The sequence below is a fragment of the Citrus sinensis genome, chromosome 1, assembly GCF_022201045.2.
Source record: "Citrus sinensis cultivar Valencia sweet orange chromosome 1, DVS_A1.0, whole genome shotgun sequence".
NCBI lineage: Eukaryota > Viridiplantae > Streptophyta > Magnoliopsida > Sapindales > Rutaceae > Citrus > Citrus sinensis.
This window is the reverse complement of record NC_068556.1, coordinates 9,646,111-9,790,289: the sequence shown is the minus strand read 5'-3', so window position 1 is coordinate 9,790,289 and position 144,179 is coordinate 9,646,111. Positions and strand designations below refer to the sequence as shown.

At 33.2% G+C, this 144,179-nt stretch overlaps 9 protein-coding genes and 1 long non-coding RNA gene across 24 annotated transcripts; 6 read left to right on the top strand and 4 right to left on the bottom strand.

Moving 5' to 3' along the window:
* The first annotated feature begins 33,770 nt into the window (after window positions 1–33,770).
* On the top strand, window positions 33,771–37,230 carry LOC102613264 (uncharacterized). Its single transcript, XM_006475485.3, has 6 exons — window positions 33,771–34,089; window positions 34,203–34,389; window positions 34,681–34,876; window positions 35,254–35,457; window positions 35,655–35,951; window positions 36,048–37,230. The coding sequence occupies exons 1-6, from the start codon at window positions 33,883–33,885 to the stop codon at window positions 37,051–37,053; spliced, it is 2,097 nt and encodes a 698-aa protein (XP_006475548.1). The 5' UTR covers window positions 33,771–33,882; the 3' UTR covers window positions 37,054–37,230.
* Window positions 37,231–46,690: 9,460 nt separating this feature from the next.
* On the bottom strand, window positions 46,691–51,572 carry LOC102626394 (beta-galactosidase-like). Its single transcript, XM_052439670.1, has 18 exons — window positions 51,160–51,572; window positions 50,459–50,554; window positions 50,237–50,349; window positions 50,054–50,120; window positions 49,869–49,961; window positions 49,619–49,762; window positions 49,453–49,541; window positions 49,215–49,320; window positions 49,037–49,121; window positions 48,813–48,931; window positions 48,567–48,731; window positions 48,287–48,465; window positions 48,070–48,179; window positions 47,874–47,983; window positions 47,685–47,795; window positions 47,497–47,607; window positions 47,039–47,250; window positions 46,691–46,959 (listed from the first exon to the last, which is right to left on the bottom strand). The coding sequence occupies exons 1-18, from the start codon at window positions 51,343–51,345 to the stop codon at window positions 46,851–46,853; spliced, it is 2,205 nt and encodes a 734-aa protein (XP_052295630.1). The 5' UTR covers window positions 51,346–51,572; the 3' UTR covers window positions 46,691–46,850.
* Window positions 51,573–54,683: 3,111 nt separating this feature from the next.
* LOC102578033 (beta-galactosidase) lies at window positions 54,684–60,393 on the bottom strand. 2 transcript variants are annotated; one of them, NM_001288916.1, is given in 18 exon segments: window positions 54,684–55,317; window positions 55,399–55,604; window positions 55,711–55,821; window positions 56,327–56,437; window positions 56,532–56,641; window positions 56,732–56,841; window positions 56,969–57,144; window positions 57,350–57,514; window positions 57,612–57,730; window positions 57,839–57,923; window positions 58,040–58,145; window positions 58,281–58,369; window positions 58,877–59,020; window positions 59,144–59,236; window positions 59,354–59,420; window positions 59,503–59,615; window positions 59,742–59,837; window positions 59,943–60,241. In NM_001288916.1, coding segments are annotated over 18 exon segments (2,214 nt in total). In that variant the 5' UTR covers window positions 60,147–60,241; the 3' UTR covers window positions 54,684–55,208.
* Window positions 60,394–86,558: 26,165 nt separating this feature from the next.
* LOC102626980 (putative GATA transcription factor 22) lies at window positions 86,559–88,367 on the top strand. The gene is made up of 3 exons (XM_006475365.4): window positions 86,559–87,099; window positions 87,294–87,674; window positions 87,762–88,367. Exons 1-3 carry the CDS (start codon window positions 86,911–86,913, stop codon window positions 88,110–88,112), a joined length of 921 nt encoding a protein of 306 aa, XP_006475428.1. The 5' UTR covers window positions 86,559–86,910; the 3' UTR covers window positions 88,113–88,367.
* Window positions 88,368–90,822: 2,455 nt separating this feature from the next.
* LOC102627547 (uncharacterized) lies at window positions 90,823–98,066 on the top strand. Of its 4 annotated transcripts, XM_006475367.4 has the most exons (14): window positions 90,828–91,179; window positions 92,412–93,355; window positions 93,458–93,582; window positions 93,683–93,742; window positions 93,809–93,860; window positions 93,952–94,025; window positions 94,110–94,240; window positions 94,689–94,803; window positions 94,957–95,015; window positions 95,129–95,446; window positions 95,558–96,286; window positions 97,231–97,350; window positions 97,495–97,562; window positions 97,837–98,066. In XM_006475367.4, coding segments are annotated over exons 3-14 (1,752 nt in total). In that variant the 5' UTR covers window positions 90,828–91,179; window positions 92,412–93,355; window positions 93,458–93,557; the 3' UTR covers window positions 97,838–98,066. The 4 variants fall into 4 exon arrangements, with proteins under 4 accessions (XP_052298077.1, XP_006475430.1, XP_024953170.1 ...); XM_025097402.2 differs by lacking the exon at window positions 93,809–93,860 and having other exon boundaries at window positions 92,412–93,582; XM_015529438.3 differs by lacking the exon at window positions 94,957–95,015 and having other exon boundaries at window positions 92,412–93,582; window positions 94,689–94,796.
* On the top strand, window positions 91,071–92,749 carry LOC102627261 (uncharacterized). The gene is made up of 2 exons (XM_006475366.3): window positions 91,071–91,179; window positions 92,412–92,749. The coding sequence occupies exons 1-2, from the start codon at window positions 91,071–91,073 to the stop codon at window positions 92,747–92,749; spliced, it is 447 nt and encodes a 148-aa protein (XP_006475429.1).
* A 2,458-nt stretch (window positions 98,067–100,524) lies between the features above and the next one.
* LOC102612963 (protein HEAT STRESS TOLERANT DWD 1) lies at window positions 100,525–104,415 on the top strand. Its single transcript, XM_025097829.1, is given in 13 exon segments — window positions 100,525–100,535; window positions 100,639–100,803; window positions 100,899–101,063; window positions 101,312–101,390; window positions 101,599–101,781; window positions 101,891–101,989; window positions 102,115–102,283; window positions 102,388–102,494; window positions 102,637–102,776; window positions 102,872–102,944; window positions 103,551–103,666; window positions 103,796–103,913; window positions 104,014–104,415. Coding segments are annotated over 13 exon segments (1,557 nt in total). The 3' UTR covers window positions 104,146–104,415.
* Window positions 104,416–116,830: 12,415 nt separating this feature from the next.
* LOC112497949 (uncharacterized) lies at window positions 116,831–117,855 on the bottom strand. The gene is made up of 2 exons (XR_003065049.2): window positions 117,661–117,855; window positions 116,831–116,990 (listed from the first exon to the last, which is right to left on the bottom strand). It is a non-coding gene; the product is annotated as an uncharacterized LOC112497949 (long non-coding RNA).
* Window positions 117,856–127,380: 9,525 nt separating this feature from the next.
* LOC102627937 (enhanced ethylene response protein 5) lies at window positions 127,381–131,555 on the bottom strand. Of its 4 annotated transcripts, XM_006475369.4 has the most exons (13): window positions 131,033–131,552; window positions 130,851–130,944; window positions 130,535–130,624; window positions 130,361–130,426; window positions 130,196–130,285; window positions 130,050–130,106; window positions 129,111–129,172; window positions 128,565–128,652; window positions 128,281–128,357; window positions 128,073–128,147; window positions 127,884–127,989; window positions 127,603–127,769; window positions 127,381–127,516 (listed from the first exon to the last, which is right to left on the bottom strand). In XM_006475369.4, the coding sequence occupies exons 1-12, from the start codon at window positions 131,335–131,337 to the stop codon at window positions 127,638–127,640; spliced, it is 1,242 nt and encodes a 413-aa protein (XP_006475432.1). In that variant the 5' UTR covers window positions 131,338–131,552; the 3' UTR covers window positions 127,381–127,516; window positions 127,603–127,637. The 4 variants fall into 4 exon arrangements, with proteins under 4 accessions (XP_006475432.1, XP_006475433.1, XP_006475431.1 ...); XM_006475370.4 differs by having other exon boundaries at window positions 127,381–127,802; window positions 131,033–131,555; XM_006475368.4 differs by having other exon boundaries at window positions 127,381–127,769.
* Window positions 131,556–137,810: 6,255 nt separating this feature from the next.
* Window positions 137,811–142,368, top strand: LOC102628626 (uncharacterized). Of its 8 annotated transcripts, XR_008053812.1 has the most exons (6): window positions 137,812–138,151; window positions 139,104–139,964; window positions 140,046–140,271; window positions 140,416–140,500; window positions 141,179–141,537; window positions 141,649–142,368. XR_008053812.1 is itself a non-coding variant. In XM_025097720.2 (5 exons), exons 2-4 carry the CDS (start codon window positions 139,467–139,469, stop codon window positions 141,266–141,268), a joined length of 696 nt encoding a protein of 231 aa, XP_024953488.1. In that variant the 5' UTR covers window positions 137,811–138,151; window positions 139,104–139,466; the 3' UTR covers window positions 141,269–141,537; window positions 141,649–142,368. The 8 variants fall into 8 exon arrangements, 5 of the variants coding, with proteins under 5 accessions (XP_024953488.1, XP_024953482.1, XP_024953485.1 ...); XR_008053817.1 differs by having other exon boundaries at window positions 137,811–138,151; window positions 140,046–140,127; window positions 140,416–141,537; XM_025097720.2 differs by lacking the exon at window positions 140,416–140,500 and having other exon boundaries at window positions 137,811–138,151; window positions 140,046–140,153.
* The last annotated feature ends 1,811 nt before the right edge of the window (window positions 142,369–144,179 follow it).

The following is a 144,179-nucleotide window of genomic DNA, read 5'->3' as shown; positions in this document are numbered from 1 at the left end:
TTGTGTGCATAATTGTAAGTTTCCAGAAGCTTAGAATTCATGGAAGGAATGCAGATGCAATAGGCTTGCAAAAATAAGGAAAGAACATGACTACAAAATAATTGAAACAAATCTGGAACAGTGCAGTTGCTGTAGCCATTGTTGTAGCAACCATTGCTGTAGTCGTTGTTGAAGCAATCATGGAACAATTCCGCGCGGGATACTTGCAGAATTGCGATCTGCAGTTTCCTAATCTGACTTATGCGCGCCCTAAGCTTCCGTTTACCCTAATTTTCAACTATAAAAGAAGCACACATCATAAGGAAAAGAGGGAGCCGTCACCCAAGGAGAAAAACACAAAGAAACAAAAGAAAAACAAGATTCAAGAGAGAGATTGAAGGCTACACAAGAGGAAAAATTGTAGAGATCAATTGGGAGCTCAATCCTTCTTATCCTTCTCTTGTTTTCGTGTTTTCTATTTATTCATGGGGATGTGTTTCATGACTGAAACTTTGTTCTTTATTTTTCTTTTGCAAACCATGAACTAAATTTATTTGTGGTTGAGTGATAAATAATCTTGATGGTTTATTGACTGAATATATGTGTTGCTGCATGTTTGCTGTAGCAGTTTGTTTTGATAGTATTTATTTTTATTCATTATTTCGGTTGATCACCCATTTAATGTTACAAGTTAGGAGAAAGCCGCAAAATGGCCTATCGTAGTGAAACATATCAGAGCAATACTTGGTTTTAGATTGAGTTTCCTGGATTGAGTTTAACTTATTCCAAAAGGGCCATGCTTAATCTAAAATTAGTGATGAACTAGACATAGGGATTCACCTTGTAGGGTAAATAGAACCTAAGCGTGTAATGCTATATCTTATGTTGGCATAACAACTGATCACTGTTAGGTTGCATATAGATATAAGATATCCAACATGCGACGGCTGAGGATACATAAGGATTCTGCCCAATGCTGTAGCAAATACTGCAGCAACCGAGCCAACCATTAGAAAATAGTCAAGACCATTAGGAGAGTTTACTCACTCAACTACTATATATTCCCATTAGTTTTATCCTTGAGCTTGACGTGATAGTTTACTTTGTTGCATTTATTTATTGCGTTTTTATTTTAATTAGTACATTAGTTTCATTAATTGTTTATTTTATTTTAGCACAAAATCTACACTGTTAAGATTGCCGTAGCAGATCTAATAACATCAATCCCTGTGGAGACGATCTTGAATACTCATTACTTAACACTTGTTGTGTACACTTGCACATTGACACTAATAGCATTAGTATTTATACACCAACAGTGACACATGTCATTAGGTTGAGGGCTTAAAGCAAAACCCTAGATTCCCCATCTCTAAGAGAAGAGAGTTTTTGGCCTCCAAAAGTACTATTCATACTTAGAGAAAGAAAATCATCTTCTCCATCTTTCTTTTTTCTTTAATTTTGTTTAAACGCTAACTTGGACATCAGAGTGTCTTTTTCAGGTACTCATCCCTCCGGATTCAAGGCCAACAATCATGTCAAGTTCTCCACAAACCACAAATACGTTTGAAAGTAAAAAAAAAAAATCCAACACCTTCAGTTGCGTCGTCTGTGGAGAAGTAACAAGTTGAAAGCCATTTTTCTCTTACTAAAACCCACACAACCATCACTCTACACTCACTTTTTAAATTAAATTTGTTGTGTATGAGTGTAAAAAGAGATAAATACCCACATACACTCGATTAAAATAAGTTTATGAGTGAGACTCAAACCTCATATATAGTTAAAGAGGCACTAAAGCAAAAAATCCAAGAAGAAAAATGGAGATCTCTCTTTGAAATAGCTAGCTAGGAAAAAAAAAAGAAAAGAAGATGAAGAACCCACTTAGTCAACATAAACTTTGACCAAAAAGAAGGTAAACGATGGTCAAAAAGGGTTAAAATACTTTGCACAACTAAATCCAAGACTAATTTCTCATTTATTTTATTTTATTTTATCTTTATTTTCTTTTTTATTATGCTTATTCCTAACAGCTATACTGACTTATTTACATTCCTGTCATGGTGTTTATTCCATGGCACTTCTTTATTTTTTCCTGCCAGTGAGGATAAGGCAAACCCAAGCATTTACTTTATCCAAGGGAATATATGCAGGGTGTTAAGCTAATGTGGATTAACATAACTCCATAATCTAATCTAACAATGATGATTTCGCAACTAACATATTAATATATTTTATTTTTAGTTTTCTTATGTCATTCCTGAATTTACTTGACTTACCCACGAGTGAGGTTAAAGAAAACCCAACCATTCATCTCGTGATAGGGAATAAACAAATAGGTATTACACCAATATGGACTAATCTAATTTTCCTTACATATTATGCAACTAATGATTATCGTTATGCATCTAACCTGTACATTTCCGCTTTTACTCTTCAGTTATTTGTAAATTTCATAATGTTGATGCAGATTCCGAAAGGAAGTGGAAACTACAAAAAAAAAAAAAATTAAAGGTCAAATTACATGTCCTTGAACAACAGCCAAAAGAGTAGCCCTAGAAAAGCTAAAAGTGGGCAGAGACACAAATTGCCCACTAAAAGATAGGGTCGGAACCCACATAGAATAAACCTAAAAATGAATATAGAGAGCTAATAGTGATAAGGAACGGAGGTTCCAAAGATGCCTATAGAAGGGAATTCAAAAGATCTTAACAGAACTCCAAAAAGAATTTCTAGATGGCTTCCGCAGTTGATGATGCTTGCCCTTGAACAACAACTAAAAGACTGGCCCCAGAAAAGCTAAAAGCAGGTAGAGAGGCAAATTGCCCCCCAAAAGATAGGGTTGGAGTCTAGACAAAACAAACCTAAAAAGCCACATAGGGAACTGATTGTGGTGAGGAAAGATGCTTACAGTAGAAAATTTAAAAGATCCTAAGGAGACTCAGGAAAAAATTTTCAGGTGGCTTTCCACAGCAAATGATGCCATCATAGCAGCCCCTTAAGGAAAAAGCTATAGTCCATTTGAATGACAATCCAGACTAATTTAAATGATTATTCATATTGATATCTTGTAAAAAATGAACATTTCGTTTTAGCTCTTACGATTATATGAATGATTTCAACACTTAAAAATATTGATCCAATTGATAAGATACAACTCATGTACTCAAGTAATGAATCACAAAATGTAAAAACTATTCCATATTTCCATGACTCATACGCTGCACTGAACTAATGAGCATTTGCATGCACAAACATTCATATCTATACATCCCATAGGAATCCACATTCGTCATTGTCTCATGAGCCCTCGTGATCATCCCATACATTATCATATATGTTTCCAAAAATCTCAAAATCCATTTTAGAACCAACTGAATTGCTTAGCCAAATTCTAATTTCCTGCTAGAACTTTAATATATGGTAAGTTCAAAAATAAGAAATATTCCCTTCTACATCAAGGGAAAGAAAGATTTTTTCTTGGAAATTTAATTCAAGAGAAAAGTTCAAAGAAAAGAAATATTCCCTTGTACATCAAAGGAAAATTAGATTTCCTCCTAAAACTTTAGTTCAAGAGAAGAGTTCAAAGAACAAGAAGTATTCCCTCCTATGTCACAGGAAAATTAGATTTCCTCTATAACTTCAGTTCAGGGGAAAAGTTTAAAGAACAACAAATATTCCCTCCTACATCAAGGGAAAGGAAGATTTCATTCTATAACTTCATTTCAAGTGAAAAGTTCAAAAAATAAAAAATATTCCCTCCTACGTCAATATTAAATTAGATTTTTTCCTACAACTTTAGCTTAAGGAAAAAGTTCAAAGAGCCAAAAATATTCCCTCTTACATCAATGGAAAAGTAAATTTCCTCCTAAAACTTCAGTTTAAGGGAAAAATTCTAAAAATAATTAATATTCTCTCTTATGTTAAGGGGAAAGTAGATTTCCTCATAGAACCTTAGTTCAAGGGAAATGTCTAAGAGCAATTAATATTCCCTCTCATGTTAAGTAAGAACAATTAGTATATTTCCACAAAGAATTCTAGTTTAGGAGAAAACTTCCCTAATAAAATTCCTCCAGAATAACTCATTTTTCTCAAGACCAATTTAAAGGGAAAACTTCCCTAGGCCAATAACGAGAAAATTTTCCCAAATGAAATTTGCCCAAAATAACTCATTGTTCCCTAAGCCAACAAAAAGGAAAAATATTACCAAGGCCAACAAGAAGAAAAAGATTTATAATAATATTCTTCCACAATAGGTCACTTTTCTGTATGCCAAGAGATAAGTGCATATTTTTCATATATTTTGCTATTAATTTCTCCATCTCTTTCTTGTTTTGGTCTTAAATATTCTAGTTATTTTAGTTAATTTTTAATTTAGTAAATTATATTTTTATTGTGTTAATTTTTATCTTAGTTTTTTATTTTGTTATTTTAGGTATATTCTAGGATTAAAGAGAAATTAAATCGGAACATTTAAGAAGAAATCTGCTTGAAGGAATTAGGAAAGGAAATAACTGAAGATTTTTTGGAAGCCAATTAATTAATTGATGCACATTTGGAAGCATATATAGGATTTCATGGAGATTAATAAAGACTTTGGGAACAAGCATGCATAAAATGGAAACTTGTTTAATGTACATGGATTTACTTGACCAATTTAAAAAGATTGTGTTCATTGGATTAAATTATGGAAAGCAAATTGAAGAAAAAGGAAATTGGCAAAGTGGATGTAATGTGCATGGCAATTAAAGGAAGCAAATATTTTGCATGACTTTAAATGGCAAGCACATTATGGCATGGGCGGTTTTGACTTTGGATTTAATTCTTTCCATGCAAGGATTTAAAAGCCACAATTGAAGCATTATAAAAGGATCAAGCGGAAGCAACACAAAGGGGGATTTTTTTGCAGCCAAGAGGATTTGAGGAACTAGCAGCCGCAAGAAGGAAAAACAAGGGAGAAACCGAAAGGAATTGAAGAAAAAGGCAGCCACTTGAATTAATCTCCATGATTGGTTTTATCAATTCTCTTATTCTCAATTTAATTATGTTAAGCTAGATTTTCTATTTGGTTGAGGGTGAATTCAAAACCTCAAACATGTCATATGATTAATTTTTAATTTATATCATTCAATTTATTTAATTGAGATTGTTTATGTTCTTCTATAATTAATGTTTATGATTTTATTCATGTCTTGTTTGAGTGGCCAATTCGATAGACTTGAATAAATTCTATTGCTAGATTAAAATTCTTGATTCGTAATTGTCTTAAGATTTTAATCATAAGTAGCAGGTTGGAATCAGTTATTTCAATTGGAGAACATAACCTAGGTTAAATAATCCGAGCTTGTGTGTTTATTGCCTAGATCAACCTAATATCTTTCTCTGCTTAATGCTTCCATTATCTTAAATTTAAAGAGCTTGTTTTAAATTATTTAATGGTTAGAGATTAGGTGAAGAGCTTGTTTTTCCTAACGACACACTAAGGAAAGATTGAGACTAACAGAGCTTGTTGTTATCTACGGTTGATAGTTTCAATATAAATTGATGATAGAATTGATATATTATGTGCATATTTGGTGGTGGCGAATGATCCTTTAATCAAAGTTTTCATCATTATTATTTCTTTCTCCTTTAATTAGAGTTTTTATTAAATTATTGTTTTCGTAGTTTTAATTTCTTTGTTTCTTGCTATTTAGTTAAAAATTCAAAAACCCCCCATTTTTCTATTTTTAGTTGGCATTTTCTTTAGTTAGATTAATTTATATTATTATTTCTATTATTATTTTATTTTAAGTCCTGCTTTAGAGTTGATAATAAATACAATTAGCATAGTCTCTGTGGAATCGATCCTTACTCGCTCTGTACTAATTATTTATACTAGTAGTAAGGTTTTAAATTTGGTACACCCCAACAACACTACCACCAAGGAGGAAAAAATTAGTCCGGAGAGTAAAAACTTCTCCAAACCAACAAGAAAGGTTCCTTAATAATATTCGTCCATAAGGGATTAGTTCTCCTTGAGCTAACAAAATTTTCTCTTATAATATTTCTTGAGATTGTGTCACTTTTTTTAAGCCAATAAAGAGAAAAAATTTTCCTAGGCTAACAAAGAGGAAAAGATAGTCTAATAAATAGGAGAAGTCCCATGATTATTATGTTTAAACATTAGTAACAATAGCTTGATTGTTACTAATTTGAGGAGGAAGTAATATCTCATTAAATATTCAGTATATCGAAAGCTTAAGACTACCCACTTTCCATAAAGAAAATTTCCACAAACAATATTATCGGATGATGATATCCAAGGTTGTAACAATCCCAATTCCATAAGGAAAAATTTCATAAGCAAAGTTCCTAGATGATTGAAATTCTAGTCACTAAATCATCATAATCAGAATAATGCAATTATAAAAGAAAACTACACAAATTTTCAAATGTGCACAACCTCTAAGTTTAAGAATGGATTTGCCTAGAATTGAAAGAGGCATGAGGAAGCAAAACCTACCACCAGAACAAAAAGTGAAATTAAGAATAATAGACATCCAGAATTACAAGCTACATCCAGAACTTTAAAGGCACTTAAGCCATGGTAAAAAAAAAGAAAAAAGAAAAAAGCCAACGCCCAATAAAACAATTAAAGGCTAAGGAAAAAACAAAGGCAAACAAAAGACAAGGCCATAAGAGCAAGCCAAACCAAGCAAAGGCCATTTTTTTCTACTTCGAGAAAGCGAAAAAAAACTCCCTAATAATATTACTAGAGCTGGCAAAATTTGACACGACCCGATTACCCGACACGAACACGACACCAATAAATAGGTATGGGTCGTCGAATTTAACACGATTATTAAATGGGTAGGGTTCGGGTCAACACAATTTTTTTTCCGTGTCGGGTTAGGGTTAAAATTCTTGACCCATTTACCCAATCAATGACCCGATTATATTTTCTATTTTAAAATAATTTACAGATTCTTGTCATCAAAACTCAAATATTAGAGATGATTTTTTTTTATTCTTTAAAAGGATGAATATAGACACAATATTTTTATTTATAAAATTTTAAATACATTTAGAGCTTTAATAGTGTAAATGTATAAAATATTGGTAGACATGTATATTTTATAATATTGATATATAATATTATTTACATATATATAATTAAAACCTCAATAGTGTGTGTAATATTTTAGTGGATATGTATATTTTATAATAGTGATAAATTATGTATGTATGTATAGATGTATATATGTATGTGCATACATATGTATGACAAAGTGTAAATATTTGATGTAACTTTTGTTTAATATATAGATATTAAGCGGGTTATTGGGTAACCCGATTATTTTTCCGTGTCGGGTTTGGGTCTCAATATTTTGACATGATTATTAAATGGGTCGGGTTTGGGTAGACCTAAATTTGACACGACACGAACACGACCCGATGACCCGTTTTGCCAGCTTTAAATATTCCTACAAAATCACTCACTTTTTCCTTAGGTTAAGAATGAGGAAAAACTTTCCTAGGCTAACAAGAGGAAAAGTTTTCCTATGCCAAACAGTGAGGAAATTTTCCCTAATAACATTCACTAGAAATAGTTCATTTTTCCCTAGGCCAACAAAGAAGGAAAAATTCTCTAAGCCAATAAAGAGAAAAAGTTCAGTAATAATATTCCTCTAGAATATGTTACTTTTCCCTCTACTAAGAAAAAGATCCCAAAGGCCAATAAAAAAGAGAAACTTTCCTAAACTAGTAAGGAAGAAAAATTTCATAACAATATTCTTCGGAAATAGTTCCATAATAATATTCCTCCGGAGTATGTTACATTTTCCTCTACTAAGAAAAAAAATTCAAAGACCAACAAAGAGGAACAACTTCCCTAAGCTAATAAAAAAGAAAAGCTCTCTAACAATATTCTTCTGGAATAGCTCGCTTTTCCCTTGCACGAATAAGGAGAGAAAATTTCATAACTGATAACTCTATGAAATAAGAGTTATCATGGCACTTCTAGACTCAAATCAATAATACTTAGAGAGTAAATAATGTGTTTTCATTACATTTTTTGTTATATTTTGCATAAGCATTCATCTTAGTTTATTCTTAGTAAATTTTGTGTGATTTAGAATAATTCATGTGCTTAAATCATATGCATAATTATAGGTGATTGGAAGCTAAAATTTCAATGAAGGAATGCTGTTGCAATAGGCTTACAAAATATAAAAAAGAACTTGGCTACAGAAGAATTGAAACAAATCTGGAACAGTGCAGTTGCTGTAGCCGTTGCTATAGCAAGTGTTGCTGTAGCAACCCTGGAAAAATGATAGAGAAACTTTTACAGAATCTTGCGATCTGTAGTTTCCTAATCTAGAAGATATGCTACCTAGGCTTCTGTTTACCCTAAATTTCAACTATAAAAGGAGCACACATTATAGAGAGAGGGCCGTCAGTCACAATTGGAAGAAAAACAAGAACGAAACAAAGAGAATATTGAAGAGAATGACGCAAATCTGCATCAACAACAAAAATCTATAGAATATTTGGGATTCAACTTTTCTCATTCTACTCTTATTCTTCTTCTTTGTTCTTTGGCTGGAAATATGTACTTGATGACTAGAACTTTGTCGTTTGTTTTTCTTTTACGAGTTATAAACTAAATTTGATTGTAGTTGAGTGACAAACAATCTAGATGGGTTCTTGATTATTCTTATGAGTTGTTGCATGTCTATTATAGCACTTTGCTTTAATAAATCTTATTACATTCATTATTTCGGTTGACCTCCTATTTAATGATACCAGTTAAGAGAGAGCCACAAAATGGTCTGTCTTAGTGGAACTTATTAAAGTAATACTTGATCTTAAGTTGAGTTTCCTGGATTAAGTTTAACTTGTATCTCAAAAGGGCCACACTTGATTTAAGATTTGTGATGAACTAGACATAGAGATTCGCCTTGTAGGGTATAGAGAATACATGATTGTAATGCCGTATCTTGTGTTGACATAACAACTGGTCATTATTAGATTGCATAAGGGTATGAGAAGTCCAACATGCGACAGCTGAGGATGCAAGGTAATTCTGCCAAGTGCTGTAGCAACTGGTGTTAATTTGACAAGACAGTTACCCTATTAAGAGAGTTTGATCATTTAACTACTTCACTCCTATTGAATTCTCTTTGTATTTGATCGTACAATTTAAATTCGTAATTGCATTTTTACTTTATTAAGTTGTTATTCTCGTTAGTTAGTCAATCTTATTAATTTTATTAAGTTAAGATAGAAAAAAGTTTGCACTATTGTGATTGCTGTAGCACTTCTAGTAGCATCAGTCCTTGTAAAGACGATCTTGAATACTCATCACTTTATTACTTGTTGTGTACACTTGCACATTGACACAAATAGTAATTGAGCTTAAATTTTACAACAATAACAATAACCTTTTGAAAAATATTCCAAAAGCTAATGACAAGGAAAAACAACCATAGGTCAATAAAGAGAAAAAGTTTTATGACAATATTCCTCTAGAATAAGTCATTTTTTCCTATGCCAAGAAAATACCAATACCCTATAAGGCAACTAAAGGTTAAGGAAAAACCAAGGCAAACAAAAGGCAAGGTAAGAAGAGCATGCGAAACCATGAGAAAGCTAATACCCAACAAGGTAAACAAAGACTAAGGAAAGACCATGGCAAACAAAAGCTAAGGAAAAACCAAGGCAAAAGTTAACCAATGAAAACAAAAGCCAAAGCTAATAAAAGAAAACCAAACTAAGGTATGACCAAGGCTATACAAGGCAAGACAAAAATGAGTCATGCTAAACCAAGGCATAAAATATCTGCGTACCAAAATTCCACAATAAAAACAAAGATTTTCGTAAACCATTCCTGGACTAACTAGAATGCATAGGGAAAATTTGCATTTCTGCTCAGAACTTTGATTTAAAAAAGAAAAGGTTGAGGAAATTGACATTTCCTCTTGGAACTTTAGTTCAAGGGAAAAGCTCAAAAAATAACTACCATTTCCTCTTAGAACTTCGATTTAGAGGAAGAATTCAAAGAGCTAACATTTTATCTAGGAATTTCATTTCAGAGGAAACAATTCACTTTTTCCTAACTCAATAAGGAAAAGTTCATTGACACATTCCTCCCAAAATATATTTAAACACCCAAGGCATGGTTCTTTTAAAAAGGCCACATGGCCAGTCAATCAAAGTATTTTCTAAAGAAAACACACTTGCAAGGGGAGTAATGTAGGTGCCATATTCCAAAAGATATTAAACCATGCCACGTGCTCATCCGGTCAAATAAAAGATGTTATTATGAGGAAATAACACCCAAGTTATTCCGGGAGAATAGTGTTGAGTGTTAGCAAGTGTATATTTATAAAGGAGAAAACCATCATTTTATATTTCAAGTCTTACTAACATCCTTACTTTTATGTATTTAAGATTCTTGTGATTTAATTATGTGTGTTTTATTTTAATTAAGTATTTTATGTATTTTACCATCATGGTTATTCCACAATGAACGAGGGATCAGATAGCAAAACAGACATCAGTTTTGAACTCAGGACAGCCGAAAACCTTAGGAGAAGCATAAAAGGAAAAATGACATTGTTCACATGTACGGTATTATCTACATTACTGTTTACGACACTATTTACATAGACGGATCGATGACGTAGCATTGACCGATGATATGGCATTGACTGATGAGGTGTCACGATTCTATTGGACTAAAATTCTTATGTACTATTGATCGGTAACGTGGCAGCATATCAGTGGACCAAAAATTCTGCGTACGGTACATGCATATACACAGGATAACTTGCAACCAAACCGCATCACTGTTCAAACCGCGTGGTCAAACCGCGTACTGTTGATTGATGACGTGGCGCAATCCTAAGCATCCGAAATATTTTTAATCCAATGGTCATGATTTACTTAATGTATCTATAAAAAGGGGGCTCTCCCCCCCTAATTTGGCATCTCAAAATTCATTTTTGAGCTCTATTTTCTGTAATTCCTTCTCCATCTTGTATTTTCTACGTATTTTAATAAATTTCTATTTTACCCCTAGTTCAATTATAAGTAGCTAATTTTCTTTCAAGCTTAGGTTGATGGTGCATCTTGATGAGGATCTAGATACCCAAGCGTTTCAATTATAATAGTTTCCACTTTAATTTAATTCCGTCATTCCAATTTAAATTCTAAGATAGTCTAAATCACTTTCACTACAAATCCAACCATCCTCATAGAAAATTAATTCTACACACAATTAAAATCCACCTCCTCGTGAGATCGACACTCGTCACCGTTAATCTATTCTACAATAGATTCGTGCACTTGCGAGTTCAAAAAAATTTGCACAACAAGTTTTTGGCGCCGTTGCCGGGGAGGTAAGTTATTTTAATTCGTAGAATTAATTTTTGTGAATAATTTCTTTTAGTTATTTTGTTGTAATTTTTTCTTATTTAAAAAAAAAAGTGAATTTGCCTTTGAGGTAAGAATTTCTTTTCTTTTTCTCTTCTTTAAAATTCTGTAATTTAATTTTTAAGTTATTTTCTTTGTAATTTTTCGTTTATCTTATTAATTTATTTTTAGTTAATTTATTTCAAGTATTTGCTTTAGTGTATTTTTATAGAAAGATTGTAACAGCGTGATAAGGTTAATACCGTAATTTCTCCTTTTTTATTTTTATTTATTTTGTTCCTATTTTTTGTGTTCTTTGCATGCATAGTCGAAGGTCATTATTACCTAATCTTGAACCTATAGACTTTGAACTTGAAAAAATATTTCGCACACACAAACACGTTGTAATTAAAGATAAAAGTGAAATGGATTTTCAACAACAACAAGCACCACAAGAGAGGCCATTTAAGGACTACTTCAGTCCCTTAGCTAATTTGAGCACATCTTGGATAAGATACCCAAATGTAGCTGCTCGGAGTTTTGAACTAAAACCTAGTGTGCTAAATTGTCTCCCAACGTTCTATGGCTTAGAAAATGAGGACCCATATAATCATTTAAATGATTTTCATGTTGTTTATCAAACATTTAAATATGAGAATTTTTCAGATTATGATAATAAACTTAGACTATTCTCATTTTCTTTAAAGGATCGAGCTCATTCATGGCTCAATACATTGCTTGCTAATAGCATTACATCATGGGAAAAAATGGTAACAAAATTTTTGAATAAATATTTCCCAGTGCATAAAACTAATGCTAATCACAGGGAAATTTCAGAGTTTACCCAGAGAAAAGACGAGCAGTTTTTCGAAACATGGAAGCGATTCAATGGGCTACTCTTGAAGTGTCCACATCATGGGTGCGAGAAATGGCACAAATGTCAATACTTTTTGGAGGGATTATTGCCATATATGCAAGAATGGCTAATGGCAACAAGTGGAGGAGAGCTAATGTTAAAAAATGCATCAGAGATTTGATAATTCTTCCAGCGATAAGTGGATAATTCCCAACAACGGAGTGGATCACTCAGGAATACTAAAATAATTAAAGGAGTGAATGAGGTTCACACTGGCGAGTCAAGTTCAAAAATTAAAGAAGTCAAAGCGATAATTGAATGACTCTCTCGACAAATAGCATCGTTATCAACTGCTAAATCAATAGAGCCACATGACAATGACTCATACTCAGATCAAGCCAATGCCATATGTGTAATGAGAAAACCGTATAATTACAACCCATACTCTAACACATATAACCCTGAATGGAGAGACCACCTCAATTTTTCATGGTCTCAAGGATTCCAACAGAATGGACCAACAGCTCCAGCTCCACCAATGCAACTAATTCCTCAAGTTCCTCAAGTTCTTCAAGCCTCTTAGCCCCCATTTAAACCATACAATCAAAACTATTCTCAATCCAGACCATGGGAGGATTCATTCCAGAATCTCAGGAATGTTACTCACTCCACGATCGAGCAACAGAACCGCACCATTGATGAACTACGAAATGAGATGAGAGCAGACTTCAACTCACAAGCCCAATCAGTTTCAAGCCTCGAGAAGATGGTGGGACAGCTTGCTTCTTCAGTTCAGACCTTGGCAATGACTGTTGAGAAAGGCAAGTTTCCAAGTCAACCAGTGCCTAATCCTAAAGGAGTGTATGAAGTAAGGACCAATTCACCACAACAGCACGGAGAGGTCAAAACTGTCATAACCTTGTGAAAAGGGAAAGAAGTCGATAATAAAGTGGATATGTCGGTGACAAAAATAAATCAAATTGTATATGTGAATGTTGAGGACTCACCATCGGAAGAGAATGAAAAAACCAACCCACGAGAATATGTTCCCAAAGCTCCATTTCCTCAGAGGTTAGCTAAAGGAAATAAGGGAAAATCCACAGGTGAGATTCTTGAAATCTTCAAACAGGTAAGTGTTAACATCCATTTGGTTAATGCTATAAAACAAGTGTCATCTTATGCCAAGTTTCTTAAAGACCTTTGTATTAAAAAGAGAAACATTCACGTTCAAAAGAAGACATTTTTAACAGAAAATGTTAGTTTTATACTCCAACACAAAATTCCTCTAAAATGCAAAGACATAGGCTCCCTCACTATCTCATGTAGTATAGGGAACCACACAATTAAGAATACTTTGTTGGATTTATAAGCTAGTGTAAATCTGTTACCTTACTTAGTATTCATGAAACTTGGACTGTGAGAATTACACCCAACTCCAGTGGTGTTACAGCTTGCAGATCGGTCCACGAAAATACCTCGTGGTATTGTGGAGGACGTGCTTATCCAGGTAAATAAGTTTTATTTTCTTGTTGTTTTCATTGTAATTGACACTCAACCAATATAGGATTCAAGGAAGCACATTCCTATTATCCTAAGCCGACCTTTCTTAGCAACTGCGAATGCTCACATTCAATGCAGGACTGGAAATATGCAGTTGTCCTTTGGCAACATGGCTATAGAGCTAAATATCTTCAACATTGCCAAACAATCTCACAATGCAGATGATGGAATTGTTGATGTGGATTTAATAGAAACATTAGTTGATAATACTTTTCTTTCAAACTTTAGTGATGATCCTTTACATACATATTTAACTCACTTTGGTTTGGATTTTGATATTGACAGATCAGTCGATGAGGTCAACGCCCTACTTGACTCAGCACCATCTATGGACACTAATAAATGGAAGTCAAGAGTTAAACAACTAGCACCATCAGAGAAGAAACTCATCCCATCATCAGAATCACCACCGAAACTCAAGCTCAAACCATTACCCAACACTCTGGAATATGCATTTTTTGGAGAAGAAAGCACTTTGCTGGTAATCATCTCATCATCCCTAAATGACGAACAATAGGGTAAGTTGTTGGATGTTTTAAAAGAGTACAAAGGAGCATTAGGATGGACTATAGCAGACATAAAAGGTATAAGCCCAGTAGACTGCATGCATTACATTCACCTTAATGAAAATGCTAAACCTACTAGGGAAATACAACGACGATTAAATCCTAACATGAAAGAAGTTGTTAGAACTGAAATCCTTAAGCTATTAGATGCAGGTATCATTTACCCAATTTCTGATAGTTCATGGGTCAATCATGTACAAGTTGTCCCCAAAAAGTCAGGAGTCACAGTAGTTACCAATGTTGATAATGAATTGATACCCACTAGAGTGACGATAGGATGGCGTGTATGAATTGATTATAGAAAGTTAAATTTTGTCACACGTAAAGACCATTTTCCTTTACCATTTATCGATCAAATGCTTGATAGATTAACAGGTCATGAATTTTATTACTTTCTAGATGGCTACTCAGGATACAATCAGATTCTCATAACACCAAAAGATCAAGAGAAAACTACTTTCACTTGCCCTTTTGGCACTTTTGCATATAGGAGAATGTCATTTGGATTATGTAATGCACCTGCCACATTTCAACGATACATGTTGAATATTTTTTCTGATATGGTTGAACGATTTCTTGAAGTCTTTATGGATAATTTTTCTGTCTTTGGTGATTCATTTGATCAATGTTTACATCATCTAACATTAGTTCTACAGAGATGTATTGAGAAAAACTTAGTCTTAAATTAGGAGAAGTGTCATTTTATGGTAAAATAAGGTATTGTTCTCGGTCACATCATTTCGAGCAAAGGTATTAAGGTTGATAAAGCCAAGGTGGATCTCATTTTCAATCTTCCTCCACCTAAAACAGTCAGAGAAGTAAGCTCTTTCTTTGGGAATGCTGGTTTTTATAAACGTTTCATTAAAGATTTTAGCAAAGTTTCTAGACCCTTATGCAATCTACTTGCTAAGGATGTACCTTTTATCTTTGATGATTCATGTCTTGTGGCATTTGAAAAACTAAAGCAGTTGTTGACACCATCACCCATCATTCAGCCCCCAAACTAGAACTTACCATTCGAGCTCATGTGTGATGCATTTGATTATGCAGTAGGAGCAGTATTATGACAAAGAGTTGATCGAATTCCCCATGTTATTTACTACGCTAGTATGACATTGAATGATGCACAGTTGAACTATTCAACTACTGAAAAAGAAATGTTAGCAGTATTATTTGTATTGGAAAATTTTCGATCTTATCTCATTGGTTGTAAAATAATTGTATTCACAGATCATGCTGCTCTTAAATATCTTCTCACAAAGAAATATGCAAAATCTAGACTAATTCGTTGGGTGTTACTTTTCCAGGAATTTGACTTCGAATTTAAAGATAAGAAAGGTACAGAAAATGTTGTGGCTGATCATCTCTCTCGTCTCCATTTTGACCCAATTACAGAATCATTAACATTGAATGAGTCATTTTCAGATGAACAATTGATGAGTGTGGAAGTATTACCGTGGTATGCTGATATAATTAATTATCTTGTTACAGATCAACTTCTAGAGTATTGGACCAAGCAAGACAAGGCCAATTTTTTTGCGAAAATAAAGAATTTCTTTTGGGATGACCCTTATCTGTTCAAGTATTGTGCAGATCAAATTGTTAGACGATGTGTCCTAGAAAGTGAAATTCAAAATATCTTTTCATTATGCCATGAACAAGCTTGTGAAGGCCTTTTCAATGCTAAGAAAACGACTGCTAAAGTTTTACAATGTGGTTTCTATTGGCCAACTATATTTCAAGATGCTTACACCTTTTGTTCTTCATGTGATAAGTATCAACGAATGAGGAGTATTACACGAAGAAATATGATGCCACTAAATCTGATTTTAGTGGTTGAGATTTTTTATGTATGGGGTATCGACTTCATGGGACCATTTCCCCCTTCTTTTGGCCATCAATACATATTGGTTGCTGTTGACTACGTATCGAAATGGGTAGAAGTAATTCCATGTAGAACCAATTATCACAAAGTGGTGATAGGATTTTTGAAAAGCAACATTGTTTCACGCTTTGGATTCCCTCGAGCAATAATTAGTGATGGTGGTGCCCACTTTTGTAACAAAGCATTCAAAGCTCTTTTGACAAAGTATTCCATCACTCACAAAGTGGCGACCCTATATAATCCACAAACCAGTGGCCAATTTGAGATCTCCAATCAAGAAATGAAGCACATATTAGAAAAGACGGTGAGGCCAGACATAAAAGATTGGTCATCAAGACTCGATGATACATTATGGGCATATAGAACGACTTTCAAAACCCCGATTGGAATGTCACCCTACAGGCTAGTGTATGGAAAAGCTTGCCACCTACCTATGGAACTCGAGCATCGTGCGTACTGGGCCATTAAGAAATTCAACTTTGACATGCAACAGGCTAGCTTAGAAAGAAAATTACAGTTGGCAGAACTTGAAAAAATTCACAATGATGCATACGAAATTGCCAAGATTTACAAGCAGCGAATAAAACTCTTTCATAACAAACAAATTATGAGAAAATCTTTCACTCCAGGTCAGAAAGTGCTTTTATTCAATTCTCGCTAACACCTATTCCCAAGTAAGTTACGCTCTCGATGGTCTAGCTCATTTATTGTTCACACTGTTTTTCCACATGAGGCAATTAAAATTAAGGACCTAAAGAACGGTGTCACTTTTATAGTTAATGGTCAAATATTAAAGCCATATCTAGAGTACCAACCACATAGAGAGGATACCGAAATAAATTAGAGTGACCCACCAGATTTGAATTGAGATTTTTCTTTCCTTTCGATAATTTGATTTTTTATCTTTCTTTTTACTATTCTTTTGCTAATTGAAATTATTTTTGCATAAGTGTGTTTATTTAACCATTACGTTTTCTATTATCATTGTTAATCATGAGTGTCATAGCTAAACAGATCCTCCTAGACATTCTTAGACCACTTCAATGTGTAAAATCTCATCTCAAAAGACAGATTCGATTTTGTAAAACACATCATATTTAGGCTCTACAACAACCACCAGAGTTAGTATCCCATGTTGAGCATTTAGAAAGCCAACTCAGAGACATTGAGGGAGGTGTCTAAAACATCCAGTTGGAGCTTGAGGTAAATTCAATAAGAGGACGATTGTAATTTTCTTTGTGTGTTTTAGTTTGTTTTTCTATTTGTGTGCTTTAGTTTGTTACCCCGGTGAAGTGGCGGATAACGGTACTCTGTGACAATCAAGTCGGTTACTTCAGTTCCCATAATAACTGATATCCTGAGGCGAAGGAATGGACAGAAACGAGATTCTAGCAAAGCTTCACAATCGATTCCCTTCACTTCCTCAGAATGCCCTCCTTACAATCCATAAAGCTCGGTCCGAACGCATGCGATTGCTTATGAGGAATAACATACCTGCTTACATTCGCTGGTTAATCGAGGCCAAAGTACGATTGGCAGGTGAGTTGCCTTCAAAATTTATAGCATACATGTCTGGTTGTGGTAAAGGAAATTATGCAAGAAAACGACGAGCTCGAAGAATTTCTGTTGCTTATTATAAGTATGCCAGAATGAGATGCGATAAAAAACCATGTTCTTTAGGAATGGGGTCTGATAACAGGGAAAATAAGATTCAATTCATTAAGGATGACTTGAATAATGAGTCATTGGATGATATCCTTTTGTCTCTTGAAACGCATCCCAGTGGATATGTACAAGGAGCGATTCTCGAGTTATGGCCATCATTCCAAAAAGAGCATGCACGATATAGTCTCGGAAATCTGACTATAAACGACCTTATTTGCCAGTTTATAAGAAAACTGGATGGAAAGCCTATCCTCGACCCATATAGGGCGTTCAAACCATTTTTGGACGTAAAACTAGAGGAAGATGTGAGCCACAGTCGCAACTACCTGTAAATATTCTTTTACTTCACTGTTGTTTTATTTCACTGTTGTTTATCATTTGCATTATTGTCTTTAATAATTTTATTTTATCATTGCTTTTTTTTTCTTTTTACTGTTTCCTTTTTTACTCGCGAGTCATGTGCTTTACACATTAATTGACACTGACATGCTACCTCATATACAGCTATGATCCACCGTCACCAAGATTCTTAAATATGACTTTTTTGTTAAGCACTCACAAATTATTTTTGAGAAGTATCCCAATGGCAGCTACTCCCAATAAACAATTCAAGAACATTTGTAGGCTTTCTGGATTTAACTATGGCAAGTATAAAGAGTTCGTTGAGGTAGCCATAGATCTTGGTCAAAGTATAACAGAGAAAAAATTATACTTGGTGTATGGAGGAGGTAACCGCGGGTTATCAAAATTGGTCTTAGAAGCTGCTTTTGTCAGAGGAAGCCAAGTCTTAGGCATCATCCCAAGAGCCCTAAAACCTTTGGGCATTTTGTCTGACTCACCGACTGGAGAAGAGTTAGTTGTCTCAGGTATGCAAGAAAGAATAACTGAAATGCTTAATCATGTTGATGCTTTTATTTTCCTAGAGGCACTTATCACATTAGCATCTTGGGCCCATCTGCACATTCACCAGAAACTCATCGATTTGCTAAATGTCAATAACTCTTATGATGGTTTCATCACATTTCTTAACCATGCAATAAAAACCTATTTCATTCCTTCCACGGCGAAAAAATTTTTTATTTGTGCTCACACTGCTAATGAGCAACTTGATCTGTTACAAGCTTATAGACCAAAGCCAGACCCCAGGACCTTTGTGTTGAAGTCTCCAAATAATGATGGTAACAGTAGCCGCAGTAAGAAATACAAATTAGATTTAACTATCCACTTGTAAATATTTTCTTCTGTGTTGCACCACCTAGGTGATGTTTTCTAAACTCTACTTCTTTCCTTTAAAACATTGACGACAATGTTTCGTTCTAGTTGGGGGGAGGGAATAGTTGATAATTATGGAATCTTGGTTAAGTTTTTTCTGATTTTTTGTTGCAGAGACTAACCGTGGCTAACTTTTTGTGTTGAAGATAGATGGAGTATAGTGACTCTAGAAACGCATCTTCTTCATTTGAAAAAACAAAATCCAGACATTTTCTTTTTCTTTAACAATCATTGTTTTTAACTTCTTCTTTCTAATTTCTCCTTTATAAATATACACTTTCAAATTTTTGAGTCGAAGATGGCTGAATATGGAGTGTAGTACCTCTAGAAACGCATCTTTTTAGTTAAAAAAAAACTCATTTTCTTTTTCTATCATTTTAAGTGTAACTTTTCTAATTAGTTTTTCTGCATCATTTTTCATATTTCTGCATGCATATTTTCCTTTCATGTTTAGAATAAGTTGGGGTGTAGAATGTTCTTTGAACCAAAAAAAAAATAAAGAAAAAATTGTGTGATTTGTTTTAACATTGGATGACATAATGACTTTTAAATTTTAGTATTTGTATTATCTTTGGTCTTAAGTGATGTTACGCTATATTTGTTACTCTATATGTTGATGTCGGAGACAAATATGAGTTACTTGAAGGAATGCACATGTCATAATGAATACCAAGTGAGTTTTTGAGCCTATCATTTTTCTTGGAAAGTAACTATTTTTGTCCATTCTTCATGCAGCTTATCAATTTATTATTTTATATACGATCTCTAGATTTCTTTTGAGTCAACCCTAAAAAAAATTGTAAAATAAAAAAAAAGTGTGTTGCTACATCTGAAGGTCCATCTAACTAGTAGATATGAAAGATTATTTAGAGCCCTAAAAGACGATGGAAAGGTCATTTTTGACCCGTTTGAGCCTTTTTAGCCATCCCTTTTATGAAATATCCATAGTTAACCCTTTTGAGCCTTAAAAAAAAAATTCTTTGTCAAACTTATCATCTTGACCTACTCTGATTTAGAGTATTACTCGATATCTTACAAGTTTCATCACCTATTTATGTTTGAGAAAAAAGTAAATAATTATTTTACTCAGTGAAGTTGTGCCAAACAAAAGCAAAAACAAAAAAAAAAACAACATTTATTGTTTAAAAAAAAAGAGAAAAAAATAATAAATAAGTGAAATGCACCTTGTAATTTCCAAAATATCTCTATTTTTTTCTCAAACATATATTTTATTTTTCCTATTTTCCTTCATTTGTTAGCCATGTCCCTAGCCTACTTTACATCCTAATAAAAGTCCTTCATTTTAGGGAGTTATAGTCTGAAGTAGAATCTAGATATATGGGCTAAAAAGATGTAGTGATGGATAAAAAAATAAAAATCAAAATCAAAAGGAAAAAAAAATAATACATTGGGTTGACTAGCATTTTGACTTCAGATCATGTTGACACAACTTAAAAGTAATTTTTAACTCTCAAGTATAAGAGTGTCTTGTTGTATTATAACTCGGTGAGTCCGAGGTCGATCCACAGAGAAAAGATTTAATTAGTTTATTTTATTTTATCTAAAAATTAAAATTAAAATTTGAATATAAACAACTTAATTTAAATGAAACTATGGAATTGAACTAGTTAGGGTTATGGATCCACTCTTAGAAATAAATAAAACTTAATAAATTCTTTTTGTCAATTTTTTTTAGATTTATTACCCAAAAGATTAATTATACAAATTATTATTATTTTCCCTTTAAATTTATGATGGATTAAGTATTTATTGTGCCAAAATTTAATTTGTCTACAATAAGTCAAAATACCATTTCACCATGCCTTATATTAAGATCTTAAGAATTTATTGTGCCAAATTCATTTGTTTGTCTACAATAAATCAATTTTTTAAAATATAAAACATGTATAAAATTAAATAGAAAATAATTTAATTTATAAAATTAAACATAGAATTTGATTAAATCATATTTATTTCTTAAGAGTTTCACCTTCCCCTAACTAATATTATTTAGTTAAGCATAATTAAAATAAAAAGAAGTAGTAAAATTGAATTACTTATAATTAAAAGAAATAAAAACAACTAAAATTGGAAATAAAACTAATTTTATTAATGAAAATAATTATACAAAATATTAAAAACACACCTGGAAATCAAGATTACAAGGAGATGGAGAGAATTTGAGAAGAAGAGAGTTGTAGAGAGATGATTAAAACATAAAAATGACTTTTATTTAATATTGGTCATGCTTGATCTAAAATTAGTGATGAATTAAACATAGGGATTCACCTTGTAGGGTAGTTTGAACTTAAAACGTTTAATATTATATTTAATATTGGCATAACACTTGGCCACTGTTAGGTTGCATTAGATATAAGATATCCAACAGGCAACAGCTAAGGATGCATGAGGGAATCTGCCCAGTGTTGTAGTATATGTTGTAACAACAGTACTGTAGTTGAAAAAATAGTCAATACTATTAAGTGAGTTTATTTACTCAACTACTCTATTCCCATTAGTTACATCCTAGTCTTCAACGTAAGAATTTTCCTTATTTCATTTTATTTGTTGCATTTTTATTTTAATTAGTTCATGAGATTCATTAATTACTTTATTTTCAATTAAAACAAGATTGCACTGTTAAGGTTGTTGTAGCAAAGTTGATAACATCAATTTCTGTGGAGACGGCCTGAATACTCATCAGTATATTACTTATTGTATATACTTACACATTGACACCCATAGCATTAGAAATCGCACACCAATAACAAATGTCATTAGGTTGAGGGCTCAAAGTACAACTCTAGATCTACATCACTTATCATCTATAAATAGATACCCCATCTCTAAGATAAAGGGGCTTTCGACCTCCAAAAGCATTGTTCATACTTAAAGAGAGAAAATCATGTTCTCCATCTTTTTTTGAAATAATAACTAGGCAACCCAAGAGGGGGGTGAATTGGAATTTTAAAAAATTAAGCAAAACAAACCACACAACAATTCAATCTATTGCCTTAATGAAATAAAAAATAATAAATTTAATAAAGTAATATAATAAAATTTAATGTAATGTAAACTAAGCAACCAAATTCGAAATAACTAAATAAATGTACAATGAAAGATAAAGAGATAGGGTAGAGAGAGCAAACACAATGATTTTTATGTGGTTCAGTAATCACCGCCTACGTTCACGTCTCCAAGCAAACCAAGCTTGAGGATTTTACTATCCAAGCCTCCAAGTAGGGGTGGGCACGGTTCGGTTCGGTTCGAAATTAAGTAGAACCGATTTAAATCGGTTATTTTATAAAAAGAACCGAATAAGAACCGAACTCAATAAGAACCGAACTCAAACGGTTCTTTTCGGATCGGTTCGGTTCGGTTCGGTTTTTTCGGTTCTGGGCCTATTGGGCTTATTTTTAATTTTTAATTTTTTAGTCCATTGGGCCTCATGAATGTAATAATTTTTTTCAACAATTAATTTATCCTAATTTTATTACAAATATTAACAATAAATACAAAGTATTCAAAACACATTTTATCACTAATATCTTACTAAATATTAATAAGATACTCCCAAAATATGAAATATTAAAATTTCAAAATACATAACCAAACTCCAATACTCCATCTATATAAACATAATCATAATGTTATAAAGAGAAATAACACATGTTTGATTTGAATAAAATCATGTTTGATTTGAATAAAATTATTAACACATGTTTGATTTGAATAAAATCAAAAAATAATTCGGTTTTTCGGTTCGGTTTTTCGGTTCAGCTAAGTGAACCGAATACCGAACCGACATTTCAGTTTTTTTTACAAACGGTATATTCAGTTTTTTTTTAAAATAAAAACCGAACCGAATTAGAAAAAACCGTCGGTTCGGTTCGGTTTTTTTAACACTACGGTTTTTTTGCCCACCCCTACCTCCAAGACTTCAAGAACACTTACAATTGACTTCACATGTGTCAATCAACCTTTACACCAAGAGATTATCCTCAATCTTTTAACCCAAGTGCATCCCAACATTTACAATCACTCAAAATAAAGATTACAAATGTGTTTTGCTCTTACACAAAATATATGATTGCAAATCAATGCTCAATGTGTGAATAAATGAAAAAAGAACGAATTTAAAGCTCAGTGAATGTTGTATTCTCGATTACAAGCTCAGCGATAACGTTGTGAACCATTCTTATTTGAATTTGATTGAGCTTATTTATAGTTGCAGCTGAAAACTAGCCGTTATTGATTTTCTGTTCGAAGTCGGATCACCGTTAACTCAAAGTCGGAACGCCGTTTTGACTGATCCAAGTTACCGTTGGACAGAATTTCAAATTATCGGATTGCCGTTTTCAAGATGTCAAATCGTCGTTAGTGTCCAGAGGCTATTCTTCAATTATGTTCGATGTCGGTTAGCTGTTTGCTACAGTGAATTATTTTTCATAATTATAGTTTTGCCCCAAAATTTTATAAAATTATATTGTGGCCTAAATAGTCATAAAACTTTACACATAAGTCCATTTCCAGAGTTTCAAAACTTTTTCAATTTAGACCATTAATTGAAAATAACCAATTTCATAAAATCATTTTTCTATTTAGTATAAAACCTTTATATTATGAAAATAATAATTTACTTAAAATAATTTGAGCTTTTAAAAGCTTAATCATTCTTAATCTTGTTTGTTATCATCAAAATCAACATTATGGATACATATATGCTAACACTTTCTACTTTCTTTAATCTTGATTAAACATTAACTTGAACGTCGGAATGCCTTTTTCAGGTACTCACCCCTCCAGATTCGAGGCCAACGATCGTAACAAGTTCTCCACAAACTACAAAAGTGTGAAGATAAAAAAATCCAACAGGTGTAAAGCATGAAGAGTACAACAAAGAAGAAAGAAAATACTGCTTCTAGTGATAGTGATGAAAAGACTATGAAACGTCATACAAAGCCCAAATAAAAAATTCATCGTGACGTTTCAAAGAATAAAAAAAATAGTGCAAACATATAACTTCTGCATGACGACCATAAATCTAGATAGCCAAGTATAGAAATAAATACTGGTGTAACTATGAACACCAATACTATAACAACTATTACAACCATAGCAAAATATCTATGCTTCTCTGGTTCTTAGACTAGCATAACTTGAGTGAAAGTTTTTTCTTCTCAAACTTTTTAACCAAGTTCATTGGCATTAAGAACTTCACCTTCTATAATAAATATAACAAATAACAATAGTCATGTTATTGGGTTTAAGTCGATAGGAGAGGAAAGGATGATACAAGCTAATCAAAGTAAAAGTCACGATAATATATATTCAAAAGGTCCTAAAAGGGTTGAACAGCAGTTAACTACGGCATTAAGAAATCTTTTCTTCTCCTCATTAGTAAAAAAAAAAAAGACAAAAAATAAAAAAATAAAAAAAATAAAGAATAGGATTCACTCATCTAGTGCATGTAGATCAACAAAATCATGGGCTTCTTGGCCCAGCACGAGTCAATAGAGAGGCTATATTCAAATTAAATTAAATTAACCCAATGACAGAAAAATTCATAATGCCTTCGAACTTCCAAAATATCCTTACCCATATATACGAATGTTTCCACAATTTTCGTCTCACACCCATTTGTTTCTACATTTTCTGTCGGGCACCCAAAACCGTCAAATTTACCTGTCAAATAGAATGGTTCCGTCTAAAACCGAGCAAATGGACAATACTGCCCATTATTTGAATATAAAAGAATGAATTGTCAGGAAACCCAAGTCATCATTCATAGTTATAATAATGTCATGTCTGTTATGAGGTGTTTAATTACCTTATTATCCTTTTGAATAAAAAGAAGTATGCTACCACACGTGGCATTATTTAACTAACTTGAGACAATTAGCCAATTTCAGGCATAACGGCTAGAAATCCCAATGGTCATATTGTGAAAATGGTGAAGTCAACTTCAATTTGCTATAAATCAATTCAGCAATGCTTATCTCATCTTCATTTTCACATTCTATCATTGAACATATATAAAACACTACAACATCATTTTTAGCTTCAACATCTATCATCACTATCATTACCCATATAAACATACACACACAACTAACTATAAAACTTCATCTCCATCACAGAATTCAACACATACAGTTCAAATTACAAAAAATGTCAGCATTGAGGAGTGCTTCTAGTTTATTACATTCCCCCCCCCCCCCAAAGAAGAATTTCATCAATGGTGATCTTATAAAGTTTTATAATGAAATTTGTCACTGTCAACTGAGAGCTGAAATAAAATTTTCAAAATCTGAAGCAAATCCAAACCGATTATACTACAATTGTCCTAAAACTGCAAAGTGTGGATTCTTCAAATGGTGGACACCATTCATGGAAGAGATGGAAGAAATTCGAGCATTGGCACACATACTTCAACTGATGCATAATAATGTTAATGAAACTGATATTTATGACCAGGATGTTCTTGTTAATAGACTTAACAACATCGAAGCAATGCTTATGCAGTTGAAGAAGTGTCAAATCATGATGTTCATGTTGTTTGTTATTGTCTTTATCATATATTGTAATGCAAGCTAAATAAAGCAAAACACGAAATCTATATATGAGTTTGTCTTTGATAATACATTTGCCTTAGCAGCAATATACAGAGTCTTCAGCTATAGTAACAAAAAACAAAATATATTGTTGGTGTATCCTATCAATACTATGTACACCATACCCAACAACTTACAAAATACCACAAACCAGTCATATTGCTTGCCAAATAACTTTAAAGCAAACATCTAATTGATTGAAGATGTAATTGTAACACTAAAGAAAAACAAAAGATGACAACAACTTATCAGTAGAATAAATTCTACTTTGGTTAAAATCAAGTTGCCCGGACCTAGTTCAAAGTGGCATTGTAGAAGGTGTCAAAAAATTAGATATATACTTTCAATAGTTCTTAATCAAAAAAATTGCTGCCAATGCATCCACCAATCTTCGACAATCACTGCATACCAAAATAACACAAGTGTATTACAACAGTTTTAGTCACTTATACCTTAAATAAGTTTACTTAATGTGTTAGATATAGATATAGGCTCTTACTCTCCATGGTGGGAAAGTGTTGGTGTATAAATACTAATGTTATTGGTGTCAATGTGCAAGTGTTCACAACAAGTAATAAAGTGATGAGTATTCAAGATCGTCTCCACAGGGATTGATGTTATCAGATTTGCTACAGCAATCTTAGCGGTGCAGATTTTGTGCTAAAATAAAATAAAACAATTAATGAAACTAATATACTAATTAAAATAAAAAAGTTATAAATAAAATGTAACAACGTAAATTATCACATCAATCTCAAGGATAAAACCAATGGGAATATAGAGTAGTTGAGTGAATAAATTCTCTTAATGGTTTTGACTATTTTTCTAATGTTTGGCTCAGTTGCTACAGTATTTGCTACAACACTGGGCAGAATCCTTAAGTATCCTCAGCAGTCGCATGTTGGATATCTTATATCTATATGCAACCTAACAGTGATCAATTGTTATGCCAACATAAGATATAGCATTACACGCTTAGGTTCTATTTACATTACAAGGTAAATCATTATGCCTAGTTCATCACTAATCTTAGATTAAGTATGACCCTTTTGGGATAAGTTAAACTTAATCTAGGAAACTCAATCTAAAATCAAGTATTGCTCTGATATGTTCCACTAAGATAGGCCATTTTGCTGCTCTCTCCTAACTTGTATCATTAAATGGATGATCAACCGAAATAATGAATAAAAATAAATACTATCAAAACAAACTGTCACAGCAAACATGCAGCAACACATATATTCAGTCAATAAACCATCAAGGTTATTTATCACTCAACTACAAATAAATTTAGTTCATGATTTGCAAAAGAAAAATAAAGAACAAAGTTCCAGCCATCAAACACATCCCCATAAATAAATAGAAAACGAGAAAACAAGAGAAAAATAAGAATCATTGAGCTCCCAATTGATTTCTGCAAATTCTCCTCTTGTGCAGCCCTTAATTTCTCTCTTGAATCTTGTTTTTCTTTTATTTCTTTGTGTTTTTCTCCTTGGGTGATGGCTATCCCCATTCTTTATGATGTGTGCTTATTTTATAGTTGAAAATTAAGGTAAACAGAAGCCTAGGGCGCGCATAAGTCAGATTAAGAAACTGCAGATCACAATTCTGCAAGTATCCCGCGTGGAATTTTCTCTATCGTTGTTCCAGGATTGCTACAGCAATTGTTGCTACAACAACGGCTACAGCAATTGTTGCTACAACAACGGCTACAGCAATTGCACTGTTCCAGATTTGTTTCAATTCTTTTGTAGCTAAGTTCTTCCTCATTTTTGCAAGCCTATTGCAGCAGCATTCCTTCCATGAATTATAAGCTTCTGAAAACCTATAATTATGCACACAATTTAAGCACGAATTACTTTAAATTAAGCAAAACTCATTAAGACTAAACTAAAATGAATATTTATACAAAATGTAACAAAAATGCAATAGAAACACATCATTTACTCTCTAAGTATTATTGATTTAAGTCTAAAAGTGTAATGATAACTCTCCTTTTATAGAGTTATCAGAAGGCTAGTGCCTTCCCTTTGTCCTTCTTTTTAATACCTATTTTTAGCATCATTCCACTACCTGTTGGTATCTTCTTCTCTTGAACCCTTAACAAATCAACATTAGACCCACCCTTTTGTAATCTACATATTCACTACTTCTTTGGCACTAAATATACTAGCCTAACTGATCATTTTTTATTTTCGTGAAACTTAGATATTTTCACGTGACTCGCTAAGACTACTATTTGCGATATTGACTGGTGCATTTACATTTATAGCATTGTCACTACCTTGTACACCTGAAATAAAATATTTATATCGTATAACAATATAAATTATCTTTAAATATCTTAAGATACAAATGCTTTCACTATGAAAATCACACCAATAGCACTGCTTTCTAGACCTAAGATATAGTATTTATTTTACTTTACACTTTCAAGTAATTATAAAACAATATTCATGCTGAATATACATGTGCTTTTACTGCGAAAGTCAAATTCAATGCCATTGGGACCTGAGATAAAGTGTATTACCTGCCAGTTATGCTCTTGTTCTGGAAACATTAATTTTCAAATTGTTCTGTGAAAAAACAAAAAACACACAAACATATAAGTATTGTTATAATATGGAGCACATGTGATAGTTTTCATATAAAGTTAAAGCAGTGAAACTTCTCTTAGAAGCAGTTATTTTTACCTTATAATGTCTAGTCCTTTTGTTTTCATTTTGAGGATTAACAAGGCATCCTCTCTTATTGTGTCCAAACTCTTTGTAATGCTTACATTGTATTCTATATCTCCTTTTCTCTGCAGGTACTTCATCAATTTCTCTCCTCCTATTCTTCTTTAGACTTCAAAGAGGCCTTCTGACTACTGGTGGCAATATACCATCCCCATCAGCTCTTAGCCATGATGCCTTATCTAGAATAGGGTGAATCAAACCAGAATATGTGGCCAAATAACTCTCCTGCTTCAATCAACCATGTAAAAATTGTGAATTATCCTTTTTTGAATGTAGAATGTAAGGCACAGCATGGATGCATGGAATGCCACTCAATTGCCAATAGCCTCAGTCACAAACATGATGTTCGAGGTTGAACACGTAAAACCTACCTTTATCATCCACTTCTTACATCCATTCACTTGCCCGACAAACAGGATTTCCACTTCCTATTTGTAAATTCTTCATCATCTTTGCATAAATTCTTCCAGGTATTGTTATTCCCCAAGCCTGAGCCTTTTGTCTTCTACTAACCATCCTTTTCATTATCTTTTTTCTCATCCATTCAAGCATAGTTAATATAGGCAGGTTTCTTTTTACTCCAAGCCATGCATTAAAATACTCTGTCATGTTATTGGTAACATGATCTGTCTTGCACTAGTTATCGAATGCATGTCATGACCAACACTTTGCTTGTAATTTTCTCAATGTTTCATAAACACCAACATCAACGTTTTTCACATTTTCTGTAGCCTCTTGATAACTCTATGAAATGAGAGTTATTATGGCAATTCTAAACTTAAATCAAGATCACTTAGAGAGTAAATGAGGTGTTTTCATTGTATTTTTGTTACATTTTACATAAACATTCATTTTAGTTTAGTCTTAATAAGTTTTGCTTGATTTAAAGTAATTTGTGCTCAAATTGTGTGCATAATTGTAGGTTTCCAGAAGCTTATAATTCATGGAAAGAATGCTAATTCAATAGGCTGACAAAAATAAGGAAGAATATGGCCACAAAAGAATTGAAACAAAATCTGGAGCAGTGAAGTGCTATAGCCGTTGCTGGAGTAACCATTGCTGTAGCAATCCTGGAATAACTATAAAGAAAACTTAGCGCGGGATATCTGCAGAATTACGATCTACAATTTCCTAATCTGACTCATGCATGCCCTAGGCTTCTGTTTACCCTAGTTTTCAGTTATAAAAAGAGCGCACAACACATGAAAAGGTGGCGGTGAATAAACATTGAAGAAATCGAGAGGAAAAGAATGGGAGAATCAGAATTTAAGGGAAATAAGTCTGCACCAGTAAAGAATTCAGCAAAATTACTTGGAATCAATTTGTCATCATTCTTTACTTGTTCCCTTCCTTACTCTTTGATTGAACCGATGTATTTCATGGCTGATATTTTGCTGTTTGTTTTTCTTTTTCAAAGTATAAACTAAATTTGATTGTAGTTAAGTGAAAAAGAATCTAAATGGGTTTTTAACTGTTCTTATGAGTTGTTGTAAGATTGCTATAGCATTTTACTCTAATAGCTATTATTATAATCATTATTTCGGTTGACCGCCTATTTAATGGTTCAAGCTAAGATAGAGCCGCAAAAGAGCCTGTCTTAGTGGCAATTATTAGAGTAATACTTTATCTTACTTTAAGCTTCCTGGACTAAGATTACTTGAGTCTCAAAAGGGCTATATTTGAGTTAAGATTTGTGAAGAACTAGACATAGTAATTCACCTTGTAGGGTAGAGAGAGTGTATACTCTTAATGTCATATCGTAGGTGGGTTAACAACTAGTCATTGTTAGGGTGCTTAAGGGTATGAGAAATCTGATAAGCGACAACTGAGGATGCAAAAAATAATTATGCCCAGTGCTGTAGGAATTGTTGTAGCAACTGGTGTTAATTTAGACAAAACATTCAATCCATGAAGAGAGTTTGATCACTTAGCTACCTCATTCCCATTGAAATCTTTTTACGCAATTCATTTAATTTATTTTATTATTGCGTTGATTTGTTTTATTTTTCTTTATTGTCTATTTCGGTAGTAATTCACTTTTAATTATAATCTTTTTGGGACAAAGGAAGTTTGCACTATCGTGATTGTTGTAGCCTTTCTAGTAACATCAATCCTTGTGGAGACGATCTCGAATATTCATCACTTTATTACTTGTTGTGTTCACTTGCACATTGACATCAATAGCAATTGAGTTAAAAAATAACCAACACTGCTTCAAATGCCCTTCTGCATGATGCTCAAAATTGGGACTTGAAATCAAACAAAGGGTACTTAGCTTTTAGATTCAATAATATATGTTTGGCACAATATCTCTCATGAGCATTAGGAAATTCAAGTGTCAATGCATTATAAATCCCTTTTTGCCTATCACACATGAAGGTTAATTGCCTTGTATCCCCTAAAAATGTCTTCAAATGACCTAGAAACCAAGTCCAAGTTGTTGTGTTCTCAACACTACAAATACAAACAAGTAGGAATATGCTATTGTTGGCATCAAGTGCTACTGCTGAGAGGAGGATACCCTTATAGGGACCCTTTAAGTAACATTCATTTATGCCAATAAAAGGTCTACATCTATTGTTGAAGCCCTCTCTAACTGCTAGAAATGATAGCACAAACTTGTCAAAATAAGTAACTATCTCATTAACATTGTATTCGACTACGCTAACCAGGGCCAATGACTGTGGCATCTTACTTACAGTATGTTGTGCATAAGATCTAATAAGCCTATAACTAGATTCATGATTTGCACCATTTCTTTCTAAAGCCTTTTTCTTTGCCCTATAAATCTTAGTTTTGCCAACCTTAATCCCACGCATTCTCCTCAGCTCAAATTGTATAAAGTTAACACTGATCTTTGAATGCTCAATAATAGCATTTCCAAACCTCCATGCAATAAACTCTACAATGCATTCAAGATTCTTCAACAATCTAACACATGTATGTAAGTAAGATTGTAAGTAAATGAAGCATTAATGTAGTCCAATATTGATCCCAATCTAATTTTCATAGCATGTAAAAACCACAAGCACTTGTACTACTCACACCCAAAAGTGATTCTTGTCTTTTCGAACTTGTGCCTGTAAGTTTTAAACTATTCTCCACAGCATGTTGCCTTATAGCCCATGCCAATTCTGTAAACATCTTGAAATACTTCACAACTCTGAATATCATAGGTGCATGACTAGGAATATATAAATTTACTCTCATATTAGCGTCCATTATACTCAATACATCATGCTCATTATCAAAACTGACACCATACTCATTGTCATCATTTTCACAATTAGAAAGAATATAATCACCATCACTATCATTAAAATGCACATACCCTGGATTAGTTATGACAATAGGTCTAGGAGCAAAAAGCTTTAATTGATCGTCGTCTTCATTATTATCATTCAGACTAAAAACACTATCATTGGAGTCGCAATCTGGGGCTGTTGTTGCATTGGGGTCAGGATTATGGTTGGTATACGAGGAATTAGGCAAAGCGTTAGAGGCTTGGTATAGTTGTGACTATGGGTTATGTGTTGTTAGTTATGATGGCATTCTGAGTGGGATTCAAGATGAATGAGGCTGTTGTTCGAGTGAGTTTGTTGCAGAGGTATGGATAAGTCATTATGCTGACAAGTTGGGGATCAAAAGTAGGTGTCAAGGAAATCCTCAAATAAATCGTAGTTGGCTTTATTATAGTTCTTAATGTTGGGGGTATCAATATGGATTGAAGCTTCATCTCTTAACTGCGATTGACCACTATCTGGTACAATCAATTTCATCATGATGGTAGTGGTGGCATTAAATGAAGCATTAATTCTGAAAGTGTATGCATAGTAGGGTTTGATTCATTTGTAACGGTAGCTAGTGGTAATGACATAGGGTTATTGAGATTTAGGATGCCTAGAATGGTGGGCTGTGGGTCAGCAGCTGTGTTTGGTTTTGAAGTGTCTAAAGTCTAGAATAAGACTCTTTTTGCTGATGATTCGTTTGATAATGTAGTTGATAAAGATAAAACTGCATTTTGTAGAGTAGCATCTTGTGGTGCTATTTCAACTGGAAAAAGAGATCTTTATCATCAAAGATTTCAACATCTTTTGATTCCCATGGGACCCAAACAGTAATCCGGAACAATCATCAAACTTCATCTTTCTTCTATACACTCTCATAAGTTCCTTGTTGAATAGGGAGACCTTGCTGAATCTGTCTAGATCCATTACACCAAGATTATGTGTAGTGTCCTTGAAAGTAACCCACACGATTGTGCCATCTTTGTCATTCATTCTCACCTGTAAACATATTTATTATCAAATTTTCTACTATGTTAGTCAAGGCAAGACAATGCACTTCATATTTAAATATTGATCATAATATAGTACTTAACACATGTTTCTTGGATTATATGCTTAAAATACATAAGCTTTTTTTCCCCAAAAGCTCAAATTTCAACAAATAATAACGTATTCAGCCATAATAATCATCTACCGAGCAAAAAATTTTACTGACAAGATCATGAATCCCTCACACACAAACTAAATTGAAGCATGCATAAACTTAAATAATAGTACCAACAATTCAAAAATAAATAAATATTGAAATAAACCCAGAACAAAATAAACCCAAAACAAACTAATCAAATAAAATGAAAATAACAATTTCTTTTCTTGAAATAAATAAGATCAAACACACAACATTTTGTATTTGAAGTGTTACTAACATTTGGCTCTTCGACAAGAAACCACTGATGCAATTCTCCTTCTCTTTACAAACAAAACCATTAACAATCAAACTATTCTTATGTGGTAGTATGTGATGAAGGAAGAAAACCCACCAAAACCGATTCACAATGCTCGATTTTAGCTCCAAACTAGAGTAGATGTCAGTGCTACATGTTGCTAGTCTTACAACAAATATCATTAAATTGAAATGATGTAGTCAGTAGCGCACATCTAGAAATCTTCTTTTGTTTCTTCTTTTCTTTCAATTGAAATTTCTATTTTGCCATGGCACTGTTACATTTGATAGGAAAATTTCACAATTTTGGGTGCGTAGCGGAAGATGTTGAAACAAATGGGTATGCAGTGAAATTATCGAAACATTTTGGGGTAGGTTGGAAAAAACCCTATTCGTATTTATATGTTTTAGGCTATCAAAAAAATTTCCTTAAATAAATAAATAGTAAAAAATTCTTTAAAATAAGGGGATTGAAAACATTGTGGAGGGGTACTGATAGAAATAGTATGGACTCAACAATGTTCCATTTTGGCGGGAAAACCAACAGCTCAGTGGTTCCTTTATTTTAATATTATTATCAAATCATGTTATCAGTTTAATCGTCGCCGTCTGAATAATCATGGCAACTTTACCAGAAATAACTGATCTCTTCTCCCGACTCGCACGAACCCTGAACAGCATTGAAGATGTCGATGACGACGAAGAAGAAAAAAAATCTATCAATCTCTCAATTTCAAAGCTAAATAAATCTTTGAACCTCACCGAAGATTATAGGGTTCCCATTTTGGAAGCCGCTCTTTCTCTCATGTGCTTCAAATCCCCAAAGGTCTATGAATCGGTGACTTTAAAATTAGGGTGTTGAATTTTTTTTTAATCTACGTTTTTCCTTTGATGGGCTGATTGCATAGCCTCTCATTAATTTTTTTTCTTTTTTTTCAGGTATTCGATTCGGTTGTTGATTACTCAGTGAAGACGATTGCAAGTTTTTTGTCTTCTTCTGTTAGTTGTCAAGCGTTGGGTTTTGGAAATGAACAAATTTTGCGGATAGGCAGCTCAATTCCTGGCCATGATTGCGAGCAACTGATTCAATCATGTGTTGATATCCTGGAGAAACTGAGGGGACATTGTGGGTACTATTATTATTATTATTATTATTATTATTATTATTATTATTATTATTATTATTATCGTTATGAATTTAATGAGTTATGATTAAATTTGTGTAAAAGGTACAATTTTAACTGCTAATTCTTTAAATTTGAGATTATTACTTGTTTATTGTTTCGATTATAAAGTGATAAATGATTTACTTTCTGTCATTTGATATCTGCAGTATATTTGAGATATTACATTATGCTATTTCAAACATTTTTGTTATTCTCATTTAATATATGGATTATATTATCCTTAATTGCAGATGCGCTTTCACCGCTTTCACCATTGCTATTAGTTGCTGCAGTCAGAGTAGTTGTATCAACATCTTGCTACCAACTTTCATTCCCTTGTACGCTTTATCTTGATGAAGGATCGGTTGATAGAAGCAGTGATCTGTCACAGTTGCTCTGTTACTTACCCAGAGAATTATCACTTGACAACAAGGAAATACCGTTAAGGTCTGATGTGAATAAGTTTGGTTTTGCTTCAACTCAATTTTTATATGTATCTTTCTTGGAGGAATGGCCTTGTAAATTGTTGTATACTTATTTAACAGCATCAAGAGTGATAATTCAAAAAGGGGAATAACCAAAGCTTGCTTTGACTGTGCAAACGGACTTTGTACCTTTTATTTGTTGCTTTTCAGCATACCGTTATTGGTCATCTTTAGTGTCTGTGCTGCTTTTTTATCCCTCTGTTTAAAACACCTCTCATTTCTCTATACTGTTTAGATATATTTCATTTCCAAATTTGATTCCCATCTTTTCTTTGTTCTCTTCCATGTTGTTGGCTTCTGTATTTTTTTTTTAAATGTTCTTTTTAATCTTTTTTGCAGGTTGCTTTTCTGGTATCTTGATCCACTTACTCTAAAGCGTGATATTTCAAAAATTTTGCAAGACTACATGAACAGACCTTTCCTTTGTTTGAGCAAGGAATTTCATGAGAGAGTGGATTGGCATGCGATTGTTGTACGCTTGGCACTTTCTCCCATTATGTTTATTGAGACCAGAGCTCTGTTACATGACTGGTTTTTGCTCACGTGAGTTCCTGATATGTTTCTGACTTGAAGCTTTATAATGGGAATCTCTCAGGATTTATGTCAAGGATAATGATGAACTCATAAATTATATTTATTCTTCTCTTTTCTTAAAGCTTGCTAGTTATTATTAGCTTGATCTTATCTTTTCGGATCAATAAGCATAACTCATTCATCATTTTGATTTAGCTGTACAACAGGGGTCTGGCTTCAATATTGGAACTCGTGATTGGATTAGTCTCAGTGATACTGGACATAAATCTTACCCCAACATTATGGGGCATATCATTGGAGTTAGGATCTCAGCTGCCTTTTTCTGGTGCATATTTTCCCAACAATAAACAATTATTAAGGACTTTTGCTGGACCATTTACCACTGAAAATTTTCTACATTTAGTTCATGCCACCAGCAAACCAGTTTTCCATGCTACGAAACGATTTGTTCCAACTATTCCATCTGAGACAAAGGTTGCGACTATAGATCACAGATCTATCTGGTAAAATTCTTACTGTTTGATTTCACACGCAAAATGTAGCAGCTCTTCTATCATGATCCAATAACTGAACAAATTTTCATCATTATTGAATGGCAGGGCTCTGGCAATCAACTTCCCTGGTTGGTTCTATTTTGCTTCTATTTTGCTTTTCTCTGATAAAGGTGTTCAAGAAAAATTTCATTCAAAATGCACAATAGGAGCACCTAAAGTTGGACAAATCCATGAAATGGAGGCACTATCTGCTGCTGCAAGGTATATTGCATGGATTCTGAGCCCCAATGATAAATCTGAGCAGGGGTTGTTGGTTGAGTATTTAAATAAAATAGCAGAAGCTTGGACCCTTAAACTATTTGGCTCAAGTGAAAACCACAAAGAAGAATCCTGGCACCTGAAGAAACTTAAGAAACCGAAATTTCACGAAAACAAGGAAGATTATACCTCCAAAAATGAGTATGATTGTCAAATGATTGGACTCTGGCTTGAAGAAGTCCAAAGCATGTACAAGCAATATAGTGCTAAAGCTGTTGAAAATTGGGCATCTTGTGAAGCAAGAAGATCCTATGGTTTTAACCTGCAGCGAAGCATGTTGTTTAGGCAAATCCCTTTGGGAATTCTGGTTGGATATTCCAACTGTATAGAAGAAGAGGGATGTGAATTGCTGCTGCATTCTGCTGCAACTGGTAGAATAATTAAGTTCAGAGATGCTAACAGTTCTGGATTAAAGCGCGGCAGCTGGACATCTCTGTCAAAGGAAGACTCAGTTATGTTGCTCTTGGAATTTAGCAAAAAGGAGGCCATAGCTGGTGCCTGTCTTGTCTTCGGCTTAACCGATATTAGTGAGAGTATGTTTACTTCATTGGCTGAGACTGAAGAAAGAGCATCAGATTTTATTTGTCAGATGAAATTAAAGACTGGCAAGTACTTGATCAAGTGCGTTAAGAGGCTAATCCAGCTCAGCATTGACAAAGATGGAATTGAGATGCTAATGGATCTCTCTAGCAGACTGGTGCGGTGGAGGCATCAAGGGCAAGAAGTAGTCGAGTTTGACAAAGACCTAAAAGAGGTCATTAACGTCCTAAGCAACAAATTATCTCCAATATGAGATTTTGCAAGGCTTCTGTGTATGCCCACTACCATAGAGGTAAGGTAGTAACAGAATTCTTTAGAAATAATTTATTTTCTTTTCTTGTTATATTATTTGTGAATATAATGGGATGTCAAAAGAAAATAGAGATTCTGTATCCTTTTGCAGCTGCCAAAAATGAAATTGTCATAGTCTTGCCGTGTTTTGTTTGTTGCTAGTCCTCCTAACAATCACATATCAGTACAGAGCGGCATGTTCACTTGACTGTAAACTGAATTAACAAAACATGCTTAAATCCACCCAATGAGTTTGTTGTGTTCAAAAAGTGGGTAATATTACCTGTTATTTCAATAAGTTTTATAATCCAAATGTGCTTTAAGAAAGCTTGTATGTATTGCTTTCCTGTTTGTTCTTAACTTGCGAATGGCTCCTGATTTGTGTTTGTCAAACTCTTGCTTGTCCATGTGCACAAAACATCTTCCAAAAACTAGGCCTTGTAAGACAACTTGTGGTTGGACAAGTCTCTAGTCCCTTCATCAAGGCCTAAAACCTAGCGTCCCATTTTGTCAAACCAGTGCTGATATTATGAAAATTGATCAAAATTTGATAATAAAAAATTAGGTAATATTAGGTACCACAATATTTGAACTCCGTTGTGGTATTCATTGAGTAGATCGGAGGATTCCTAGTATTAAATTTACCATTTGAAAATCAACTTAGAACACTTCTTACTCCTACTGGCTCTGTCTACAATGCATCCGTTACACCATGCCTCATTTTTTTGTCATTTTTTGCAAGCAACCTTTGGTTAAGATAAGAATAAATCTAACTATGCGAAAGATAAAACATGTACAATTAAATAAATCGGTCAAGCAAGTAAAGAAAAGGTAACCACTTTGTGTAACAAGGCAAAATCTAATAATATATAGATGAGCCTATTAGGAATCAACTCAATAGTCATCGACAGCAAAATTTATTTAAATTAGATGGGATATTATTAAAGCAAACAAGATTGTTTCGTTTTGTTTGTCTTCCAAAAAAATCGAGACCCAAACCAAAATTTCGTCGGTCTATTAACAATGTGCGGTGGAAAATTATTGTATTATTATTCACGAATCAAATGATTTGTGAGAAATAAAAAACTTGAAATTAGTAGCAATTTGTATTTTGGATTAGACATAAAAGATGTTGCGGCAATGCTGCTGTCAATAAGCCGACGACCCACGACAGTTCATATCCCGGATAAGTGACACACTAAGGTCATGAGACCAGGACTAGCCGCAATAAGGGTCATCCTCAGAGAAAGAACCATAACACTAATTGCGATACACATATTAGGTATAAATTATTTTTAAAATCTAGCTTGTAAGGAAAGGAAGTCAAAGTATTTATAAGTGCACATAACAATTAAATTTGTTTCAATTAATCACGAAATTGTTTGCAGATAAACATGCTCTCAGGTTTCCTCTATCCAAAAACTCCATTCATCCATCAACAATGGAGACCATGGAGCTTCTAAACGCTAGGCCATGAAGCTAATGCAACTATAAATTTGAAAATACATGGTTTATGCCCATTGATTGTCGAACTTGATTATCAGAATGTGGCCAGATTTTATTGTGATAGGCAGATTTAGAAGCAAGAAAGGGGATTTTGCCAGGAGGAATATATATACACATATTGGTATTACTACCAGTTGCATAATTGAAATCCCCGTGGAATGATTAATGTTGTGTTGCTTGAACGAATGAATGTCCTCGAATCGAATTAACAAGTTGTCACTGCTCGAGTTACTGTTCCCCAGGCTTAAGCAATTAGAGCTACTTCTGATTAGTCACCGACGGCCGTCGAATTTTCCACTAATAGCAAAGTTTTGTAGAAGGCCACAGCCGATTCGCTGCAACCGGCTTGCATGGTAGCCTTACTATGCATAATTATTCCCTGACAAAACCACAGCCATTGGAATAAAGTAATTAAAATCTAACAATTAGGATTCTACTTGAGATTGAGATACGTGAAATAAAAGTTATAATTATGAAACAAAAATTAATAATATACAGTAAATATAAATTTTAAATAATAATTTTAACAAAATTATTAAAGATATTGTTGTGCAAAACGCAGCCTTCAATGAATCTTCTATCAGTCAACAATCTTGGTAACCTTAACTGATTTCTTTTGGCAACTCAAGAAAGACGAATAAACCAATAAAACCAAGAAAACATAGAAATAGAAACACAGCAAGATAATGTGGTTCGGTACCAAGGTACCTACATCCACAGCTGAAAACACCCTTAGGGCTTGAAGCTTTTATTAAAGGAATCGATTACAACTAATCTTGAGACTTCAGAGAACAAATCTCTTCTTTACGAGATTCTGTAACTCTCTCTTATTCTAATCGAAATCTCTTCGTAATTACTTGCACTGACCAGCTCTACTTCTTAAATACAAAATCCAAAAGCACCAAGAACTGTTGTAACTGAATTACCCACCAAGGGACCCATACGCCAACTCACTTAACCACGTCAGCATTACTAATATTAACAGAATATAACTAACAAATTCCACAAATCTCCACCTTAGTTGTATTATGTTTAAGCCTCCCCCTAAGTAAGTGTCAACAACACTTAACTTGACTCACAAGTTGACTACTCCAATTAAGTTCAAAGAGTTTATGAACTTGACAGTAGGTAATGGTTTTGTAAGCATATCAGCTGGATTGATTTCAGAAGCAATTTTGATAACATCCACAGTACCAGTGCTAATTTCTTCTCTAATGAAATGCATCCTAGCATCGATATGCTTAGTTCCCTCATGGTATTTCGGATTTTTACTCAACTGAATTGCACTTGAACTGTCACAGCAGACTAGAACTGACTCTTGCTTCAGTCCTAGTTCTGAGACCAACCCTCTAAGCCATTTTACTTCCTTTACAGCTTCAGTGAGTGCAATGTATTTAGCCTCAGTTGTTGATAGAGCTACAATTGATTGTAATGATGCTTTCCAGCTTACTGCTCCTCCAAACAAAGTGAAAACAAATCCAGTTACTGATCTCCTTCTGTCCAAATCCCTAACAAAATTTGAGTCAACATAATTTAAGACTTTGCTAGAGGTATTTTTAGCTCCCTCAAACATGATACCAAGACCAACCAAGCCATTCAAATACCTGAGGATCCACTTGACAGCTTCCCAGTGACATTTCCCTGGATTTCCCATATATCTGCTAACAACTCCAACTCCAAAAGCTATATCAGGTCTGGTACAGACCATAGCATACATTATGCTCCCCACTGCATTGGAATAAGGTATTTTACCCATGTACTCAACATTTGCTTCTTCTGTGGGTTCTTGTTGCTTTGAGAGTTTAATATGTGCAGCAAGAGGTATGGAGACTGATTTTGAGCTGAGCATCCCAAATCTATCAAGAACCTTTCTGACATAATATGCTTGTGTGAGAAACAACTTTCTTTCATTTCTGGTTCTAACAATCTTCATTCCCAGAATTCTCTTTGCAGGGCCTAAGTCCTTCATCTCGAATTCTGAACTTAATTCATCTTTGAGCTGTTCTATTTCTTCTCTAAGCTTACATGCTATAAGTGTTGAGTGTTAGAAAATGCATATTTATAGAGGAGAAAACTGTCATTTTACATTTCAAGTCTTACTAACAACCCTTACTTTTATGTATTTAACCTACTTATGATTTAATTACATGTGTTTTATTTTAATTAAGTATTTTATGTATTTTAGGGGCATTATAGTCATTTCACAATAAACAAGAAATCAGATGGCAAAACGGACATCACTTTTGAACTCAGGACGGTCGAAAACCTTAGGAGGAGCATAAAAGAAAAAATGTCACTATTCACATGTACGGTACTATTCACGTGTACGGTACTGTATATGTTACTGTTCACGACACTGTTCACATAGACGGACCGATGACGTGGCATTGACTGATGAGGTGTCACGATCCTGTTGGACTAAAATTCTTATATACTGTTGATGGTGACGTGGCAGCATATCAGTGGACGAAAAATCTCGCATACGGTGCATGCATCACACAGGATTATTTTCAACCAAACCGCGTTACTGTTCATCCGGGTCAAACCACGTTACTGTTCAAAGTCGGGTCAAACCGTGTTACTGTTCATCCGCGTGGTCAAACCGTGGACTGTTGACTGATGACGTGGCGCAATCCTGAGCGTCCAAACTGTTTTTAATCCGATGGCCATGATTTACTCCATATATCTATAAAAAGGGGGCCTCTCCCCCCTAATTTGATATCTCTGAATCCATTTTTAGGATCCATTTTCTGTAATTCTCTCTCCATCTTGTATTTTCTTCATATTTTAATAAATTCCCATTTTGCCCCTAGTTCAATTATGAGTGGCTAATTTTCTTTCAAGCTTGGGTTGAAGGTGAAGTCTCAACATGTGTCATGGGCTTAATTTGGTAAATTTATTTTCTCTTCCCCTTTAGTTTTTGTGGATGTTTTGACTTCTCGTCGACAAACAATACTAATCTTGTCTAGTACCGCCTTGGTTACACCGGCTCTCTAGTATAAGGTTATTATTATTTGGCACGGTAAGCCCTTAGCACCATATTGATTAGAGCGTGGTTCATGAGGTGTGGATTCCCCCCTCATGATTTAATTGGCATTAATATGGATTATTTAGCCCATGATGCATGTTGATGCGGATCCGAATACCCAAGTACGTCATTTCAATAGAATTATCTTCAATTTATTCTCGCCATTGCAAGTCCAATTCTAGAATTTATTATCGCCATTTCAATTCCAATTTTAGGATAATTTAAATCACTTCCACCACAATTCCAACCACCCATTTACAAAATTAATTCTACATATAATTAAAATCCACCTCCTCGTGGCATCGACACTCGTCACCATTGATCTATACTACAATAGATTCGTGCGCTTGCGAGTACATTAAAATTTGCACAACAATAAGCATGTCATCCACATAAAGGAGAAGATAGATGGCATCACCAGAAGCTAATGTTCTGTGATATACACAGCTGTCATACTGACTCCTTTTGTATCCATGAGTAAGCATGAAGTCATTAAATATCAAGTACCACTGCTGTGGGGACTGCTTCAGACCATACAAGCTTCTCTTTAACAAACAAAACTTTTCTTCTGCTCCTTTCTCTATGAAACCTTCTGGCTGACTCATAAGAAACTCCTTATTTAGATTTCCATGTAAAAAGGTTGTTTTAACGTCCATCTGGTCAAGTTCTAGATCCAATGCAGTTGTGATAGCCAACAGAATCTTTATTGAGCTATGCTTAACCACTGGTGAGAACACTTCATTAAAGTCCATCACTGCCCTTTGAGTGAAACCTTTTGCCACCAATCTAGCTTTAAACCTAGGTTGTTCTGCACTAGTAGCCCCTTCCTTTAATTTGAAAACCCATTTATTACAGCCTACCAGCTTCTTATTTGCAGGTCTGTCAACTAAGATCCAGGTGTCATTCTTCTTAAAGGATGCAATTTCTTCCTTCATGGCTGCAAGCCATTTTGAGCCTCGTTTACTACTCATAGCTTCTTGGAAGCTTGTAGGTTCAGCTCTATTTACATCTTCAGCCACCATGAGGGCATATGAAATCAAGTCAGCTATACCATATTTCTTAGGCATTTTTATAACCCTTCTCTCCCTATCTTTTGCCAATTGATACCCTTCTAACTCTGCTTGTTTCTGCTCACCTTGATTTTTCATTTCAGAGGACTTCCTTTTAGCTGTAGACTCCACCTTCAACTCTGAGTTCTGTTCAACATCAGAATCAGAGGAAGAAATTTTTGTCACCACCTTGGACTCCAGAAGTGCTTCTTCATTGAAGACAACATCTCGGCTGATGAAAGCTCTTGATGGGTTTCCATCAATACTCCAAAGTTTGTAGCCTTTGATGCCCTCAAGATACCCTATAAAGTAACATTTTACTGCCCTGGGTTCTAATTTTCCTTAGGTTACATGTGCATAGGCTGGGCACTCAAAGATTTTCAAGTTGCTTATATCTGGGGGTTTACCAGACCATACTTCTTGGGGTGTTTTAAAATTTAAAGCTGATGAAGGGCTTCTGTTTACAAGATATACAGCTGTAGAGACTGCCTCAGCTTAGAAGTGTTTTGACATATTATAGCTAAACAACATGCATCTCACATTTTCTATTAGTGTTCTGTTCATTCTCTCAGCAATACCATTTTGCTGAGGTGTGTGTCTCACAGTCTTATGTCTCACAATGCCATGCTTCTTGCAGAATTCTTCAAAATCATTACTGCAAAATTCAAGGCCATTATCTATCCTTAGCCTCTTCACATTTCTTCCAACTTGATTTTCCATCAAAACTGTCCATTCTTTGAACTTTTCTAAAGCCTCACTTTTTTGTCTCAACACATAAACCCATAGTTTCCTAGAGAAGTCATCTATGAAGGTGATGAAATACCTAGCTCCACCATGGATGGAACTTGTGATGGCCTCTAAATGTCTGAATGAACATAGTCCAGAGTTTGTTTAGTTTCATGTTTCCCTGGATTGAATTTCTGCCTAGTGGCTTTACCAAAAATACACATTTCACAGAACTCAAGTTTGGAGATATTATCATGACCAAATAATCCTTGTTTTTCCAGCTCTTTCAGACCTCTCTCACTCATGTGTCCAAGCCTCATGTGCCAGAGCTTTGTCTTATCGTTTCTAACAGTAGCACTCAGCCCTATGTTTGGCACAAACCCTACTAAGACATACAGGCCATTTCTTCTGATTCTTTTGATGACAACAGCACCCTTATCTATGATCTGTATTTGACCATTTTCAGCTTTAATGCTGCATCCTAGTTGATCTAACACCCCCAAATATATTAGGTTCCTTTTAAGTTCAGGTACATTTCTAACTTGCTTAAGGTCCCTGGTTACTCCATCATACATTTTAATACTGATAGTTCCTATTCCAGTAACCTTACAAGCAAGGTTATTACCCAACAAGACCTTTCCCCCATCAATTCTTTCGAAGGTCTTAAAGAGTTCTTTACATGGGCACATATGAAATGAACACCCTGAGTCTAATATCCACTCACATGTAGGATGTTTATTAGCAGCTACAAGGACATCTGTACCTTTTGTATCTCCCTCATCCTCAGATGCAACTGCTGTCTTCCCAGTTGATTCATTTTGAAACTTCTCAAGCTTCTTTTTCTTAAAACAATCTTTAATGTAGTGTCCTTCCTTCTGAAAAAAGTAACACTTTCTTTCCTTTTTCTTCTTCTCAGCCTTGTCTTTTTTATTGTTACTCTTCTTCTCCTTGTTTCCCCTTTTATCTGGCTTTGATTTGACAGCCAAGCCTTCACCAAGATTTTGATCCTTCATCTCTGATCTCTTATTCAAATCTTTAAATTCCAGTGCATCCTTCACATCCTTCAACGTGAGTGATTGCCTTCCATACAACAAGGTATCCACAAAATGTTCATATGAATCAGGAAGTGAGCTTAGCAAGATCAAAGCTCTGTCTTCATCTTCAAGAATGATATCTACATTTTCAAGATCCAGAATCAACTTGTTGAATTCATCTACATGATCCTTGAGAGCTGTTCCAGTCTTCATCAAAAATGTATAAAGCTTCCTCTTCATATAAAGTCTCTTGGCTAAAGACTTATTCAAGAATAAGACTTCAAGTTTTGCCCATAGGGCAGAGGCATTCTTCTCTTTAGCCACTTCTCTCAGTACTTCATCTGATAAGTGCAAGATGATAGTGTTGTGAGTCTTGTTGTTTATTATCTTCATGTCTCCACCAGAACTAACTGACCCTTCTTCCTTCCCTTTCTTGGCTCTGGAATCCTCATCAGTTTCAAGAGCAGCATCAAGCCCTTGTTGAATTAGGATTGCCCTCATTTTCAGACTCCACAAATAGAAGTCACTCTCGCCATTAAATTTCTCTAGGTCGAATCTGGTTGACGCCATCTGAAGATCAGAACCAGAGAGCTTTCAAGGCTCCGATACCAGTTTGTTGTGCAAAACGCAGCCTTTAATGAATCTTCTATCAGTCAACAATCTTGGTAACCTTAACTGATTTCTTTTCGCAACTCAAGAAAGACGAATAAACCAATAAAACCAAGAAAACAGAGAAATAGAAACACAGCAAGATAATGTGGTTTGGTACCAAGGTACCTACATCCACAGCTGAAAACACCCTTAGGGCTTGAAGCTTTTATTAAAGGAATCGATTACAACTAATCTTGAGACTTCAGAGAACAAATCTCTTCTTTACAAGATTCTATAACTCTCTTTTATTCTAATCGAAATCTCTTCGTAATTACTTGCACTGACCAACTCTGCTTCTTAAATACAAAATCCAGAAGCACCAAGAACTGTTGTGACTGAATTACCCACCAAGGGACCCATACGCCAGCTCACTTAACCACGTCAGCATTACTAATATTAACAGAATATAACTAACAAATTCCACAGATATAATAGATTTTCTATTATACAAGTGAAAAATTATATAAACATAACTTCTAAATTACAGCAGTTAGTGTTTATCAAACACTTTGGTACTGAAACTTTTAATTTATAATTGTCAAACCTCAATCTCAAACACACCATAAACTGAATATGAACAAAAAGTTGGGTATGGTACCTAAGGGGCACCGTAGCTGGACCATGGTCCTACTATTAACTCATGATAATTTGTTACTTAGTAGATTATCAATTAAAAAGACTTTTAAGTATGTTATAGAAATCATGCATTATTATTTTCATGGATGTGTATTTATTGACACAGGTGGACCTTTTTTATTTTATTTATTTATTTTTATTTTTATTTTTGACTTGGGACATTAGATTGAAATGGACATGCGCATACTATATTTTAAACTTAATTAACTATGATACCTTTCAGCTACTTCGATTGAAACATTATATATGGTTAATATTATTAATAGCTACAAAAGTGTCTTTACACATTAAAAAATAAATCTAATTTTGAAAATTCATTAAAATTTGAAGGGAAAATTATCGTTAGAAGCATAAAGACATAAAGGAGAAACAAATACAAACGATAATTGAGCCAAGATAAAAACGTATTTAAAAGTCTTTTTAAACGATAATATAATCAACCAAGATAAAATTATAATCTGTAGCATTTCTTTTCAACAAGGGCATAATTTGTAATTTTCTACTATTAATTTTTTAATTTAAAGATTAAACAATCTTTCCCTCACAAGAACTTTATCAGCATTTCACAGGTCAATATCTGCATAATATGTTTTGTATATATACATTTTTTTAAGTAAAGGTATAATTGGTGTAATTGGTATCATAAAGGATTAGCATACGATAATTGTCTTTTTTTTTAATAAATGAAATAATAAAACCATAAATTGCGCCTAAAAATCTAGGATTTTGTAATTATTTAATCATAAATTATTAACCTAAAATAATTGTTGCACCAAAATATTATTTTTTTTAAAATAAATGAAATAATAAAACCATAATAAGTGGGCGGTTGCCAAGATTACAAGAAATTTCACAACACTTCTGGGGGAATAAGCTTCTCGGGCTCGGCAATTGCTTTGTAATAAATCTTGGAGATAGGCTGGTGTCGGAACTTGTGCATCATCACAAACACAAATATGCAACTTTACGAATCATTTCTTTGCATTAAATTTTAAAGTTATTATCGAACAAGCTTTTGTATGACCTATGGTAGGTAAGATCCTTAAATCAAAAACTTTTTCTCATAATAAACGAATAAAGAAGTAAAAAATTATAGAATGATAGGAATATCAAGTGCAGTCAGATCAGTTTATATAGTTCTTCTGAGCAAAGAAATTCCTGTCGGGTCGCCGCCCCATTCTTCAAACACAACCAAGAGATTTCCAGTTGGCTTTAACCATGATCTTGGAACATGATACCTGAAAAATCAATTATAACATCTTAATTATAAATGTCCAAACTGTACAAATCAACAAATATTGATAATTAAAAAAATACCATATTTGAGAGGGCTTTCCACAGCCTGATAGACATTTCTGATTATTCATAAATCCACCGTAATAACAAGGATGAGGAGAACAGTTTCCATATGCTATACTTGCAGACCAGTAGCGGCCAACACCGTGACCATTGACCCAAATCAACCCTTTTGACATTGTACGCATATCCAAGGCTAACGGGTCGTTGCCTTCTGGTGCATCGAAAGTAGTCTGTGGAGGACAAATTATTAGTTGACATTAATCTCGGAGAATGCCAAAGAGACAAACAGATGACTAAATGCTGACAAAGACAACAATAAATCAGTGCCCGTTTGTTGTGTTTGCAATTAAGTTAATAAATTGGTATTGATTTAATGTTGTTTTTGTCAGCGTTTTATCTTGTTGTTTCATCTGCATAGCACCACTCATTAATCCCAGAAGAGCAAATTGGATATGCATTGATTGAGAAATTCTTACCTTGTACCATGTCCCTGGCCAATTTTTTGCCAGTGTTGGTCCTTGTACCCATTGAACAGAGGAGTTCCCTCCAGTAAAAGGGAGACCTAAATCTTCACCTTCGAGACCAATCTGTCTCATATCATGGCATGTAAATGAGTGCATGCATAGAGTGTTAATCGATGGCCAACTTTCTATAAGCAACAAACCTTGTAAGTCCAGTTTTGCTTAGCCAAGTCTCTCGTCCCTTCATTGAGACCACTCAATGTTACTGGACCAAGAACTCCAAGATTCCATTTCTCAAACTGTGTTCCGATGTTCTGTAATTTATCAAATAATCATTTGTCATTGACACTGTTGAAAGAATAGAACAACAATGGAAATGTGAGGAAACTTACCGGTAGTCCAACAGCCACGCTTTGTAAAGAAATTTTGTTAACACCGCCTCTCAGTTTCACTTTCTTACTGAATGTTACTTGTGGAGTTTCCAGACTACCGTGGTGAAGTCCTGAGCGAAGGATAGAAATTAAAGGTGAGTCATGACCAATGAATAAATATACACACGCATACATGCATGCAGCCCTATTCTTTCACCTTGTAGTTGATCATTAACATAGACATTCAGGCCATGACCCGCGGACATTATGTTGAGAAGTGGATCTTGTCCATTATACAAAAATCCTTCACTAGGATCAATGAACACCCTGTGCAGTAAACAGAAATTCATTGTAAGCGAGATCACAGAAAGAACTTTGAATTTTCAGAAATTAAGCAAAAGCCAGTGGTGATGAATATATAAAAGTTTACTCACTCTGTCGTGTACCACAAGTAATCTGTAGTATCTCTGGTGAGAAATAGATGTTCTGTTAGCCCATATTTCACAAATGTTTTACTACTATCAGAAGAGGATGTTCCTTCACTGTATGATTCCCAATTCTGAAGTGCACCTTGGAAAGGAATCATCTTCTTTTCGGTTTTTCTGGCAGTTACCTGTCCGGATTTCAAATTCATTGTCAATACACACACACACATATGTATCTATCAAAAGAAATGAGAACTAATTGCAAGATGGTGAAGTGTCATCTGCTTACTATAGCAGAGTTGTAAACCGCAGTTCTGCAGTCAGGGAGAACGCTGATGGACCAAGGCGGCAATTCATATTGCAAATTCCAAAATGTCAAGTTTACTGGGAGATTTGGATCATGGTTCGAAAGGAATGCAACACAACCCCCAGTCGGTGGATTGAATACGCGAGCCTGGGGAAAATAACTAGTGTTCAACAAAGAGGAAACTGTCTCTATCCAGTAATCCTGTGTGAGATTTGCTCAAAACCTTACCTCTTGATGTGGCCCAAGAGGAATCACCGTGGGTTCTGAATTAAGTATAGTCGGTTCGCATGTTTTGATGACCTTATGCAATTCACTTAAGTGTCCCCATTTTGGTTCACTGGGTAGTCCTGTTATTAAATGAAAACCCCAAATCATTATGGTTTAATCAGCACTATAAATCTCATTCTACAGAACTGAAAGTGAAGATTGCGAAGCCAATCATGTGTGCTTACCATATTCATCTATAACACCGTCATAATCATAACTGGTAGCAACAAAGGCACCATTTGTCCGGTCAAAATTAGTTCCTCCGTGGTACTGTATGAGAAAAGACAAAAAAAAAATAAGGATAAGATAATCAATATAACTATAAAATTTACTCATAAAGAGTACAAGTGGGGATGATTGTACCATGTAATAATTATTCATTGAACCACCAGTCTGTATGAACTTTAAGACTGAATATGCCAAGTCTTCGTGCGGTCTATACAGAGGCGGTGTACCAAACTGTTGAACCCTTAGAAGTTAAACAAGCAAAGGGCAAAATGTATGATTACTTGAGGAAAGAGCAAAGCCTTGTCTTACAAATTTTTTTCGGGAAAAAAAAAAAAAAAACACAGTGGCATCATTTACTATGTTTGAGGATTACCAGGCAGTCCAGTTTTCTGTCCACATTTTTGGCTTATAATCCTTGTTCGGAGAAAACCAATCACAGTAGAAATCATTGCAAGTGTCTATCTGTCAAATGAAAATTTATTCAGGAAAGATATCCAGAATCATTCTAAAATATCAATAGCACAATCTCATTTGCTTACAATTGGATCAGGAGCATTAGCTTGTTTGCACATAATCCATGGGACAGTAATGTTGAGACCTATAGCCATATGAGCTGCCCATTGTCCGTAAACTCTAGCACGATCTCCAAGGTTCCATTCAACCAATTCAAACTCATTCTCTATCTGCAATTAAACACAATGGAAAAAAAAAAGAGAAAGAAAAAAGACTAAGATACTTCTTTTTAAAATATAAGCCAAAAATTATTGTTAATTATAGTCCATTATCCACCTGTGACAGAATGATTGGACCTCCCTGAGTTTCAAACAATTTTTCTGCCTTCAACATGTCGACTATCTTTGTCACCCATTTTTGCATTTCAAGCTTCATTGCCATTCAATTGCAAATCAAGTTAAGCAAGAAAAAGAGATTAAGCAAAAAGATGATAAAATATAATGGGATTCCAATTATCTAACCTCGAAAGGTTGATTGTCTATTCGAAATTCCATTCCAGGAATGAATTTCAACCAAGCAGGAAATGCACTGAAGAGCAGTAACGCAGAAAAAGGAAATAATTATGTTAAAAAGAAGACCGTTTATGTACGGAAATACAAAGCAATCCCATAAAAATAAATATAAATTGGTATCAATATTGTTACCCAAAATTCCATTCAGCACAAGCATAGGGACCAATCCTGAGCGTAACATAGAGACCAGCTTGTTGCGCCAGCTTGATGAACCGAACAAGATCATATCTGCCCTCAAAATAAAACTGAACAAAAAATTTAAAAAATAAAAAATTGAAAAGGATTATAAGTTTAAACACTCATAAATTTAATTAAAAAAGAACAAGAAGAAGATAAAAATGGTGGATGTATTACCTTTCCACGAGTAGGCTCATGTCCATTCCAGAAGACATAAGTGTCTACGATATCCAAACCTCCATCTTTGGCTTTCTTTAACAGATCAGGCCACATCTGCAACAAAAAATGTACCACAGCAAATGAAAAAAAAAATCAAAAAGAAAAAAGACATCAACATTCTAGTTTGACGCAATGGTCACGAAATGGAGGTCGCGGATATCTCTTGTTTTCAGAAATAGTTACTAGACTTTTTCTTGCAATGGGGTAGCTAAAAAATCAAACTAAGGGGAGCAAAGTTTATGACCGACATAAAATGAAGAAAACATATAAATTCAAAATTTTACGATTATATATGTATTTGTGATTTTTAAAATAAACTTTGAACTTGAATTTTTTAATACATTTTGAAGTTAAATTTAACGTTTTTAATTAGTCCAGTGGAGGTAAATTTGTAATGTAACAAATTAAAAAGAAAATGTCTTCTGGGAATTTTGGACCGAGTGGTCCTTAGTGCACCACTGTTTTTTTTTTTTGCCTGTGATAAACAAAGTACAAATCTTCTTTTGTGTTTAGAAATTATCTTGCGGACTCTAAAGATTGTCGAAAAAATTTACGTGACAATTCCACCCAACTACGTGCTGTGATTTTCCCAAACTCAAACAAAGAAATTAAATGGACAGAATGAGGAGGCACGGTGACAATGGCAATAATGGCAATACCTCAGGAGTGCTTCTAGGATAATGAATGGAGCCAGAGAAGAGAATCCTTCTCTGGCCATTAATAATAAGACCTTTTCTGTCATATGTGACGGTGGATTTGACGGAACAAATTTCCCACGAGGAAATAAACAACAACAGCAATGAGAAGACCTTGGCTGCTGCTGGGCTCAACATTTTCCTGTACATGTAATTAATCCTATTATGATATTTTCTGAAGATAAGATTTAGAAATGAAAAAAGAGCAAATGCAAACGAAGATACAACAATTAGTACGTACAATTTTTGTCACCTGTGTGTTTTACAGGTGACAAAATTGTTTGGCGGGAAGATATATATGTAAAGCCAATGGTGAGTTTTTTTGCAATTAGTTCCCTCAAATTCTTGGGTTTCCAATTCCTACGCATTTATAAAAGATATCCCCATCAATTTCTCTGACAAAAAACTGACAGCCTCACGTAATATTTTTTTTTTTTTAGCATTCAAGACGTTTTTAGACTAACTGGCTTCTTTTGTTGATGACCAAACACTACAACAAGGATTTTGCTATTTTCAGCACACAAGTTTTAGATTTAAAAAAAAAAAAAACCTGAAAATTTGCTTCTTTTTTTTTTGAATAAAATACAAGAGACAGATATTACAAATGTGTGAGTGTAGGATTAATTTATGGTACTAAAAAAAGTTAAATTTAAAATGGAAACTATCAAACTAATAATACTTTGTTGACTTTATCAATATTTCGTTCATTCTGTTGGTATTATGCAATCACGTTAATCAAGATTTCCATTTAAAATAGGGAAATTATCATTCATATACCCTATATTTGCTCTGTTATCAAAAATACTACAACACTTTGAGGGTGTATCAATCGTCCACCCTTAGTTGACAAAATGTATCAGCCGACCACCAAACCGTTAGTTTCCGTTTGAAAGTTAACGGAGTTACAGTGAATTGACGATTTTACCCTTGAAAATTATCACTTGTATACCCTTAAATTCTCTTTTTATCACTTGTATACCCTTAAATTATCACTTGTATCATATGAAAAGACCAAATTACCCTTATGACGTCATCATACTTAAACGGCAACTAACGGTTTAGTGGTCAGCTGATACATTTTGTCAACTTAGGGTGGACGATTGATACACCTTCAAAGTGTTGTAGTATTTTTGATAATGGAGTAAACTAAGGGTATACAAATGATAATTTCCCTTTAAAATATTAATTTCCTATGTTGAAAAGAAGAGAGGGCTGGCAAAAAGTCATGTAATTGGCTCATTTTATAAGAAATTTGGGAGTGTGATTATTTGTGTAATTTTAAAAAAAAAAGTTTGCTCATTTCCGTAAATTTCTCAAAGTTTTAAAGATTTCAATCTTGATGTCCTCATAACATAGAGAGGAATTTATGTAGACCAATCTTATCTTACAACCAGCCACTAAGGTTCTGCCAAATGATAGAGTAAATGGGTTCTTACTGCGGCACCACCCACTAGTTATTATGTTAAATTATAATGGATCCCAACGTGAGACCCACTTATGTTGTGTTTACTTGTTGGAGTGGGAGTGAGGAATGTGGATTCCTCCCACTCCAGCGTTTACTTACTTAAAATGAGGAGGGATTGGGAGTCCCACTCCGTGGGCCCCACCCATTTTTGGAGTGGGGAGTGGGAGTGGGACTCCCATTGGGGGAGGTGGGAGTGGAAATCCACTCCCACCTCTCCCATTTCTACCTTTTTTAATTTTATTTTATGTTTTATAATTAATAAAATAAAATAAATAATATTATATTTATTTGAATAATAATATTATATTTATTTAAATAATAATATTATATTTAACTAAATAATAATTTACATTGATTCTAAGTTAAAATTATTTTAAAATAATATTATTATATTAATAGAGAATTAATAAATACAATATTATTATATTTATTTTAAAAATAATTGTACTATATTTATTTAATATTAATAATAATAAATACTTTATTCTAAGAAAATATTAATTTTGTACTAAATAATATTATATTATTATTTTATATAATAATAAACTTAATATAATAAAATAAAATAACATTTCATTTTATATTAAAATTACAATTAATAATTTATTGTTCATAATTAAGAATATTAATAATTATAATAAATTTACAAATATAATAAAATAAATATTATTCATTAAATATATTTTTTATTAGTTTTGTAATTAAAAACTATAATTCTTTAAATAAGGATAAAATTGTAATTTGAAACTATTTACTCCTAATCCAAGACAAAGTAAACACATAAATTGGATTCTGATCTTCATTCCATACTTCCATTCCAGTGTAAGTAAACAACCTACTCTCACTCCCAATCCTAGGATTTCCACTCCCCAGGATTCCCAATCCAATCCAATCCAAAAAGTAAACGCTACCTTAGAGTCTCACTATAAGATGCAATGGTTTGCCGAGTAAACGAGCCTTAATGGGTGGCCCTAGGGATGGCAAAATAACCCGGACCCGGCCCGGACCCGGCCCGGACCCGGACGAACCCGGATAATCCGGGCCGGGTTGAACCCGCACCGGAATATAAAAAAATCCGGGTCCGGAATAAATTTTAATAACCCGGATATATCCGGGTCCGGGTCCGGGTTTAGGTTAACCCGGACATCCGGAACCCGGACCCGGGTATTTAATTTTAATATTATTTTTTTAATTAATTTTATTGATTAATCTAAATGTGTTATTGTTTAGAAATGTATTAATTTTTTATTTTTAGAATTTTAGAAATTAATATTGATTCATTGATCCGGGTTCAAAACCCGGAATCCGGAAACCCGGATTTTTCCGGGTTGAACCCGGACCCGGACCCGGGTGAAAAAATCCGGGTTAAAATCCGGATCCGGGAAAAGAAAATAGTATCCGGGTCCGGATCCGGAAAGGCTAAACCCGGACCCGGACCCGGATTTTGCCATCCCTAGGTGGCCCTAATACTCGTGCTGAGGTGATAAAACCAACCTCTAAAAAATTTTCTCCCAACCATGATCAATGGGCCACAAGTAGGAAAGGGATTATGACATAGGAATTTTACACACTAGATAACATTTATAGTTGGTACAGTGATAGTAATAATTTCATTTTAATTTTAAATGATAATTAACTCAAGAGTGATCAGTTTTAAGTATAGAATCCAGCAGAAACTTCATCACAGCAAGTGCATTGGAAGATTGATGGAAGCAGAACACTAGTTAATCCTACATACTGTTATCTTTTGAATAATTCAGATGAAACATCACTCTTTTTTTCTTTCTTTTTAATTTTTTTTTTGGGTCCTTTTTAGCAGTTAAAGTCGGAATATGCATCATCTTTTAAAGACAAGTTTGTGGGTTCATTGTGACAAGCTGGTAAATAAAGTAACTGCCCATAAGCCTAACCCACAAACCATCCCACTCCAATCCATCTAATTTGATTTGGGCTGTGGGTTATGGGTATTTTGTTTGATTTGGGCTGTGGGTTATGGGTATTTTTGCCCACAACACAGTCAACACACTATTCAATTGTTTTCACTTTATTGCATCGGGAATACAAAGTTCTTCAGATGAGCTCATTCACATGGAGGCGTATGGCAGCAACACTCAAAGCAAATTCGGAACTTAAATGCAATTCAAAAGCTGCTATCTATTACTTTCCCACTTATTTTTAAATGACAAGGAAATAAAAGATTTCCACTATAAACTTGTAGTTGATGAAGAGTGAAACCCAGCGAGCCTACATGAATGTTTGAGGAACTAACACTTTTGCCTATTTGACTGAATGACCTTTAAGTATGCTTGCAGAGCTATATTGACAAATATATAGCTTGACTATGACTATGTACATACAACAAGGAGCATCCTTGCAACAACTTCACAATCTATACTTCTTGGCTTTGGCCAGATTATGGGTATGGTTGGACACTTTGGTTTGCCCGTTTGTCGGAGTCAAACCATCATCACCTTAGCAAATGAGGGAAGCGTATGCTTGAATTATTGAAGAATGAGAAAAAGAAAAAGAAAATAATTGTCGTAGCTGTTTATGTTGTTCTCTTGAGCAAAGAGATCCAATGTGGTTCACCGCCCCATTCTTCAAACACAACCAACAGGTTTCCACTCGGCTTCAGCCATGAGCGGGGAACGTGATACCTAAGAGTAACATCTTCATTATCATTATTCAAAATAGACAAGTAAATGATAACAAGGAAAAAGAGGAAGCACTGTTCTCACCATCGTTGAGAGGGCTTTCCGCAGTAAGTTCGGCATTTCTTCTCGGTGTAAGTTCCAGCATAATTACAACCACCACAATTACCATTTCCTATATATCCAGGCCAGTGGCGCCCAATACTCTGACCATTGATCCAAACCATCCCCTTTCCCATTGCACCCATGTCTAAAGCTAATGGGTCGTTGCCTGGCGGTACATTGAAAGTAGTCTGCAGACAACAAAATATGACATATGTTAATACAGATAGACTGTTCATATATCAATTCCAGAAAGATAGTTAAAATGTGTTGACTAAGAATTGAGATTATTCTCACCTTGTACCACGTCATCGGTTGTTTTTGGGCCAACGATGCTCCTTGTGCCCATTCAACAGAGGAACTCCCACTAACAGTATGAAGGCTTAAGGCCTCACCTTTTAGACCAATCTGCTTGGGATAAGCACGTAAATGAGTAATAGCTTGTGAAGAGTATCTTTGAAAGTCTTACATGGAAGAGTAATCAATTTTTTATGCCTACTTTCTAGTTACATCTGCAATTCTGCACAGCTTGAGTATCTGACTATTTTATTGATAAAAATAAACAATTTTTTATTGTGATTATTTTCAGGTCTTGTGAATATTTTAATAGCATAAATTTTTGCACCAGCATCATTCAAAAACTTTTACCGGGTTCAACCAAATCTTCACGAAGAAGATACAACCAGAATAATGTCAAAATTTCTACTTGACCACATCCTATACTTGAAGTGACAGTTTACATTAAAAAAAAAGTCTTTTTGAATTTCTTAGCCACTAGTTTATTGTATTCAAATGATGATAATTTACATCAAATAGAGATGCATAGAAGCTACCAAATCCATAAATTTTGCTTCTGTGTGGTGTCTACTGTCTAGCATAGTTACTACCTCAGAATATCTAAAGACAAACAAACCTTGTAAGTCCACTTTTGCTTAGATATGTCTCTCGTCCCCTCATTTAGACCCTTCAAAGTTACTGGCCCAAGAACCCCAGCATTCCATTTCTCAAAGTGTGTGCCCACATTCTGAAATTGATCAAATTGATAACAGGGAGTAAAATGTCAAATGCCAATGTCCTTTTTTAAAGAAAAGAGAGATCACAAATGTCAGAAAACTAACCGGAAGGCCTACAGAAGTACTTAGAAGAGAAATCTTATTAACACCAGGTCTCAGTTTCACATTCTTACTGAATGTCAATTTAGGGTTCTCTAATGAACCATAAACAGTTCCTGCATAGGGATAGAAACTAAAAGTAAGTTGTTGACAAGCGATGTTAGCACCCAGAAACATTATCATATCAGTCATAATACTCCTTTTACCTGATAGTTGACCATTAATGAAAACCTGCAGGGCATGGCCGGCTGACCAAATGGTAAGAAGGGGATCTTGTCCATTCTTCAGAAATCCTTCGTTGGAGTCTATATTTACACTGATTTGGCAATAGAACACAAAAGGTTACAGAGCTGTCAGTAACAGCTAGATTATGACAACAATTTCAAATTTTTGGAAATTAAAAAATATCAAGGAATGGACAGGTGATTAGAGCAACTACTCACTCTGTCATGTACCACAAATAATCTGAAGCATCTGCAGTAAGATATACTTGTTCCCATAACCCATCTTTTGTAAATGTATTATCGTCAGTAGAAGAAGCAGTTTCTTCAATGTATGACTGCCAAGAGAATGCATTGATGACAGGTACGAACTTCTTCTGAGAGCTTTGGACACCAACCTGCTCAGCATTTTCAATCAAATGTCTAGTCAGCCTTTAAAATTTTCTCAAAGAGAATCCATATAGAAAGCTAAATTTTCTTTGGTAAAAAAATTTAACTTGTATATCTAGCAAGATATGAATGACTACTGAGTGTGTTATTTTTGAATTTCTAAATGCAATGAAATAGGAATTGTATGCATGATGTTCAGCATCTTCTCCTTACCCTAGCAGTGTTGAAAACTGCAGTTTTGCAGTCAGGGAGGACACTGATGGACCAAGGTGGCAAATCATATTGCGCATTGCCGAAACTCACTTTTGCGGAGAATGTAGTGTCATAGTTTGCCAGGAATGCAGCACACTTACCAGATTTTGAATTGAATACATGAGCCTGGTGATAACAAAATGATAAGATACTTGAGTTTCAAGAGTCAACTAAAAAATGTGTGCATACATGTTGCTTTCTTCTGCTTTCACTAAAATAATACCTCTTGATTTTTCCCAAGCGATTTCACTGTGGGATCTACAGAAACTAAAGCTGGTTCACATAATTTGATAGCTTTATGTAAATCTCTTAAATGTCCCCATTTTGGTTCATTTAGTAGTCCTGGTGTGAGAGGAAAAACTCAGATGTTAAAACTCAAGATCCCAATTCAGCCATAAAGGTAAACAACTTCAGAACAGCCAACTCTGGATGCTAATCATGCATACCTACCATATTCATCTATAGGAGCATCATAGTCATAGCTAGTAGCAACAAAACCACCAGATGTCCGGCCAAAATTAGTTCCACCATGGTACTGGATCAGAAAAGAAAATGAAAATCAGGAAAGGTGATAAAGATGAAATAGAACTCATTTCTCATCACAAATCAATTGAACAAATTTACTATCAAAGAGAAAGCAGATTAATTTACCATATAATAATTGATGAATGAACCACCACTCTGAATGAATCTTGCAACTGAAAAAACCAAGTCCTCTGCCGGTCTAGTAGGAACAGCACTTCCAAACTCGGTGAACCTGGAAGTTAAACAATCAAAGGGCAGAAAGGAAATTACTCTCTGGATTCTGGAAGTAGACTTCACAGAAGCTTGAATGGAATATGCAAGAAAGTGAGAAAGAATTGAGGTATACAGGCAATTTTATGGGACTTACCAACCAGTCCAAGCTTCCGTCCACATTTTCGGTTTGTAATTCTGGTTTGGAACAAATTTCTCACAGTAGAAACCATTGCAGGTGTTAATCTGTCAGGTGAAAGATTAATCAGAGAAAGAGATGTAAGAAATCTATGTAAAATTATCTATAGCATTATTTACAGTACAATCAATTACCCACAAAATTAACCGCTAAATAGATCCCTTGAATCTATTTATCACCACAAAGAATCTGGTTAGTATTTTCAACTGAATTCTTGAATTAAGTTTCTAGTAACAGGGATGATAATCAGATGACAAGAAGACAAGCTCATGATTTTTTCATTATTACGTGCTGAAAACCCAGAGAGAAGCAAAGAAAAGACAAAATATATGAAAGTGATAGGACCCCTATGAAATTGAACTGAAAAAAAAAGCAAGCACACCCAAAAAGAATATAAGATAAAGATATGCAAACTAGATAGACAACTTACTATTAAAAAGTAAAAACCTCACCAGGAAAGGCAGGTCACAATGAAGAAAGTCATACCAAAATGCTATTGAGAAATTACAATGGAAAGCGAAAGAGGAAAAAAAAAATGGCAAAGAATTGCTTACAACTGGATCAGGAGCGTCGTCTTGTTTGCACATAACCCATGGGACACCGGTATTGAGACCGACAGCCATTTGAGCTGCCCATTTGGCATAAGCTTTACCGGGAGCGCCAATGTCCCATTCAACAGGTCCAAATTCATTCTCTATCTGCAATTATGGAATTAAACAAAAAGAAAAAGTTGAACTAAGCTACTTTTCTTTCATTATGGGCCAAGAATGAAGAAAATAAGGATTAAAGAATAATAATTAAGGTGAAAAACTTTTACTAACCTGTGACAGAATTATTGGGCCGCCCTGAGTTTGAAATAACTTTTCTGCCTTCATCATGCTGACTATTTTCTCCGTGAATTTGTGCATAGCCGCCTTCATTGCCAGTCAATTGGAAGTCAGATTAGTAAAATTTAATTAAGAGAATTAGTCAAGTAAAAGAAATTAAATTAAGGGATTAATGGCTACAAAGATGAAGACCAAGTATTCAACCTTGAAAGGTCCATTATCAGTTCTAAATTCGATACCAGGAACATATTTGAGCCAAACCGGGAATCCCCTGAAGCAGAAACACAACCCAAACATTGTAATGCAAGCATATTTGAAATAAATGATCAGGATTCATGTACTATAATTATTACCCATAATTCCATTCAGCACAAACATAAGGGCCAATCCGGAGATGAACATAAAGCCCTGCTTGCTGCACCAGCTTGATGAATCGAACAAGATCATACCTGTCCTGAAAATAATACTGAAACACAAAAATTTAAAGATTAAATAAACGCCAATAAGTCTTTGAACCCAGAAAATTTTTTCACAAAAAAAAAGCACTGAAAAATGAAAGTGAAAATGCATATATATAATATATTATCATTACATTTCCTTGAGTAGGCTCGTGTCCATTCCAAAAGACATAAGTTTGAATAACATCCAAACCTCCATCTTTGGCCTTTTGTATAAGGTCAGGCCACATCTGCAACCAAACGAAGAAAAATGAAAAATAAAAACTACCCATTTGACAAAAAGTCAATAAAAATCAACAATCACGAGCCACATTGGCAGGAAATAATAATAATACCTCGGGAGTGCTTCTGGGATAATGAATGGAGCCAGAAATGAGAATCCTTTTCTGGCCATTAATAATAACAGCTTTATGGTCATAAGAAACAGAGGCTTTAACAAAAGAAATCTCCCAGGAGCAAAACGACAGTAGCACTAACATCAACACTTTCACATTGGCTCCCAACATTTTCCACTTTACTAATACTTGTTTTTCCCCCATTTATTTATTTGAACAGAAACCGGCCAGGCCAGTTCTTGAAAGAACGGTAGAGGGTCGATATTTTTAAAGACAGACAGAAAGAACTAATAAGAGACAAAAAAAAAAAAAACACAAAAACAAAACAGATTCTTTATTTTTATTTTATAAAATGTGTTTTTTTTATTCTTTTGAGAATGAGATGAAAAGCGGTGTTGCTGGCAAGAGAGTGTTATGGTTTCTTGGTCTAATGGATTGGGAAGAAGCTGCAACTCTGCAACTGCTTTTAAAGAGTGAAAGTGGGACCCAACTTTCAACATCTCTTTATGTTTCTCACACGGAACTTATTAATACTTCTACTCCCATTAACAAAAATCTTTCAAGCTTTTGCTTTCGGTTTGTTTATTGTTGTCAGGGAAAAAAAAAAAAAGGCATTTTGATTTTACAAAATAGTTTTCATTTCAATATAAGAGCCAAAAAAATACAGCTTCAGTAATCAATACGCAATATTTGATATTTACTCAATTGATTTTGATTTTCATAAATAAACTTATTTGATATTTTTAAAAAAAAACTTAGAATTACCGTTGAAAGAAACGGATTGATTTTTGAGTAAATTTTTCTCTAATGATATTATCGTATTTTCTTATTTATGATTTTTAGGCGGCAATTTTGATTATTAGTTAAAAAATATAAACGTTATAACAAACGTTTATTTTATTCGCTTTCTGTTAAAGAAGAAAAATTTAATTAAGATTAATAAGTGGACTAATCGGCAATCTCGCATGTTGCATGCAGACAGCAGAGCGTATATAATGATATTAATTAATTAATTAATCAATAAATAGAAGAAGAAAATAATTAGTTAAAAAGATAAAATACGTGGGCTATTTGGCAGTCTCGTGTAGCGTGTACGTTGTGTGACGCACTTACTTTGACTGCAAGCGTTTTGCCTGAATCCTTCCCCGGATAACCAACCATATAATGCCACGTCTCCAAACCAAAGTGCTTTCCCCTAACCCACTCATTACTTGCCTCTAACCCCCCGGGCCCCACCAACATCGCGTAAAAGCATACGAAATACGTCGTTTTGATTTTTCTTGCTCGGATATTTAATTGGGAACTAATTTCAGGTAAACCAACTTTTCCATAATAAAAATATCGAAAAAAATTTATATAAATATTTATTCTATTCAAATGAATTTAAAAACCCCAAAAATAAAAGTACAAATTAGTTTGATAGTCTAAAATTTGGATGGAATCTTTAATTGATCTAAACAAGACTTATTTAAAAGTAAATCGATGAGATATGCTATAATATAGAACAAATATTAATCCGTTTGTCACAATTATGCTGCCGCAGCGCAATTGTCTAGAAGTCGACAAATCTGGACTATAATATGGAATAAATATTCTAGCACCAACCACGACTATAAATTATGACTGTAAATCTTTACCAAAACATAATATGATGCCCTTATTTTTAAATATAATTAATCATATTTTACCTAAAATTTAATTAACTATATTTTCTTATGCAACTATTTGTAAAATTATACGATAATAATAAGAGTTAATTTTAAATTATCCCCTCATAAATTGACTATCTTCAAATTACTCTCTTACTTTTGAAAACTTCAATTTACCTCCTATTTTTGTTAAGAAAATACAATTTAAAAAAATATCAATTCACCCTATTTTCCTCTTATCTTTTGTCAATTCACGATGGGGGTAATTCAAAAGTTGCCCTAATAATAAAGAAAGTTTATGATTGAAATTAAAATTAATTTTTCTCAATAAATATGTTAAATTTGTAACAATTCTCTTTTACTAATAACAAAAAAAATTCTATAACTAAAAGCTAGATAATCGTATTAGATATGCAAGAAACGTACCATTAGAAGATTTAACTATAAAAAATGTTTTAAAAAGAGAGGAAGATTTTTAAAAAAAATCTCCAAATTTTCTTTCTATGATATTAATTAAAAATATGTCATATAATAATTTGTGATTGTTACGCATTAACTAAATCCAGATTAGTAGCAAGTCTCCGACAAGGCCATTAATTTTTTTTGGCTATAATTGTGGGACTTTGGCAATATTATACTCCTAGGATTTAAATAGTTTAAAGATTTTTTACCTATAAAAAGACTAAATATTATGTTAACTTATAAAGAAAATTTGAAAAATCGCAAAAAATGGAACCAGGACCAGATCGAGAAGAAATAATGTGCAATAATTGTTTTTGAAGCATAATAATGCAATATTTTGCTTCTCCTAAGCCCGAACTAATTAAACAAACAGCTGTTGTGATATAACATATCTTGAAAAACAAGTCACATTTTCATTATAATAATTGTTATTTGTAACGAATTCACACCAAAAAAATGTTTGTTGGATTTCCCCAACAATATTAACAAGCATTAGACCAAACACCCACCCTTTTAAAATTTTATTCGAGTGTTATTAATTAATTTTAAATAGCTAAAATTATAATCATAATTATTTTCTTAACTAGAAAATAGAACCGCGTTTCACGCGGCTTTAAAAAAAGAATTTAATATTATCCTTTTTTTTTACTTTACACTTGATGAAACTGATAAAAAATATAAATTGATTTTTTTTAAGATGAGTCAGCCTTATAAAAAACAAAAAAAACTATTAGCCAGCAATACAAATAAAGAAACAATGCAAGATAAAGAATAAAATGAGAGAATATATTTATAGAGTGATTTTATTCATTCTAATTGTATGTGTACAAAACAAAAAGATGAGCTCTCCTTTTATAGGTACATAATCACTTCATGAAATTAATGAAAAATTATGGATCATAATTCCTTGTGAGATAGTGGGAGTTATAGGGAAGCTAAAGGTTGTTAATGGGAGATAGTGAGGAGACTAAAAGATATATGTTATGAACATCTACATTTATTTTAATAAATTCATAACACTCTCCTTGGATGTTCATTACAAAGAATATGTCTCATTAAAATTTTTACATAATTGTTATTGTGTAATAACAATCAAATTAATTATGGGAAGATGAAAAATAAAATTTAAAAGAAATTTTTTCTATTTATTAGCAATAGAGAATATACAAAGATGAGAAATGGTGATGCCACATCACCATATATTAAATGAAATTGCATAAATAAGTAAGTAATATAATTGAGTCCACATCAAAATTGCGTATGATTCAAAGCCGAAGCACCGGCCTTTCAACGACTCCCAAAGGCATTGAAAATTGTGGCTGCAAAATCATTAATTAAATAATACTGAAAATTCTCCTGTTTGATTCCTTTGCTTTCTTTATTAATTTTCCATTAAAATAGCAGAGGAACTGTCAGTCAACCTTTACATGAATCAATATTGCAATTTTTTTTTACTGAATATTAAAAAAATAAATGAAATATAAGGTCTTTTAACGTGACTGAATTCTTTTATCCAATAAAGCTCACCTAGGATATTATAAGGATATCATACTCTATAGCTGAGCCACTGTCAGATTGTCAAGAAATTAAAAAAAAAATCAATAAAATTTTATTATCGAATGATGCTTAGGTTATGACATAAGTTACAAACGAGACACTGTAGCATACAGCTGAATTATCGTCACAACAAAATTTTGAGTTATGTTGAGTATTTCAATAGACCTTTTAAATCCTGAATTAGGTTTTTTTTTATATGAATTTAGACTTCCAATATATATTGATTATAATATCAATATATTATAAATTGTAATTAATATAATAATTTTTTTAAAAATAAATCATCATAATATCGACAAATTATGTATCTACCCACATGATGCTTCGAGGGGAAGTATACTCATAAAATTATAAGATCGTTGACGCTTCAAAGTCATCCAAATCCAGAAGTTGGAATACAACTCTACTTTGGTTGTGGAGATTGTAGAGAAAGTGCTTCGAAGCATAAATACTTTGCTTAGTTGAAGAAAGTGATTCGGCTGCTTACTAAAAAGAGACAATTGTACTAATATCTTTTGCCTTAGTATTATAGAAACCGACTTTATCCTATTTGTATTTATTCTTTTGACTTTTTTTTCAGGCGAAATTAAGATTAGAGAATTGTAACAATATTTATCCAAGATACATAGTTGCTGAGTATTGTATCCTGTTGATCTGAGCATACACGAGCTTTCAAATCATTTTCTAACATACTATATGTAATTTTATTTGTTAGGATTTACTTATTTATTATATTTTTAGCTATTAACTACTAGCCACGTCATTATATCTACTCATATAAAAGATCATAATACGAGATGATTCTCATCCATTTTAATTAGTGCGGATTGAGAATCATGTTTAATAGACCTCCAAACCATAACATTGTTATACAGATTTAAACTCTCAATGAACAATTTTAGAATTAAAAGTTTAAAAGCATACATAAAAAATTGATTAGTAATACAATTTTAAAGTTGTATTACAAACTAATATGGCACTAATATAAAATAAATGTTTAAATGAGAAGTGATAAACTCATAACGCCATGTCATCTATCACATCACTTGATATGAATTTTATAATCTAAATCTATAGATGTTATGAGATATGTCTATTTATCACTTGATAAATGTTATATTTGTTTCATCCTAATGACTTATAAAGTGAATTACAAAAGCAACTACATAGTTGTGATGTGTGGATTATACCTTTTAAAATGTATAATGAGTTGTGTACTCCATTAATTAATTTGTAGGATGTTATATACACAACACCTTAAGATTCAATGAGCATGTTGCTAAATAATGTCTCAATTGATATGCTTCATCATTGATTATAAATAGCCATCACCATTTATAATAATATATATTGAAAAATTGATTGAGACAAAAGAGATTGAAGCAAGAAGAAATTAATTAAGACAATAAGAATTGAAGCATGAGGGCAAAAATTATTTACTTTAGCTTTTATTCATTTATATTATTTACTTGCATACTTTGGATAATTCAAATTAAATCCGCAAAAGTAAGCTTATTATTTCTCTTCAAAAATTTGTACAGTTGTTAAAAATTGTTGGTGAAAGAAACTTGTTAACAATGCCACCACCAATGAGACGTAAAGAATTCAATGAGTCCAATTTGAAAAGGATCTCTTAATTGAATATTTACGTGCACAGCAGAAGAAACAAGTGGTAAAGGTTTGTGAGGGTCCTACTATCTTCTGGTTTTGAGTCGGGCCAGCCCAATCCCTTGGCTTTTGGATAATAATTATGATTCGATGATAAGGTAATTAAGGCAACGGCGGATAACAGATTTATTAGAGATGAACGTGCCACGTTGGTGTTATAATCTTAGGTTTTTGTGTTGATTGAAATTGAATCATTTGATTGGTTCTCTATCCATATCCTACTACTACACCGGGCCCACTTTGGTTCAATTTTACGTGGAATTTGATCAATGAATTATGATCATCATCATCATCATTCATCGTCTCATGCTTGTGATTGACAAGGATACCTTGATGTTACCTTGATGTTTCCCTCAAGCAATATCTAAACATTCTTGCAATCACCATTACTCATTTACCATTCTCGTAAGGTTTGCACTATATGTAGATGTAGCGTACAATACTTTCAAGTTCAATGTATTCTTTCTTTTAAGTATCATTTTTCACAAGTCTATCCAAGATAAAAAAAATTATATATTTTTTTTTCTTAGTGTGAATGGTGGATATCTCATCCTTTTCGCATTCGAAGTTGATGGTTTAAATCCTTACTTGCGAAAATAGATTCAGCTCGTTCTGAGCTTGGATATATATGTCCAAGTTTTGAAGGTTTCCCGAAAGTTCCAGGAGATTCTAATCATAATATAGTAATGTCAAAATAAATAACTCATAAGAGAAAACACATATTATAAGAAATAAATTAAGTAATGCATAATTTTTAAAGCTTAGTTCAATGAATCAGAGCTAAAACTCATAATAAATTTAGGCGACACATCACATGGTAAAATAATTTAATTCAAATTACATCAGTTTCGGTCCTAAGTTTATGTCATCCTTTTGCCAATCATTTTTAGTTTTTTGTAAATTAATTATTGCTCTTTTGTCAAATTTCTTCATGTCCAAGAATAATGTTGGAGCATGAGCAAAGGGGGAGCCATATTTTGGATGTTATGACTTTAATAGTCAAATAATCATAATCCGTTCTTGTGGTTTACTATTCAATAATCAAATTCAATCTTGAAAACTTGTTCTAAAAGAATGGAAAATACGTATGAAAAGAAATTATATACGATAATGACTGGTTAGCTTCCAATTAATTTATCCAAGAAGCAGGAACACGAGCAAGCTAACTTCACATATGCAGTCGTACATCTTACTGACATTAATTAAATGATGACACGATCATTTTGACTTAACCCACTACTATTCTAATTTACAACTAACATTAGGTTTACTAAATTGAAATTTTAACCAAAATTCTTAATGTTGCAGATCAACATCATGGACCCTTTTTTGTTTCCTTTTTTCAATAATCTAATTGTGTTTTGTTGCTGCTCTTGGTTAGCTAAAGAATGCAGCCAACTTTGCTTCACATTGAAACCAGAACCAAATTTCATTTTGTTCAACCACCACCATACCACCTGTTACATTTATGCAAAACCCAAAAAAAAAAAAAAAAAGTCTCAAAATTTTTCTGGGAATGATTGACAAATTCTGCTGCAATTTTTATTGCAGCACCAACCAGTTTGACCAGACTCATGTTAGTGGGCTTCTAGAGGTTAACATTTTAGCTGCGTTCAGATTGACCAAACTCACCATCTTGATTCATTACTTGTGATGTGTTGTTGTTGAGCCAATGTTGCGTATCTGAATAAAAGTAGCTTGGTGGGTAAGTGTAAGCATGTACAGCAGTGATTGCTAAGCTGATGACTTAAAAGAACAAATGGGAGTCCTGGGTTCCACTCAAACTGAAAGAATCTTCATCTCCTTCTAATTTAGCTTATTAGGTCGGTTTGCTTAAGGCCACTTGTGTAAACTAGGTTATTGACAAGTAGAGCTAAGCTTATAAAACTAAAATGTTTTCAAACTTCTAAATATTAACAAAATGGCGTGCTTTTGTCCAGGTACCATTGCCATTCTGGTTAATTTTTTACTTGCTCAGATGAAATTCGGACGGTTTTACTTGGGAAAATTTTAATTTTTACTGGGGTAAATTTTTAATAACAACTTTAGAGGATTTAATAGAATTTCAAGAAAATGACTATTTTATTCCTAAACATAAAAGGATTATTAAATTATAGTTAAATGAAAAAAAATAAATTTCATTTTGGTCGGGACTAATAATGGCTACAAAAATAACTATATAAACTCATCTAACATGCTAATTTAAAGATATAAAATCACTAAAATGAGTACCCCGACTAATTTGTATTTCAGTTACAACAAAAATAAAAAATCTCTGCTCATATAATCTATCCTGAATAACTTATCATTATTAACAGAAACAAATCTTCAACAACAATAAATCACTAAAAGAAACAATCATAATTATCCTAAATACATTCGTAATAACTATAAAATTAGTTATGGAAAACCTTGATCATTATAGTGTGTTCCTATTAATAAAATATAATAGGCAGTGGTTGTGGTGGAGCTGCTCCATCATAGAATATTGATGATAACCATGAAATTATAACAGTAAGTACATATTTAATATTTATCTTTGTGATCATATAGTCATCATTAGTGCTCCACCGTGAAGCAGTTCCGACACAAGCGGACCCAAAATAATAATATAAAATCAATGATGGGGAACTTAATTTTGCAGTTTATTCCCATCAAGCCAAAATAACAATTAATAAATAGTATTTTTGTATTCAAGGAAAAAATAGTTCTTTTTCGATATTCCATTATCCTCTAACGGTGTTAATGGAAAAGTAAGAAAGTGATATACTTTATAAATTTCAGGTGAAAATCTGCCAAAGGAAAAAGTTTTGGTGTATTTTTTATAAAATACAAAATATTAAATGGTCGGTGGATATTTATTTTTTTAAATAAATTAATAAAAAGGGTGTAAATATATATAGTACATCTACTTCACCATAATTACACTCTTTTTTGTTATTGGTTACAACTTTTTTTTCTGTAGTGGTACCAACTTTTTTGTTGTATATACCATTTATATTTTTATGACTATGAACGAATAAGTTGATACGGACAATGAAAACTCGTTACGGGTGCACATAGCAAGACCCAGTTCTATGTTATCCATTTAGTGAATTGTAAAAATAATGACTTAATTATTAACCATAAAATCACATGATATTAAATAATTAATAATAAATAAAATCAATTAACACCGTACACATGATATTAAACGGTTGGTGACGTACATCAATAAATATCTTAACCGCATATTAAAATGCATTTTCAAATTAAGCAAACACAATATTATAAAAATAAAAATGCGTGTTTTAACTTTTGACTCGGCCAAAATTCGGACTAATTTAATTAACAAAGTAGCTTTGCTCAGTAATTAAATATGTTATGCATGTGAACTATGTACACTTTTGGATTGAGCCCGTCATTCAAATTATCAATCAATGATGCCAATCTAGGCCGAAACGAGAGAACACATATAGCTTCTCCCTATTTCATTACCCTTATCCAATTATTATTATTTTTTTCCCTTTCTTTTTTGGCCTTTTTGTCACTTTTTTTGGATAAGTACTTGTGGTCGTGGATGTTTCTTCCAAAAGGTATTAAAAAAGGATTCCTTTTCCTAAAACATGTTTTTGTCTATCTCTGACTTTTTGAGTTCGACTAAACGTAAGCGTACATATACATAGTAAGAATTTTAAAATTATTTTGCAACAAACGCACTACAAATATTTTCTTATCACCATTGAGAGTTGGAGACAAGATATTGAGGAACCATTTTGCTAAACAAACAAGTAACTAGAGGCGAATCTTTTTTCCTGAAGAGATGTTGACTAGTAGTAGTATATTCAGATACATTAATATCTTTGATAAAGATATTGAAGAAACAGATATGTCACTAAAAACTTATCCACACCGCCCTCTTATCTTCAAATTCCAATTGCATACACTAATTTCTTGATAATGATAACGCAGAATCAAACTTGAAGAGACTTGGTCACATGACTACAAGTTCAGTGGTAGTAATCACGCGCTTGTATTTATATTGAAGGCGTGAGTTCGAGACTTTATAGGCTTATTCTCTCGAATTCAAATACGCCTTCAAGATTTTACAAGTAAAGGCGTGAGTTCGAGACTTTATAAGCTTATTCTCTCGAATTTAGATAAGAAAAATATATCTTTTTGAATACTGATGGAAGTAAGTTTTTGAGTTAATATTTGATAAACCAATAGACTGTGTGTATGTATGTAAGACTCTTAATTAATTAACTCTAGATTAAAATATATCACTATGTTGCAACTTGCGACAATCCGAAGAAAGTAAAATGAAAAAGAAAATTGATGAGACTTTGAGAGGATAGCATTGCCACCTTATTACATATGCATACAATATATGAAAACCTACTTTGCTGCTTAAATAAATGCTGTGTATGGTCAACAATTTTACACTGACAATAAATTCAGCAACTAACGAAACAGATTTTCATCAATAATTTTCAAAATCAGAGTTGATATTCTTGTTTTTGGTAGGTCCAGTAGACAAATCAACGTGAAAACAGCCTCTTCATTTGTTGTTCAAAGGAGACAACATTGCTTGTACGATATTTCAACTGGATTTTATAAGGATAAGAAAGGAAAAACAAAAATGAACATCATTCCAGGTCATTAAAAGGGTATCCTTATCTCAGTGTGTTCATGGGCTTTTTTTTTTATTAATAAATAAATTTATTACAAACAATATCCTATATTCTTGGTTTCAAGATGCCTCCGCGTTTTCATTAAGGTTGTTAACACCTTAACCTTGTCCTTATACTTAGGGTAAGTGTTTGTTTACTCTTATATTTTTTTAATTTAGTTATTATTTAATTCCTATATTATGAAAAATACTCCAAAACACTATTGTCATGAATTTTTATATTCGCAGTGTTATTTTTTCTTTGTTTTTATAATAACATATAGCTTAGGCTGATAGAATTGATATTATTGTAAAAGTAAAGACAAAATAACAAAAGAATGTAAAGAAATTAATTTATAAAATATTTTAAAAATATAAAAAATAAACGGAACCTAAAATATGAGGCAAACTAACATTAATTACCCTTTATACTTGCCAAAATAACCAATTTTGACCGTATTTTGCTTTTGGTCGATGACTAAAGCTCAAAGAGAGAGAATTGCATTTAGTCCATTTGGACCACTTCTATAGTTGAAATTCGATATATTTATTATTATTTCAACTCCATATTTCTTAAACAATAACACTATAATTTCCCATATGTTCCACGTTATTTGTGTATCTATTTACTTCTTGGTATTTCTTTGACTTACGTGTTTCCTCACTTTGGGTCTTACTTTTTTCTCAATTCATTTGAGAAACTTATTACTCATTAATTAACATGTGATTGGACTATCGTTATTATCACTAGTTAGTTTTTCTCCAAGATAAATTACAAATGCAATCTTGATCTCAATATTCATCCCACCAAACACGAGCAACTTATTTAATCTTTTAAATGAAAAATACCTTAACAAAATCATCTGGAATTTCCTTCATTGCTTGCGAATGGCGGCCCGTATATATGATAGTGATATTGTGTATGGTTACATAATTTCGACAAAAATTTCAACGTTATAAACTTTTTCTTCAACAGATATCGATAACTAACGATTGATATGGATAAAGACGAAAAGGTTGATCATTGTTGGTGGCGGCTAATTCGTTCCTTCTATGAGTTTATATTTTTTAAAAATAGATTTAAAACATTATGAATTTAATTAGATCATTAAAATATATGATACGATCCGTCCGAAACCAGTCATAGTACTGGATTAATACGTCCTAAATACAATACCAGACAATCGAATACAATCAATTATATAAAAATATAGGGTAAAAGCTCATTTAGTCCATGTATTTTAAGATTAGTATCTATTTAGTTCCTATATTTTTAAAAATATCTCGAAACATCCCTACCTTTCAATTGATACCTTTACCGTTATTTTTTTATTTCTTTTGGCTTATTTTTATAATATCACCCTTTAATCATAATTTTTTTGTTTGAACATTAATAAAAATAAAATAATTCAATTACTAATTTAATCCTAAAAAATAAAAATAAAAATTAATATTAATTTTTAATCGTACAAAATTGTATGCAAACTACCAAGTGTGCAAACGGTGCTTGCAAAAAAATGAATATAATTTTTTTATTTTTTAGGGTTAAATTAGTAATTGAATTTTTTTTTTATTAATGACCAAAAAAATTATTATAAAAGGGTAATATTGTAAAAGTAAGCTAAAAGAAATGAAAAGTAACGGTAGGGGTATCAATACTTTAATAGCATGGATGTTTCGTTGTATTTTTAAAAATATAAGAACTAAATGAACACTAATTTTAAAATACATGAACTAAATAAACTTTTACCTAAAAATATATTACAACGCCAACTGGCGAACCCACCGTTAAAGCTCAGCCCACGAGGGATGAGGAGTAAGAGCGCAATAGAGTGGTACTCTTGGGCCGTGGCCTATTCCGCATAGATGGTTGGACCTTGGATCATATGTTCATATGAGGATGCTGGATGCACCCCTCTGAAAGTGTTGGGTTTGTTTTAGAAAATGTACCCGAATTCTGAATACACCGTTTCGCACCAATGAACTTTTAAATTTTTATTTGAAGTTTTGCTTATTGATACCACATTTGAGTTTCAAATTCGTCATTTTTTCACATCATCTTCTTTACTCTGATGTCTATAATCACTTCTGTGCAATGATTGGTTGGATGGAATGGAGGAGGGACTAGAGATTCCTACATGTAATCATTTTTTTTCTCTCCTCAAAATGAGGAATTTTGATTCTTTTAGGAGGAATTCGAGTTCCTCGTTATTTTGTCACTCCCGATCCTGAAACTATCTGTTTTATAAACTGCGTCAAGCACCTGTATGAGCGGTGCATATATTCCAAATTTCATCTACACTGATGTATTTTTTATTAAATGAGTGGTGTGCGTGTGATAATATACTATTAGATGGTCATTTTGGTTACTAAGTTGCTAAATGTTAATATTTACATTTTAGACTTTTAATATTTTACTTCAATATTATTTTATCTAGTTATTAATTTTAACTGTTAAAACATTAGAAAAAATAATCAATACTCATATGGGTTAGTGAGTGGACAAGGGTGTTAGTATTTTTAGACGGGTACTCAACCTGTCCAATCAATGAGCATAAAAAATTATAGCTGTAACTGTTATTTTTAATAAAACTAGGGTAAAATTAGATCAAATGTCTAGCCTTAGTATAACGGACGCCGTACCCATGGGAATTTTTTGCCATCCCTAGTGTCTCCGCCAATGGATATGGGAAATTTAGCCAACATCCTTCTTGAAGCATTAAGAAAGTCGTGTTAGAGCTTTCTATGGTTCAAGGGAAGAGCATCTGCAAAAATACTCAAGAAAGAAAATTATAAAAAAAATATGTTAGGAAAATACATAAGGAAGGACTCTATAATAAAGGCCTAACTTATTTTAATTGTTCTTATTCTCTATATATTGTTTATACTTAAATGAAATGTCACTCCCTCTACCTCGATCTCCATTTACATCAATGCTTGGTCTGCTTTTTTAACAAAAAAATAGAGAATCTGTTTACTCATGGACTTTCTTTTAAGTTGAAATTCTATCAATTGATATGCATATCACATGTTATGGATATTGCATTAAAAATCGAAACCTCACAACTGAAATGATGGTGATTATCTTTTAATGTACAACTGTGTATATAACAACAACAATAATAATAATAATAAACAATTAATTAAACTATTGCACGACGTAAAAGCAATAAGATAAATTTATAATTTTAATATAAGTTTTATTTTTTAGATAATAAAATAATATAATATGATAATCACGTATAAGTAATATATATAATTTTGACATTTATCAAACAAGTCCATAGTCGTATTAAATACTAAAACCTATGTCCTTTGCTAACCATATTATTTAATAAATTCTGCACAAACCCACATATCGCCTAAGTGAATATGGGCCTCAATAAATTTACTAGATAATTACTTAATTAGCCTAGATTGTAACTCATACCTTCCACCCCACATCCTCTGGAGTAAGCCCCAAAAGAGTGGCTTGAGTCCACTTATATTGCATGAGAAACACATTTAGCGCATGATGAGTGATATGATGCAGAGCACATGGCAAGTAGGGATGGCAAAAATCCCCACGGGGACGGGTATCCTCGGGGATTTTTCCCATTCGGGGAGGGTATAGGGATAATTTTATACCTAATTTTTTATTCGGGGAGGGGACAGGGAAAATTTTTTACCCAATTTTTTATTCGGGGAGGGGACAGGGATGAGGTGAAATCCCCATCCCCTACCCATTTCCCCATTTTTATTTTTAATTTTATTTTTATTTTTAAAATTACTAATAAATAAATAACAAAATTATAAATATTGTTAAAAATAATAAATATCAAAATATTTATATTATTAAATGCTAATAGGTATCCTACATTAGCTCGAATTGCTAGAGATATTTTGGCAATTCCAATTACAACAGTTGCTTCTGAATCAGCTTTTAGCACCGGTGGTAGAGTTGTGAGCCCACACCATAACAAACTTCATCCAAGCACATTGGAGGCCTTAATGTGCTGTCAAAGTTGGTTACGAGCTTACAATAACAATATGAGTTTATTTTACATTGTGATTATATTATACAGTTATTAATATTTGCACTTATAAGTTATTTTACTTATATTATTTTCATTGTTTTATAATTATTTTAATAATTTATATTTTGAATGCGACTTTGTAATGGATCAATATTAATGTAAGATATATTTTGAACTTTATTTTTATCTGAATTTTTTATTTCAATATGATTAATTTAAAATCAAAAATAAAAATAATGTATTAGACTATTAGTTATTCGGGGACCAGGGACCCTCGGGGATCCCCTGTTATTATTCGGGGAGGGGATGAGGATTCTCTCAAGTAATTCTGACGGGGACGGGGAGGGAACGGGGACATATGCAAAATATCGGGGATGGGTATAGGGAGATTGGTCCCCTCCCCTCCCCTCCCCATTGCCATCCCTAATGGCAAGAGACGTGCCTTTGCATGATATCCCGTAAATACAGTTTGCATGTCCTCTATAACATATGAAACTATTTTAGCTACTTACATGTTTGCATGGCATGATTCTACACGTGTAGAATATTACGTGGCAATTCGTATGATAGCTTTCATATTAAATTGTGTGTGTTTGATAACGAATTTTAAGTGTATTCATTATCACGGCTTCAGGGCCTTTTGTAATAGTCTTATTTGTCTATACTTTGACAAGAACTCAATCTTATTTTACCTTAATTTCGGACATAAGAACATGAGTCTTTGCTTAAGGATTTTTGTGTATCTACATCTCTTATCCCTCTCAACTAGAGATGGCAAAAGAATTCGAACTTGATCCAACTTGGCTAGGTTTGTCCGATGATGGGAGGGACAGGCTCGGGCTTACATGAAAAGTTCGAGCTAGCCATTAACCTTAAATTTTGTTTGTACTTTCTAAATACACCCATGTTTAATTCTAAAATGTACTCATAACTAATTTTATATTTCCCATTTGTAACTAAAATCCTAAAATCTTAAGGTCCTAATCCAAGATGCCACTATTTTTTTAAATTAACTGTAAAAAATATTTACAATTTTATTTCCCAAAGAACTTATAAAAAATTTAGCCTTAGAAAATGCTTAGCTTTTACCGGGTTCATTTTTCCATCTAGGGCTTGGACCAGCCCATTTTGAATTCAAAACTCTTAATTCTAAATTAAAATACGTTCCTTTGAACTTAAACCCTTCACCTATTGCTTCTATTGCATATGAGACCAATTAATTGAACTACCCTTTCGAGATTTAAAAATATATATATTTATTGATTGGTGTGTTGTGGATCAAATTAGAAAGTATTAATCAGACATGCATACAAACAACATAAGTGATATAAGAATGATAAGAATGATAAGAATCAAGCAAATGTATGGAAGGCAAGCTACGAGTGCCTTTGCATCACGTTATTGATGGGAATGAATATTCAATGATATTGCCACCTATTTATTGTACTAAGCTTGCACCGTTGAAATGTTGACAAGTTGATTGTTGTCACAACATGAAGTATGTAACATAACTTTTGTATTAATAAGTGTAAAACACACTATATAAACTAAGTGGTGTAGAGTTATTTTCACAATATTCCCCCTAGATATCCACCACTTCATGATAATTGTACTCAACCTCTGCTCAAGAAAAATCCTATGAGATAAAAATACCAAGCAAAAGAAATATAATTCAATGCATTATAAAGTAACGTTGGATATGCTTCAATATTGCCTTAATTAAAAACCTCTACTAGTAAAACCTAGTGGGACCAAAATCTACTCAAAGGAAAAGGAGTACAATGCACATATATTTAGATTATTTGCATAAATTTTTGTCCAGAAAGATTATATTCTCTTTTATCAGAGTTTCCCCTTACTGGCATGCTAATACAGTATACTATCTTCTCACATGTTGATGTTGGGAAAACTTTGTTAATAATCTAGCAAAACTATAAGCGAAATATATCGTGTCTATATACAATTTTATAGGGTTCATAAAAATATCTTGCATACGCATCATCGACAAGATTTGAAATTTTTGCCAGTTCACAAGACAAAATTTGTATTTCAATATTTACTTGTGAACACAAAAATCATTAATGACCGTGTTATGTACAATCCAACATTTCATGTATAAGTAAAAGCTTTTTGTCGATTTTAGCCTACACCTCTTCATTTTTCTTCTCTACTATAAGAAGACATGAGATTAGGTCTGAATGCTTCTTGTACTCTTGTGCTCGAAATTTTTGCTGTAGAACTATATTTGAGGCAGGGAAAGTTATGAATGTTTTCTCCCGCATATCTTCATCAGTGATCTTATCACCACACAATTTTAATTGTGAAGTAATTCTTAATACATTAGAATTATATTCATCGATTGTCTTGAAGTCTTGCAGTTTAAGTTTTATCCATTCATTACGAGTGTTTGGAAGGATTATTGACTTCAAGTGGCTATACCTCTCATACAAACCGTTTCAAAGGATATATAGATTCTTTATAGCGAGAAATTCACTTCCTAGTGCTTGATGGAGGTGATGGTAAAGAAAAATCATAGTTTTAGCATAATCTCAAGGATTTTTAAAAATTTTTTTTTTTGCAGCTTTAATTGTATCACCAATACCCATAGCATCTAGGTGGATCTCAACATCGAGGAAACAAAATAGGTTAGACATATTGCACTAGTATAACAACAATATTTATCAATCAATAAAATAAAATAATAATAACTGTGTTTTGTTTTTTGATATGGGAGGTCTAATTTAATGGCAACTACATACATAGTATACTTGTAAGGATATTTTTATTAAATAAACAGTTAAAATAAATATTAAAGAGTTTAAGGGAATATGATATTTCCTACAGTAGAGCATAGTCGTGCTGTAACATGCAAGCGTGTGGAAGACAAGCTACGGTGGCTCTGTTTCACGTTATTGATGGGAATGAATATTACAAAGAAATTGCCACCTATTTATACTACGCTTGCACCCTTGAAATATGCCAAGTGGCAAGAGTTTGATTGCTGTTACAACATGAAAGAGTTTGATTGCTAAAATTACTGGAGCATTAGGAATCACATAAACTTGATCACAAGCTAATTGACGAGATGGTAACCACATATTAATTATCACTTAATTGTTAATCCCAATTGTTGAGATGATTAGTCAACAGCAGCAGATCAAGGGCTGAGATTAACTTGACTAGGATTGATGAGATGGATAAATTCGTTAGATTGTTATTGATTGAATGTAACTTAACCAATAGATAATTGACAGTTGTTATGAAGGTTGTTATCACTGTTAATAAGTAGTATAAGTTGATTAATTAGTGATTGTATCAATTAATTCGAGATTAATAAAGCTTTCTGTTTCAGTTCATTTTCTTTCTTCTTTCTGTCACTTTCCTGCTAGCCAAACACACCGCATGCTTAAGATCCATGAATTCTAAGTTGGTATCAGAGCCAGATGGCATCGTCAAGCTCAAATCAAACCACAGCTGTTTCATATACCTTTCTTACACCAATTAAGCTCGACAGATCAAACTATATGATCTGGAAAATGCAAGTATTGGCATCCATTCAGGGAAATGGATTAGAAGGATACATTGATGGTTCAATCACAGCACCATACTCTGATCAGAGGATTCCAAACTCTGAATTTGTGATATGGAAGCGAACCGATCAGCAGCTACTAGGTTGGTTACTCTCTTCAATGACTGAGAGTGTTCTCGGAATTGTCCTTGGATGCAAAACTTCTTTTGAAGTCTGGAGGGCTCTGGAAAAACTTTCTGGATCACAAAACAAAACCAGAGCATTACAACTGAAGAATCAAATGATGATGACAAAGAAGAATGATTTGAGTGTCTATGACTATTTTCACAAAATGAAAAGCATAGCAGATATCATGGCAGCAGCAGGAGCACCAATGAGTGACTATGACTTTATGATAAGTGTATTAGGAGGAATTGGTTCAGAATTCAATCCTGTAGCAGTTTTGATCACAGGAAGAGGACTAGATCTCGATTTATCAGAATCACTTTCTATGTTAATGACACATGAGGGAATGCTAGAACAACAAGCTTTGGCAGAAACAATGGATGCAAATTTAGCTTTTGCTGTAAATTTTGTTAAGAAAGGGAACAATAAGAAAAAAGGTTTTGGCACATACAACACAAAATTTGGTTTCAATCAAGATGCAGCAAGATCTAAAAATTCTGGATACATGATGAGGAAATTTTAGATCCAATCAAGGAGGGATGTTTTATAGAGAAAGGAAAGGTGGAAGAGGAAATAATATGTATGGAGGAAGATCTTGGAATCAAGGTGGGAGAACTCAAATGCCTGGAAATTTTTCGCAGCCATATCAACCTAGATGCCAAGTGTGTTTCACCATAGGACATACTGTTGATATCTGCAAGGATAGGTTCAACAAGGATTTTACTCCAGCCATGAGATATCCACATCAAAGCAATTACAATCAAGGTTTTAATTAAGGCTACAATCAAAGAAGTATGTCAGCTTATATGGCAACACCAGAAACTGTAATGGATGATGGCTGGTACCTGGACAACGGAGCAACTCACCACTTAACCAATGATCTCAGCAATATCAACATCAGTGAACCTTATGAAGGTAATGAAAAGCTTATAATTGGAAATGGATACGGTCTTACTATTTCACATATAAGAAGTACTCATTTAGCAGTTGGAAATTACAAATTGTTGCTCAAAAATCTTTTGTTTGTGCCACACATCACAAAAAATCTTTTAAGCATTTCTAAGCCAACCTCTGATAATTCCTTGATCATTGAATTTTGTGGAAATACTTGCTTTCTCAAGGACAAGAAGAAGAAGATAGTTTTGCTGGAGGGTGTGGCTATGAAGGGGCTGTATAAGCTGAAACTTGAGCCTGGAAGTAAAATTCATCAACCCTTATTTTCTGTTGCAAATAAAGAGTCATGTTCAGTTCCTATGTCTATGATGTCACATTGTTCAGATGATTTGCAGTCCTGTTTTAGTACAAATACTCAAGCTAAAGTTGCTCAAAACTTCTCTAGAAATTGTTTGTTGTCTCATTCCAGTACAGCTTCCAGCAGTTCAATAAATATCTTACATAGGCAACTTGGTCATCCTAGTTCAAAAGTCATGAAACATGTACTTACCAATTGTAAACATTTGCAATTCAGCAATAAAACTCAGATTCCAGATTTTTGTGATGCCTGTCAATATGGAAAAGTTCATAAATTGCATTTTGGAGTAACTGAAAACAAAACAGCCTTACCTCTAGAACTTATCCATACTGACTTATGGGGTCTAGCACCCATTACCTCTCTCAATGGTTATAAATACTATATCAGTTTCATTGATGATTATAATAGATATACCTGGATTTATCCTTTAAAAGCCAAGTCTCAAGCTTTGTCTGTTTTTATTACCTTTCGAACTCAAGTTGAAAAGCAATTTGAAACAACCATTAAAGTCCTACAATTAGATTGGGGAGGTGAATTCAGGTCCTTTGTGCCTTATCTTTAAAAACATGGAATTTTATTCCAACATCCCTGCCCTCACACACATCACCAGAATGGGACAGTAGAGAGAAAACACAGACATCTTGTTGAGATGGGTTTAACTCTTCTTGCACAAGCTAAATTACCTCTCAGTTTCTGGTGGGAAGCATTCTCAACATCTGCTTTTCTTATCAATCGATTACCATCCTCTGTTCTGCCATCCTATCAATCTCCCTATGAAATCCTTTTCAAACACAAGCCTGACTATGCTTTTCTAAAATGTTTTGGCTGTTCATATTTTCCATATTTGAGGTTCTATAACAAACACAAATTCAATTATCATACTACTAAGTGTTTGTTTATTGGTTATAGTCCAAATCACAAAGGTTATAAGTGTCTAAGCGCCAAAGGTGTTGTCTATGTTGCTAGGCATGTTGTGTTTAATGAGTCAGAATCTCCTTTTTCTACTAACTCTATGTTCTCTAAACAACCTTCAAACTCTGCTTCTGAATATAGACATCCTATGTTTAAGGTCTTTTCAGTGTCAGTTCCACTTCTTGATCCTTCAAGCTCAAGTGACAACATTATACACCAGCTTCAGATGCCTGCAACTTCAGTTTCTTCCTCTTCATCCAATTCCTCATCACCTTTTTCTCAGCCTACACATCCACATCATTTATCCTCTCATAACTCTCTATCTATCTCCCACAACTCCCCACATCATCATCAATCACCTAATCCAGCTCCACTGCCAACTCATCCAATGCTCACAAGAGCAAAAACATGAGTTTTTAAGCCCAAGTTTCTTGCTTATTCTTCTTTTCTTGGAGAACAAGAACCTGCTTCAGTCTCTCAAGCTCTTTCAGATTCCAAATGGAAGACAGCCATGCAGATTGAGTATAATGCCCTTATGGAAAACCAAACTTGGACTCTTGTTCCAGCCTCTCAAGCTACTAAAATTGTTGGTTGTAAATGGGTTTTTCGCATTAAGTACAATGCAGACGGTTCTATTTCTAAGTATAAAGCATGGTTGGTAGCAAAAGGTTTTCATCAAACACCTGGTATTGACTACTTTGAGACTTTTAGCTCTGTGGTGAAACAATCAACTGTGAGGATTATACTTAGTCTTACTGTGATGAAGGGCTGGAAAATCAGATAAATCGACATCAACAATGCTTTCCTTAATGGAGAACTCAATGAAGATGTCTACATGTTTCAGCCTGAGGGTTTTGTTCAATCTCCATCTAGTCATGTCTGTAAGCTGCATAAGGCTCTTTATGGTCTGAAACAGGCTCCCAGAGCCTGGTTTGACAAGCTAAGGAAAGCAATGTTGCAGTGGGGGGTTTCAGAACTCCAAAGCAGACTCATCCTTGTTCATCAAACATGAATCTGGAGGTATTGTGATTGTATTAGTATATGTGGATGACATATTAATTACTGGAGATAACAATACAATAATTGAAACATTCATCAAATACCTTGGAGATACCTTTGCCTTAAAGGATCTTGGTGAGTTCAGCTACTTCCTTGGAATTAAGGTTACACATACTGCAACGGGTAGATTACATCTTTCACAGGCCAAATATGTAAGGGATTTGCTTACAAGAACTGACATGGAAAATTGCAGAGAAAGTGATACTCCAATGAGTACAGGACAAAAACTAAGAAGAGCAGGGAATGATGATAACTTGATTGTTAATGTTACTGAATATAGAAGTATAATAGGTGCTCTGCAGTATCTGGTGCTCACAAGGCCAGAACTTGCTTTTTCAGTGAATAAGTTGAGTCAATTTCTTGCTGCACCAACTGAGAAACACTGGATTGCTTGTAAGAAAATTCTAAGATATTTGAAGGCAACTAAAGATTTTGGTTTGCTGTTTAAAGCTGGTGATGGAATTAATTTGACAGCATATACAGATGCAGATTGGGCATGTGATGTTGATGATAGGAAATCAGTTGGAGCATATTGTGTATATCTTGGGCAGAATCTTATTTCATGGTCTTCTAAGAAACAACAAACTGTAGCAAGGTCTAGCACAGAGTCAGAGTATAGAGCATTGTCAACAGCTTGTGCAGAAATTGTTTGGATTCAAGCTTTACTTGGAGAACTCAAACTGAAATGCAGCCAAATACCAGTCATCTGGTGTGACAACAATGGAGCAGCTGCATTAGCAACAAATCCAGTATATCATGCAAAAACCAAGCACATAGAGTTTGATGTGCATTTCATAAGAGAAAAGGTAACAGGCAAACAAGTGGAGATCAAGTATGTACCAAGTGAATGGAATGTTGCAGATGTGCTTACAAAGCCTATGGCTTACTCCTTTTTCAATTACTATAGAGACAAGCTTAATGTTGTTCCACGACTGTTAAGCTTGAGAAGGGGTGTTGAGATGATTAGTCAACAGCAGCAGATTAAGGGTTGAGATTAACTTAACTAGGATTGATGAGCTAGATAGCTAAGCTGGGTAAATTCGTTAGATTGTTATTGATTGAATGTAACTTAGCCAATAGATAATTGATAGCTGTTATGAAGGTTGTTATTACTGTTAATGAGTAGTATAAGTTGATTAATGAGTGATTGTATCAATTAATTCGAGATTAATAAAGCTCTCTGTTTCAGTCATTTTCTTTCTTCTTTCTGTCACTTTCCTGCTAGCCAAACACACTGCATGCTTAAGATCCGTGAATTCTAAGTCCAATAAAGACTCTAATAACCTAGCTACTGCCTACAAGTCGTACTCATATGTTATATATATCTTTGCGTCCAATTAATCTTGCCCATGAAATTTTCTCCCACCACCATATTAAGCTTATCTAGAGAAAGATCAAGAGATAGATCTGGTGAAAGATTATGGGACCTAATTTTGCCAATGAGCAAAAAAACTGTCATGTAGCTCAAGGGCTATGGCCCCTCAGATTTTGAAGACCATTCTGAAAACAACCCATGGTTGGACATACCTTATATTACTGGCACAACAAACCAATACTTGATGATTATTTTTCACAATGTCTCCATCGCTGTCTCGGCCTACGACATGTAACAGGAGTGACTAGTAGCCAGCATACGTAGCCCATCTCGTGATCATTAAAATTTTGTGTGTTTTTCTATTTCTTTATCTATTCATTTCGCGCGATATTATCATCTTCTTGTATGGAGACAAAATCTTGCTCCTAGTCTCTCTCTCTATATCTATCTTTTTCTGTAGCTTGAAATATCTAATAGTTGTTATGTTTTAGCTCTACGGGATATTTTTGCCATGGTTTATTAAGGTTTAATTATATTGCTTCACAAGTATCTCCTGAGGCTTGGTAAAGTGATTAAAAAAAAAAAAATTTAACTGGTCATTCGAATTTAAATCTAGAGAACGATCAGAACTGAAAAGAATCGATTTCCCACTTTCTTTATTCAGTTACTCAAGTTTCATTGTATCCCGTTACTAGCTAGCTAGGCATCGTAAATCGTAATCATATTTTTAGTCGCTGTTCCGTATATTCTAATGTGATAACACTGTAGCTAGCAAAGATATCATTTGATAAAGACATTATTTGGGAACCTTATAATTATAAGTACGAACCGTGTGGTGTCAATTTAAATTAAGTATAAAGAATTACTAAGAAGAGAACAAATTAAATAAAGAGAAATTGTATTTTTTATTTTTCAGTTATCATCGACCCTGCCAAATCCCACACAAATTAAACTGATCATCAGTCAAAGTTGATGCGAAGGCAATATGAACGACCCTTGATTTAGTGCGAGGGGGACTGGCCTCAAAATCTAAAGTTGATAAGAAAATTAATTTTGTAATTCTACTGTTATTTATTCAATGCGGTTCATAAGCCAATTTATACAAGAAAATTAATAAATGATATAAATGAAATATGATCAATCAACGTAATTTGGAAATTTCTTTGATATTTGTATTTCATAATGGTCTTGATACTTGCCTTATATATACTTGTCAAAACGACAATAATACTTACTATGTATAGTCTGTCATAGTACTATTAATTTCGGTTCATAATGATCTTCATTTGTCTTGGTTTGAAAAGATCTTCATCATCATCCTCAAGTGAATCTTCAGAAGCTTTTTGAGTCTCCATTACAAGATTTTTATCTGATGCGAGGAAAATTCAAATTCAAGTACAAACAGTGTAAGAGGATAAACCAAAAATATTGTTCGTTCATGAATAATTACTATGTTCTATTAAATTTTGTTAAAGGAAAGGTAAGCATACAAACCCACAATACTGACACAATCTTTTAAGTATCACAAATGATGCATCCAAAAAGAAATTTAAAACACTGGTCTTTGGGAACATTACTCGCGTATTCAGGGGCAAGGCATGTCCGTGGGAGTGCAAGAACTTAATTAAAGCTTATACCCACATGGCTCATATGTTCCAACTTGGTTCAGGATTGTGAATCCCTTTTGGGTGCATATTTATAACAGCTTTATAGTTTGTTGCATGTGCACTAGCCAGGGCTGAGTATATATCCATGCAAAGACAAATGTATATATCCGGGGACAAAGTAAACAAGGAAGGTGACTACTCATCTTGATTGACAAAACACACGTACATATTGTGCGTTATGGGTAAATTTACCCTTTAATCTTTATCAATTCACACGTATGAAGGTAAATTAAAATTGATGCAGATGGGTGATGTATTTTATAACTTTGGTGTTGGGTAGTGCGGTGGTTTTAGCCAACTATGTATCAATGCCACATAAGTGCTAATCTAAGATTGCATAAGAAAGTTTGTACTAGAGCAAAAGATGTATCATTACAAGTATTTTTATAAGAGCGAGAAATTCTTGGATATGTTGATCAAATATGCGGGTATTTTTTCAATAGTTTTCTATCAAACGAGTATTTATAACAATACACAATTAAAATTTTAATTATCTATCTATTTTTATCAATAACTACTAGTTAAAACTGTTAAAAAGTCATCACAAAAATCAAAGATGAGAGAGAGTAATAAATGCATTTCAGTGTAGACAAATTAAATAATTGCATGTTCATGTGAGCTACTTTGCATGCAATGATGCAAACTAGAGTTGAATATTGTACTATACGTTGGATAGGTGAATTTTCTGAAAAGTTCAAAGTAGTTTCAAATTTTGCCACAGTCAAAATCCTCGGCGCCTATCCCCATTTGGATTAAATTCAAATGTCGTTTCGACTCGCCTTGTCTTTTCCTTTTCCAGTCGCCTTACTCTCTTGCGACAGTAATTCTGCTGCTGCTACAGCCAAAAAATAAGCACAAAACCAATAAAGTGTTGGTTGGACGGGTAATAGAGTCTCCTTAAGTGGTTTGATTAGGTTTACTCCTCAATTCGAGTTAAAGGAAAATTACATTTGTTGGGAGAATCTGTGCCTCTCGATTTAAGCGGATACTTCTAATCTGAATTGTGGTACGAGTTTAAAGGTGTTTCCCACAGTTGAGGTTCTCTTCAAAATACCTCGTGGTCAAAAAAAAAAAAACACAAAAGAAAAGAGGGAAGTCTTTCTTTAATTTTTCTTTTTACATATATCACGTTGATTAACTTATTAATTTGAGGTGAAAATAAATATATTAAATATGGCGATAATGCATGGTTAATTTGATGGCAAGATGAAAGTGTGGGGAAAGGTGCATGCCGAACAATTGTCCCTTGTCTGCAACAGGCATTAATTATGTTTTGACAATACAACTGTACAAGTGGGATAGAGATGCTCGGTTCCCATACAAGTATGACCTATACAAGTCTTCTCACCGTTTATAAAAGAAACAAACACATTATAATTTTTAAACAATTAAGGGGGGATTTGATTCTCTGTTGATATCAGCCCATGTACAGGTTAATTTTTAAAAAATTTTCCTGAAGTTTGGACTTGTTGTAAGTAGATAGCGAGAATTTATTTATTTGTAAAAAATCTCTTACCGTCAGTTAACTTTAACATTGACTGTTAGTTGACTGTGCAAAAACAATATTACCCTTAACAACAATTTGTAGACGGAAATAACTAAAAAAAAAATTAAAATTGTTGGCGCAAAAAGCACAAACCCTATTTTTTGACAATTTTATCCTTGTCAATTTCAAAAATTTACAATATCATAAGTAAAGATTATAACTATTTCATTTTCAAGTTTTTAATTTTATCTTTTTTGTAGAAACTTTAAGAAAATATCAATAATTTAAAGAAGATTTTTAAAATTTTTAATTTTATCTTTCTTGTATGAACTTTAAGAAAATATCAATAATTTAAAGAGGGTAAAATAGCTAACAATTTTAATTTTTTTTTAGTTATTTCCGTCTACAAATTATTGTTAAGGGTAATATTGTCTTTGCATAGTCAACTAACAGTCAATGTTAAAGTTAACTGACGGTAGGGGGTTTTTTACAAATAAATAAATTCTCGCCATCTATTTGCAACAAGTCCAAACCTCAAGGGAGGTTTTTAAAAATTACCCCTCTTGTACATGAGTAAATATAATTACGTGATTGATAATTATTAAATAAAACTATAATAAAAAATAAATTTTAATCATTCATATATATATATATATATATATAGATAGTAAGATTTTTTTAAAAATTTACATTAAGAGAGGATTCATGTTTATGAATGAGATCGTGATTAAGGCGAATTATTTTGTTGGGAGCATAAATTGATCAGGTTCTCATGATTTAAATATTTTTTGTCTAACAAATATTGGTGAGGATATATATCTTTACAAATATTAGTGGAAGTACATTTTCGAATTGGCCTTGGTAGACCTATTAACTATGCTACAAGTGTATGTATTTAAATCTCAGTAGATTTCAAATTGTAATATCTATAGCATATAATCAATTATTAAAGAAAATGAATAAAATACAAATGCAAATACTGTAGACATTGATCATATAAATGCCTCTCATATTTATTGGTCTGTTTATGTTTACACTGCCATTGAAATTATATGAAGATAAATATCTGTGGCCACAGATAAATATAAAGAAGATCGATTATTTATATGTAACCCTAATTCACATGATAAATAAAATCAAACCTGGGTCTGTATCATCATTATTTGTGTGGCTGACATCAAGTTATATCTTGTATATATATTCATTTTGGTTTTTATAGTTATGATTTTGCCAACTGGGGTTGGTGGGGTAAAAAAATATTTAGAGATAGGGTTTTGTTTCTGAGAGTGGTCGCGTGGTTGCACTCCACAATTCTCTTTTGTGGGTTTGTCTTTTTTAAATGTCTGGTTTCATGAAGTCACGTGAAACTCTTATACCTATAGGTCTGCGCAGGCTAGTTAGCATCATTAGCAGCAAAGCAGCTCTCCTTTAAAAGGGTTTTTAGTTTTACTTCTCAATAAGCCTATTAGTCGCATACCTTTTTGTTGCCTTTGATTTCTCCCTCAACTCTTTTTCCATCTTTATTGGACAACAAATAACACTACTTTTTTCCCTTTTTAGCTTCTGTCTCTCTTGATCCCATGACTCCAAATTATCACTTATCACCTGTCACTCCTTTTCCTCTAGAGCTTAAAGAAGATCAACTCTTGAATTTGAATCAACCTCCATCTTCTTCTTCTCCTGCCTCATGTCATAACTTCTTTGAACCAGTTCAACGAGAAGGAGGATTTTATTATAGGGAATCGGTTTTGCTACGACACCCAAAAGAGGTAATTCATTTAGCATGGATTGAGATTTTCTTATGATCTGATTTTTTAAAAATAAAATTCACATTATCGATGATTTGCAGTTACTAAATAGGAATAATTATCTTCGTGAAATAATTTTAATTGTTTGGTTAGTAATTTTACTAAATATGTGATTATCAAAACTAATTATATTTTTTCCCTCTTCTTGATTTTAGGTTAGGATATTATACTCACAAGCTGCTGGATCATGCGATCATCCAGGACCAGCAGTGATGGATGAGAGTGGCAGTGAGAGTACTGGCCTCAAGTTATCCATGAGCTCGGAAAAAGAAGAGAGAAATGATCAAAATCAAAGTGAGAATAGCTCTTCAGTTAAGTGGATGTCTTCAAAGATGAGGTTGATGAAGAAGATGATGTATTCATCACCTGACGCTGCTGCTATGCAAAAGCTTGAAGATCATCAGAAGCAACCACCATCATCATCTTTAGAACCTGACAACGGTAACAACAATAATAACACAAATACAATTAGGGTTTGTGCTGATTGTAACACAACGAAGACCCCTCTTTGGAGGAGTGGACCTAGAGGTCCCAAGGTAACAAAATTGATCTTAAGCATTGAAAAATTACCCATGTTAGTTTTTTTTTTTTTTGTGTATATAATTAATTCTTTGTTTTATTAGTCACTATGCAACGCTTGTGGGATTCGGCAAAGGAAGGCAAGAAGGGCCATGGCAGCAGCTGCGGCAAATGGGACAGCAGTGCAACTTGCAGCTGATGATACATCATCTAATAAGAAGAAGAGTAAGACACCAAGACCAAGTAACAACAATAGCTGCCTTCCATTCAAGAAAAGGTGCAAATACAATTCCAATAGCCCATCACGTGGGAAAAAGAAGCTTTGCAGTTTTGAAGACTTAACCTTAAATTTGAGCAAGAACAATAGTTCAGCTTTACAAAGAGTTTTCCCTCAAGAAGAAAAGGAAGCTGCGATCCTTCTAATGGCTCTATCATATGGGCTTGTTCATGGCTAGCCGAGTTTCTGTTTCTTTCAATTTTCTACTTTTATTATTCCTCTAATTTTTAGATTGTTTTAATTTCTTACTAATTAGTTAAGTTGTGTTAGGATTAATGTAAGACAATATTTTTCCGAGTGAGAGGAAACAAGTAAATTTGAAGTAGAAAAACAAAGGAATCAAATATATGTTGTGGATCTTTATTAGAGGTTGTAGCTAGTTTATTATTGAACAGGTTGATCTCAATAAAATTATGGGTCTCTTGTGCATCTACACATATCTTTGTTTGTTATCCCCATATATATATATAGATTAATTTCTTTTATTTTATGCACTTCAGCTATTTACTTTCAGTTTATGGACAGGGTTATACATTTTTACAAACATTAATAGAAGTTAGATAATATCACTGCCAGCCACTGTCATTTGAATTCTCTCATTGCAATAATGCAAAGCGACCCTTCAGAAATCTGAATGTGATTATGTGATCAAAGATTGCGTAAGTACATCGAGAATTGAGTGGCATACAGCCATACATGGATCGTTTTATTGATAAGCACTTACCATACACAAAAAAGGAAAAGAGAAAGCAACAGTGCTTTAATGACTGAATAAATTGGCCAATCCATTCCAATCATGATGGTGATGATTCAAACCAGCGAGGGATACACCTTTTTGTGTAATTTCTGATATATCACCTAGAAGATAGTACTTTTATCGCAGACCTTATCTCCTGCTCTCTGACCTTCAGTGGTCTTGAAATGTTGTTGGTACAACGAAAACAACTGGACTTGTACTAAGAAATGACCTTGAATTAGATTTGGAGACAGTCACATGTCATGATATATAATGGTGGAATAGTTTTCACGTGGGCCTACACCACTATTAACATTAATTATATTTGTATTCAACTAATAGTTTACTGGCACGTTATTTTGTGTAAAAAAAATAAATTTGTACAAAAATTTGTACCTTCTCAATATATAATATATAATAACCCAATCTCCAAAGCGACAATATTTCTATAAATTATTTTATAAAAATTTGTTTGGCCTAATAATTTTAGTCGGACGAAACACAAAATAATGAATATAAATCATGTAGATACATTCAGTTGTAATATACTATTATGCACGATAATTTGTATGGAAGAATTTATGCTTTTGACATTAGGATGAGGTTATAAATATTACTCTTATTACTCCCAATACTCATCTTCAAAGTTTACAATTTTAGTTTCTACTTTGTACATTCTTTTAACAATTCCTTACTTGAATTGATTGGCACATTTTTCCCTAAAGCATAATGTTGATAATTTGAGTCTTTTCATGGTTGGCGAGTAAATTTTAAAATAAGCATCTTTACTTATACTATACTCTTATAAAATTACTCAACTCACCCAAATTTTTTTTTTTAAAATTAGTTGGTTTAGTGTTTGACTAATTTGTAGGGAAAGAAAATAAATATAAAGTTTTGGGTTTATATATAATTTAACAAAAAGAGTTTAATTTCCTCTTATTAATTTTAATTACGGGTAATATTCTAACTCTATTTGGTCAAAGCAGTCAACAATAATATTTGATAAAAACTACAATTGGCAAAATAGGTCATCGAGTCGTATTCGTGTCATATCAATTTTGTATTGTGTTAAATTTAGGTCGGCCTAAACACGACCCATTTAATAATCGTTTTAAATACTAAGACGCAAACCCAACATGGAAAATCAATGGGTTACCCAATAATCTATTTAATATCTATATATTTAGCACAATTTACATCAAACATTTGTATACTATTTTATACACACCCTCCCCCAAAAAAATTACATATTTACACTATTGAAGTTCTAAATATATATAAAATTTCATAAATGACTGTGTATATGTCCATCTTTCTAGAAAAAAAGTAAAAAGGGAGAGTCATATATAATATTTGAGTTTTAATGACAAAAATGTATAAATTAATTTAAAATAGAAAATATTATTATGTCATTGGTTGGGTAAATGAGTCAATAACTTTAACCCTAACCCAACATAAAAAAAGTTCGTGTTGACCTAGACCCAGCCCATTTAATAATTATGTCAAATTTGACGACTCATACCCATTTATTCAAGTCATGTTAGTATTGCGTAATCGGGTTGTGTTAAATTTTACTAGTTCTAATAAAAACAATTAACCGAATGGGTGCTAACAGCCTATTCTCCATAGTTTTGGGGTAATGCAAAGTATATGATTTTAATGCGCCTGCTAAAAAAATATCCCTAATTATATATTTACTCAAAATAGGTTGTTATTAATTGTAAATTATATCATGATATTTTATAATAAAATAACTATTAAAATAAGTGCATACATCACAAAGCAATTTTTATAATATAAATAGTCCTCCAACATTTTATATTCGAAGAACAAAGAGGCTATAATAATTATATTTAACTCTCTTAATTTATCTCATTAGTCCCATGTCTCAATTAACTCCATTTACTTTCAGAATTATTTAAACTAAAAATATAAAAAAGAAAATGAGCAAGAAAAAAAGGTGAAATTTTTTTTTCTTAACAAGACTGATTTTGAAAATAAATGTTATGAATTTATTCGAAAAGTACGGGGTTGATAAAATAAATTGAGGGATCAATTTCCCTACTACTAACCGGCACCGCTTAAGCATCAAACAGACAGTGAAGCCCAATTACTGCCCGTTTAATTTGGGCCGTTTTGTTTTACTATACAGCCGCAGAGCCTGAAATGAATGGAGTCAAAAGCACTCACGACGATTCACAACTTGCAACTTCACAAGGCTCGATGAACTTCTATAAAATTCTACTTAATGTTAACATTAATATAAATTAATACCCATTATCGTTCATTGTTAAAGAACTGAAGTTATAATGGAATCTTGAGAATTGATTAACAGATACTTTTCAGGCAAAGTGCTACATTTTAAATCAGTTAGATAAATCAATATATCAAAATCAAATGGATCCAACTCAACGGCAAACTCCTCCTTCATATTCAAAAGAATCACTCATTAGGCGTTACAGACCCATTTGGCGTATTCTCTTGATTTCTAATCTCGCTCTCGGAGGTACATTTTCAGTTGTTTCATTTGTATTGATGCTGTATTCATTCAATGTATGTAATGTGTTTGATGAAATGACTAGCTGGGGGAAGCCGTGAAAGTAGGTAGTTGATTGCTCGTGTTTGTTTTTCTTTTAGTTTCTGGTGTTGAGTCAGTTTCTTAATCTAGTTATTGCTCTAGAAGTTTTTTAGTTTCTAGGCATGATCTAAGTATAACAGCTGCTCACTTGTGTGTTTTATCATTTTAGAATTGATGGTTTGTCATCTTATGCTTTGTTTCCAAGTGTTTGCTTCAGTTACGCTGCTTAATCAAAAGATACTGAGACAGAGAACAAAATTATTAGATAATTGGTTCATGGTATCTCCAATTTTTGTGAAACAATAAGTATTACAATTTTTTTAAAGGAGCTGTAGTTCTGGGATGCAGTGCATGATAACAAAAAGACAAAAAGAAAAATCTCAGAGCGTGAAACATAAAATTTAAGTTGCTTGAAACTGTTTAACATTTTTGCTGCTTTAACTAATTATCCAAACTTGATTACTAACGAGAGACTGAGTAGACATTCATGTTCGTTTTATTTATAACTTTGTGTGACACTTCCTAATGGGTGGGTGGTGAAGTGGATACTGACTCTTGATCCCTTGGAGGATTTGATTTAATTATTGAAAGCTTTGATACAGAATTCTTATGAGCCTAGATAGATGAAATTATTATCCATTTATGTGAGCTCGTATATACTTGCATGTCTAGATAACTATTACGATGTCTTTTCTCAAGGATAGTGCTTGCTTTCACAACTGAGTGATGTTCACAGTAATTTTGAAGATTATTGACATCTGAATTGTTGGTAATTTTTTCTGAAATTAGTTTCAACTGTGAACTGTAGGCAGTTCTATCCATGCAAAACTCTTGTGCTTTAACACAAATCTTGAGTATACTTCTGTGGATACTAGAAAACTTACTCTCTTAACTTTTTTAATTTTTTCCCTCTTCCCCCCCCCGGTTTGAGTTCATCTTTAAGAAACCTTACCTTCTTCACTTCATTTTTATTCTTCTTTTTCCATATTCTTTGGGGTTCACCTATAATAAACTTACCATATCATTAATGGAATGATGACATACAATTGAAATGTCCAGTTGGAGCATTGTTCCCCATCTTCATGCATACTTTTGCTCTGAAGCAGTAATGTGGCCGGATACTAGAAAAACTTTGCTGACTTTCTTTTTAACTCCTTCAGGTTATATGTTTGCGAAGGCAAGAAAGAAAAACTCGAGAGTGGAGGATAGAAAACGCCCTGGACCACATGATGAGGACAACCAAGCAACAGATGCAGTTTCTTCTGGTCTCACTCCAGCTTCTCCACTCTCCGAAGAACCATCGGTCCCACCAACCGTCATTGAGCCGGTGAAGGTGCGGGAACCTATCCCTGAAGACCAGCAGCGTGAGCTTTTCAAATGGATATTGGAAGAGAAAAGAAAAGTGAAACCTAAAGATCCCAAAGAGAAGAAACGAATCGATGAAGAGAAGGCCATTCTTAAGCAGTTTATACGTGCAGAATCCATTCCACAGCTTTAGTTAGTTTAATCTAATTATTTGACAATTCTTCTTATTGATTCAAGTTGAAAAGAATTGGGTCGGATTTTTGGCACCCATTTGTTGTAAGATGGAGACTCACGGACCAGTGTATATTGATGATATTTCATTTACCTTTGTCTAGAGATTTGAAAGCCAAAACAAACCCAATCCAACAAACAGGACAGTGTTATTTAATTGAAAATGAAGTTGAATGAAATTGTGACCATGATTTGCAGGGTACAGAATGGTCCTTACTCAAAGAAGAAAAGAAATAATGGGTTCTGTCATTGACTTCATTCTTTATGTCATTTCTACTGATTTATGTTTATCACATGAGATCAGGAATCAAGTTTTTGACCGTTGAAACCGTGTCAATTAAGAGCACGAACTGGACACGTATGGTCTTATGAACGTGTTGCAGAGAAAACAAGCTGATTGACTGCTGTTTATTTGGTTTCTAATGATCGTAAGAATCTTCATTTTTTATGTGATTTGCAGGAACCTGAACGCTTTTGAAGTGCAAGATTAGAACAAAAGTGAATGACCCTTCAAACTTCACTATTGGAGTGAGACAAAAAGAGAGATTTGGAACTGCCAGCACTTGAGGTGGGTAGCAAATAATTTGAATGCTGTGGGACCCTCTTTAGTAACCTTCCCTTCAAGTCCAGCCACACATGTTTTTCAATCTAATCCCGTCTGCCAATTCAGCCAATACTCTTATTTTCAAGAAATTCAATAGAAGTCAATAATACTCTGGCTGACTTCTCATCGACTCTATGCTTCGGTTCACTTACGAGCTTGGCCTCCAATGCCAGGAACCATCTTAGTGTCAGGTAGTAAAAGCTACCCGTTTAAACTGTAATTCAAAATTGACAGTTATCTTCGTACCAACCTTTTTGTCTCATATTTACTTCGAAAATTTGTTCACCGCAGTTCTGGAGTTCAAGGGTCTTCAGTCATCATCATCAATGCCGCAGCAAATGTCCATAAAGGGTAGGCAATCTTTTTTCAAATTAGGATAACGAAAATCATATAATGGAATATTATTTTAAAATGCAGTTTCCATGGGGAAAAGAGAGTATCAAACTTGGGAGAAGACAGAATTTTCCTTGTAATGATTCTTTGCATTCACCTTTAACTTCGTGCATTGCATTTCTTTCTGTTTGACAAGCATATCTGAAATTTCTAAGTTTTTGGCACAGCCCATTAACAACCTTTCGTGACAATTTGATGATAGCACTTTATGACGCTAAGGGTAATAAGATATCATATACAGGTTTGTTCTTCAATTATCTGTTATGTAATGTTTTTGTTTGATTTCATCCCAGCACTTTATGCTGATGATCATGTTTTGGACCAGGTGTTGAGACCAGATTGGTCGTTGAGAAAGGTCTTTGGGATGACATATTTTCACTGGAAGGTGGCGGGCATGTACATTTGAGGTTGCAATTTATCCTTACTGAGGACGAGCGTTATCGAATCCGTATCATGGTACAGTCAGTTTTGCATTTTGGATCCCTATGTTAAAATCTGCAATGACAAATTCAAATAAAAACCATTCTTATAAAAGTCAGTATCTAATTTGCAGACTGGCATAGAAAATCTGCAATGCAAATGTCTTTTGCTTTATAAAATTACAAGAATTAGCCCTCTACCGATGGCTAATTACCATTGGCTATTTAAACAATTGGCACTTTCTTGTCAGTCTATTTCAAACTTCTGGGTTGCTACATTTTTTCTGAAAGATTGTACTTCATAAACCAATTATACCTGTCAATGAAATCTTTATTTTGAAAGAAGCATGTAAAGGATAAGAATGACAGTCTAGTGAACCTTTTTCATTTTTCCTTCTTTTGCGTGAAGCCTAAGAAGTATAGTTTTATCATTTTGTTGTAACTGTTGTCTTATGCTGTTGCTAATGATCAAAATTCATTTGCAGAGAGAATCAGCATTGAGAAAGAAACATGATGAACTCTCTAGTAGCAATCCTACAAGTCCAGAGTCTGTTGGTAGCAATGCGGAAGCATCATTGTTCCTTCACCAACAGGTCTCAGGTTTGATCTTGCATAAACTTAACGAAAATAATGGCCAATAATTGTTAGCTTGAATATAAAAGATGAAATAGGAAATCATTGATTCATTGGTCTTAATTTCCCATCTTAAAACTTTTTGTTGATTCTGACATCTGCATGTTCCTGTTTCTCAAGATTCAATTGAAAGCCTTCTTCAAAGTAAAGTAGTAGCCAAGCAGGCTGGCTTTGACCCAGTTAAGGATTACTTAATAAATTTTTGAAGACTTTTCTCTTTCACCAAGATTATGCAAGAAAAAAGTACCATTGAGATCCTAATGGTCCTTATGCCTGTTTTAGAATGATACAGATATATATAAGGAGGATTGATCAACCACCAGTGTCTCAAGGGTTTGATGTGCATCTGACTGATGTAAACAACAGAGGTTTGATTGAGAAGGTTGGGACTCAGACACCTCGTGATGATGTTTCTGTGAGAGCCGTTGGTTCGAAAGAAGCTTCATCTTTATCAAAAAGCTCAGAATTGAAAGTGGCTGCAAAAAACAAGTTAATTGCTCGAAAATTGGAGGAAGCCGGGAGCATTAATCGAGAGAAGCAGAGCCCAGCGGAGAAGATTCCGAGCAATGTAAGGAACATGATAAATGCCTTTGAAAGTAGTCTCTCTCAGGTAAATGAAATTTTTGCGTGAAGAAAATACTTCATATGTTATTACACGTCTTTTCGCTTTTTCATTCTCTCAGAAAAAATTATTATCATCCCGGGGCTTGACTTGAATCAGGATATAAGACCTTATATAAAACCTGCGCCAGCTAAATCTCAATTGAGGAAGATTTCATCTGAAGCTTCTCTGACAAGTTTGAGTGCGGATGAATTTAAGACGGAGCAAATTAAACCAGCAGCGCTGATGTCTGGGAGGATAAAAACTCCATTTCTTACAGGGGAGTTTCAACAAGCCACAATGCATACCAGAGCAAAAGAAGATCAACTTGGTTATGTTAAAGCTTTTGATGGGTATACAGCACATCAAGGCACTAGACAATTTGGGTTAAGTCCAGTAGATGTTAGAACTGAAGTGAAAAATCCAGATATGAGCGATAAAAATTCTTCTGAAGGTTTGATGAGAGAATCCACTGGTAAGGCAGCTACAGTTTCTGGAAGAATGGTTGATGAGCATATACGTAGACAGCATCCTGGTAAATTGCTTCTGAATGAGCAACAGTCTGGCGGAAAATCATCCATAAAAGAGAGCATGAAAGGAGTTCGCCAAGAATATTCTCTGGAAGTGGATAGTAAAGGGACTTCAATTAATAAGTTGAAATATAAAGAAAATTGGAAAGATATACATTACTCTTCCAACTGCCCTGGAACATGGATGTTTCCTACTGGATCAAGAAACCTGTGCATAACAGCTGGTGGCAAACACTTGATAGATCTGATGGGAATTTGTCATGCTGAAGTGGAAATCCATCGAGAAGAAAAATTTCCTGCACCAGAAAATGTGGAAAAGGTACCGTGTTCCTATTAAATGCTTTTAATTTCTTAATACACTGGTAAACCATATAAATTCATAGATGTCTCCCGCACCCACACCCACTTATGGCGTTCTAGTTATGTATGACATTGAAAGGGTAACACAATGAGACCTAACATAATAAATAGAAGAATAACAACCTTTAATAATCTTGATATGAGAGGTGAATGTAGATGAATTAGTAGAATGCCAAGAAGAGGGAGAAGAGGCCCTTTGTGGTTTTGCCCTTAGCAGCAAAGACTTGCACATGTATTTCATTCTCCCAGAGGAGCTGGAGTTTAGATGTCAATTATCCTGAGATTGTTGCAGACCTCAAGAAACTGATTGGTTCACAATTGTAATGGGGAACAAAAGGAATTGTATTTTTAACAAATATAATAGTTAAGCACTTATGTTTTCAGCACCATATTCTGGAAAATTTTTCAATCTACACCAATTCACTATGATCATACTTTGACAGGATGCGACTTGTTATTACAAAATCGATCCTCAGACAAATAATAATAGGCAACAGTCTCTGAAGAAATTGACTTAAACCGCATTATATCATGCACCATATAAACTATAGCTCCATACCCATAGTCTACCTTTGAATTGGATGCTGCATCAAGGTATTCCTCTATGCTCTTGGTTCAGTATGTACATCCGACCAAAAAAAAAAAAGAAAAAGGCACCATATTCAGGATATAACCATCTGTGATCAATGATAGATATGTTAGTTCTATTAAAGGTGAGAATTTGCACCCCTAAAGTGAATGACTAGTGTGTTTGTCTATCAAAATATACCAAGAAAAGTATTTTTTTAGTTTGAATAGTCTAGCTGCACAATTTGATGCTACACTGGCTAAAATGGAATTTCTTTCTTTCATTGTATTTTCAATCTGATACTTGATTCTCTGTGTTTGCTACATTATTTCCAGAGTAGTACACGTCCTGGTTGTAACAAGGGGAATGAAGTCGATGAGAGTAGTAAAAAAGCAAGGAAACCTGAGCTTGTGAATTCAGAAGATAACGAAAATTCTAGAGGAGCAGTTGGGCAGGTTTTGTCGTACTCAATTCCAGATCCTCTAGTTGTTATATCAAAAATTTCTTGTATGATTTCAACAACTAGCAAGGATAAAATCCTTATAAATAATCTTCTGTAAGCATGATATAGCTTAACTACTTCTCTCTTTCCCCTTCAGGTACTGAAAGTTGCAATCATGATAGGGTTTGCAGCACTTGTTCTCTTTACTAGACAAAGAAACAGCTGGTATGCGTGCATGCCTCTTCTTTTGAATTTTTTTCGGTTATCCTTATCATGTAGATCCGCATTTTTATAATTGTTCCTTAGGTATTCTGAGATTCCCTGTGAGCGGCAACAATTTTTTAGATCTTTACCTTTCCTAGGATTTGAGTTGGGGTAGCCATCCAAATAGAGCAGATTGAAAACCAGTTCGACCAAACCCTTAGGGCACAAAAACAGTCAATGACTAAGAGACTTATTAGAGCGGTATTGATATGAATTGCTTGTCCATGTCTTGCAGATGAAATAAACCGGTCTCATGGGTTGATGTCATCACTTAAGGGTAGCTGGCAACTACTGGATTCACTAATTTCTTAAAACTTTTGCATTCTTTTGAATTGAACGTAATAATGTATATGGATGAGCAGTTCCCTGATGATCATCGTCAGTGTAAATTCTTCTATTTCCATATTCATTACACCAGATGTAAAGTTCTTGAAAGCAATTATCAATTTAATTTTGATTTGCTTATGATCAGTTGAAATGCTTAGAAGTATTTCTTTAGTAGCCACAATTCCTCATCTGCGTCCCAATTATGAATGCGTTTGGGATTGGTGTGGGGTGATCAAAATAGAATTTTGTGTGTGCAGCCTCTCTCTTTCTTCTTTTCTTCTTTCTTTTTTCTTTTTCTTTGTGGGGGGGGGGGGGGGGGGGGGGGGGGGGGGAAGAATGGGTGAAATCACTCCATTCGATTTATACTATTTTAAAAAGTAGAGAGATAATATTTTTATAAAATTTAAATTTTTAATATCAAAATATTATTTTAAGAAAGCACTTTTATCCTTCAAAACAATTAATATAATATATCTCTTGAATGCAAGGTATTGCTTTAAATTGACTTAAAATCTTACAAATTTTGCTTTGAAAAAAAAAATCTTACAAAATTTAAAACACAAGTATTATGAGATATATCTATCAACTTCAAGATTAAAATAATGTGTACTTCACACTTATGACTTTAGTAAGTGAATTGTAAAAGTAGCTACATAATTTTTTATGTGTGTTTATATCATAACTCTTGAATGAAATACATTATGGATTGTATATCACACTAATCAATTTATAAAGAGTTGTGCACACGTCACCTTAAGATTCAAAGAATGTGTTGTTAAATGTATGACTAATTAATATGTTTTATTGGCTATAAATAACTATCATAATTTGCAATCACATTCATGCAGAGATTGAGAAAAGAAATAGAGAGCATGTGACCAAGTTCTAATAATTATTTTCTCATTAGCTTCCTAATTACCATTTTGCTTCCTTTAGCTTCATATCATTAATATTAATGGCATGCATATTCGGATACTTCCCAAAATGGATCCACAACAATAAAGCAATATTGGAACCACTTATAATATATAACAGGTACATAAGAGTGTGGTTGGTACGCCGCAGTACATGAGATTGCATTAACTAATATAATGCAACCCCATGCTTGGTGAATTTTAAGGTTGCATTATGGTGTTTTTAAATGCATCATAATCCAGATTTCATATAATTAGGGAAATTCACATCCTTGGTTTTGCATTAGTTTGGCTTTTTTGTTTGGTTTTATATATTACTAATTATAAAATAAATTAAGTTTAGAATATTTTATTAAATACTATCTTATGTGACTGGCGAATATTATCATTGGTGACGGTCTGCCATTGCTGCCGCCAACTGTTGCAATACTTCATGCCGTTTGGGGTAAAGTTCGGTACCACTGTAATCCTAATTGTCAGATCTATACAAGTTGCAATTATCATTGGTAATGGAGCTTTCATTCACCGTATGTTTATAGCCAAAGTTTTGGATCTTAAAATTTTAATTGTAAATATACGGTGAATAAAAGCTCCATCTCTAGTAATAATTTTATTGTTTAACAGCTCCAGCGACAGCCACTTCGGCCTTGGCCGAAGTGGTGGGCTGCTTCCCTCACAAGGCTTGTGAGGGCAGCGGTTCTAGCCCCTACAAAAGTATTGTGGGGGCTAAATATTCTTAATATGTAAAAATCATTTTCTCTTACGAAATGCGAGTGAAGGGTGGACATCCCTCCTTTGTGAAAGGTTATTTGTCTGGGCATGTATTTCACAGAATTCAATGTAATAATGTAAGTCTCAATCATATATATCTGATTGTAATTATCAATGTAATATATCTGCTATAATAGCAGTTGTTGTAAATATCTGTGTAATGCAGTAATCTGATGTTTAATCAGTATTCAAAAAAAAAAAAAATAGCTCCAACGACGAGAATTCCAATGGTATAAAATCTAAGTTGAAACGACACTAGAATAAGGCAGCCAACAGCGGTATATGGCGGCCACCGTTTTTAATAAATTTTAACATAAATATTAGTTTAGTAGTAAATATTATAAAAATATCAAAATATTAATAAATCTAAATAAAATGAATTTAATAAATATATAATTTATAAATATATAATATAGTGCATGCTATACCAAATATGGCACTATATTATAATTTATTACAATCTAATACAATACAGCCAATAAAGGGTGCATGCTAGGTTGTATTGTATTAGGTTATATATAAATTATAATGCAATATTATATTTGGTGTGATACGGACTGTATTATATAAAATAATATTTTATTTTAATATTTATATTAAATTAATGCTTTAAGATTATTAGAGTTTTTAACTATATTTAATAATATATATATTTATTTTTATTTATTATTTTAATTAAAGAAATAAAAAAAAACTAACGTGAACAGTGTCATAGTACACAAATCCAAAAACACTTGGGGTTTATTTAATGTAGAACTGTTCATATTATTGTGTATTATAACATATCATAATGTGAACAAAAAAATTTATCAAACATGATATCACATTGCATTGACTAATGCAGTTTCATGTGATGTCATGTGCCGAAAAAACTCATATAAAGCGTAATCTAATACAATACAATATATCAAATGCCTGTAAGGTGAGATTTTTTCGGTAAAATAAATAAATAAATAAAAGAGAAATAAAGACAAAATACCCACCGGAAAAGAAAAAAAAATTAAAATACAAAAGAAGTAAAGCAGCTCTCTTCTATTAGAAAAAAAAAAAAAAAAAACCGGCTCCAAACGGCAAAACCAAAACCCTGCCTCTACCGAGTCTTTCAAAACCCACGATAGTACGCTAGTAGTAGCAGTGATAAAATGGTTCGCAGCATCAAGAACCCAAAGAAGGCCAAAAGAAAGAACAAGGTTAATTAAATTAATCAAACAATCTCATTCCCAATCCCTTCAGTTTATTCTAAATTTGTGACTCTAATCTTAATTATTTACTCACTTACGAACAGGACTCAAAAAAAAGGAAATGGGTCATCTTCGTCTTCAATTCCAAGTTTACCAACAAAGGTGTGGCAACCAGGAGTTGACAAGTTAGAGGAAGGAGAGGAGCTTCAGTGTGACCCTACTGCCTACAACTCCCTTCACGCCTTTCACATTGGCTGGCCTTGTTTAAGGTCCTTTCTTTGCATCCTTCATTCATTATTATTTGCTCTGTTCTGTTCTGTTTGTTAGAATGTTCTGTTGTGTAACTGAAGGTATTGAAAGTTTTGATTCTCTAATTTAGTTAAATGGATCAAAAAATTGAATTGGGGTTGTCATTTTTTCTGCTAAAAAACTAGAAAAGTTTATTTCCTTGTGAGAACAATTAGAGAGAATGGTAACTTCATTTAATTTTCTGTTGGAATTTCATTCTTTTTTACAGCTTTGATATCTTGCGTGATACGTTGGGTTTAGTGCGGAATGAGTTTCCATACACAGCTTATTTTGTTGCTGGGTCTCAGGTGATTTCATTTCTTCTTAGTCGTATGTAGATGCTCTTCAATAAAAAAAAAAAAATCAATCTAATATTTCTTTCTGATTTGTTTGGCGGCCTTTTCCTTTTAGAGAGAAAACCTATCGCATGATTCTCTCAAGGGACGGTGAAAAGATAATGCATGCTTTTATTTCATCTGGCCTATTTTGTGTTGATTTTCATCTCTTCTTCTGCAGGCAGAGAAACCTTCTTGGAACTCTATTGGAGTATTTAAAGTCTCTAACATTTCTGGGAAGAGACGTGAATTAGTACCTAATAAACCTGCTACTGGTGATGAAGATGCGGACGGTGAAAGTAGTGACAGTGATGACGATAGTGACGATGAGGAGGAAGGTGGTTCTGGGACACCAATTTTGCAGGTAATATGTTGTTCTTTTGATGTCCTATTATTTCACGACCGACCTTATCAATTATTTTTTTACCACCCAGTTTGTCTACAATCTTCATTTTTTTTGTTGATATCTGCAGTTGCGCAAGGTAGCTCATCAAGGATGTGTCAATCGTATACGTGCCATGTCACAAAATCCCCATATATGTGCATCCTGAGCAGATACTGGTCATGTGCAGGTCAAAATTGCATGCTTGAAATCTGAAAATGTTCTTGTTTCATAACCTTTTTGTTGGATTGGAATGGAAGACAGACAAATAAATGACTAACTACTTTATATTTTTGTTTGCCTCTATTCATGTAGGTATGGGACTTCCGATCTCATCTAAATGCTTTAGCGGAATCAGAAACGGTAGCTGGCCATGGAGCTCCTCAAGTTTTAAATCAGAGCCCACTAGTTAAGTTTGGCGGCCACAAAGATGAGGGCTATGCTATAGATTGGAATCCCGTCGCACCTGGAAGGCTTGTATCTGGTACTGTTCAAGATTATTCTGCATGCACTCTTATTATTCTTCTCTATAAACCTTACCAGTCAAAGTTGGTTCTAATACTTTAATTTGCTTTTTCTTTTCTGAAGGGGACTGCAATAGTTGCATTCATTTATGGGAGCCTGCATCTGATGCTACATGGAATGTTGATCCTAATCCTTTCATTGGACATGCTGCAAGTGTGGAAGATCTACAAGTACGTATTCTATATTTGAAGCGATATTATAATTTCCTTGGATTCTTTTGCGCACGAAGTTGAACATTATGATCCAGCATGAATGGCTTACCATGAATTGCTCATTGTTTTATCTGGTTTTCTCTAAATTATCTTAATGCAGTGGAGCCCTACAGAATCTGATGTTTTTGCTTCGTGTTCTGTGGATGGAAACATAGCAATTTGGGATACACGTGTGGGGAAGTCAGCCTTAATGTCTTTTAAGGCTCATAATGCAGATGTGAATGTTATCTCTTGGAACAGGTGTTTGAATGTTTTTAGCATACTTGTATTCCATTTTAACACCCTTTCCTTATTATTCAGGAAGACCTTAATATTTCAATTGTTAATTTAATTAGGCTGGCTAGTTGTCTTTTGGCATCTGGAAGTGATGACGGAACATTTTCTATTCATGACCTTAGATTGCTCAAGGTACATCTTATGTTACATGGAGGACAATGTTTAGCTGAGGAAAAATGTCATTTGTATTGATTCATTCTTAATGCAAGAAATATCACTGTTTGGTTATCATGTTCTTAATTATATTTCTCTGTCAGGGTGCCCCACCCTTGATATCTTCAACATCTCATCTCTATTGTTCATGCCCTGAGTGATTCGTTATAATTACACTGACAACATTTTAGATTTAATATAGGATTGTAATTGGATGTGGCTGAATCTGACTTAAATGTAGACTATGCTGGCTGGTTTAATCCGTCCACTGGCTTTCCAAACCATTCTACCCTCTCAAATGTTGCTTTTTGTTTTTCTTTTATCTATTATCATTAACCATTTTCGACTGGTTACTGTTCCACCGTTCAAATATTGCTTTTTGTTTCTCTTTTATCTAATTCTCATTAACCATTTTCGACTGAGTTAGAACTTAATGTTTTTCTCTACCTGCTAACAAGAGGTAATTTTTTAGGTGGTGATCTGGAGGAATATATTTTCAATCTTGAAATGAGAGAAAATTTCTTCAATAGATGGTAAATTGTGTTTGTTTTTCTATTTAATCATAATTTTTTTCCCTATGAACAGGGAGGAGATTCTGTTGTAGCACATTTTGAGTACCATAAACATCCAGTCACGTCCATAGAGTGGAGTCCACATGAAGGCTCAACTTTGGCAGTTTCATCAGCTGACAATCAGCTAACGTAAGTAAAGGCAACATTTAGGAGGCAGCACAAGAATAAAAAAATAATGGAAGGAATGCCTACTTAATTTTGGATGCAAGCCTTTATTAACTAGATCACGATTTATTTCCCATTGATTTCCTTGACCAGGATATGGGACCTTTCTTTAGAAAAGGACGAGGAAGAGGAGGCAGAGTTCAAAGCTAAGACAAGAGAGCAAGTAAATGCCCCAGAAGATTTACCACCTCAACTTCTATTCATTCATCAGGTAAATTCTATTATTTTTATCTGTTATTAGTCGTAATATTCACCTTGAACATCCTATAAAATTTCATATTGTTAATACTTATGCCTTTTTCTTCGAACAGGGACAGAAAGACTTGAAAGAACTTCATTGGCATACTCAGGTTCCAGGAATGATAGTGTCTACGGCAGCAGACGGCTTTAACATATTGATGCCTTCAAACATACAAAGCACCCTCCCCCAGGATGCTGTTTGAGAGAATCGAGTCAATTTTGTGCTTCCAGGGCTGCTAAAGGACATGTTTCCGTTTTTCCAACAGTCATTATATCGGCGGCATAGAAGTTATAAGTGATTGAATCTGCAATATAAGATTTATTTTATTTTATTTTTCAGATTTCTGCTTTTTTGGGTGTTTCTCCTTGAATCATGGGTACCCACCCAAAGTTTTTGACTACTTTTGTGTACCTCTAAGTTTACCTCGTGTTGGAATTTTGTTAGTGGAGTATTATGAAATTAGCTTCTGAAATGGTTCTTACCAAAACGTTAATTTAGGCCAAAATTATAAAGCAAACTGCAACGAACTTCTTAAAGCAATCTGGAATTCTCATATCTCAAATGCGCCTCAGGTTGTTTCATCTTCGAAGAAATTTTTTACTGTTTATTGATGTACCCTTAGGTAAATACGAGTTGGGGCAACCAAAGAACAAACGAGAATTAATTAAAAAGAAGAAAAGCACAAATGTGATCACAATCAGGAAGTTCGCGGAAAAATTAATGAATACAGCAATTTTTTGTCCTGCAATGACATCTGCACTGAAATTGTACATCTACGTCAGAATTCTAGAACTATGGAGACAAAAATGAACTGAACCAGCACGACTGTTTCTAAATAACCTGATCACCATTTCGCCATCTCCAACAAAGGATCTACATGAATTAACGGGCTTCCCATTTAATATGGGAAAAGGATCCTGCTTGCTCGAGACAACAACTTTACTCTAGCGTGCGAAATACCCTTTCACAAGATTCTTGTGTAGTAAGAGGGCGACTACACATTCCACCTACTCATCCCAACAGAATCTAATTAGATCAACTGATCATGCAAAACCACCAGCGAGAAAGAGAGTCCAATAAGTTCAAGAAACCGAAAAGAGATGGGAGAGAAGTACCTCGTCAACATCCATGTCCATCTCAAGCCATTTCAGTGCCTTGACAATTACATCCAACTTCGTCTGGTGAGCTTTGCTTGGGTCTTTTTGTTTTCGGATAATGTAACAGGATAAAGAATATATAAAATTAAATAGTCCAAAATATTTTCTTGAAGAATGAACTTGGAGGTCAACTTTCTTCAGCACAATATACATGCCCGATCTTAAGAACGTTTGAAGAAAGAAGGAGAAAAAAGAAAAAGTCATTATTCTGATTACACCAGGGAGAAGGTGACTCCAACTACCCGTCGCAAATATTAATTTATGGACAATTGTAAACTGCCCAAAGTAAAATAAATAAATAAAACATTCTGGTCTTCATGCTTCTGGAGGGCATGTCGAAGAAGTCGGAGAAACTCCTTCTTATAGCTTGCATTACGTTACTGTACGTGGAAGAACCACTGCATATTATATAAGGGTAGTACAAGGGGAAGGTAGTCCACTCCCAGTATAGTTTTTACTATTACTTTGCTTTCCAGTCATTTCCTCAAGCTCAAATGCCAATGCAAGAGCCAACATGGACTACGACGCTAAATTTCTCAAATCTAATTCCCACCCCAAAATAGGGAATAAACAATTCGTTAAGCAGGCCTTAATTCAACCAGGTTATACTTCTCTAACAGCCAGTGTTTGGGTAGAATGCCTATTGAAAGCTTCACAGGTATCCAATACTTTAATATCATCCTATCCACGGAAGAAGAGCAGCACAGCAGAAATAAGAGATCATTGTAAGATGCTTTACAACATCGAAAACCACAGAATTGTAAGATTATCAAGCTCTTCCTGCGAAATTTTAACATTTCTGGAACTGTATCTTCGCAGGAAGAGCTTGATAATCTTGCCACCATTTTTTCCGACCGATTTAGAATCTGCTATGTTTTAGATCAGGTACATCCATTTCATTTGCTTCTTCACTCTTTAGTTTTATCTGTTTCTTTCGCTTTTACCTCTTCTTCTTTTAAATTGTACTCGAGTGAATTTCTGATATTTAATTCAGAGCTTTTTGCTTTTAAATTCAAGAATACGAAGCTGAATACTATGAATTTATTTATTTATTTTTTGGGATCTTTATATAAGTCCTTTTGCCTTCCTTGAAGTTTCTGCTGATATTATGGAGATGATGTTAAAAACTTGTTTTAATCTGCTTTTCTATACTGCTGAAAAGAGCAGGATGAAATACTTTTTGTATGTTACAAGTATAAAGCTGTCTCCGAAAACTGTCCTTGGAGAATGATCAAATTTAATCTGAAAGTTGTCATTGTTGAAACTAAGCTTAATACAACATTATTTGAAAACATACAAACATACACGTACATCTACATCTGTAATGTAACATTTGTGTCACAGTAACATCAAGATTTATGATATTCAGGTTTCAAGGGAATATTGAAATATACATTTTCAAATTTAATAGCAAAACCTATTTGCATTATATATGAAATGTTTAGTGTGAAATGGTAGATGGTTCATTTGATGGCTCAATTAAAAGTTTTTAGTTGAGTGTGAAAGTGCTGTTGCACACAAAATATGCCCAGCCTGAGAGAGGTCTGTAGTGCTTTATCTGGCTCAGGTAATAAAATTCTATCTTCTGGCACGACTAAATCTATGATGACCAATGCTGGCTGTTCATGAAAGGTCATGATTTGGTTGATCTGCTTCATGCATAATTTAATAACAAAGATTCTAGTAACTTGGAGTAATGGACGTCCAGGCCTGCTTTCTGTAATAACGGATTCTGGAAATGATACTACCAGAACTCTTTAAATTGATGAGCGAAGTGGAATGAGTAAAACTAACGGTTGTCAGGATACATTCAAGTGATATAGAGGAGTATCTATTCCATGTAGAAGAGGTTATTTTATATTAGATGATGTCTTCATGATGCATCACAGTGAAGGAAAACTAAAGGGTTCTTTAAAGATGATTGTATCTTTAAAGTATGCATGGGTCCTTTCAGCTGCTTGTAGCTGTTGAGAACTTTTGTAAGTCAATGAGGCTTACATTGCTCCTTTTGCTCTCATGCTAATCTTATAATGTCAACTCCAGCCACCAGAAGAATGGGATGGTGGTGTAGGGTTCATTTCCAAGGAAATGATTCTAACTCACTGCCCAGCTCCAGCCTCTGACATCCAGGTAAATTTTCAATCACCGATCGCCTAAGTCCCCTCACTTTCTTCTCGTTCAACCTAGTTATTTGATTCTAATAAACATGAGCACCAATCTGCTATTTGGCGCAGATATTACGGTGCGAACCACAACTCATGAACAAAGCTATGGCCGCCCATCTCAAGGATCTTGGGTATACACCCCGAATGCAGTTCTAATTTTGAGCTTTTGATGAACTTCCTCCCATTCTTGCCGTTACCTTATTTACAGCTAGCATTAGCTTGACACACATTCTTTCCATGTAATTCCAGCTCTGAGTGCAACGCTGCATCACAACAGAGATTTAGGGTTTCAACACTCTAGGTGTAGCCTTTGAGGTCCTTAATTTGTGATAGTAAGCCAATGCAGTTTCGGTAGTCCGCTTTACACTCAAACTTATTCTTGGTTCAGTGAAAGAGAAATATATTGTTTAAAATGAAAATTATTGATTCGTGTCAATAAAAAAAAAAAAGCTCTGGGTAACCCTAATTAATTTGAACTAAAATGGGAACAATATATATGTCTATATATGTATATGTATATGTACATGTACACACAACAACAACAACAACAATTGTTATGTTGAAAGAAAAACGTTAATTCTAAATATTAACTTGATTCTCCAATGTATGTATCTATCTATTTCTGATTCTTTTATGTCTTTTACGCCTCATCATCATCTTTTAAGATACAATATTGGTTGCTCATAGAGAATAGATCAGAGCTGGAAAAAGCTTCCTTAAAATTTAATATGTAGAGCTTACATAGGAGTGATCTTGAGGGTATGTTAGTAATTCTCGACAGCTGACAAATTCTCATTGGTTTGTCTTTCTCTAGAGGTGTTATTTTCTATCTTTTTCTTTTTGTCATTTGATGGTAACCAAATAAAGGGTGGAGCTATACGCACTCTAAAAATTACTCTGAATACTCATATTTTTATAAATATTTTTATTACAAAAATACTCATAATATAAATTACTATTAAGGACACTTTATTATGAGCATATATAATAACATTATTTTGGACACTCATTTAGGGCACTGCAATTAATGTTTATTTTCTTACTATTTTAAATCTTAAGTTTTTTCTTCCAAATATCTTAAATAAATATTTATTAAGAAAACTCAATATGTGGAGATTTTAACTTTAATGAGGTAGTGTGATCCTTTTAATTTTCTAGTTTACAGCACAAATAATCTTCCTTGTTCTTCTCTGATGGTTAAGTAGGTGACAATATTAGAATAACATTGATGTTTTTTTGTTTTTTGTTTTGCTGCAAAAGATGCATGTCATTCCACAATATTAGAATAACTTTGACAATTATTCATATTCTTATAAGCTAGTCTGCAACACTAAGGTATTACAAACCCCCAAGCATGTTTGGGACATTGTCTTCAACCAAACCCAGAGGAAAAAAAATAATAATCCAAAAATAAGTTACCAATTGCATATCCCTTATGTCCAAATCCAACAATCAACACCTCATCATTTTCTTCAATATAGTTCAAGCAACCATCATTTGGAACAAAAGTGACAATCTTATTTCCATGGGGAGAACCAACAAATGGCTTCTTCCACTCGTTGCTGAGGTGACACCTTTTGTATGACTTATCAGCCCACCTTCGAGTCCTATGGTGAGACTTCAGCTTGTGATAAGTTCCTATACCACGTGTCTTGCCCATGATTGCTGAGTGTTGTTAATCAACTACTATGATTAAGACTTTCATTTTCACTTCTCTTTCTGATTCTAAACTCCGAATTTGTGAAGTTGATCAAACAACGTCCTTGATTTTAATTGATTTATTTGTTTGAGTGTATATGGCATTTTCATGAGTGTAGAGTAACTAAGATGATTAATTTAAAGAGGATTAAGTGAGAATTTTTTTGGTATTTTAAAGAGTGTACAAAATATAATTTTTTTTTTAAATTAACGAATGAGTGTACCTAGTAATAGTGTTCAGAGAAGTTTTTAGAGTGCATATAGTCTCACCCCCAAATAAACTTGGTGAGCAAGTAATTTCCTTGACTTTCATATATTCCTTGCTCTTGGCCACATGATGTGATAGGTCCCAATCAAAGTTACAAATTTTTTAGTGAAGATAGTATTCTACTTTAGGGTAAGAATTGACTACAATAATTTTAATTGAAATAACCTTACTTTATTAATGACTATAAAAGAGTTTAAATACAAAAGGGAATTAACAGTTATCACTAATTCTTAGATCACATTTGTAGCAAATAAATAATACACTAAGGACAAATGACAACAAGGTAGCTGAAAGCTATCAAATAACAACTACTTGACCTATTCTTAACAAGAAATCTTGTGGACATGATCAACAACTTTCACCAAGTCTTTGACAAACAAGAATCTTCTCTTTACATGGCTCATGAAACGCAGGTCCTATGCATGATAGTTCTTAGTAAAAAAAGGCTTTGGGTTCTTCAAGGGCACTCATTTGGCTAGAACCTTGCCTCAAGGTTCATATTAGAAACTTGTCTTTCACTTCTCGAGTGTTTTCCCACGTAGCATCATCTATTACAAATCTTTTCCATTTGATCACACTTTCTTGGACAAATTTGGACCTTTTTTTTTTTTAATCTAATGGGCATCCAACATTATCTTCAGTTCCATAATCAAGTCACTATCTTTTACCACTGGAGGTAACTCCGTACTAGTAGTAATTGTTTCTCCTTACTTTTTCTTTAGAGGGAACACATGAAAGAGTGGGAGAATGCCTTTTCTTTAGAGGGGACACATGGAAAAGTAGGGGAATGTGAGAACCTTGTGGAACCTTGAGCTTGTAGGCCACCTTTCCAATTTTTTATTCAATCTGATATGGCCAATAAAAACTGCTTATAAGCTTTTGATAGGCTCCTTTAAACACAGATTGCTGGTGGTAGGAATGAAGCTTAAAAAATACAAAGTTGGCAATTTGATGCTCAATGTGTTGAAAAAAGAATGGAGAAGACACTAAGACAAATCACACTTCTCTGTACCTGTTAGGATGAAAGGAATTTAAAATAAAAGTTAGTAATTCAAAAGATAGATAATTCTATAAATATTTGCTGTAGAAGTTGATTGAATTTTATTGAATAATAACAAACGATTATATAGAGCTAAACATAACAAACTTCTACTAGTCAGAAGTCATTAACGCAACTAACAACCCCACAACTCACAAAACAAGGGTAGACTCAAATACGTCAAATCGTGGACTTCCTAAACACAAGGAACCACTTACAATAATATTATTGACTTGGACTAATCTTACTGCAAAATATTAGGACTGGCTGTGACTATTTCTACATTAACATTACCACAATGTCTCGATATTTAGAATCGCCTCGAGAAGCTAAGCTTTGGTAAACTTCATTTACTGGACAATAACCTTGATGGTAATGTGGAATTGTTGGTGGGGGCCTTCCATAAAGAGCTTGGAAGAGAATCATTCGAGTAGATGTATGATAGGTAGTATTGTACCAAAACTCAGCCCATGGAAAGAAAAATGCCACTTACGGGGCAGTTATAAGCCATTCACTGAAGATGTTGTTTAATACAATGGCTGACCACTTCCATTTGTTTGTCTGTTTGTGGACGATAGGGGGAACCCATCGTTATTTGCGTGCCTAAAGTTTTAAAAAACTCGTGCAAAAAATAACTGATGAACATTAGGGTCACAATCACTTATAATAAATTGCAACATGCTATGAAGCTTCACCACTCCTTCAATAATTTTTTCAGCCACCACTTATGCTATATACTGATCAGAAAAAGCAAAAAAAAAATGTGTTGATATGCACTTGTCAACACAACAAGGATTGAAATTTTACCATTTGAGGGTGCAAGGCCTTCGATGAAGTCCATAGTGACATCATCAAAACTTGAAAAGGAATTGAAAATGACTGTAAAAGTTTGGCTAGTGACAAAGTCTCATTTTCAGTTCATCGGCACACTTCACAAGAGGCAACATAATTCTTCACTACTTGGTGCATGGATGCCAATAAAATTATTGTGTTAGTCTCTTGTATGTTTTTAATACACCCAATTGCTCATCAATTACAGAATCATTAAATTCTCATAGGAGTTGTCAGATGAGGTTGGAATAAGGAGGTACCACCACTTGGTTTTGTGACAAACCTACCGATAGTTCAACTGTAAGGAACGTCTGGATGTTTGGTTGCTTGTTTACTGATTTTCTTCTTAGAAGGATCATCATAAGCTTAGGCTTTGATTGTATCTCATATTTGAGTTTGAGACACAAATAAGGCATCAAGACTAGGATTACTTGCCACCTGTGATAGTACATCAGCTGCATTGTTCCCTCGGCCTAGCTTATATTTGATTTCATAATCATAACCAAGTATCTTTGTCACCTACTTTTGTTGTTCAGGAATTTCTATATGTTACTCTAACAAGTACTTTAAGGTTGTGTTGATCAGTTTAGAAATAAAACTTCGGACCCAATAAATATGCCCTTCGTGTCTGAGTTGCGTGAATGATTACTAGTATTTCTTTTGCATAAAAGGACCTTCCATGAGCATTTAGTGGTACCCAAGGCTTGAATCAAGAATGCAATAGGCCTTCCTGTTAAGTTAGAATTGCCCCAGTGCTGTCCCCTAAAGCATCTAATTCAATAATAAATGTTCATTAAAGTTTGGCATTGCGAGTGTTGGCATAGTAGTCATGGCCTTTTTTAGTTCTTGGAAAACATTTTGAGCTTCATCCGACATCCAAAATGTCTTTTTTTTAGGAGGTTAGTGAGAGGACATGCTATAATGCCATAGCTGCGGATTAATTTTCGGTGATAACGTATAAGTCCTAAAAATCCACGTAACTCAGAGACATTAGTGGGCCTAGGCTTATTTAGGGTTATAAATCAAAATATCATCAATGAAAATTAGTATAAATTTGTGGAGATGGAGCATTACAAAGACCAAATGGTATAACTAAAATGGAGACTTGAATTATAGATGAAGCATTACAAAGACCAAAAGGCATAACTAAGTATTTATAATGACCATTATGAACACGAAAGGCAGTTTAATGAATTTAAGTGAAATGCACTCGTACTTGGTGGTATCTTACCGATAAGTCACGTTTAGTGAAATAAGTAGCTCTATAGAACTCATCAAGCATGTCATCAACTGTAGGAATTAAAAATCTATCTTTGATGGTTACAACATTAAATGCTCAATAAGTAGTGCAAAAATGCCATGAACCATATTTCTGTTTTACCAATAAAACACAAGATGAAAAAGGACTAGCACTAGATCTTATAAGCTCGAAATTTATCATGTCATGAATTTATTTCTTAATTTCAACTTTTTAAAAAACATGCATACTTTTATAGTCTCACATCAATGGGCTTGGCTCCTTTTTAATGTTCAAATTGATGTGATGATCTACTTTTTTTTTTGGAGGAGAATCTTGCATTGACTATTGGAACAAGTCTTCAAATTTCTCTAATAATTGTTTTATCTCAGGATTGACATTCTATAATGTAAGATCGACTATGGATTAAAGAGAAATAACAAACATGGAGCTCCTTTGCCGTATATATTTGGAAATAGATTTCATTGATGTAAGTTGAATTAATTGTGTATCAATTTTTTTAGTTTAGTTGTTCAATTACAATTCCCTTGTTAATTGCTACCAATTACTTGCCATCAGTCTCGATTGTTCTAACCAATAGACATCTAAGACTAAATCTAGCTCAATTAAAGGAATACCTTGGAGTAGAACTTGGACATTTTTAAATCGTCCTTGGCATTTTAATGGTCTTTCATTCATCACCTTGACATTGAAAGGTTTGATTCGGATTACTGGTAATTATAAAATATTGGCCCATCTTTCATTAATAAAACTATGAGTAAACACGCTATCAATTAGAACAACACTTTATAGGGTTTTAATCTTTGCCATTACCCGTATTATTTTATAGGCTCTCTATCTTGAGGGTTTATAAAGTCATATTTCTAGTTGGGACACCATTAAGCCTTTAGTTTCTTCATCATCTAAATATTCATTACTGTCTTCTAATAGTAAAAGTTGTGATCCTTTACATCTTAACTAGGTGTAAATTTCTCATCAGAATTAAAGTATGGCCCTTGTGTCTTTCTCTTCTGCTTCTCGTCCCAAGTGAGCTTTTTCATAGGCAAGCTATCTTGAATTTTGTTAGAGAACATAAGTAAACAATAAATCAATTAAAAGGTTGTGTGGCTTTCCTAGCGAATTAGCTGCTCATCCCTTATTCGTGTAAGGCTAATAGTTTCTTTCAACGATTTCGACTTGAACATTCTTATGCCATCAGCTATTTCTAGTTTGAGGCCTCCCATGAATGTCCTTACTAAAGTTTTTTATGGCCAACCTAGCATTTGGTTCTCTATTTTTTCGAATTCTTTTTAATAGTCTCACAATGTGCCGATTTTTTTCACCCTTGGTAAAGCTTTATCAAAATCTTTACACTCTGTCAGTCTAAATCGATCCTATAGTTCTTTTTAAAGTCATTTCACTTCCTTCTTCCTTGTAAGCACCTCATAACCATTGCCACCATTAGTTCGTTTTGCTTATGAGATGGAAGGATATCAATGACACCTTTTGGGCTTTAGTAGTGCCTTTGCACTTAAGGAACTAATCCACTCTATTAAATCATGTAGTAAGGTCATCTCCTGAGTATTTTAGAAATCTAGTTTTGTCAATTTGGATGAAAACATCTATCTTTCTTCTTTTATCTTCTCTATAAGTTTGTCTATATTATAGTGAAATAAACCATTTTAGTCATTAATGTTGCTGTTGGACCCTTCTTTGTTTCACAACAAGGCTTCCGTTAGCTTGCTGAGGGTATCTTCCTTTTGGTAAAATTTGTTATAACTAAGTTCCAACTAACTCATATCGTTTTAAGTCCTTCTAACCCCACTTCAAAATTTTCAATTCATTTCTTCCTCAGTGCCATTATGGTGTAGCTCTAATACCAATGATAGTTATTACTCAAAGCTATAAAATTTTTTGTAAAGACAATATTCGAATTTGGATTCAGTAGACATGGTACGTTAACTGTAGGGGTATATAGATTTTTAAATGGACAATAGATTTTTAATGTTCAAAGGAGTCCTTGATTGTGCCAATTTGGGTATCTTCCCTTTATTTACTTATTCATTTTATTAGCTACAAGTCAGATTTATTTTTTATTGTTTCTATTATAGAAAAACCTTGCATGTCGATCATACTACGTCTTCTATTAATAGGCTATTGTTGCTAGGGTTTTGATTGAATATCTTTTACTATGAGTTTAGGTTGGTGAAAGTGACTCCAGGTTTTGGCAGGATGTCACTTTTGAGCGATGCCTTCTTATTAAGATTCTTTTAAGCATTTTGATATTTCTTCTTATGCTTGTTTAGTTACCAATCCTAGGCTTTGTAAGCCTTATCAATCTGTTAGTGGGCTTCAAGGTAGAGTGCTTAGGGATAACAATAAATTACCAATATCTGACACAGATGTTCAACCTAGAGTGGCTCGTGCAGCCCTTGGTAATTCAAAGACAGAGTTTAGGCTCTTTTTTACAGCCTCTCCTACAGAGATTTTGTTGTTAGGGCCAGCGACTTCTGGTGAGATTTCTTTGGCTACTAGTGCATCTGCTTTTGTTGGACAACACTCTGGGACTATTTTGGTTGATCAGACTTGGTCTTCTTCAATTGTTGATGGTCGTGTTACTTTGGATGCCCCAGTTTATTTTTTATGCAGATTATGGTCTTGGTGATAAAAGTAGATTTTTGATTGATCATGAAGAGGTTCATACTTGCTTGCCTTTGGATACAATGATTGACAGTAGGACTAGTCATTTTGGGTTTGGATTAAGTTTGGGTTAATTTGATCGGGTTTTGAGTTGATCGGGTTAGAAAAAGTTCATCTAAACTCAATTCGAATCTATAACCTAGCTCGATCTGATCTAATTCGAATATGTTCAGATCAATCAGATAAGATTAAAAACTCAAGCTGACTTCAGATTGGATCGGGTTTTAATTCGATTGCAAATGGGTCAATTTATGAAGCTCTTAAATTTATGCTTGTAAATTTCAACTCTACAAAATTCTTAACAAGTTCCATACTTTTATAAATCTCTTGCGAACTAAATTTAATCACACATAAGCGTCTCTTAATGCTTATAAAAGCTTAGTTTCCTACTCAATGATCAATATTCAAAACAAGCGACATATAACATAATCGAACGCTTATAAATAATCATACCTTAGTTTTTTCTATTTCCAGATAATAGAATGTTAAATTCGAAGTCTTTTTAAGTTAATGTACTGAGATACTGAGATAAAAATAAAAGGTCGTTTGTTGCATTTATCTTTGTTTACGCATATATAAAGCAGCAGATTTGGTAACAACAAATTCAATTACGGGTCATGGAGCAGTAGATCTAGTCAGCGGTGATTGTGGGCCACGTCGATGGCAGTGTGTGCCAGTTGCAAGATACATTACGTCTGTCTCTGCTCTGCATTTGCATTGGTGTGTTGTCTGCTATTGTTTTGCTTTTGTGATGTGTGTGCTTGTGAAATCATAAAGTTGTGAACTATGAGGGTCAGGCTGTGAAGACAGTGGGAAGGCACGATGTGTGTGGTTGTGTGGGTGTGTTGGTGGCTATGTGTATATTTTAGTTTCATTTTGTTTTTTATTTGTCTAATTGTTTTTAAATTTTTAATTTTTTTAGCCAATCTAATCGAATTTTTAGATCGGATCGGGTTTTGCCCGATTTGACAATGATCCAATTGGTTGGCTAAATTACATTCGATCAAGTTGGGTAGATAATCTGATTCGACCTGAACCAATATTTTTTGGATTGGATCAAGTTGAGTCAGATCAGATTATTTACCCACCTCTAATTGACAGTATTAATGGCCTACAGCTGCCAGTTCATCTTTGGTTTCTTTTTTGGTTATAAGTCAGAAGTACCGTAATACTTGTCAGTAAGTTGTGACCCATTCTTTTATCCCTAATGATTAACATACTCATTTGGAATATTAAGGGATAATAAGGCCTCTATTATGATTTGTACAAGAGGATTAGTGGGATGCCCTTACGGCCTTTGCTGATGGTTATAATTGCCCTTGGATTGTCAGTGAGGATTTTAATGTTGTGCAGTCTTTTTTCTAAAATCTTTGATGGGTATGCCCAACTTCAAGGTACTATTAATGCTTTTAGTTTAGCTTGTTAGACTGTAGTTTGGAGAATGTTGGTTTGTTGGCATTCCATTCACATGGATTAGGGGTGGCAAAATGAATAAACAAATTAAATTCGAATCGAATCATAAATGAATTGGGTCAAAATTCTATGGATTCAGATTCAATTCATTTATTAAATGAATTGAAATTTTAGGATTTAGATTCGATTAATTTATTAAACGAATATTCGGTTCGATTCATTTAATTCGTTTAATAGGATTGATAAACGAATTAAATCGAATTTGGATTCGTTTATTATTCGTTTATCCTTTACGAATCCATAACGAATCAAATCAAATTAGGATTCGTTTACAATTCGTTTAGAAAAATATAATTAATAAACAAAATTAAGCAAACCATAACAAAATACAAATAACTCAAACCATATTATACAGTCATCCAAATACCAAATTACAAATCCCTAATAATACAAATAACAATAATTCAAATTCAAATTATAAAGCAAGGTAATTTCTTTAATTCTCTTCATTTGTCTTTGTCACCTTGAAAACAAAAATCCTACACCAAAAAGTAAATAAAATGTTATTAACATGCTGCAATATTGATAATAGTCATTGTAAAATTTCAAAATATCAAACATATAGCAAATTTGCAGTATTTTTAAGGACATAATAATTAAACAAGATAAAAAATTTACTTATCACACTCACACACTGTCATTTGGATCATTGGCACCCTCTACAGATGGAGCACAATTAGTGCTCCTATTCATAATTATTTTTTAAAATTTTTAACAGTGAAGAATATGAGTAAGAAATGAAAAAGCTAGCAAATATATTAATTGAAGAATAAAAGATCATATATATAAATAAATATGCATATATATTAAAATTAATTAATTATTTATTTTTTAAAAAACTTTTTAACAGTGATATAATTGAAGAATATGATATAAGAAAGAAATGAGAAAGCCAGCACTGATGGTTACAATTGAATTAGTACCCGGCCTGTGTTTGTATTTTTTAAAGATTATGCAACTCTAAAATTAGTAATCATGTATGGTTTACAAGATATATTTCATTTATTATTTTTATTTTTCTCATTCCCTAATCAATAGATTCTCAAAAGACAAACCCAAATCAGGATGAATAAAAGACAAACTCAGGCCAATATGTAGCACTTGCTGGATGCGAAAATTAAAAAAAAAAAAAAGGGATTTGGAGCTTACTGTGCAGGTGTGATTAATGCGAGATGGTGACTGCCATCAGTTGAGAAATTTTGAAGAAATTATTGAGATGGTTGTCGGTGATTTACTCACGGCTAGTTGCTAAGAGATGGAAATGAAGGGAAAGAGATGGCAAAACATAGCAGTGACTGGTGATTTACTCACGGCTGAGTTGCTAAGAGATGAGGGGAAAGAGAGTGTGAAGTGTAAAATTAGGGTTGGTTGCCCTACTTGTTACTTAACTTTATGTGTTATACTTAAAATTACAATATTAACCTTCAAATTTTAAAAGTTTTTAAATAAATTCAAGGACAAAAAAGTAATTTAATTAAACGAATAATAAACGAATTTTAAACGAATCGACTTGTATTCGATTCGTTTATGATCCATTTATCAAACGAATCCTAAACGAATAAATGAATCAAAATCTTCAAACCCGTATTCGATTCGTTTAATCAGCGAATCGAGTTGAATTCACCCATTTATTAAACAAATCAATTTTTTCAAACTCAAACCTAATTAATTCGCATCGAATCAAATCGAATAAACGAATCCTGACCTATATTGCCACTCCTAACTTGGACTAATGGGAACACTTAGAGGTGTTTTGATAAGGTGATTGGTAATGTTCATTGGTTTGCTTTTTTCTCTACTTCTTGGGTTATTCACCTAAATCGCATTATTTTATACCACTCTCCTACGTTATTATCTTGTGACAGGGATGCAGTTTAAGGGCCATCCAAATTTAAGTTCTTACATGTTTGGCTTTAGCATCCTGCTTTTGTTGATTTTGTGCGACAATCTTGGGCTACCTGGGTGTATGACACTAAGATGAGAGCTTTTTAGCATTTGTTTGTTCGGTTGAAGCTTTACTTGAAAGCTTGGAATAAAGAGATGTCTGTCAACTCTTTTCATCAAGTTAAACAGGTTGAGGAGGTTGTGGCTTAGAATGAGAGGCAATGCGACCTTTCTAGTAATGCTGAGGATATGGCTCTTTTTTCTGGAGTTAGGGATTGGCTACAGCATGCTTTAGTTTCTGAAGAGGTTTTTTTTTTAGATAGCAGTCCAGTGTTCACTGGGTCCAAGAAAGGGATGCTAATACCCTTTTTTTTTTTTTATGTGATGATACATAAAATAACTAGTATTTTTTTCCTTATCATAGGATAAAAGAACATGGTATTGGTATCCCCGTTCTATACCCAGCAAATGTTGGACTGCTGTCTCAAAAAAACCCCCCACAAAGCAAAGCATGATGTAGCCAGGCCCTAGCTTTAAAAAAATAGCCCCATTTTTAGCGAAACCAGAAAGGTTGTACTACATTTTCTTCCAAGCCATATCCTCCTTAGCCTTCTTAACCCAATGAAAAAGCTGTCAAACACATCTTTATCATAAGATTTTAACCAAATCTTCAACCAAACAAGCTTCTACTGAAAGCTTTCATCCCAATGCCAAACATCAAGGCAACCCAAAACTGTTGCACAACATCAACAAAAACAGGATGCTAAAGCCAAACATATAAGAACTTAAACTTGGACGGTCCTCATGTTGTATCCCTATCATAAGATAATAATATAAGGGAGTGGTTTGAAGCAGTGCTATTTAGGTGGGTAACTCGAAAAGTAGAGAAAAAAAGTAGACTAATGAGCATTACTAACCACCCTATCAAGATGTTTCAAAGTTTGCCCATTAATCCAAGTGAATGGACTACCAACAAAACCAAAATACTTTAAATTGCAGTTTAGCAAAGCTATAGAACCAATGGGAAGGATTATAAAAGTTGAAAGTTACATGAATTTGTGGCCAATTTACCCAAATTTCAAACTACTTAAACTTCTTTACCATGACTATAAAACCCATGAGAAGGATAAAAAAGTTACAAGTTGCATGAATTTGTGGTCAATTTAGTAATATTTCAAACTACTTTAACTCCTTTATCATGGCTATTGACACCATGTAAAGAATAAAAAAAATTGAAAATTGCATGAATTTTTTTTATCAATTTAATCAAATTCCAAACTACTTCAACTTTTTTACCACGACCATAAAACTAATGGGAAAGATAAAAAAGTTGAAAGTTGCATATATTTGTGGCCAATTTAGTAAAATTTCAAACTACTTTAATTCTTTTCCCATTATTATGAAACCCCTGAGAAGGATAAAAAAAGTTAAAAATTACATGAATTTGCGGCCGGTTTACTCAAAATCAAAAGTACTTCAACCTCTTTACCACAGTTATGAAACCATTGAGAAGGATTAAAAAATGTTGAAAGTTGTATGAATTTGTGACTAATTTAGTAAAATTCCAAATAACTTCAACTTCAACTTCTTTACCATGGCTATGAAACCCATGAGAAGGATAAAAAAAGTTGAAAGTTGCATGAATTTGTAGCCAATATACCAAATTCCAAACTACTTCAACTTAAGGATAAAAAATGTTAAAAGTTATATGAATTTATGGTCAATTTAGTCAAATTCCAAACTACTTCATCTTCTTCACTATGGCTATAAAATTTATGGGAAGGATAAAAAATGTTCAAAGTTGTATGAATTTGTGGCCAATTTAATAAAATCCTAAATGACGCCAATATCTTTACCACGGCTATTGAACCCCATGGAAAAGATAAAAAAATTGAAAGTTGCATGGATTTGTGGGCAATTTAGTAAAATTCCAAACTACTTCAACTTCTTTACCACAACTATGCATGAGAAGGATAAAAAAAGTTGAAAGTTGCTTGAACTTGTGGTCAATTTACTCAAATTTCAAAATATTTCAACTCTTCACCAAGGCTATGAAACCCATGGGAAAGTTCAAAAAAGTTGAAAGTTTCTTAAATTTATGTGAAATTTAGTAAAATTCCAAAAAAGTTGAAAGTGGCTTGAATTTATGTGCAGTTAGTAAAATTTCAAAATACTTCAACTTCTTTATTATGGTTATGAAACTCATCGAAAGGATCAAAAAATTGAAAGTTATATGAATTTGTGGCCAATTTAGTTAAATTCCAGACTACTTAAACTTCTTTACCATAACTATTAAAACCTATGGGAAGGATTAAAAACAAGATGAAAATTGCAAGAATTTAAGGCCAATTTAGTTTTATTCTAAACTGCTTGAATTTTTTATCATGGTTATAAAACCCATGGGAAGGATTAAAAAAGGACAAAAATTGTATGAATTTCTAGCCAATTTAGTAAAATTCCAAACTAATATAACTTCTTTCCCATGACTGTGAAACCCATGGGATGGATAAAAAAAATTGAAAATTGCATAATTTTGTGACCAATTTATTCAAATTACAACCTACTTCAACTCCTTTACCACGGCTATGAAACCTATGGGAAGGATAAAAAAAGTTGAAAGTTGAATGAATTTGTGACCAATTTACTCAAATTCTAAACAAATTCAATTTCTTTACTACGGCTATGAAACCCTTTAGAAGTATAAAAAAAATTGAAAGTTGCACGAATTTATGGCCAATCCAAAATACTTCAACGTCTTTACCATAGCTATTGAAATCCATGGGAAGGATAAAAAAAGTTGAAAGTTGCATGAATTTGTAACCAATTAAGTAAAATTCCAAAGTACTTCAAATCTTACTCGAGGTACGAGGCCAATGAGAAGGATAATAAAGTTGAAAGCCACATACATTTGTGGCAATTTAATAAAATTTCAAACTACTTTAACTTCTTTACCAAGACTCTGAACCCATGGAAAGATTAAAAAAAATTAAGTTGCATGAATTTGTGGCCAATCTACTCAAATTCCAAACTTACGCATCTACTTTATTGAAGCTATGAAACTTGTGAAAAGGATAAAAAAAAGTCAAAAGTTGTATGAATTTGTGGTTAATTTAGTAAAATTTTAAATTACTTCAACATCTTTACCATAACTATTTAAACCCATGGGAAGGATAAAAAAGTTGAAAACTTACATAGATTTGAGGTCAATTTACTCATATTCAAACTACTTAAACTTTTTTAACATGCTATCAAACTCATGGGAAGGATCAAAGTTGTTAAAAGTTGCATTACTTGGTGGTCAAATTCCAAATTACTCTAACTTCTTCACCATGGCTATTGAAACCCGTTGGAAAGATTAAAAAAAGAAAAAGTTGAAGGTTGCATGAATTTGTGGCCAATTTTGTAAAATTTCAAGTTACTTCAACATGTTTACCATGGCTATTGGAACCCATGCGAAGGAAAAAAAGAATTGAAAGTTGCAAAAATTGTTACCTAATTTAGTAAAACTTCAAACTACTTCTACATCCTTACCACAACTATTGAAACCCATGGGAAGGATAAAAAAATTGAAAGTCGCATGAATTTGTGGCCAACTTTGTAATAGTTTAAATTACCTCAATTTCTTTACTATAGCTGTGAGACCTATGGAAGGATAAAAAAAATTGAAAGTTGTATTAATTTGTGGCCTATTTACTATGATCCCAAACTACTTCAACTTCTTTATCACGGCTATGAAACCTATAGAAGGATCAAAAAAGTTGAAAGTTACATGAATTTGTGGCCAATTTATTAAAATTACAAATTAGTTCAACTCTTTTATCACTGACTATGAAGCTCATGTGAAGGATAAAACAAATTGAAAGTTACAAGCATTCGTGGTTAATTCAATAAAATTTTAAACTACTATAACTTCTTTTCTTGGGCTATTTAAACACATAAAAAGGATAAAAAAAAATGAAAGATGCATGAATTTGTTGCCAATTTAGTAAAATTCAAAGTTACTTCAACTTTGTTATTACGATCATGAAATCCATGAAAACGATAAAAAAAATTAAAAGTTGCATGAATTTGTGGCGAATTTAATAAAATTCTAAATTATGTCAACTTCTTTACCACGGCTATTGAAAACCATAAAGGATAAATAAAATTAAAAGTTGCATCAATTTGCGGTCAATTTTGCAAAATTTCAAACTATTTCAACTTCTTTGCCATGGCTTGAAAACCTATGGGAAGGATAAAAAAAAGTTGAAATTTGAATGAATTTATGGCCAATTTACCCAAAATTCCAAATTGTTATGGCTAAGAACTCATAGAAAAGATTAAAAAAATTTGGAAGTCATATGAATTTGTGGCCAATTTAGTAAAACATCAAATCAATTCAATATATATATCACGGCTATTGAAATCCATGGGAAGGATAAAAAAAGTCAAAAATTTGGTTACTCAAATTCAAACTACATCAACTTTTTTACCATGGCTCTGAAATCCATGAGAAGGATCACAATTGTTGAAAGTTGCATGAATTTGAGGCCAATTTACTAAATTTCTAAACTACCTCAACTTCTTTACCACAATTATAAAACTCATGGGAAGGATCAAAAAAATTAAAAGTTGTATTAATTTGTAGCCAATTTAATAAAATTCCAAATTACTTCAACTCATTTTCCACCACTATGAAACCCATGAGAATGATTGAAAAAAGTTCAGAATTGCATGAATTTGTGGCCTATTTACTCAAATTTCAAACTACTTCAACTTCTTTACCATGACTCCAAAGCCCATGCAAATGATTAAAAAAGTTGAAAGTTGTATGAATTTGTGGTCGATTTACTTATGTTTCAAATTATTTCAACTTCCTTATCATACTTATGAAACTTATGCGAAGGACTAAAAAGGTTGGAAGTTCCAAGAATTTGTGGCCAATTTAATAGAACTACAATCTAGTTTAACTTCTTTATTGCAACTATGAAATCGATGTGAAGGATACTTCAAGTTCTTATATGGAAATGAAACCTATGGAAAAACTACTTCAACTTCTTTAATACGACCATGAAACCTATGGAAATGATGAAAAAAGTTGAATGTTGCATGAATTTATAGACAATTTAGTAAAAATCCAAACTGCTTGAACCACTTTACCATGAAAGTCTAGCTATGCAACCTCAAAAGAGGGGTGAATTAGAAAATTAAAAAAATCTACTAAAATCACAATACAATTTAAATTGCTTCTTTAAGAAATATGAATAACAACAAATTTAACAAAGCATAAATTTAAAAAGAAGTAAGGGAGAGGAAAACAAACACACGAATTTTTACGTGGTTCGGCAAACTCACTTACATCCACGCCTCTAAGCAAACCATGGTTGATGATTTTCCTATTCAAACCTCCCAAGACTTCAAGTTCTTATAATTAACTTCCAATGTGTCAATAAATCTTTACAAGTGGTGATTCACTCACACACACCTTTCCCTATACTTACACTCACAAATTTAAAAATGAATTTCAAGATTACAATAAATACTTTCTTTTAAAGTGAATATACAAATGATAACTCTATGTATATAAATTAGCAAAATGAAAGCTCAAGGTAGTGTTGTATGAACTGATTTTTTGCTTGGAAAAACTTTAGATTTGATTTTTTTTGAGTTTTTATAAATTAAACAATCAAACTAGACATTATTGACTTTCCGGGGACTTACCGAATCGCTGCTAGAATGAGGCAGTTAGTCACCATGTTGTTGAGGCAAGTTAATGTTACAAAATCAAATTTGAAATTTTTGCCCAAGCAATTCGCCGCTAGATTTAGCTGGCTAGTCACTATGTTTTTGGACCCTAGGCGGTTATCGGCTACAAAGTAAGCGGTTAGCCGCTATTGTTCCAAAATTTATACTTCTGTCTCAAAACTTTTAGAAATTATACTATAGTCCACAATGTTTAAGACTTTTGCAAATTGATCTATCTCCAAAATTTAAAACAACACTTTATTGGTATCAAAGTTTTCAAAACCTTTCATTTTAGTCCATTATTTTGAAAATAATCAATTTCATAAACTCACTTGTCTTATAATTATAAAGTCTTTAGTTTATGAAAAACGATGATTTATTAACCAAAATCTTGAGCTTTTAAAATGACAAATCATGCAAATATTAAATCATACTAACATTACAAGAATTATAGCAATGGAGATCACTTTCAGCTAGTACTCTTAATATTCGTCCTTGATCGTGTCGTTGTCCACTGCGTGTCTCGAGCTTGATATCGCTTGAATAAATTTTGTCCTTCAGGAACTAGTGAGATTGTGAAATATACATTTACCATTTTACATTTACGTGGTTTGTTATCATCAAAATTACGGTTCGTATAGCCCTTTAGGCTAGGGTTGGCAAATTAAGGGTTTGGGCTGGGCTGGGCTTGGACTTTTACTTTTTTTTTTAAAATTATTGTAAACTTAAAATGAGTTAATAATAATCATGTTGTTATAATCAACAATAAATTAAAGAAAATTAATATTTCAAAATAAAATAATAAATAAAGAAAATAAAGTAAATACAAGTTTAAAGATTTTATTTTTTAATACTGAATTCTCTAATTAAAGCACTCTCTTAACTAATTAACATTTAAAAGAGAGTTTAATATTATAATTTTAAGTTTTTTATTCATTATTGATAATAAATTAGGAATTTAAACTTACTTTTTTTCATTATTTTTCAATTTTGAATTTATTATTCTAATTATAAATTTATTTTTTTTAAATAGAGGGGCCTTTTTTTTCTTAAGCATTTGTCCAGGCCCTCATGTGGGAAGCTCGGCACAAAGCCCATGTGAATGGACCGGGCCAGGTCAGGCTATTTTGCCATCCCTACTTTAGGCTAACATACCATGGCTATGAAACCCATTTGAAGAATCAAAACAATTGAAAATTGCAAGAATTTGTAGCCAAAAGTAAAATTCCAAACTACTTCAACTACTTTAAGACAGCTATAAAACCCATGGGAAGGATAAAAAAAGTTGAAAGTTGCATAAATTTAAGAAGAATTTAGTAAAATTCCAAAGTGCTTCAACTTCTTTACTATGGTTATACGGGAAGGATGAAAAAAATTGAAAGTTGCACAAATTTGGAGCCAATTTAGTAAAATCTCATACTACTTTAACTTCTTTACTTCGGCCATTGAAAACCATAGAAAGTCTAAAAAATGTTGAAAATTGCATGAATTTGTGGCCAATTTACTCAAGTTCCAGACTACTTTAATTTTTTTATCATGGCCATGAAAACAACGAGAAATATTTAAAATGTTGAAAGTTGCATGCACTTGTGTCCAATTTACTCAAATTTTAAAATACTTCAATTTCTATAACAGCTGGAAAATCCATGGGAAGGATAAAAAAAGTTGAAAGTTGCATGAATTTGGGACCATTTTAGTCAAATTCCGAACTACAACTTCTTTACTATAGCTATGAAACTTATGGGAAGGATAAAAATAATTGAAAGTTGCATGAATTTGTGCCCTGCTTAATAAAATTCCGAACTACTTCAACTTCTTTACCACAGTTATAAACCCATAGGAAGGATAAAAAATTAAAAGTTGCATGAATTTTTTGCTAATTTAGTAGAATCCTAAACTACTTCAACTTCTTTACCTTGGCTATTGAAACTTTTTGGAAAGATGAAAAAAAGTTAAAAATACATGAATTCCGAACTAGCTAAACTTCTCTACATCGGCTATTAAAACCCATAGGAAGGATCAAAAAATTGAAAGTTGCATGAATTTGTGGCCAATTTAGTCAATTTCTAAGCTACTTTAACTTCTTTACCACGGCCATAAAACCCATGGGAATGATAAAAAAAAGTGAAAATTACATGAATTTGTGGCCAATTTAATCAAATTCCAAACCACTTCAACTTCTTCATCATCGCTATAAAACCCATAGGAAGAATAAAATAAAGTTAAATGTTACATGAATTTGTGACCAATTTAATCAAATCCCAAACTAATTCAACTTTTTTACCATAGCTATGAAATCCATAGGAAGTTGCATGAATTTGTGGCTAATTTACTCAAATTTTAAACTACTTCAATTTCTTTACCATAACTCGAAAATCCATGGGAAGAATAAAAAGAAAATGAAAGTTGCATGAATTTGAGCCCAATTTAATCAAATTCCAATCTACTTCAATTTCTTTATCACAGCTATGAAACTCATGGAAAGGATATAAAAAGTTGAAAGTTGCATGAATTTGTGGCCAATTTACTCAAATTTGAAATCACTTGAACTTCTTTACCACAGCTACAAAATCCATGGGAATGATTAAAAAAGTTGAATGTTGCATGAATTTGGGGACAATTTACAGCAACTTCTTTACCGTATCTGTGAAATCCGTAGAAATGACCAAAAAAGTTGAAAGTTGTATGAATTTATGGCTAATTTACTCAAGTTCTACACTGCTTCAACGTCTTTATCACGGCTATGAAATTCATGAGAAATATTTAAAAAGTTAAAAATTACATAAATTTATGACTAATTTACTCAAGTTTCATATGTTGTTTAGCACGATGATGAAATTCATGGGAAGGATAAAAAAAACTTCAAGTTCCATGAATTTGTAGCCAATTTAGATAAATCTTAAACTAGTTCAACTTTTTCACCACAGCTATGAAACCTAGTGAAGGATAATAAATTTAAAAGTTGCTTAAATTTGTGGCTAATTAAAAAAAAATTGAACTTCTTCAACTGTTTTACCATGGCCGTGAAACCCAAAGTTTTTGATTAGTTATTGTTTACCTCAACCTCAAGTTTACCATGTGTTGGAATTTTGGCAATGGAGAATTAATTTAGCCAAAAATTATAAAGCAAACTGCAATGAACTCCTTCAAGCAATCTGGAATTCGCATATCTCAAATGCGCCTCAGTTTGTTTCATCTTCGGAGAAATTTTTTACTGTTTAATGACGTAATAGTCGATAAATACGAGTTTGGGCAACCAAAGATCAAATGAGAATTAAAATTACAAAAAAAGGAAAAAAAAAAAAAGGGCGCAAACGTGATTACAATCAAGAAGTTCGCGGAAAAATGCAAAAAGTTTACTTGATGAATACAACAATTTTGTGTACTGCAATTACATCTGCACAGAAATTGTACATCTACGTCAGAATTCCAGAACTATGGAGACTAAAATGAACTGAACCAGCATGACTGTTTCTAAATAACCTGATCACCATTTCACCATCTCCAACAAAGCATCTTCATGAATTAACGGGCTTCCCATTTAATTTGGGAAAAGGATCCTGCTTGCTCAAGACAACAACCTTACTCTTGTGCGCGAAGTACCCTTTCACAAGATTCTTGTGTATTAATATGGCTACTATACATTCCACCTACTCATCCAAAGAGAAGGCTAATTTGATCAACTGATCATGCAAAACCATCAGCCAGAAAGAGAGTCCAATAAATGCAAGAAACTGAAAAGATATGGGAGAGAAGATAAGTACCTCGTCAACATCCATGTCCATCTCAAGCCATTTCAGTGCCTTCACAATTACATCCAACTTCATCTGATGAGCTTTGCTTGGGTCTTTTTGTTTTTGGATAATGTAACTGCAGAATGAATGTGCAATAAATAAAACTAAATATATCAAGTACAATTAAATGTAAATTTTACTAAAAGATATGGAACTTACATTTTCTTGAACAATCTTTGATAAACTTGGAGCTCGAGTTTCTCCAGCACAAGATATACACCTGATCTTAAGAACCTTTTGAAGGGGGGGAAAAATTCATTATTCTGATTACAACTGGGAGAAGGTGATTCCAACTTCACCTCAGAAAAATTAAAATTTTATGGACAATTGTAAACTACCCAAAGTAAAATAAATAAATAAAACATACTGGTCTTCATGCTCCTCGAGGGCATGTCGGAGAAGCCGGAGATCACCCCTTCTTAGAGCTTGCACGATGTTACTGTACTGTGAAAGAACACTGCATATTATATAAGGATGGTAGAAGAAGACCGTAGCCCACTCTCAATTTAGTTTTTACTATTATTTGCTTCCATTAATTTTCTGAAGCTCAAATGCCAATACAAGAACCAACATGGACCACGACGCTAAATATCTCAAATCTAATTCCCACCACAGAACAAGAAAATAAACAATTCATTAAGCAGGCCTTACCTCAACTAGGTTATACTTCTCCAACAGCCAGTCTTTAGGTAAAATGCCTATTGAAAGCTTCACAGGTATCAAATATTTTAATATCATCCTATCCACAGAAGAAAAGCAACACGGCAGAGATAAGAGATCATTATAAGATGCTTTACAACATCAGAAACCACAGAATTTGACATCAGAAGGTTTAAGGTGGGAAAACAAGTCCACAGAAATAAGTTTTTAAGTGTATATACAATACTTCAGAAGTCAATACTCCTCAAACATGTCAGGCAAATAATAAAACTCACAACCAAGAAGCAAAAAATTATTTTATCCGGGAAGAATCAAATAAAACAAGAGAACAATTCAGGAATGCCATTCTCAGCGCCCAATTAGAGATACCATGGATATATGTGCTAATAATATAAACATCAGCTGAACCATATACAATACAGCCAGAGTAATAAATAGATACTGTTGAGTACACCTATAATTGTAGAAACAGAAACATCTAAAGTCTTTCTACCATGTGGATGCAAAACATACACAATAAGCACAGCTGAAACAGACCTTATATTAGCTTCACTCTGAGGGTTGCAATTTATTAAGGCATACGATAACTTTTGATCAGCCTGCATGATATAAAAGTAGACTAAATAAATAATAAACTGATTAAGAAACTCAACATTGATTCAATTCAATTCACTAATTAAACGAATCGAATCTGGGTTTGAAGATATTGATTTATTTATTCATTTGGGATTCGTTTAATAAATGGGTCATAAATGAATCGAATACGATCCATTCGTTTAAAATCGTTCATTATCCATTTAATTAAACTACTTATTTGTCCTTAAATATGTATGAAAAAATTTTAATGTTTAAAGGCTAATATAGTAATTATAAATTATAATAAGACTGTATTTTGTAGAATATTGAATTATGGTCTTTTTATATTTTATTTTGCTTAATTTTTGTTTATTAATTATATTTCTATAAATAAATTCAAATTCAATTCAATTCATTTTGGATTCGATATAGGATAAATGAATAGTAAACGAATCCAAATTCGACTCGTTTATTAATTCCGCTAAATGAATTAAACGAATCGAACCAAAAATCGTTTAATAAGCAAACTGAATTCGAATCCTAAGATTTCAATTCATTTAATAAACGAATCAAATCCGAACAGCAGAGTTTTGACCCAATTTGTTTACGATTTGATTCAAATACGATTCGTATATTCGTTTTCCACCCCTAGTTGAAATTCATGTTAAATGTAACCAGTGAGGCCGTAAAGCCATACTGAAACATATTTTTTGCCCACTGAAAGATGACAACATGAAATCAAGTAAAACACTGCAAAAAGATCAAACATTAGGCATGCACTGAAATGCTCACCCCGTACGTCAAGGCTCAAACTGGTAAATCCAAACCCAGACCTTAGACTTTAGATATTTGTCTGATAAAGAAAGTATCAATTACTGAAAAGGAACTTAATTTACTTACAGCAGGAAAATTTTCATTGAAAACTTCCAATCGGCCAGTATAATACATGTAAGTAACCTGCAGTATGTGACAGAAAAATACTAATACTCTGAGGATCAATTTCGCAAAAGGAGAAAAAAAATGTCATCAACAAGCTCAAATTATACCTTATCCCTTTTAGGGAATTCCTCAAAATCAAAAATACGCGCAGTTTCTATACTCCGTATTACACTACGGCAAAGATGAACCGTACCAAGCTGTAGAGTAATAATATATGTTAAGTAACATAATCTGGCTTGAAAAAATAGATTGAAAACAAGTCAAAATTGCACCTTGAAGTAGATCTTGAACAACTGGCACGTCAAATATAATGCTCCAACACGTTTTGAGCCTTTTCCCTATAATTGAACAAATTCTTACAAAGATTTAGCAAAGGCGACTATACCAACTGAAAGTAAAATTTTGCTTTACTTAATGTGAATAGGTCTATAGAGAAACAAACATACGGCAAGAACACCGAAGACTTTCATGAGAAAAGAGCCAGCTGCCTTTAATTTCTCCGGGGATTTTCCATTAGAAGCCAACTCTCTATCGGCCTACAAAAATAATTATTTACAACAGTGTCAGGCTAGAGTTGCCAACTACTATCCCAAGATTTGAGTCCCAAGTGCCACATGCCACTCGTATATTAGATGATAAAATTTCCCAACTCTTTAAATTACTTATTGTATAGAATAGATGAATGCTATACTAGTTGGGAAGTATAACAGCATGACTCATTGACAAAATAATAGCACTGAAAATGATAAAAAAAAGGAGTACCCTCTCAGCAAGAACCCTAATTTCATAAGCAATAACATACAATGCTTCCAAAGCCCAAGCGGATTCCCAATTCCGAAACTCCTGAATGAAAGCACTGCAATAACATACAATTGTTCGGAATTAATGGCGAAATCATTGCATTATGTGTCTGATTTAAACTTAGTAACAGAGAGCATAGTTACTTGGCGGATTTTTCAAAGGCGAGATAGGCATCGACCAAGTTTCCTGTGCGATAGTGCTGAAGAGAGCGAAAGAGAGGGACTGTGATATCTGCAAAGGGGGAGTAGTTGTCGGACTGCTTGATCAGCCTATTGGCGTCTTGAAAGACGTTAAGGGAGTCGGCGAGGGAGAGGAGAGACGGCGAGTTGGAGGAGAAAGAAAGGAGTTGCTTCAGGGAAACTACGTCTTGTGATGAAACGGCGTCGGAGAAGCGGTTTAGGTAATCTGTTATCCTTCGGTGCGCTTCTCCCATGCTCATGTACGCCATTGAGTTTTGAGAGGGAAGCTGGGAGGCCACTTATGAATCGAAAATATCAGACTCAGAGTCGATCGATGCATAAACCACCACCGACACGAAGCAAAGAGAGAATTTGAGAACCGACTTCGTTTCCTGCGTAATAATAATAATTATCAGCAAAATCAATTAGAGACTGAACTCTCATATTGATTTTCCTTAAAAGTTTTATTAAAAAATACTAAAAAAACAAAAAATGATTTTGAAAAGTAAACTGGGAAAATGAGTAGGTTTTTAAAATTTGATTTTGAAAATTAATTTTATATTAAATATAATTTTATATATTTTGTTAGATCAGCACCAATATTCAGCCCACAGTTAGCACCACAATAAGCACCAAACGGTGCGTTTTAGGTGCATTATAAAAGGTTACTGTTTGAACACACAAACACAATACACGCGCAGTAGATCTCACGCAATACCGTCACTCTCCCTCTCATTCACACCAAATCCACTCCTCACTCAGGCTAGATATCTCAGCAGCTAATTCTCCAATGCCATTTTCTGTTCTACTCGTGGACTCTCCCTCACGGTGTGAAATCTGTTGGCTCTCTCTCACGGTGTCTCATTCTCTTGGCTGTGTGAGGAATTGAGTTGCATCAGTGTGATGTGTTCTCTTCTGCTTAGTAATTCTTTCATCTTCACCAACACCAACAAAAGAAACCACAACAAAATCCCACAATTCAACAAGCTAGTTGTTTTTACCACTGCGTCACCATCTGCGACATAAAGCTTGGACTTGAAAGAGAACCCTCGTAGTCTACAAGCGCAGAGGTTCGTTGACAGAATCAAAGCATCACCCTTGAAAGAGAGAATCGATATATTCAATAGCATTAAAAAGGATGGGACAAATTAGAGTGTGTCTGACTTCAACAACTTGCTCATGGCTTTGGTAATGTTAAACGAGCAAGACACTGCCGTGAAATTTTTCTCTAATCATCTTATGGGTTAGCGCCAAATTCTTGGACATTTTCGATTATGATTAGATGTTATTGCAATAAAAATGATTTCTTTAAGGCCAAAAAGGTTATTGATTGCATGTTTGATAATGGGTATCATCCAAATGTTACAACTTTTACTATTCTTGTAAATTCATTGTGCAAAAGTGGGAAGAGTGGAGGAGGCATATGAAATGTTGATGAATGTTAAGAATGATGGCTTGAAGCCTGATGTTTATACATCTACCGCTGTTATGGATGGGTTTTGCAAAGTGGGTAGGTCAAATGAGGCAATGGAATTGCTTAATGAGGCTATTGAGAGGGGAGTGACTCCAAATGTGGCCACTTTGATCCAATTACTTCAACGACTTGAAATGGGTCATATTCCTCGGACGATCACCTTTAACAATGTGATTCAAGCGCTTTGTGGTGTAGGAAAGATTGACAAGGCATTGTTGCTCTTATTTCTCATGTATGAGCATGGTAAAATTCCAAGCAGAACATCACATGACATGCTGATTAAAAAACTAGACCAACAGTCTTAGGAAACCACAACCGTAGGAAAAACTTGTTCTACAAATATATTTATCTGATTGGAAAATGAGTTACTAGTTATCGTATTATAGAAATTCTTTTACACTGATAAGTGGTAATGATATTACTGGAATTTCAGCTTATATTACAGGGAAATTCGTAACACTAGTAGATTAATTGAAACTCTTGCTCAACTGAGTTCTGAACTAAGCCTATTCGATAAAGAAGAATTATATCGACTAATATTTCTACATGTATGTAAATGGAACTAACTACTGCATAGAGCCAAGGTTTGAAACCCCTTAACTATCTCAGGCTCATGTACATTTCTGGCATCAATGAAGATACAACAGGCTACCATTACAGCAAAATTATACCAAAAATTTTGCCGATGAAAGAGATCTCCATAAGCTAGCCTATGCACGAGTCATGTATAGCCCAATTCTTGTGTACACCAATATTTCATCACCTATATTGACAAATAATGGTACATTCACCACAGCACCAGTGTCTAGAGTCGCTGGTTTTGATCCCCCTGCCACAAGAATTTTATTTCTCAAACAAGTTCAAGAAGAATTTGGACATTAAATGAAATTGCACCACAGAAAAGGCATACACAAGAACATAATTATTTAGGATTTGGATTATGACAAAATAATCTGGATTGGTATTTTACCAAAACTATAATGGCATAAAACAAGCTCCAGTTACAGTGATCATGGTGCTATCTCCAACACAAGGCCATCTCAATCAGCTCCTAAAACTATTGATAATGCAATTACAAATCAAACATGTCTAAGCTAATTTGCCCATCAATCCAAGTGCAATTAAAAATCAATATAAACTACCTCACTTGCTCACAATATCAGCTGACTTTTCAAAAATTCATAATCAACTCACGGAAATTTGGCATTACCTCTACAAATCAACTACGACAGATAACGACCACTGAAGCTAAGAGAGCAAAGGTGAAGCAAGCCGAGAGATGCAATCGACAGTGAGAACAGAGGGGGAATCGACGGCGAGAGAACAGAGAGGACAGAGAAGAGAGAGAGAGCAGATGGAGAAACCCACGGCTAGAGACCCACGTCGAGAGACCCACTGCGAGAGAAAGCGAGAGGACAGAGAACAAAGAGAGACCCATGGCAAGAGAAAGCAAGAAGATGAGCAGATTTCAATGAGAGCAGAGAGAGCAGATGGAGAAACGGCGAGTCGCGCGTGAGAAGATCTGTTGCGCATGTGTTGTGGTGCGTATGTGTGGGTCATGTGAGTTGGGTCCTTTTATATTGCACCCAAAACATACCGTTCGGTGCTTATTGTGGTGCTTATTGTAGGAAGAGTCTCATTTTCCTTTGTTAGATAGAGTCTTCCGTGCATGAGTCTTTAATTTATTATTAAAATTTACTTTAATTAATTATTAAATTATATGATTTAATATAAAAAAATAAAAGCATTTGCACGTGAGGATAATTATTTCATATGTATTACAAAAATTTAAAATTATTCTTATTAATTAAAAAATAAAATCATTAACTTTAAAGAAATTTTTATTATTACTAAATTATATTGCGATTATAAAAACCTTAACAATATAAAATATTTATCTTAGTTATTAATTATTATATATACACAATAAAAACCATTATATATATATGTGTAAATAAATTTTATTCAACATTATGTTAAATTCATTTACTATATCTTACAATAGTTTAATAGTTAAATTTACTGAATCTATATGACTACATTTTGAAATTCATAATGTTTGCAAGAATAAATTTTATTAAACGTTTAATTAATACTCATCGCAGTTGATTATTTATTCAACATATCTAGCGATAATTATTTTAAAAAATACAGCATTATCAAACTAGCTATTTATTTTGAATGAGACAAGAGCAATATGTGTACATAAATACTTTTGACAGCCTACAATTACATTATATAATATGGGTTAATTTCAAATTATCTCTATCGTGAAATGATAATTTTTAAATTACTACCATTTCTTCTGAAAATATTATGTTGCCCCTAAAATTGTTATCTCTTTGTTACTTATAATAGCCAAAAGAATAAAATAGTATTTATACATTTTTTTAAAGTCAATTAACCCAAAAAAAAAAAGATCAAACTTCGATATAGGCTAATTTTTATAGGCCCAGATCTATTTAAATTTTTCAAAACACGCATAAATAGTTTACATATTTGTAGTACCCACCAAAATTCTTTTAACAACTTTTCATTTTGTACCCATGAATATCAAAACCCTTGGTTGCGCGAGGCCAAGGCAGTGAACCCCTTGGCCGTGCAAGGCAGCTAAACCCTTGGTCACACGCAGCCATGAAAATCCAACCATGACTGCATGTGCCCAAGGTAGGGATGGCAATGGGGAGGGGAGGGGAGGGGACCAATCTCCCCATACCCATCCCCGATATTTTGTTATGTCCCCGTCCCCTCCCCGTCCCCGTCAGAATTACTTAAGTGAATCCCCATCCCCTCCCCGAATACTAACAGGGGATCCCCGAGGGTCCCCGGTCCCCGAATAATTAATAGTCTAATACATTTTTTTTTCGATTTTAAATTAATCATATTAAAATAAAAAATTCAGATAAAAATAAAGTTCAAAATATATCTTGCATTAATATTGATCCATTTCAAAGTCACATTCAAAAATATAAATTATTAAAATAATTATCTTTGTCAATGACTCAATCTTCATAATCCTACAATAAAAAGAAAAAAAATTATTTTTATATCGACAATAAAATAAATGTAGATACTTAATTAATATTTTTAATAAAACTATTTACCTCCTGCTCCTCCAGTTCTTCCTCGAGAAATGTGGCAAATTGAGAGCTAACCTCAGATTTCAAACCTAAAACAATGAAAATGATATAAGTAACGTAACTTATAAGCGCAAATATTAATAACTGTATAATATAATTACAATGTAAAATAAACTCATACTGCTATTGTAAGCTCGTAACCAACTTTGACAGCATATTAAGGCCTCCAATGTGCTTGGATGAAGTTTGTTACGGTGTGAGCTCACAACTCTACCACCGGTGCTAAAAGCTGATTCAGAAGCAACTGTTGTAATTGGAATTGCCAAAATATCTCTAGCAATTCGAGCTAATGTAGGATACGAATTAGGATTAGAACTGTTGTAAATTATAATTAGGCAGCTCTCTCCTGTATCATTGTGGTTTGGATTAAAAATTTAAGACTTTAATTAGTTAATTAAGTTTAAAAGTTTAATAATATAACTATTTTAATATTTATTATTTTTAACAATATTTATAATTTTGTTATTTATTTATTAGTAATTTTAAAAATAAAAATAAAATTAAAAATTAAAATGGGGAAATGGGTAGGGGATGGGGATTCCACCTCATCCCCGTCCCCTCCCCGAATAAAAAATTGGGTAAAAAATTTTCCCCGTCCCCTCCCCGAATAAAAAATTGGGTATAAAATTATCCCCGTGCCCTCCCCGAATGGGGAAAATCCCCGAGGGTACCCGTCCCCGTGGGGATTTTTGCCATCCCTAGCCCAAGGCAACCAAACCCTTAACCGCACGTGGCCATTCAACCAAACCCACGGCTGCACGCACGGCCTGAGGAACCAAATCCTTTGCCAAGCGCAGCCATGCCAACCAATTGAAATATAGGATAAACAATGGGTATTTCAATTAGTGTGATTTTGATTTGATGGAGATGAAATTGAGAAGAGATAAGTTTTTTTATTTTATTTTAAGGATTTTCGTCATTTTTTTAATATTTTATTGATTAAAATAGCATTTTTAAATGTTAAAATCGTTAGTTAATAAACCTGTTAAAAAAAGAATATTTTATGCTTTGACAAATCAACAGCAGTCAATCATTAAAATTAACTACTTTTAGAGGATAACTTGATGCTTCCAAAAGTAAGAGCGCAATTTAAAAATTGTTAATTCACAAGAGGGTAAGCCGAAATTTACCCATATTGCGTAACATTATTCTCATGCTAACTCATATTTGACTCCAATTTCTAGTTATATTACATTGTATTAAAAAGATGGCTAATACAATTAAACGAGCATAAAATAATCTCAAGGAAAGTATTAAACTATATTATGTTAAAACATTATTCACATTTTAAATTTTAATCATTTTACTTTTAATTTTTCAATAGTTTATAATAAATTTAAATTTATTAAATATTTAAATGATATTGATATTCAAATAATAATATAAAATATAAATAATTAATAAACCTAAATATTTAATAAATAAATGATAATACATTATTTTACTTTTATTACATGAAATCATTTTAATTATTTTACTTTAAATATGTAAAACTATTTTAATTAAGTAGTATTTACTAAAATACTAAATTTAAAAATAAATTTAAACTAATTAGTTATATTCAATATTAATAAATAAAAATTAATTAATAATTAAAATTTGATATCATATAGTATTATAATATAACAATTTATATTATATATCGTTTAATTTTTAATAACTAATATATAAAAGTAAATTATATTATAATATAATATTAGGTAATAATATTATAATAATATAAATTTTATTATTTGATGATAGTATATTATTAAATTATTTTTATATTATAAAAATTAATATATAGAAATAATTATTTAATAACTAATTTTCATAAATTCATAATATAAAATTAAAATATTAATAAGTTTAAATACTATTAATTTAATTTTAATATTAACATAAAATAATATTATATATATTACAGTTCATAGTATACTAAGTATAGTATCGTATCATAACTTAATGTAATACAACTTAATGCAAAATAACATAATACAATACATATAGGGCATGTTTGGTTATGGTATTAGAGCTCCTCATTGTATTAGAGTATTACAATACCATGTTTGGCAATTACATCACATAGTATTACAATGCGGTCAACTCAAAATCTTATGCGGTCAAACCCGCATAAACTAAACCCGAGGGGGGGTCGGGTTTATGCAGGTTTTGCAACTATTTCTAAGACCAAAAAAATTAGACTTCCCTCTCGTTCTCACCTTGTCGTCAAATAAACCAAAATAGCTCTCCTTGTTCGATCTGTGATTTCTCCTGTGCAGTGGCTTAACAAGAGCCAACTCCACGACGCTCCACCACCACATCAGCAGCCTTTGCTGTGCGACACCAACTCCACCGTAACCTCATCGTGCAACACCCACCCACTGCGTGATACCACCTCCACTGCACCCCACTGCGTGACACCACCTCCGCTGCAACACCATCTCTACTGTGCAATACAAATGTTCTCCCTGTCCTTCACCACCTAAGGTTTGATATTTCATTTGGGTTTAATTTTTTAATTTAGGTTTAATTTCTAGATTAGGGTTTTATTTTATTTGCTTTCAATTTAATCATGTTTTTCCGTTATAATCAAACATTGGTGGCAATTGATTTTTATGGAAAATAAGGGGCTAATTGCTCGCGGTGGGTTTTTAGCCAATTGCAGAAAATTGCCCCTGTTTGGATTAGATGAGAACAAAAGAATACACATCTCTGCATATACTTTATATATGTGTGTGTGAAATGATGCAGTAAAATGGAAAAACATCTACTTGAATGTCTTTATCCATAATTAACAACTAGTAATAGGTAGCCAAATGTGGAGTCTAAGCATTATAAGGAACTGGTAGTTCATCTTTTATCATGATGATTGGAGGCGTAAAGCATATAGGGAAGCTAAAGCTTTTATAATAGTGTTAGCAACACTGGATAATTAACTATTATTATTATTATTATTTATGTTAGTAAGAATTTGCATTACTAACTAATTGTGCTACACTTTTTGGTCAAAAGATAAAATTTAAAAAGACAGTAACTTTATGAACAAATGATTAAAGACCAAACAAAAAAAATCAAAATACCATTATTGTTGAACATTATCTTCTTTTATTTAATACATGACCACCTATAGAGTATTATTGGTGCAATGGATAATCTTTTCCTAGACAAATTCATGTTGTATGGGGATAAAAACGTTTCTCAAGTTTTGTTGTCCATTTATAAATTAAAAGGAAAAAAATTAGTGTATGAGTAAAAGAGTTTGAGTTTAAGTACTCATATGAATTTTATAAGGACTTGTTAGTTGCTAAATACACACACATATTTATAGCTATTGTAGCTAGCAAATGTTGCATACCTTAATATGAATTTTTTTTCAGATTTAATTGTTCATTAAAATTGACATCTTTTTTATTCATTTCAATGGGTTATTTTTATTTAGGTTGCAAAACAAATACGTAAATTGGAATTTCCTTCCAACGGCTGCTGCTTGCTTCCAATGAGTTCAATTTCTTACCATTTATTATTTGTTCAACAAGAAATGACTTATGATATATAATTCCTTGGATTTCAATATATTTCTTGTACTCTCTGTTTTATCGTGTGATAGGCATGATTTTGTTGTTGTTGTTGTTGTTATTATTATTTACCATCATCATCTACCTCTATTCTCTTCTTTGTGATTCTATTTAGCTCAAGTGTTGAAATATAGCCCTTATATGGAAATCTAATCTAACTTTATGGAAATTTATCAAATGGTCCACTAGCTGATTTTTTTTCCCTCATTTTACTGGTTGTGTTAGATATGGACATGGGAAGAAAATTTTCTTTCATCATGTGGCAAATGAAATTGAGGTTCATGTTCATTGTGATGTGTTTTTTGTTAATAATGTTGATCCGAAGGCATAACGAAAGAAAAATGATTCATAGTCGTACATTCCAATTCCATGTTACTCGACTACAATACTTAGATAGCATTATAGGCAATAGTGACATTCAATGTGTAAATCAACTAAGAATTGATAGAAGGACATTTGGCCTACTATGTGAGCTATTTCGATCGAGGGGACTAAAGGCTAGTGGTTCATTGGCTGTTGAAGCGCAAGTTTGCATGTTCCTATACACTTTGTCTCATCATGTTAAGAATCGCACAATTGGCAGTAGGGTATTTAGATCTAGTGAGACTGTTAGTAGATACTTCAATTCAGTGTTAAATAGAGTATTACGGCTACACGATATTTTACTAAGGGTGCCAGATCCCGTACCAGAGAATTGCACTGATGAGAGGTGGAAGTGGTTTAAGGTACATTTCAATTACTTATATTTTATTATAGCGATTGATAATTTAATGCTAATTAAATTTTCATTTGTTTTGTGCATGTAGAATTGCTTGGGGGCATTGGATGGAACTTATATTAGAGTCCGTGTGCCAGAAAATGATAAACCAAGATATCGAACAAGAAAGGGTGAGATTGCTACAAATGTTTTAGGGGTATGTTCACGAGATATGAAATTCATCTTCGTGATGCCCGGATGGGAAGGCTCTGCCTCTAACTCAAGAATACTTCGCGATGCATTAAATAAACCAACTGGTTTAAAAGTTCCTGCAAGTATTACTCAATCCAAAAAATTAATTTAATCAAATTACATATTCAAAATCAAAATTATATTAATGCTTATGTGAAATAAATAGGTTATTACTATCTTGTGGATGCCGGATGTACAAATGTTGAAGGATTCTTTGCACCATATAGGGGAACGAGATATCATTTATCGGAATAGAGAGATGGGTGTGCTCCTCGCAATAAAGAAGAATTCTTTAATATGAAACATTCATCAGTAAGAAACGTAATTGAACGGTGTTTTGGATTGCTCAAAACGCGATGGGCTATTCTTCGAAGTCATTCATTTTATCGAATTAAAACCCAATGTCGCATTATTACTGCATGTTGTTTATTGCATAATCTTATTAAGAGAGAAATGTCTGTGGATCCAATGGAGCATGAATTAGTTGACTTACCTAATAATGAAGTAGAAGATAATGATAGTATAAGTAGCATTGAAGCTTCAGATAATGGACAAGCTGGAGGAATGATCTAGCTACTACTATGTATAATAATCGGCTTAGAAATTAGGACTTATCTAATTTATAGATGTCATTAAGAAAGCATTTGAGCATGTACTTTTGTTAGTATATAGATGTCATTAGGAAAGTATCCGAGCATGCACATTTGTTAGTATATACATGTGATTAGGAAAATATCTGAGACTGTACTTTTGTTAGTATACAGAGATCGTTAGGAAAGCATCTTTTGTTAGTATATAGATGTGATTAGGAAAGCATCGAAGGCTGTACTTTTGTTAGTATATAGATGTCATTAGGAAAATGTCTAAGGTTGTAACCTTGTATTTATATTTGATGTCATTAGAAATTTATCGAGGTTTATTGATGTGAATTGACTTGGTGTTATATTTTAGTTACTTGTTCAAAAAATTGTTATAATATTTATTTTGTAGGAATGGAAAGTGGAGGACCAAGCCATACTACTGGAAATAAGACAGGATCAAGACGAGCATGGACAAAAGACGCAGAAGAGGCAATATTGAACATTTTAGATGCTGTTGTTGCAAATGGTGGTTGAGTTGATAACGACACCTTTAAATCTGGAAGTTACAAATATATTGAAAATGAATTAGAAAAACTATTACCAGGGAGCAGTTTGAAGGCATATCCACATATTGACTCTAAGATAAGGATATAGAAGAAAACTTATGGAGTGATATTTGATATGTTGAACACTAGCGGTTTTGGTCGGAATGAATTGAGAAAATGTGTACTGGTTGACAGTGACGAAGTATGGAGATCATATGTGGAGGTTAGTAAAGAAAATTATTTCTTTTTATGTCATCATTTATAAACATTGTCCTTAATTTGTTTGTTATGAATATAATAAAGTTTATTTAATTATCTTATTTTATTATTGTAGTCCCATAAAGATGCAAGCAATTGAAGATATAAGACATTTCCATATTATGAGAGGCTAGCAAATATATTTGGAAAAGACCATGCAACTGGAAGTTCAGCAGAAACTCCAAATGATATGGCTAATGCAGCACTTCAAGAAGAAATAAATGATGATGATAATGAGATTGATGATGAAGGTTCTCCAATGTCGACTACACTGCCTTCAAATTCTCAATACACTACTCGATCACGTTCACAATCATCAAACAAGAGGAGGTCTAAATTAGATGAACAAATTGCTGGTGGTATTGATAAATTGGTTTCAGCATTTCACCAAGCCAACACTGACATGTCTCAGAATATGTTTGGAAGTAGTGAAGATCATGATTACATTGGCAGAGAGCTTGCTTCGATGGGACTTTCTGTGGATGACGAGCTTATTACCTTAAATTTGATGGTTGAGAAGCCTTCACATATAAAGGCTTTCAAAGTATTACGAAATGATCGTGATTGTAAGTTGGCTTATGTTAGGATGCTTTTGCGTGAGCATGAGAGGAGAGGTGAAATTTGATTAGAGAGTATGGATTTCTAACTGAACAATGATATTTTGCATTAGTATTTTGGCTTGTAGATGTGTGTACTTAAATTATCGGACGCAAACAACTATTGTGTTACTTTACTAATTTGTGATGTTTTTGGAGTATGTATTAACTTTGAATGAATCTTGTGATAGTTTGTTTTATTTATGCTGTGATAGTTTTTAAATGCTATTTGATTGAATTATTTGTTTCAATCTTTATCTCATAGGTTATATATTTACAAATTATTGAAAAAATAAATCTTTTATCATTGTAAATCTTAGAATTTGTTAGTTTTACATAAAGAATTATGATTCTTTTATTTAAACAAAAAAAATTGATGTAAAAATTCTTAAATTTAACGCTTCTATAGTTAGTATTTTTCTAAGTACTAGTAGATATTATTTTCTAAATATATAATTAAAATTAATCACAAAAAGAAATTAATACAGTACAGTGCAACACCAAACATAGTATAACTAAAAATTAATACAGTACAGTGTAGCACCAAATATTGTACAGTATTATTATAATACAGTGCTAATGTAATACAACATTAAAATAATACAATACAGCATAATATAATACGTGTACCAAACGCACCCATAATACAAATATAATGCAATGTAATATTCCAAATGCATTCTAAAGACTTGTTTGGTGGTGGGATATTTAACATTTGCATAGCTTGACCATGTGATACAATTTGTATGGTTGTGACTGAGATAGCTTAAGTTACCCATTGACATTGCCAACTTACCATATCCACACTTTGATTGTTATTAGTTGATTAGTTTTATTTTTTATTTTTTAAATCATCTCACATTTTTCATACTGTGGTATTGAAGGTTCAAAAAATCTTCAATGATTCATACTCATGTAACTGAAGAAAAGTCAAGTGATAAACTAGTGATAAACTATACTAGTTAAATTGGCAAGCTTGAATATCAATTATTTTCTTTCTCGAGAATCTTCACAAATCGGACTCAAACATAGACCTATAAAGGCACTCTAATGCTTTTGTTAGTATTTTTTTCTTTTAAGAGAATTTATGGATTTAAAATCTAAATTTCTTGTCTTGAATGGGAATTAACCAAAAGATGATTTCTCAATACTTTTGGCTTCTATTTATATGCCCAGAAAGGCGGAGTTACTGAGAGATCTCTTTTTGGATATGAATCCCTACTGTTCGTTTTATTTTTTGGTTTTTATATTGTTAGACCCAATAACCATTTTATCTATATTTTAGTTCCCCGCATGTAATTTAGTAAGTAATCATGTATTATTTATTGTCGATGCTTCCAAGTTTAATCATTAATTATTTTCAAGCTTTTTATATAAGTTACTGTATGGTTACTGATCTTTGATCCTATTCGTTATACATATTTAAAGTACTTCTAGACACGTGGTGTAATGTAAGTGGCTATATTTCTTTTGGCACTTACCACTATCTCCATAATGATGGGCATAAATATATATATATATTACCTTTTTTATATATTTGTTAGTTATTTTTATTTATTATTTTTAGTTAATTGAATTATTTTATTGAAGAGGATAATAAATTGAAAATTGGGAATAATTTGTGCTTAAAAGGACCAAAACTAGAGACAATTAAATATTGTTTAGGTTTGTTGCTGTGGGAATTAAGGCCAAATTACAATTAAATTCATTGGCCCAATTTATAACAAAATCACATGAGAAATTAGAGATGGCAAAAAAAACCCAAGCTGATTTTTTGCCTGATTGATCCGGTCTGAAATTTCCAGGCTTTGACTTGAATTTAAGGGATGGCAAAATCACATGAGAAATTAGAGATGGCAAAAAAACCCAAGTGGATTTTTTGTTTGATTAATCCGGTCTGAAATTTTTAGGCTTTGACTCAAATTTAAGGGTTAAGGGTTGTGCTTAAGCTCAAGTTTTGAGGCCCAATCAAATTCGAGTCAAGATTCTTGCTCTACATGTATATATATAA

Coding starts and splice junctions, on each gene's coding strand:
- LOC102613264 (XM_006475485.3), top strand. CDS start 33,883: ATGGCAACTTTACCAGAAATAACTGATCTCTTCTCCCGACTCGCACGA. Junction 34,090..34,202: donor TGTGCTTCAAATCCCCAAAG/GTCTATGAATCG, acceptor CTTTTTTTTCAG/GTATTCGATTCGGTTGTTGA. Junction 35,458..35,654: donor CATGACTGGTTTTTGCTCAC/GTGAGTTCCTGA, acceptor GCTGTACAACAG/GGGTCTGGCTTCAATATTGG.
- LOC102626394 (XM_052439670.1), bottom strand. CDS start 51,345: ATGTACAGGAAAATGTTGAGCCCAGCAGCAGCCAAGGTCTTCTCATTG. Junction 48,180..48,286: donor TACTTGTGGTACACGACAGA/GTGAGTAAACTT, acceptor TTTACTGCACAG/GGTGTTCATTGATCCTAGTG. Junction 47,796..47,873: donor GCGTGGCTGTTGGACTACCG/GTAAGTTTCCTC, acceptor GATAAATTACAG/AACATCGGAACACAGTTTGA.
- LOC102578033 (XM_025097133.2), bottom strand. CDS start 60,146: ATGGGGGAAAAACAAGTATTAGTAAAGTGGAAAATGTTGGGAGCCAAT. Junction 59,838..59,942: donor ATCCCAGAAGCACTCCCGAG/GTATTATTATTA, acceptor GTTTGGTTGCAG/ATGTGGCCTGACCTTATACA. Junction 57,731..57,838: donor TGCTCCTATAGATGAATATG/GTAGGTATGCAT, acceptor CTCTCACACCAG/GACTACTAAATGAACCAAAA.
- LOC102626980 (XM_006475365.4), top strand. CDS start 86,911: ATGACTCCAAATTATCACTTATCACCTGTCACTCCTTTTCCTCTAGAG. Junction 87,100..87,293: donor TGCTACGACACCCAAAAGAG/GTAATTCATTTA, acceptor TCTTGATTTTAG/GTTAGGATATTATACTCACA. Junction 87,675..87,761: donor GTGGACCTAGAGGTCCCAAG/GTAACAAAATTG, acceptor TTGTTTTATTAG/TCACTATGCAACGCTTGTGG.
- LOC102627261 (XM_006475366.3), top strand. CDS start 91,071: ATGGATCCAACTCAACGGCAAACTCCTCCTTCATATTCAAAAGAATCA. Junction 91,180..92,411: donor TTCTAATCTCGCTCTCGGAG/GTACATTTTCAG, acceptor TAACTCCTTCAG/GTTATATGTTTGCGAAGGCA.
- LOC102627547 (XM_006475367.4), top strand. CDS start 93,558: ATGCCAGGAACCATCTTAGTGTCAG. Junction 93,743..93,808: donor GCAGCAAATGTCCATAAAGG/GTAGGCAATCTT, acceptor TTTAAAATGCAG/TTTCCATGGGGAAAAGAGAG. Junction 95,016..95,128: donor AGCAGGCTGGCTTTGACCCA/GTTAAGGATTAC, acceptor AGAATGATACAG/ATATATATAAGGAGGATTGA.
- LOC102627937 (XM_006475368.4), bottom strand. CDS start 131,337: ATGGCGTACATGAGCATGGGAGAAGCGCACCGAAGGATAACAGATTAC. Junction 130,625..130,850: donor TTAGGGTTCTTGCTGAGAGG/GTACTCCTTTTT, acceptor TTATTTTTGTAG/GCCGATAGAGAGTTGGCTTC. Junction 130,286..130,360: donor TGTTCAAGATCTACTTCAAG/GTGCAATTTTGA, acceptor ATTACTCTACAG/CTTGGTACGGTTCATCTTTG.
- LOC102628626 (XM_025097714.2), top strand. CDS start 139,467: ATGGACATGGGAAGAAAATTTTCTTTCATCATGTGGCAAATGAAATTG. Junction 139,965..140,045: donor AGAGGTGGAAGTGGTTTAAG/GTACATTTCAAT, acceptor TTGTGCATGTAG/AATTGCTTGGGGGCATTGGA. Junction 140,272..141,178: donor TGGTTTAAAAGTTCCTGCAA/GTATTACTCAAT, acceptor TTTATTTTGTAG/GAATGGAAAGTGGAGGACCA.